Here is a 144,179-nt window from a genome sequence, read left to right on the forward strand (position 1 = left end):
TATTGTATGTGTTTTAAAATATGAATGTGTTTTGTATTTCTCATCCCACATAAAGGAGTGCCAGCCAGTTTGAAATTCACATCAAATTTCTATTCAAGCCAATAAACTGTAGTGGTTAAAATGTCAGACAGCATTGGGACACACTGTTTCAAGAGCCCTTATGACTAAAGAAGACTTTGTACCAGTTATTATTAGATTATCACATCTTCCTTATTTTTCTCTTCTTTAGGCTCTATTTAAAAACGCAGAATACAAATTCATCCAAAGATAAACAACTTGTTCTTGATTTCAGTAAAAGATTTCTTTTCAGATCTGTCCATCTGCATCTTTCTTGTAACATATGTAGATTCTTGTAATATATAAAGAATGGAACATACTTTATAAATTAGCATGTTCTTCAACAAAGTGATATAATTAAAAAAAGAAAATAGCCATAATTTCTTCCTTCTCCTTTATTGATATTGCCAATGTGACTACCTTTACGCAGATAGATTGCTTTCCTATACAACATGCACTCTTTTTGGGAATTAACATTGCCCACTAGACCTCCTACAATTATCAAAATGACACCAGAATTGTTCCTTAATTTCCACGTTTTCCTTTGAAGAATTTCCATTAAGTTCTTTGCTGCAGGTCTGTGTAAAGGTTACTTGGCAAGAGTTCATGCATATGACAATAAAATGGAGACCAATCCACCACTAAAAGGAAATGCACATAAAAACATAATACAGTACTTTGACATTCAAATAAATACCCACACAGAGATGTAATTTTAAATGTAATCATACCACTTATAAGTCAATACTGTAACCAAAAGGATGAAAACTTAAGTCCCCACCTTCTAGAACATTTTTTCAGCAAACAGAAAGCTTTTTCCCATGACATGATTATAATCTCAATTCTTTTAAAAATTATTTTATATAAAGAGAAAAACTGATTTCTGCTCCTCGCAAGGTTACCAAATTTAATTATTCAAAGTTAGCCTCAACAAATAGCACTGCAGGGAGAACTTGTTGATGCACATCTCAGTTTCTGTTTCCTGAAATCACAAATGAATTAGATAAAACATGCAAGAGAAAAATATTAAATATCTTGCTTTTCTTCTTCACATTTGCAAACAATACTATGGTTAACTGGATCCATCACCACACAAAGCTACCAGAACTCCCAAAACATCCCCTGTACTGTAATCACAAATGGATTAATACACCTTGCTTCTTTTTGCTCAATAATATTACTTTTGGTTTGCAAAGTATATTTGTGTTTTGTTTACTTTTTTTCTTCTATACCCCTGAATTTGCATGATGAAGTATCATTGACTAACAGAATTTTTTACAATTTGAGCATATGTAGTAGATCTACTCTACAGTAGGTCTACTCATTAATAAATGTGCGAAGGGGAGGTTATATTGCCCTTATTGCTCCACTTGATAACTAGCTTTCAAAACCATGGTTCTTTATTTCTTGGACGGACTAAGCCAGCTTAGGGATCTCCCTTGAAAATTATGAAAGGCACTACTGGCAATAATTAAATGGAAAAAAAAGGCGCTGAAGTTGAACACCCTAGCAGTCACAACTTCAGACGTTATCTTTCTAAAATGTAACACAATTTGGCACAATAAAACAAAGTAGTAACAAAAACAATTCCAATTTGGAATTTAAGTGATATCGTTGTATAAAATTCTGTTAATCAATCATACACCATAAGGTTTTCCTAAAACCCAGACATTCTGGAATTTATAGGTAACACTAATATTTATTTTCAAGTGCCTATAACTGTTTTCACCAGAGCAAAGTCAAGTTTTCTTCTTGTTACATTGAACTATTCCTAAGAATAATAATACAATATGAAAAAACCCCAGAATTTGAATACCCTGGATTTCTTAATTAACATGGCAGTTAAAAATCAGTAATTGAAAACATATAAAGCTTAATATTTTATATTAAAAAAAAGATGCTGATATACAGCAAGTAGATCGTTTAGCAGAAGTCCTAGTTTGTATTGAAGCTCCTTTCTAAATACAGGGTAGAACAATACAATATAGTATAAAACTCTGCCACAAATGGATGAGGAAAGATCAAGCAGAAGCTCCAAATAGACAGACTATTAGCATAAGTCACTAGATTTTTTTTCCATTAATATAAACTCTTCTACAAAAAAAAGAATAAAAAGATATTAAAGTAAATATCAAAATAGTAAAAGTGCACATGTTTAAACAATCAACTGCTTTTTTTTTTTTTAAAAGAAAGTTCTATAATGAAATTAAAAAAAAACACAGTTTGAATATTTCTTATGAGCATAATAAGCTACCATGGCAATTATTACATTATGAAGTATGTTTCTTCAGCATTTGTAAGTTTTCTTCCTGCAGCAGCACTTCAAAGATAAAGCTTTATTTTTGTTTCCAGACATAACATGCCAAAATAAAATAAAAAAGGCTAAATGAGAACACAGGTTGCATATTGAAAAGAACATATTTTGAATGGGGATGGGGCGGGGGAGAGTAGAGAATTCATTAAGAGTAGTTTCCATTCTTTGTGCAACAGGCAACCATCACTTGTAAGCATAACGACACAGGCTAAGATATGAAGTTGTATTGTTGTAATGGCCTTCTCCAGGAACTACTCTACAGCTGGAAGGTGGAAAGTAAAAAAAAAAAGAAAGAAAGAAAAAAGCAAAAACATTAGATTTTTTTTTTAAGTTTCACTGTCCAATTTAAAAAAGGAAACATATAAAGATATAGACAAGAATGTGCTGCAGGACATTTACACAAATTAATTAGTTGAGATGCATGTGTTAGTCTTTTAAAAGCCAATGTAGCTCATGGGTGCTTTTTCAAACACCGAAGTTAATATTTTAATGTGTCACCTGTTAGCCAAAGCTGTGCAGGAAGAAAAGTTTCTTACAACTCCTGAAGCCAAGTTGCTCAAGCGTAAATAAACAATGGCAAATTCACAAGAGAATTGATCAGTGAAGCTGCTGCCTCTTCACAAGCATGCAGGTGAGTCAGTATATCATGCCAGCCAATACAGTGAGCAGTAAAATCACTCAGAAGAGAAGTCCCACTTCCAGAGGTAGGTGATGGCTTAGTAAGTTTTCCACGTTGTATTCCAACCCAATAAAAGCAAAAGGAAACATTGGATGCATCAAGTTAATTTTGAAAAAGTTAAACCAAGTAAGTACAAGCCCCTCTCAAAGCTTAGACATAAGAGCAAATCATAGCTGTTTTTTTCCCCAAGTCTGTTTCTAAAAATCGAATGTACAACTAAACAAATATAAGGATGCAGCTGGGCTGCCATTCTCTAAGCAGCGCTTCCCAAACTTGGATAAATTACCCAAACTTGGGTAAAGTATTTTTTTCTTTGGGTAGTGACACACAAACCCATTACCCAATCACAACAGGGACATTCAAATTAAACTGTATTACCTACATTGGGTCCAAAGGACTTTCGGATAAGCCCTTTTGAGTAATGAAGCTTGAGAAGCACTGCTCTAAGCAGTTACTGTGAGTTCTGAAGACGTAGAATGATTCAACGGCTCAGAAGAATGAAGATTAACAAAAATAGCAGTGACAACAATGTAAACAATTAGCAAGTCTATTGAAAATTATAAATATGATACACTAAACAATGCAACCAGATGCACAGTTGCAATTCCAGAACCTTTAAATCTCCCAATTTAATGTCAATTTACCTGAATTTTTTACCAATGCAATCAATTTCTTAAAATTTCCTCATCCTAAACCCAAGAGAAGGAGATGCTTGAAAACTGTATTTCATAGATTCCCTCTTAACCTGGTTAAGTTGCTGCTTCTAATGGAGCAAAATAGCTTAGCATTTATTATCAATGCAGGGGTTTTGCAAGAAAGGGAACAGAGTTTAAAAAGGCCTTCTGGATTATTGAGCATTAAAGGAGAAAAGCAGGGTGGACCACTGTTAAAAGGCATTCTAAAAATATCAAAACCTGGCAAATAGCTACATTAAAGCTCAAATTCAGGAGAATAGAGTGTTTCCTGCAAAAGCAATAATAAAGTGAGGCATATAGGGTCTACCATTTTAACACTGTTTATATGCTTGCCAATCGGTCAATAATTCACAATTAATTTGAATTCAGCAGACTAATTTTACCTCCTAATTTCTATATTCTTTATTAAAGAATTTTTCTTTACAACCCATGTTGCAAATATGTTCAGTTTTCTTCCCAATTTCAAGAAAGATGTAAGCAATTCTTGGCTTCCTTTTACTAGGAAAGCTCTCTCTTTATTATTTTACAGTAACATTGCTATATCTCCTAACTACTTCATAGGCAGAGCAGTGCTACATAGGAAGGAAGCTGCAGATCATCTAAAAAGAGATAGTTATGTGAGATGAGGCAATACAACACCAAGATTATTATTAGCATGGCTCGAAGGGGGAAGAGGAAGGAAGGAAAGAAATATTTCTACATTAGCAGACATAGCTGCACAGTCCTGCATTACTTCTTTGTAATATTCTAAGCATACAAAGTTATTTGAAAAGAGTACAGTATGAACAGGGCTTTACATTAAAATAATGTTTGAGGCTAGGCACTTCTGAATTATTTTGTTTTTGTTTAAGTGTGCCTTTTTGTGCTCCTTGGATTTACCACAATTTTTTTTAAAAAAAAAAAACATATTTTTCCCCTCTTGTGTCATTCCCCCTTCTTTAGGCACCAATTATGAAGTACACTTTTTAAAAAAATCTAGTGTATTGAAATTAAGTGGCTGAAAAGGCCCCTTAAAAGTTTGATGAAGTATTTTTAATCAATGAATACATCTATGCTAATCAACCTCACAATTAGGCATAACCAAGAATAAACTAATCATTTAGTTTCCAGTGCCTAGAATGTAGAGCCCTGTGAAGTGTGTGGTTGCATAAGAAATACAATTTTGTTTTATTTAAACAAAACTTAGAGCTCATTAATACTATCCTATAAAGCTCTAATACTGACAGTTAAGGAGAAACTGCATTGCAATTTGACAATACTAGAACATACTCCTATTAATTCTATACACATAGATAGTAATAATGGACATCCTCTAAGCATTATGTAATCTCTTTGATTGCAGCAGAAAACAATTATGCAATTGTCCCACTAAAATCAAGGAAAATTAAATAAGCTTAATACTAGATAATGTCCAATGTGTAATTCCCCTTTCTTCCTGGCATATTAATTGCCAGAAACCATAATATTTTATCGTTGTAGTGTAGTATATTCTTCCTACATCACATCTGCTCTGATGTAGTGTTCTAGTTTTGCTTTCCTTAACCATTAAATTCTCCTCCCAAACAGGCAATATTACATTGCATATTTTTTTAATGTGCAATTTTTAAAATAGCTTAAGCCCAAGAAGCCAAGCAGGGATAGAAAATAAAGGGCTTGAGAAGGTTTCCTTCTTTCCCATAGTTTGCGTTCATATTTTAAATTTAGAGAATTTTTTTTTGAACTTTTAGATAATGATAATGACAGCAATTAAGCGCTGCAGCAAATTTAATCATCTTCCCATTGTACTTCTGATTTTAGAAGCTGGATACCATCACTTCTCAAAACTACTAACCATGGAGACAGTTTTGCTGTCTCCATCCCTGGAAACAAACTTACAACTCTGGGAAAAGCATCCCATTTGTGCTAGACAAGCTACAGTTAGTAACAGCATGTAGACTGTACCTGATATGCTCCTTTAGCACTTACCCATAATCCACAAAACCAAAGCCATTCACTGCGGAAACAGCAAATACTCTTCCACCATTAACTTCTTCACAGCCTTTCCCCCACCCATGCTTGTGACTCAGTTACAAGTTAAGACCACTATAATACACCTTGTATTACATGGTTTAACAACATACTAATATAAATCCACTCATCACTGCAATATTAATATAGTGGGGATTAATGCTGACATTCAAAAGCACAAACATCAGACGTGTGTTTACGGCTTCCTAATTTCTTCTTTAATCACAACAGATCTTATACTTATCACTGCAAAAAACTTGGTTATTAAGCACAGAGCCTTCCGACTTGTCTCCACATGATCGAATGTGACTTACACTGGGGTTACTACTCTTGGCTTTGGATGCAGATTTTGTGCGCACCCTTTTGGACTGCTCATGATCCAACTCAAGATGTTCAAGGCGCTGGGTCAGGGCCAGCTTTTGCTGAATTGCCATGCGAAGCAAGGAGTTGAGGGTCTTCTTTTCATCTTCAGCTGCAGCAAGCTGGCGTTGCATTTCATCCAGCTGAGTGACATATTCATCACACCTGCAACGAAAATGCACTTTTAAGCGCAAACCTACAAGAATTGATTCAGATATGCCTTTTGAATGCATTTATAACTCATAGGAATAGTCTATTCACATGTGCGGAGTGTAGAGTGTTATAGAGAGGTGCAATGTTGGTGCTCTCAAGCTCCAAAGGACCTCTTGAAAACCGGATTCAATGGCTATGCTGCTTGAAGGGGAATGAACACACAAAGGGTTTACATTAACTAAATGGTGTTACTGTATTGTAGGGTATTGTACTAGTGTGGCAATGACTTGCCATCTCAACAAGGAATCCTGATGTTCCATATAAAAATCAAACGATTCCTTTTAATTATTAAATAAGAAACAGATCTTATTTATTACCACACGAAGCCCTTATAAACAGAAGAACACTGACACTGACATCCCCTAAACTCCACTGAAGATGTTACCTAGCCTGGTAATGAAATGTTCAGAAACCAAGCCACGAGCTCAGAGAATGAACCTTCACTCTCAAATAGATCTTAGCTGAATTACAACTGCTTTATTTATATATGTATTTTTTTTAAGGCTAGAAGCTAGAAAGAGCCTCTAACATTGTGCGATGGGTACCAGCCCTTGCAATGTTCCAAGGCTCTTTCCACCTTTGGACACATTGTCTAGCTTTCTACAGTAGCTGGGTGTACTTGTCAGCAGCTGCCACAGAAAGTAAATGGACCAGGGGTGAAATGTAAAATTTGTTACTACCAGTTGTGTGGGTGTGGCTTGGTGGTGGTGGTAATGTGACTGGGTGGGCATGGCCAACTTTTTTTTTTTAACTTTTCAAAGAATTTTTTCTAATGCTTTGAAAAGCCTCTGTCGATCAGACAACTCAGCTGGGATCGTCAAAGACTTTTCGAAGCATTTTTTTTACCACCTCTTCGGCCAAGAGGTTGCAGAAAAAAATGCTTTGAAAAGCCTCTGACAATCCCAGCTGAGCCACGCGATCATCAGAGGCTTTTTTTAAACTTTAAAGCATTTTTTTCATTGGAAGAGGTTGTAGAAAAAATACTTTTAAAAGTAAAAAAAAAAGTCTCTGATGATTGTGCGGCTCAGCTGGGCATGTTGGGGCGGGGAGGGGGCACAGGGATTTTTGCTACCAGTTCTCCGAACCACCCCCCGCCATCGCTATCGGATCGGGCAATCCGGTCCGAACTGGGAGCATTTCACCCCTGAAGTGGACCCCTGTATTTGGGCAGACAGAATGCCCAAACTTACTAGGAGTGGTGTGGCTAATGGGTGCTGGGCCTCCCAGGCCTCTCCCAACCCAAGATATTCCAGTGTGGTCTCTTAACAATTGCAGTGGGAGAGCAGAGCTGGGATTGCAAACACTGAATGAGGCAATCATGGGGATGACTCACTTAATGACCACAACAACTTATGTAGGCTCAATTGTGATCATAAGTCAAGGAGAACCTGTATTTGCTTTAGTATGATGTACAAACACAGGTACTAGGTAAATTTGATTAGCATGGGCGTGAATAACAATTCATATTTAAAGCTTTCTTGACAAACTTTAAACTTGGCAAACCCTTTCATTCAAGGCTATGATTTTTAATATTCTATTCTCATCCTTTCTTGAATTACCACTCAGCCTTTTACTCAAATGCCACCACATTATGTCTTCCATCCCAGTAACCGTTAATTTCTCATAGCAGTTAGCACAAATATTTTTCATGATAATGCTTGTCCTCAGCAATTGTCTACTTTCAAGGTGACTACTATAAACGTACATAACAATTTTATTTGCGGTAACCATCTTTTGCTAAATTTTACCTGGTAGCAAACATGGCCCTCAGAGAAGAGAAAGTAGCAGCGTCTTCTTTTAAAGCTTTCAGTTCATTGCGCAGCTTCATCATTGTTTCTGTAACCATTGCCTTTTCATTTTCATATTTGCTTTTCAAGTTTGCAAGGGCAACTTCTGCTGTCTGATTGTTTCCCAAAAGGAGCAAAAGAAAAGATCCACAATTATTGTAAGCTTCTATAAACTAGTCAGATAAAGAGGATGTTAATGTATTCACACACCCAGATAAAGACTTGATAATGCAGGCAATTAATCTAATGAACAATTAAAATATAATTCGTTATTTCTGAAGATACTTTTAATATGCAAATCTAAGAAAGAAACAAAAATGTTTTGGATAGGAGTTCATTGGGGAATAGCCTTTTAATAGCAACATTTTACCCAAACCCTTCTTCCCAATGATGTCTGTGATGGAAGTGTCAAAAAAACCACGGCACAAACAAAAAGATTTCTGTTATGCTGCTTCTACCATCTTACCGCTTTGATTTTCATCAGGCCTACTCCTTCCAACATTGCTGCTTCTACCACCTACACTGATGGGATTAAGGAATAAGGAAAGAGAAATGAATCCTGATACTATGAATCTTTTTTGATTTCCTGCTTTATAAACAATAATAACAAAATGTCTTCAAAAAGCATGCAAACCAATATTCTTTACTTCCTTTCTGACAACTTCTATTTAGTGACATACTTTTATTATTACTATTCAGACTACTCACTGATAAATACATCCTGGATTTCTGGAATCCATATGATCCATCCTGGAATCCATATGATATGTCTAATTTTGCCTTAAAACCATTTAAGCAATGATTAAGCTATGCAAGTTGCCAAACTTTGGGGGTGAGAAGAGAATGTTTACTTATAACCACTTTACCCTCATTATACATAAATTTATATATTTTGGTCTTGCCTTCTCCTTGGTAACTTTTTCTTTAATTACTATTTGTCAAAAGAGATTTTCTCTGTATCTTTTCCAGTCTGTTACTTTCAATCTAGATGGATCAATTTAGACTTAGACATAACAATCCAAAAGTAGCTTCATGATAGATTTGTTTATTTCAATCAGACTAGCAAAATAGAGGGGTGGGGTGGTAGAGAATGGCTATGCAGGCAATTAGAGAGACTGACCCAGAAGTCATAAGAATTAAGAAGAGTGGATTATAGAAGAACCTTTCTTCCAAGAGGGAGGATGATGGACCTTCTGGGAATAAGTTTCTATGATACCATAATGAGCCACATTCTGTGTAATGTAATGTCAATTATATTAAGAGCTGACAGTTATCTGGGGTATAAAATAGCAATTGATTCTTACAAAAAGAGCAATGAGTGAGCTACTATAATTACATTTCTGGATGTATATCAATGTGTGTGTGTGTGTGTGTGTGTTGAATCCTTTCTCTGTGTAGTTTAAATCTCACCTGTTTGTTGGCCTTTAGTACAGTCCTCAGTGTTGCAATCTGTTCTCTCTTGGTGCTTAGCAAAGACTTCAGCTTCAGAATTTCTTCCATAAGTGCCTCTTTATCTTTGTCCACTACTGGCCCAAGTTCCTGGGTAGTCACCCGCTGCCGTGACAGTTCAGTTGTTCTATCTACTGCTGCTTGCAAATGCTTGATCTGATCACGGATTATGGCAATCAGGTTGTAAACATTCATAGGTTCCTTCCGGGATACTTCAGATACTGGTGAAGGGAGGGATGAAACTGGTGAAGGGCTGCTTTCACCACTCCCGGTTTCTGGTTTTCCTAAGTCTATTGACAATAAGCCTTTAGAGAGCAGGATTGGTGATCTGTGGCCTTTGACCTCTGGACTGGTATGTCCTCCTTTGCCCTGTTTGTAGTAATCTAGCATCACTCTGTTGGGGGTTTCATTGTTGCACATACATACGTGGTGATACAAGTTGGCTAATTCCTCACTGAAGGTGACCAGTTCATCTTGGGCTACACTAAGGCTGCCCTGGGTTTCCCCGGCAACATCAGTGACTTTCCTGAGTTCCTTCTCCAGCCTGATGACCTGCTCCCTATCTTGTCTACTAGATTTGTCCAAAGAACTGATCTTTTCTGTCAGGGCTTGACTTTCTGTCTCGTACCTGCTTTTATCCTCTTCATATTTGGATTCACATTCCTCATATTTAGCCTTGACAGCTTTAAGTTCCTCTTTCAAGTCACTGATTTCTGCCATAGCTACCTTATACTTGCATTCCAGGATCTCTGGGCCATTTATATCAACCTCATAATAATCTCCATCTTCATGGCTATCTCGTTCTTTCTCATTGTCAAGAGCAGACTGACGTTCCTTGCTGACCTGGAGTTTTTTCATGGCATTGAGGTTCTCGGTGAGCCTGCCAACTTTCTCATGCTGCTCAGAAAGTGCACCCCGGGTGTTCTCCAGTTGTTTTTGTGATTCTTGGAGTGTTGATAACAGATTCATTTTTTCTCTTTCCATCTATAATGAAAAATAACTATTATTTTCTGAACTCAAATCTGTTCCTATTTTTCATAAGTGAAAAATCTAAATTTGGCACCAGGCCTTTACAGCTAAATGTAACAAGGAATATTATTATAAGATTTATTGGATCTAAACGTTTTAAGCTATGATTTCCAGAATTTGGAATCGTTAACCTATAGTACAATTCGTTCTCTGCTCTTTGTGTTTTACAATGAAAAATGTACCAAATTATAGGCATCTATAGTACCGGAATTGAAAATGCATTCAGATGTTAAGGATAAATATATTACACAACATAGTTTAATTCTCAGAGGTAGATATATTTGTTATTCATGATGGATTACTATTACTCTGCCTCAATAAAGAATACAACTCAAGTGTAAGAATTTAGACTGCATTGTCCCTTGATCACTGATCACCCAAATAAATTGCAACCTCAAGTTTTTTTGGAGGCTTTAATGATATAACAGTGAAGTTTAGGTAATTATGCTAAATGGAAATAATATGTTATAATACTGAAAATTATAATAACTTATAGATCACCCAATGCCCGTTTTTGAGGAAATGGGCAGTTTAGAAACATGAAATATAAATGAACACATAAATATCAATATCTAACAACTTTTTAAATTTGTCTTGATTATAAGAGAATGTAACAGGTAGTTCTCACTTAATGAATTCCCTCTTTAGCAACTGTCTGAAGTTATGACAGCACTGAAAATGTAACTTTGTGATTGGTAATTGTAAATTGCATTTATGATCACTGTAATATCCTTGTAGTCACGCGATCACCAGCTCAGAGTCAATGAAGACAATAAAGATGTAGTCATGTGATGTCTTAATGATCACAGGTGACTTGCTTAACTGCATCAAAAGTGCACTGCAAAAATGAGCCTTGGTAGTACAGTGGTCTAAAGCACCCTGTTATTAAGACCAGCTGCCTGCAATTACTGCAGGTTCGAATCTCGCCAGGCTCAAGATTGACTCAGCCTTCCATCCTTTCTAAGGTAGGTAAATTGAGGACCCAGTTGTGGGGCAATAAGCTGACTTTGTATAAATATACAAAAGGATGAAGGCTATTGCTTAGCGCATTGTAAGCCACCCTGAGTCTCCGGAGAAGGGCGGCATATAAATCAAATTAAAAAAAAAAGTGAGGATGCAAGTCCATCATGGTCACATGATATCTTGCTTAATGACTGCATCACTTATCAAAGGAGTTGCTGGTCCCAATTATGGCCATTAAGTGAGGACTACTTGAATATTATATACTGATTATATAAGTAAAGCTAGTTCACATCAGTTTAATTGATGATCAAAGAAAATTCTACTACCTATTATGATAAACATATATTTTTGTAATGTTCATTCATACTTTTTCCTAGGACAAAGATATACAAAATGAAATCACTTTCTCTTCATACAAAATAATCACTTTGATTTTGCATGAAATATTTTACTCTTTAAAATGATACTTAAACTAAGGCAATCTAGAAAAGTCAATTGTGGATGGTCATATTTTAGTAAACTATTTAAAATGCCTCTACACTGTACAATCTACAGTAATGTTTAAAAACGTAGTCAACATTATAAAGTTTTATGTGGTCTCATGGGCATCCATGTTTTAGATTTTTAATTAGTTTTTTTTTACCTTTAACTTTTAAAAATTTTCCGTCTTTATTATAAAACTTTAAAAGTTGGGTAATTTCTATGAAAAAAAATTGGAATATTTACCCATCTCATGAGATTTCAGCTAATACATATAAATTATTTAAATTAATCTTGATATCACTGACATAAATTACAAGTGTGATATGTGCTTTCCTGTAATGCAAGAATTTTACAAAATTAAACATCAGGGCAGTCCAAGTAAAATCTATTATCAGTGGACTTCAAATTTTAACAGATTTCTACTTTATGATAATTGAAAGCATTATTTTCGTAAACACTGTATAAAGGAGTAAGACCTACCACGTCCCAAACTTTTTCGAACTTAGGCTATTCTATTTGCCATTTCAAATAGAGCCAATATCAAAGTTAAATACCACAGTTCACTTCAGCAACCTCATGTAATGAAATAAAATCTCTAACCAGTACATATTTTTGGAAACACTTAATTTTAAGAAATTGATATGCACATATTTAAGGAATAGGTATGGTATAGACTTACTTGCATTAGTTGTTGTTTCAATTTTTGGATTTCAGATATATTTAACTCACTCAGAAGATCGTTCACCAAACTAGGGGCTGGAGGGAAGCTGTCGGATTTTTTGGGTGTTGATGCTTTATTATTGCCATTGTTGATTTTACTCAGGCAATTTGGTTCAAAGCCATTCACAATCTCGTCATTATTGGGCTCGGTGGTCTCATCGCTAAACTTCAGTCCATCCAAAGAGATGTTCAAATGGCTGGTATACATGGAGTCATTGATATTCATATAATGAGATAATTCTTTCCGAAGATTATTCTTCTGTTCACGTTCTGTCTTCAGGGTTTCCAAGGCTTCTTCAAGCTGGCGTTCAGATATCTCTTTCAATCTTATGGCATCTTCTAATTGACTGTTCAGGAATTCTGTAACCTCTTCTAGTCTTTTGATTTCATGCTTCAGCCCTTCAAATTCCACCTGTTACAGAAAAGGTGTCACTAAAATACCTGATAGCAAGCATGAAAGAAGGAATGTTAAAATGTTCCACTTAAAGTAGTAAAAGCTCTACAAAAAAACCAAGGAAGAAATAGAAGGATGGCATAGAGAGCTTCAAACTCTTTTTGTAATGCTTCCTCAGTGTTACCTTCCTAATACCAATAACAACAAGGTATTATAAATTTGTGTTCTTAATTAAAATGTGTTCTCTCTTACCTATGGGTTTTCCTCTGAATTATTTTATATAATACCGTGTTTCCCCCAAAATAAGACCCTGTCTTATATTTTTTTGAACGCTGAAACGCTTGGCCTTATTGCCATGCACTCAAAAGCTCGATTGGGCTTATTATCAGGGGATGTCTTATTTTGGGGAAAACAGGGTATAATTTTATACTATGATATAAAACATGTCACTTTTGAAAATCAAATAATATGAAATCTCAGGTCAGTTTCTATTCATTTCAATAAATCCTGCAAATTACATAAAGAACAAAACTTACATGAACCTAACACACAACACACATCCTAGAGATCACTTCCCTTGTAATACATCAGGGAATTGAGAATAGTATTCTTTGCGTTTAATGAATTGGAAACTGGATCATAAACATATGCTGCAACAAAGTTGTAAGTTTCTAGGACACAAAGCTGGGAACTGGGTATGTCTAGTTTGATGAAAACTCATTGTTAGTTTTACTAAAACAGATTGAAACAATGTCTTTTCTACCTAATATGTTACTGTTGCTTGTGTGTTCCTTTTTGTCTCCCTGTGCCTTTAAGAACAGCCCACGTTTCATCAGGAGAGAATGTTCTAAACTCATTTTTAAAAGGTTTTATTTTGGACTTTATATATGTTTTAGCCAAGTGTATTGTGGGTGGATTTTGTCTGTCTGTAAACCATGAGGTATGCCTATCTGCAGAGGCCAAATTATTTCTCTCCTCAAGTTTGTTTGTGTATATGCATGCATGTGTGTGTGTGTATGTATGTGTGTGTGTGTACACGCACTTTCTCCTGTTGGCTCTCTTCTGTATAGTGGGGAAATAGCCTCTCTTTCCTAACAATATCTTTAAGACTTGCATTTTCCAACCTCTGCCTGCAAGCTATCCACCCCACCCCCACTGCCTTCCCTGAAAGATGTTGATCCTAACCAATTGTGTCCTAAGCATTTGGGAGCAGGAGCGAAGGCATTCCTTTTAATGTGTACTTTCTATTGTGGACAACTATTTGTCTGAAATGATACAGGGTCTCTTCAAAGTCCCTTCCAATTCTTTTATTCTATGTTCTCTATGTTGCAAAAAAGCAATCAAAAGAAAAGTGAAAACATATAAAGCTTTATAGTGTAAGGCAACCGTAGTTTGAAGCTGTGACACTTTTGAAATTTTGTGGTGGCCTCACTGATACATGGCTGACTATTTCCTAAATAATTATAACTGCAGGAAAATAGTGTGAGATAGCCCCCTAGGATGCCTTCTACTACCTAGGCAGGAGTCTTGCTTCACAACTTGCCAGCTGCTGTGGTTTTTCCAGCTTCTTCTTCACTAAAAGGGCCTGATGGACACCAAGGGAAATATTTGGCAATGCAATACTATCTGTGCACATCCATTATTTACCACTTTCCTCATAGCACCAAAGCTAGGAAATTTTGAAGGACTAAAATCTGAGGTGCTGGATAAAAGCTACATGCTTCCCTTATATACAACCATGCTGTCAACCCTGAAGCAAACCTGGCCGAGGCAATCTTTGTGGCTTCAGGGTTGTCACAAGGCAGAAGAGGGGACAGGGAGAGGGGAATAGTTAGCTGGGGTTTTGCTGTCAAAAGAAAAAGTTTTCCTGTGGGAATCAAGGTCATTCCAATAGGTGAATGGGAGAGGAGGAGTGGAGTAACCAAGCAACCAGCCAGCACCTCTATTGGAAAATATGACTGATCACTTGGGGAAAGGGAAAAACTTTCACTTTTAATTACATGAAAACCAAGGAACTTTCAGAGTTGGCTTTCACCAATTGTGCCAGTATGATGTAACCAATAAACTGTTCTTTGAGGAATCTACCTGCCTCGGAGTTTTGTTTTGAATGGGTGCATTACTTGGAATGCTGACACATGCCAGATAATAACTTGACAATACTCACTTGATTCTGTTTCAGAATAGACACTTGTTTCTGAAGGCAGATGTTTTCTTCTTCAAGTTCAGTGTAATCTTGCAGCAAGCGAGATTCCCGGAATTTATACTCTTTGATGTCATCTCGTAAACGGCCTCTCTGGTTCTCAACATTTTGATTTATCTGAAAAACATGCATTAGCATTAAATACTTTTTGCCTTTATATATATCTCCTGCCTTTCAGAGTAACATTCCTCCCGTAAGATTATAAATTACAATAAAATAAAATAAAGTGGGAAATGGGAAATAAACATTCAATAACTGTTATTTAACAGTAAAGAATGTTCTAGGAATCGTGTGGTATGATGGGAAAATCCAGTTGGGTTTTGGTAACTTCTGCATTCCTCCCTTACTATTCAGAGATATTTTCTGTACCTAAATAATCCTATAACTTCTGGGCAAAATATTATTTGCAATGTTAATTTTTTTCATATACAATACAATACCTATTGTATTTTCCGGACTATAAGACGCACCTGACTATAAGATGCACTTAAATTTAGAAGAGGAAATCAACAAAAAGTTTTTGCCCTCTGTGGGCCCCATTTTCGGGCCTTTTCCAGCCTTTTTTCTGCCCGTTTTCAGGCTTTTTTCTGCCCGTTTTCTAGGCTTTTTTCAGCCCGTTTTTTATGCTTTTTTCAGCCCATTTCCGAGGCTTTTTTCAGCCCATTTCTGAGGCTTTTTTCAGGCTGTTTTTTCTGAAAAAATTGGCCAAAAAAAGAGAAAGCCTTGAAAATGGGCCAAAAAAAGCCTCAAAAATGGGCTGAAAGAAGCCCTCAAAACTGGCCAAAAAAGGCCTGAAAAAGGCCCGAAAATGGGGTGTGCGAAAGCAAAAAAACGATGGCGGGTGGGCGGGGCTTCGGCAATATTCGGTCTATAAGACACACAGACATTTTCACCCCCTTTTGGGAGACAAAAGTGTCTTATACTCCAAAAAATATGGTATTTACAGAAAAATTGGGAAGTGCCCATATGTCAGTCTCCCCAGGTAGATTACACAGGAAATATGACTGGATGAGCTAGTTCTACTTTATTGTAAGGCTACATTAATAGAATCTTGCAAATCTGAAAGTACAAATCTTGGTAGTCTCTTTTACAGTCTGAGAAGCTAGGGAGGGTCCCTTTTGAGCGTCTTGCTCTGCCTATTCTCCAGCTGCAGGCTAGGCTCTAACCACGTCCTAGGCAGCATCTCTTCCTCTGTCTCTCAAGGTATTTCCCATCACTGTATACTATTTCCTAGCTTAATATTTCTGAGAGTTATTATAGAACTATACGACTTTGTTGCTAATACAGGTCTCCCTTCGGCAAAGCAGCTTCCCTACCCAATCAATGCTGCAGCTGCATTGATAGGGGATATTCCCAGACTGATCATACAGATAGATTTTAATTGCTTCCGCTGGGCAGAAGGTGGCTCAGGAATTCATGGCTTCTCTGGCAACCCTGGGCCTGCCCCAGTTATTTATGTCCCTAACTCACCAAAAGAGAAAGCTGATTTCTATCTGAGGACAATGATGATGTGAACTGGATACTATTAATCCGTTATTGTGGTCAGATAAGTCTTATTAGCCTTGGAGTTCTCTGCAGATTCTCAGCACCTCAAGAAGAAAGGACCTAATAATTGATCTAGTTGATTGATTTCAAAGGGAACCTCTGACACTCTGGTGCACAGTTTGATCAAGGCTATATTTGTTATGTGGAATTCAGAAGCAATAATAACCCTGGAACAGTTTATACTTATTTTGCAATTTATTACTAAAACAGCCACATAAATTGTATAACTAAGATAGACAGAGAAGAAAGGAAGCGAGATATCAGAAAAAACCCTTGGTTCCCAACTTGAGTCTTGGGAACCTGAACCATAGATTATTCAACAAGTTTTTCAACCTTAAGCAACTTCAAACTGTGTGCATACTAGGCATGCTGGCTGGGAATTCTGGACAGAAGTCCACACAGCTTAAAGTTGCTGAGGTTGAGAAACAATGAAGAAGATAATTTAGATCCATCACTCTGATGAGTCTTCACTATACAAATAAGGGAGGAGTAATAAAAAATGATTGACTAAAATAACAATAATTTTCCCTGCCTTTTCAAGGTTGCTTAATCACTTTTATTGTCTCTTTTATTTCCAATAAGAAGCAGAAGCAGCATCATAATTGTAATTAGTTTTGTTTATTCTAAATTAAGCAACCAAATCAGATCTAAGTTGGAATTATCCTTTCTACAGGTAATAAACACACCCATTTTTCCAAGATGAAAAGATTTGTAGACATACGTAAAATAAAAAATAAATTTCAGTACAAAGGTATTACTTTCACAATTTCATTGTAGAAAAAAATACAAGCCCCATTCATAATGCCATAAAAACACATTTCTATTTATGTCCGTTTAAATATTCATTACAATGAAACCTCCCAAATTTCTCACACATGAGATACAAATAATTCAAGCTGATGTATAATTTAGAAATACAAATGTGGAGACAGGATAACCTTGGTGGTTGTCAGTCCCTTGATATATTTTCTTCAAGAGATTTCCTTTCTTTCTCAATTAATTAGCATATATGTTCTAATAAAATTTGCCTCTGAAGGAATAAAGATCATGTGGTGTAATCTTGTGAAAATTAGATTCATGAATGCACAGGAAAGCCTCCTTCCCCCCTCTCCAAATTACAAATATAAAATCATAATTATGGTGATATCTTTCAGCTACTTCACTCATTTTTTTTTAATAGAGCATGCATAAGCTATTTCGCCTTGATTCAGATCAAAAATGCAAAATGGTAACAGCCATGACTTGAAGATATATTATGGATGACTTGTGCAACCCTTTCTACTGCATACCAGACTAAAAGATAGAGTAATTTCAGAATAAGAGTTAGGTTCTTGCTTTAAAGATAGTGTCTCCTATCTATCTTACAATGTATACATTGTAAGATAGATAGGACACATTAATTTTAAAATAAGAATTTAACTCTTATTCTGAAATTACTCTATCTTTTCCATCCACATATGACAATGTGTGGAGACTTCTACTGATGAACTGTTAATCAGAGTAAGATCCCTCCACCTGGCCTCAGGAGTCACTTGACTACTATACATACACAATGTACTGCACTCAACTGATAAATTCTTTCATTGCATTTGTGCTTGTAGGGACAGTATTTAGGGATTCTTGAAAACAGAAAAGCCTCGCCCCATCTTTTTTTAATCGCTTGATTTTCTTCTTCTGAAAGCAGAGTTCTCAGAGTTCTTACATTTCAATGGCCAGAAACTAGAGAAACGTATTAATCTTAACATAAACTGAGAATCACTCTGGTATGTGGTGTTTTCCAATTTTCTATTAACAAGAAAAATCTGTTGTAGTAAGAAGCCTGTTTTCAATTAGTGGCTTTCTCATTTAAAAATAGCTGCCCACTCAAGCTTTTGAAAAAATCAAAGTGCTTTGTAGACAACATGTCAAAAGTTAATGGTTAATGATTTATTCATCACTCCAGAGCATTTCTAAATGCAAAACACTAATTAAAAATTAATAATATAATAATAAACATTAATTAAAACAAATACAAATGGAACAAACATTAATATAATAATTTTATATAAAAAACAACCACATTCAGTGTAAACTTCAGTCTCCAATGACCTTCTAAAACAGCCATTCAAATGGGGGTCTGCCCTTGTTTCATCAAGATGTTCTTGATAGATGAAAATTTTTAGCAGACATTTTCTATAGTTAGAACCATTTTTTAACTTGTTTGTAGATTCTTGCCCTAGTTCTAATATGCACAGCAACCAGGCTAAGTATTTTGACTGTTTCCTTTTCACTCAGACAGAAGAGTAAGATACGAAAGTTCTTTCTTTCTTTCTTTCTTTCTTTCTTTCTTTCTTTCTTTCTTTCTTTCTTTCTTTCCTTCCTTCCTTCCTTCCTTCCTTTCTCCCTCCCTCCCTTCCTCCCTCCCTCCCTCCCTCCCTTCCTTCCTCCCTCCCTCCCTCCCTTCTTTATGAACAAGGCTGATAATTGTGCCAGTGTTTTTTTTTTTCCTTTTTGAGAATGCCAGATTGGGTGGATATTGTTTTTATTTCAGGTTAATCTCCTTGCCCCAAAGAGAGCCTTTGGCCTTCTGTCTTGACATTTGTCTGCAGCCATTATTTTGATATATCTCTTCTTTTCCAGGCAGTGCAGTAGGCTGTATCCATGGTTACAGTTACTGGGAAGCACACCCAGTTGCAATAATGCTGGCATGCAGTCCTTTCACCATCTTTGCTAGCAAGGGGATATTGTATTTATTTCTATCTCATTATTTATCTCGGAGCTCAAAGTATATGGAAGGATTTTTTCCCAATTTGATCTCCATCACAACCATATTATATGGATGTTGCACCGATGTGCAACAGAGGAATAGTGCACCTATATTGCTTCCAGGACCTGCAGTAACCAGGGGTGAACCACTGCTTAGAGTCACTTGTTTCCATTCTCCTATTAATCAGCTAGAGGGATGGGCCTGATTGGTTCCTGGGATTCCCTAATTGTTCATTGCAGTTCGAGATGACTTTAAGCAAACTAAACTAAATAACAAATAAAGTGCAGAAATTTGTGGTATTTATGTTGTTAGAAGCAACTGGTCTTCCACAAGCTAATATCCCTAATTGGCTCCATCATATGTTGACTCACTTAATGACTGCAATAACTTATGACTGTAATTTCAGGCTCAATTACAAAAGTTGAGAGCTACCTACAGTATATAATATAAACTCTTGATCCCTAGATAATTATCCTGTTTAGAATTTATTGAAGTCTAGCTAAGAGTTAAGAATTACTTGCATTTGGCACACCCTTTTCCTTATCATGAAGAAGTAGATCTATGATTTCTAAGTATGTTCCCTAGGTATATGATTCATGGATATCATACACTTCAAGAATATATCATATGCTTCATGTGTTGCAATTAAGGCAAGCCTGGACTTTTATTCTGAATTGTCAAAGGAAATGAGTCATCTTCTTCATATCCTTTTGGTCATATTTTCCAGATGGGCAATGTTCTATTAATATTGGAGACAAAATCCTGTTTATAAAAAAACCTTAGAAAATATTACAAATTACTAGTTATTAATGAATCCTCCATTCCACAATACAGTATTTCTTTTTCATTCAGAGCACACAAATGAATTCATCTAAATTATTGCCTGCCACATTCTCTGTATTAGCAACATTGAAAGAAGCTTGTTGCTTCGTCTGATCTTTTACAATAACAATTATTTAATTATCCTTAAATAACTGTAACTGTATGCTCTCAGAATGTGCTGCTTTTAGTGTAGGTTTTCCAATTGCAAATTAAGATTCACATTTTTATCCTGTGTGTGTGTGTGTGTGTGTGTGTGTGTGTGTGTGTGTGTGTAATGTATGTATGTTTGGTTTTTTGTTTTCTGTTGGCTGAATACTTTCTGAGAGAGAGAGCACAAACAAGAAATTAATGAAACATTAAAAGACTCTTTTAAGTATTTTAGTTACACATCCTATTGGAACCCTAAGTGAGACTACAACTTTGGGAATTTTATCTCCTTAGTAATGAAGCTCAGGCAGGTGCTTATGAGAACTTGGAGACCTGGAACAATCAGGCTACTGTGTATATAGAGAAAAGCCCCAGACAGCCAATGTAGGCAGATGGGGGTCTAACAAGAAGCTTAGCTGGCTACCATGGTGACAGCACTGGAACCTAAAAATAAACAATTCTGGAAATAATATTGGTTGAATTGGGAGGGCGGGGAATAGAAGCTGTATACAGTCCAACACCATCTTCCTAAACAGAGTACACATTTATCCCACCACTTCCATTCCTAGCTGTAGATTTCTTTTGCAAGTATTTTTATGGATGAGCCAAATAAATGCAGAGAGATTAGTTGAGAAGAAATCACAGCCTAGAGCCGTGATGGCGATCCTATGGCACATGTGCCACAGGTGGCATGTGGAGCCATATCTGTGGGCATGTGAATGTTGCCCTAGCTCAGCTCCAGCAGCTGATTTTCAGCCTTCCAGTTCCACTGGAAGTTGGGGAACGGACAGTTTCCGGCCTCCGGAGGGCCTCTGGGGGATAAAGGCCGTTTTCACCCTCCCCAGGCTCCTAGAAAGCCTCTGGAGCCTGGGGAGGGTGAAAAACAGGCCTACCGGGCCCACTGTGCCATCACGTGCCAAAAGCGGGGGGAGGTTGGGGGGTCTGGCGCACATGTGTGGAGGTCTGGCTGCATTGAATTATGGGTGTGGGCATGGGCGGGTGTGACCCCCCCACACACACTTTTGGCACGCGATGGCAAAAAGATTAGCCATACTGGCCTAGTGTGAAGAGGAATTGTCTTGGACTACATATAGACTATATATAGTTTTTATAAAATAGAACCACATAATAATGGTAAAAGTTTACAATCTTATGGGGCCACATTACTAGCTGTACAGGGCCATATGAGGCTCATGAGCTGCGGGTTGGACACTCTTCAACTAGAGTCTTACAGGACTTTGTGGGGCAGGGGCAAAAATCTTTTCTTCATTTTATACAAAAGCAGAATTTCCTTATATCTGTTTAGAAATTCTGATTATAAACTGATGGATGAATGGGCAGGGGACAAAGTCTGAAAAATTAGTACATGCCCATCTTAATACCCTCACTCACTTACAAAGTATGAACAAAAGGCAGATGTGCTGCTGGAAATGATGATGGCAAACTTACTCCATTTGTGTTATAATCTCTTGTTTCTGACATAATAAACATGTGAGAGGGAAGAACACGAATTTATGAATAGAGGAACCAGTGAAAGAGTTTATAAACACTAGCTCAACTATGCCAATCTAGATTGCTGAAAACAAGAGTAATGCCCAAAACTTTTTATGTTTTGGCCATATCCTCCTCCAAAAGTCTGACAGCAAACACCTTTACAATAATTTTGTGTTCCTAAATGGTATAAAGCATAGAACTATCATATTTTTCAGGGTAATCTAAAATGAAAGAGCTATTCTTTCTGGAACCTAAAATAATCCACATATCTGCTTTATGGAGCAGCAACCATATTAGCCTAGGTTTCTGCATTTCAGTCTTACTTAAATGAAACACAGAAATATATATAGTCTTAAATCAAATCAGATTATTGGTCCATTCTACCTCAGTCAACAGTGACTAGCAGCAATTCTTCAGGCTTTTACACAGTTTTTACACAACTGGACCCAGAGATACTGGGGACTGCACCTGGAATTACTTACATGCAAATTATGTACTTTGCTCACTGAACTACAGCCTGCTCTGAATAATGAAACACAAAATGACTTATGCATTTTTTAGAATGATCACATGAGACAGAATTTGTTGAGCCAGCAAATATGAAGAGCTGCATTCATATTTAGAAACCACCCTATCAGCATGTCTGAACAGAACAAATGAAAATGAAACAGCTGTGATTTAAAAGTAATCATTTTGTATCATACCTATCTAAAAAATATATTATTCTTGAAAATAGGCCAATTGTTGCACTCATACCTATACACAATACAAGAACAAACATCTTCAAAGGGGAGTTGCAGTTCTATATGTTAAAAAAAACATAGGTGTAGCAGAAAAGTAGATGCTCAATTAATTTAACCAGCTGTAGTTTACAATCTTCTTCACAGATGACAACAAATAAGGAGAAAGTTACAGGTAGGGAGGTGATCCCAAACCCCCAGCTTTCTTTCTTTTTTAAAAAAAGAGTTCATTTCTAAAATAAAATGGCAATGGCAATAGCACTTAAGACTTATAACCGCTTTACAGTACTTTACTACCGTCTCTAAGTGGTTTACAGAGTCAGCATATTGCCCCCAACAATCTGGGTCTTTAAAGATATAAAACTTGTAAGTTCTCATTTTCTGGTTATTCTTGAGCTTCTAAACTTTTGTTTTAAAATTATCCTAATGTGTTTCCCCGAAACTAAGATATGTCTGGATAATTGGGCTTTCAAGCGAATGCAGTAAAATAAGCCCTCCCCCAAAAAAGCCCCCCCATACTTAGATGCATGCGCAGCTGCTGTGCAAACAATATGACATGAGGAGGTGAGGCCGGAGAGAATGGAAAGGGAGGGGGAAGTTGCCCCACGCGCCCCAGCCATCCATGCGGAATGGCCTTTTCGTTGAGCTGGATACACTGTTACCACTCGGGAGAAGAAGAGAGAAAGAAGGTGCTGCGAGAGAGCCCATTTCTGATGTTCTTCTCCTCCTGGGCAGTAGCAGCGCATTCAGCTCCCCAAATCTGGATTGCCGATCTCTGCCGGCGAGGGGGAGTGGCAGGTGAGGAGGGGTAGGGAAGGAAGGAAATGGAATGGTGTTTTGGCACTCCTCTTTCCGCCTACAGTCCGATGAAGTGTGCGAGCAGGTTAGTGTGTCTTCAGTAGGATTCTACTTTTTTTCTTTTTTTTTCATTTAAAGCGCACTGTGAACAGAACATGGTCAGACTGTTCTCCGCTGTCTTAACTCTGGCTGCCTCCGCCACACGCAGAGGAACATGTCGAATTTGTCTTCTCACTGAAAGACCCAGACTTTTCTTTCTATAAGGGGAACTCTGTTCTTGCAAAGGTGCCATGACTTTAACTCTCGAAGCCCCTCACCAGAAGTGTTTTCTTGGATGGCGTGAGCCCCTGCGGCAGGCTTTCACCGCAGCCCTTGTACCTGGAACTCTGATTGGGAGCACCTGGCCTATCTCTCTCTCTCGCATCACATTTCCAGAAAACGGGCCTCCAACCCGGACCGCCGTGCCTGCCAAGCGGGCCCTTCGTCCCCACGCAGGCTGCGAGCCACTGGGGGCTGCATGGAGATGCATGAGGAGGGGGTCAGACTGCTCTCCCCTGTCTTAACTTTGGCTCCTCCACCACACGCAAGCCCGATTTCAAGGACCCGGCGTCTTTCTTTCGGGATCATCTGGAACCTCGACCAGTTTCTATCAGCCCAACGGAAGGGGAAGGGAGGAACGCTTCAAAGGGCGAGGAAAGTTGGCACGCTCCTGGGCAGAAATCCCCGGGTGGGATGTCCATCCCAACGGCTGGTCCACGTAGTGCGGCTTCATGCCCCCCCTCACGCATCTCCACGTAGCCCTCCCAGCAGCTCACAGCCTGTGTGGAAGGCAGCCAAAAAACTAAGGGAATATTTTGGGGAATAGAGTATAAGGAATAAAAGAAAAGATAGTTGAGCACAGGACAGAGAAAAAAGGAAAAAATGAGGATAGCTAGAAAACATAAAAGAGTGAAAGACTGTTCTTGTGACAACTATGAGGCGATTAAGCACTCAGCAGGAGCTTCACTAATGGAGCTATAAACAGAAACAATATCAATATTAATAATAATTATTAAACTTACATGTCTCCTGGCTATCAATGACTCTGGGCGACTCACAAACAAAGAAATTGTAATCAAATCAATAAAACATTAATAATAAAAGTAAAAGATGGCAAGCTCAATAATGCAAGGATCTTATTCTCCCCCACTGAATTTGGGGGCATCTGCCTTGTGGGGAGGGTGGCATGAAAACAACCAAACTCAGAAAGTTTCAAGGACTTCAAGTTGAACCCTGACCTACAAACATTCTTGTCTATTGGTAGTACTGGATAAAATCTGTTCATACACCACATACTTCTGAGTGTAGGTAATCCTTGTTTAGTGACCGTTCACAGTTATGATGATGATGCAACCAATGCTGATATTAATGACTTTTGCCAAGTCTGTCAAGCAAAAGAAAGCTGAAATAAGATTGTAAGCACAGGTGCAGTTTCATTTAGCAACTTGGCTTAATTGCAATTGTGGTTGCTAAATGACAACTATCTGTATAATTAAATAATACTTAACATTTAACATACTCATAACATTTAGGAAATACACCAGTATAAAATCTCATTCCCATATGTATACCGAATGAGGCAGGTGCACATTTGCCCTTCAATCTACTCACTTGACCCACCAATCCTTTCAATCTTATGTCTCAGACTCTTTTTTTTTCTTTTCGGGTTTTTTTTTTTTTTTTTGCACAGAAAAGCAATGAAAAAGTATGTTGTATTGATCAGCCTTAAGCCCAGAAAGGATACCTATTAACAGTGTTAGGCTTATATTTGTATAACAGCTATCTTCAATGCTGCTTCATGTAAGGGTAAATGTAAAGGTTCCCCTCACACATGCGTGCTAGTCGTTTCCGGCTCTAGGGGCAGTGCTCATCTCTGTTTATAAGCCGAGGAGTCAGCGCTGTCCGAAGACGTCTCTGTGGTCATGTGGCCGGCATGACTAAATGCCAAAGGCTACCTTCCCACCAAAGTGGTCCCTATTTTTCTACTTGAATTTTTTACATGCTTTCGAACTGCTAGGTTGGCAGAAGCTGGGAGAAGTAACGGAGCTCGCCCCATTATGCGGTGCTAGGGATTCGAACCGCTGAACTGCCAACCTTCTGATCAAGAAGTTCAGCGTCTTAGCCACTGAGCCACCGCATCCTTTTTCACCATGTCCCTATTCACCGCTGCTAAATGACAAAACGGCAAATCATAAAACTGAGAAATGCTTCCAAATACTTCTAATTTCAGAATAGTCTGCCACATAACTACCTCTTCCAAGGGAATGCAACTGTTCAGGTTCAAAGGCTTTTCCATTCAGGCATTACTGCTTAAACATGCTCACCTCTCTTAGTTCCTGGGCAACTGAATTTAGGCGTTCATTTTCAGACTGGGTGTTGGCAAGGACATTCCTCAGCTGCTTGAGTTCTGTCTGCAGTTCCATAACCTTTTTCATGTAGTATTCTTCTTTTGTGGCAGATTCCTGTATCAAAGTCTCCTCTCTGCTCTCTCCATCTGCTGCTACTTTCTTGTGGTTAGTATGAGCCTGACCAAAAGCCTGGAACAGAAATCAAAGCTTATTATTATTATTATTATCATCATCATCATCATCAAAAATTAAATAACATTTTGTAGAATGCATGTTTATTGTACCTTAAGAAAGATTTAAGCAGGCCAATGTCTTTATCCAAGAAAAGTAACAATATATTTTACGAAGACAGACAGATATACAGATAAAAATGTCCTTTTCAAGAGAGATTAGTTAGGAGAAAATGGCATATATAAAAGCAATATCTGAGCTGATAAAAAAACCGTTCATTCTCAGATTTGTAGTATCTTAACAAGAAGCAAATCTCATTTGTTCTGGTGGGCTACTCTCAATAGTTCTATTATAATTCACAATAGGCTCTCCAATTAAATCAGCTGATTTTCATTTCATTTATGGATATAGTACTGAGATAAGAGTCAAACATTAACAACAATAAATAGAATCCACAAGTTTCCATTTGAAACACTATATTCATCATTAAGTCACGCCAGAAGCAGTCAAGCCAAAATTTCTCTTTAGATGTATCAAACAGATCAATTTTGTTGATTTTTGATGACTAACTCAACATTTTTTATCTTTTAAATAACAATCATGGCTATACTGGCAAGTAAATGTAACTCTTTTGATAAATATACCTGCCAATATGTACAGTTAACGCAAGGAGGATTATATGGATCAAACAAATGAATTAAATTTTTCTCCATATAACTTAGAGCAGGAGTTTTTAAAACTGTGGAAGACAGGCACAATTGAAGGTGGTCGCAAATTTTGGGCAAACACATTCCCACTTTCCCTGAACAAACAGCAAATAAATGTACATCTTAGGCCAGAATATCAACAGTTCAGCCAGGGAGGGAACAGATCATCCCGAAGAAGGTCTGAGGGGTCCTTGTGCTCTCTGATTTTGGTTATTTTCTTGCAGACATTTGATTACGCAAACTAGGTAACATCAACAGTGCTATCCCAAAGGCTTTTTTTTCCAGAGGCAACTCTACTTTCTGATGTTTCTTTGAAGATGTTTTGCTTCTCATTCAAGAAACTTCTTCAGCTGAAGAAGCTTCTTTGGGACAACCATGTCCTGGATGACATCATCAGTTCTAGCACTAATTATTTTACCCAGTTTGCATGATCAAATGTCTGCAAAAAACCAATCAAGCTCAGAGAGCACCAAGGACCTCTCATTTCAACTCTGAGCTACAAATATTTTCTTTTATTGAAGAAGGTTTATTTCTGTGGTCACTGAGTCAACACCTCTTGGATATAATTAAATATTCCATCAATCAAAATCCTGTTCCCCCAGTGTTACACATATTACCACTTTGTTTTTGCTGACAAAGTAGTATTCTCTTCCATACTATTTTAGTACTTCTAGGACAGTCTCCCATTTCTTGTATTTATCTACTATTATTATAGATGGCCTCCTTCATGGATCGTTACATTCTACTGGCAGCTTGGGCAGCCAAATTATGCTATGAACTATATCACTGAGAGCTTACCTCCAAGGAAAGTCACCAACAATGAGCTGCTCATAGATGAGAGAAAATATTAAATATGGTCCATGGGAGGAGAAAGAAGGCAATAATAAAAATGTATGTTGCTTAAGGCTGAACTGCTGAATTCCTGATGTCTCTGAGTTCGCTTTTCTTTTTGCAGACATTGCATTACCATGGCACGTAATATTATCAATTCATCAGAACCCAATAAAGACATGGCAACTAATTCTTATATTCTGCCCCCAAGATTAAATTTACATTCACAAGCAGGACAAGGTCTGCTTGAAAGATGAGCTACTCTCACCCTCATCAGAAAAATACAACAATTTATTAATCATCAGTTATACCATAAGCATAATTTGAAGAATCAGAACAGTACAAAAAAAGAAAAAAGAAATAAGCTCCCTTTTATTTATTTATTTTATGGACTTTTATCTTGCTATTATTAAAAACAAATCTTAAGGGGCAATCCAATCCTTTTTGGATCCACTGGTGCAGTCAGTTCCATGCTATACAAGCATTTTCCATGTATACTTTGTTGTTTATTTTGTGAGACACATTTGTAAATTGCAATTGAAAAAGTACTCTCAACCCATTATTTTGTATAGAGTCATACGCACATCTCTCATGCATATATAATGATTCTTGGTAATTGTGTTAAAAAGGAATGGGTGTTCCACCTTTCACAAGAACTGGAGTAAAAAATTAATTAACTGAAGATTTTTTTTTTTTTTGCTATTGTAAGGGGCAGTGAGCAAATTCAATTATATTTTTTATTCTGGGAGGTTTTAATAGCAAATGAATTTGCTTTTGAAATGAATTTAAATTTCAAATCAGTTTATGCTTTCTTAATAAGCAGGTGTGAATATAAAATATATACAAATTGTATGGAGAGGTTTTTTTTGTCTTTTTTAAAGGAATGGATGTCTTGTTATGTATTACTAAGGACAAGTTATACTTCCATCCAATATGATCCTTACCAGATGCTTTTTATTACAATTTTGGCAAAATGTTTTTGAGAAAAATATCTCAATAACATGGTAATAAACCCTGCAATCATATAATTTTTATTTTATCCATATAAATAGATATAGCATTATAAATGTATTCAACATTGATAAATAAGGTTTGCCATCACAAAATAGTTTTGAAGCCTAAAGCATCTTTATCTGGAATAATAGTATTTAACATTCTGGGAAATGTATTTAGCTAAAAATTAATAGAACGAAATATTTTGAAAAGCCCTGTAATTTATTCAAATCTGCTTACCATTTCCCTTTTTAAAAAGGTGTGTTCATATACCATTCTAAACATGGATGCCTGATACATCTCAATATATACTACAACATAATCCATTATTAATCTTTTTTTAATTCTTGTTGTGATGTTTTGTTCATTCAGTCAAACATGTAATGCAGTTTTAAATATTTTAAATGCTACAGGAAGTTTTCAGCAAGTTAATTGATATAAAAGAGAGTACAACTCTAAGGTTACTTCTTAACGTCCTATTATTAACCAAAGAATCAATCAGTTACATACTTATAATAAGCTTAACAACAGATCAATGAAACATCATTTTAAATCTTTCAATATGCTTGTGTTGAATGACTGATCTATTAAAAACTGGTTGTTAGTTTCTTACTAGCTTATTTTAATAAGATTTCATGCAGCAATTAACTACTGATTAGGATTATTTTATGTATTCTGCTATGATTTTGTAGAACTCAGGTGCAACTCTCAATATGTAAATGTCTTTCTCCTTTATGTTGTGGGTCATGGAAACAACTCATTTGATTTTACATTCAGTCTTACCACACTAAATTGCTGATAAATATTAATATTAAATAGTTTAAATATTAAAAATATTTATCAGTCTCTTTCCTGATCATGCATTTTATACTTCTTTCCATTCTCAACCCTTCTACCTTTTCCCACCCTTCATTTAAAACCTAGTAGTACCCAAGCATTAAGCATGAATAGAAACTGCATTTACACATTAAAAGAAGAGAAATATGCAAGTCTATCACAAGATGCTAAGATAGCAATTATACAAGCATTGTATAAGACCCACATAAAGAATGAGCACATAAATAAACAGTGGAAACAGATAGCGATACTGAAATAAGCAAACAGAAACAAATGTTCAGGACAGTACTCAGTTTTGATCTATGTGTATCATCTCTAGTTTAAAGAATTGCTTGTCCCCATTATTCAATATTAGCCATAGTTTATTTTGCATTGGTTGATGTTGCAAGTTGTGATTAATTAGGAAAGAAATATTTATACAAACATAAGAAGAGTCGAAGGTTATTCTCACAGAGCTAAATTGTGATATATAATCTGAATTCAGCCGTGGACTTTAATGTAATTTTTTAAGAAAACTACAAAAGAGGCAGCATAATGAGAAATATAATTCCCATTGTAGCAGAAACATTATTACATTGTTCTCATCTCTTGAGATTTAGATATTAAATTATTCAGTTAGCTTAGCATTGTAATGTCAGTGAAACTCAGCTTTCCATTAAGCCAACCCGCTCCAGATGGTTAGGACTAGCAATTATGTTTGTTGGCTGGGAATTTTGAAAGCTACAGAACAACAAATCTAAAGCACACCACTGAGGAAGAGTGAAATATCTCTGTACTGTACTTACAGAAAGACATGGTATAAATGGGAGGAGGAATAACAACAATAACTGTGATGTGATGTGAGCTCTGCATTTATTAGAGAAAAATTTTTTCCCAAAGATAAAAATCTAGCCTCTCATTTAGAGAGTAGCCTTTTACACTAGGCACTGTAACTGTAGTTCTTTTTTAGCTTAGATTTTGAAATCATTAGGGTGTTTCATCATTCTGTTAATCATAATGCTGCTCAGAGTCACTCTTTCTGAGATGAGGTCTATACAAATTTGATAAATACATAAAAGGCTTAATACAAATAAAAGGCTTAATGGGATTAAGTTAGCTAAAACTGGAAGTAAACTAGAACAGGAGTTTGCTGTTCATATTTCTGCATAGCTGTAGAACATAATTACAGCTGTTCACATACAATAACATCTAGGATGGGTCCAAATTACCCGAGGAACTGTCTCATCCCAATGGGACTGCCCTGCCCCACCCATGCCAGCAAAGGAGGCATACTGTGAACCCCATCGATCAAGGAATTTCGGCTGGCAGAGTCCAGGAGAAGAGCCATCTCTGCCATGGTTCCTGCCCTTTGGAACATCTTTCCTTGGGGTGAGACATGCTCCCACCCTCCTAGTCTTCTGCAAGAGCCTGAAGACCTGGCCCTGCCAGTTGGTTTGGGGCGGGAGTATTACTCTGGAAATGGCTGATGAACCAATAGAAGATCCCACCTCCCACCCTGCACATCCTGCTCCCTCCCTCCCCATCTTTAATTTTTATTTTTTAATATTATTAGAAATATCTATTTTTATAGTTTTATTGCTTTTAACTCTGCAAGCTACCCAGAGTCACCTGCAAATAAATTTAATAAAAAAAATACATTTTGTAAATTTTGCACACGGCTCCAGGTTCAAATCAGTACTGCTGTATTTCTTTTTAAAGTACATTTTTAACCATTTCAAAAGAAAAAACCCTGGCTCTTAACAACAAAGCCACACTAAGAGGGAAACTGAATTACACAATTAATTTGGTTTCAGAAAGTGTATTTTGCAGTTAACATGTTTTTTAAATACCAGGTTAAAATATTCTTATTATTTAACTTAGCACTCTCTAGGTGTAATGAATTGTAATTCACCACCCACAGCCCTTCTGTGAAGGAGATAGGTGGTTAAAAAGTTTGATAAATAAATAAACTCCATCATCCTAGCCAGTGTATCGCTTAATATGTGTAGAGTGGGAATTAACTGGCGATATCAAAGCTTGAACCTGGATTCTTCTGCATAAAGAATATGTGCTCCAAATACTTCATTTATAAAGAGAAATCAGAGATGAATATACTTTAACAGCATAATTATAATGACTTTCTCATAGCAAACATTGGGATAGAGCTGATCTGAAGTGATGAAAGGCAAACTTGATTTTGACATGCTTCTAAGGGATTGAAGTTTTTTTTTAAAAAAAAAAAAAAAATCCAGATCATTTAATTGTGCAACTTGGAAGAAGCAATGTCATTCAGTCACTTGGGCTTCCTGTATTTTTTTGGCTGTGATCCCCAGACCCCAGATGGTCAAAGTGCTGTTAAATTTAATCCCTTGAGTTGTGTCTGGACATCTGTCCATAAGTAACTTCCCTCAAGCCATTTATTTCACTCGTATAAGGCACGAGTCATCCATCAACTTGTAATTGCTTTGGGTCTCTGCTGGCCAAAATCAAACTGATCTGGATAAAATTTACCAATCCATCTTCCGATTGTGTCCTGTCCTGCTTACTAGTGCAATAATTAAATACTTTTCTATTGCACAAAGATCACAAGCTTAGGTGTCTCTGTTTTTAAAATGGTTGTATATACTTGTCATGCTTAGCTATGTTTATTGATTAAACCTTAATGACTGAACTCACATATCAGGCTAAACTGCAAACAGTCTACAACAATCTGTGTGAGTCCCAGCTTTGTTGAGTAATATTGCTGTATTTCATTATAAGTAGCAAAAAGTACATCAACATCTCAATGAAGACAGCAAGCCAATTAATATAGGATACATATATTCAAATAACTGAAGCAAGAGCTATAGCAATTCTTTCTTATTCTCTAATTCTTTTTTTCAAGTATATTTTTCATATTTACATGAAGTGTGGCATCTGGGTATCATTAATTTTGATACCAAATAACTGATGAGATTGACAATTTTGATAGCCTTGATTACATTAATGATACTTATATCATTAAAATAACATTGTATATAATACAACCATCATTCAACTTCATAGCATAGTAATATTTCCCCCTTTCTAGTTTCCACTTCAATATCTTGATAACAATAATAATAATTGATAATAATTATTCTGTAATTCTGACATATTGGCATCCAGGGAGAAACAGACTTACTTGCATGTATTACTCCCCATCTCCATATAAGTAAAATTACATCAATCATAGTTTTAATATGATTTTGTATTTTTTTTTAACTATTTGATAAGGAGCCGATCAGAGTTGGTCAGAAGATAAGCAGGTTACATAAATATTTTAAATAAATAAATAATATGCTAGACTATACCATGAGACTTTACATTTGTGAGTGGTATCTTAAAAAATATAACAAGACTCTACTTCAATATACAAGACACGTTTCTTCTCACTGACCTGCGTGGTCTTGAACACTAAGATACTAGTCTTTCCTAAAATGTGTAAAACAGAAATATAAAATCAATATAAGCTTATGATAACCCCCACTCCACCCCTGACACTGGTCTGCCTCTCACACCCATACCAGAGTTAGGGAATCATTTGACTTCGGCTTCAAATGGAACTTGAAATTTAAGAACTCACTTTTTAATTTAAAAATTAGCTGATAACCCAGCGTTGCCCAGGTATTTATAGACTTTGAAGAGTTTGTCTGACAGGGAGCCTTTGGGAGGGGCCTTTCTTCCCCCTACTTCCACATCCATCATCCCTGCCCTCTACCTTCCCCCTACCATGCCCTCCTCTTTCCCGCCCTGTTTACTATCCTGGCACTTTGGCCCAAATCCATCAGGCACTTCCCCATTGGTCCACTGGAGGGCAACTGTCACGGCTGGCTTTCCAGAGGAAGCTGCGAAGGAACTGACATCACAAACAATTGCCACTCTAGGACGCCACACTCGCTCTTCCTCATGGCCCAGGCATTCCAGAGTTATGCTGGAACATACACATATACATACACACTCACAGACATACACCCCTGGGGTGCTAGGGGTGTCTTACCCCCCCTCCCCACACAGTATTTGATTCCAGATGGTAAGTCATCTGTGTACTAAGTTTGGTTGAAATTCCTCGAGCCGTTCCATTGGTATGCTGGAACAAATATACATATATACATCCTTTTTTATATATAGAGATTATCACAATGCATTTTCCCTAGGTATTGTTTTTATATTGTTATTTTTATAGTTAAAGGGGCAATTCGGTCTATTGTGGGCCTAGAAACCAAGAGACTGTGAGTTCCTAGTCCAGAATTAGATATGAAATCAATAGGTGACTTTGGATCAGTCATTCTCTCTCAGCCCAATACTTCTCACAGGGTTCTTGTTGTGGAGAAAGGAATATTGACTATGTTCGTCACCTTGAATTACTTATAATAGATAATATCGGCAGGATATAAATTAAACCTCAACATTTGGCAGTAGCCTGGGTTTTATTGTGTCGCTGAAAAATGATAAGTAGCTATTAACTAAGTAGTTTCCTTTGTTTGGTAGTAAAGCTGAAAAAAGAGGAAAAGTTTGATTGTTGTTATGTCAGCTGATCATTACACAGTATGAAAGCTTTATAAATTTCTTGCTATAAATATTTCCAATATTTTCTTGTTTCCCTTTGCCCTATGGCAACAATGATTTCTTAATGTTCTTAATAAACAACAGTCATGTACCAAAGTCAAGCAGTGCTCTGAACACCTCCAAAGCTAGAGGTTTGATCTGTCATCACAGACTGAGAGAGAGCATGTGATGTGTCCTGCCCTCCAAACATATCTGCTAACACAGGGCTGGGCTATCATGCATAATGCATTACAGCAACCACCACATGATTTGTGAAGGTGAAACCGGACATTGTGGTGCTTCACAGCAGAAACTTCCAAATGGTTCAAGTTTAGTAGCCACAGTAAAAAAAATGGCTTTACCTATATAGTACAGCAGGCAGAGTATAGGAAATTATTATTTTGTAAGATTTAAATTACTGTCAATCTTATGTACCATAACTCGGAACAGCCCCAAAAAACAATTAAAAATTGACAATCAATACTTGATGTATAAACAATTGTAAATCTTAATTTTTATTTTCAAGAAGTGTGTAACTACTGTGCATCCTTAGTTATCATCTTTTGCAAAACCAGATCAAACTACCCGCGTTTCCCTGAAAATAAGACCCACCCCTAAAACAAGCCCTAGCCTGATTTTTTGGGGTGGGCTTAATATAAGCCTTACCCCAAAAATAAGCCTGGGGTGGGCGTGGCCTGCTGGCCCCTTGGCACAGCACAGATACCTGTGAGTCCGAGCATGGAGGCAGAGGAAGGAAGGGAGGCAGGCGATCCCAATGCCCCATGCGGGCGCATGCCCGGCGTAGCTATGGGCAAGCCAAGAGACAGTGGGACAGAATGGGCAGCGTGTTGGGATTGCTTGCTTCCCCCCACTCCCCCAGTGCCTCTGCCTCCACCTGGCTCTGCCACACACTTTTCGCCCAGAGGGAGACAAAGCTTCATCTGCTTGCAAATGGGACTCCATTTCAAAGCTTTATTTGCAAGCAGATAAAACTCCGAGTCTCCCTCATTTCTCTTTCCGGGCGAAAAGTATTTCGGAACAGAGTGTTTTGCCTGGCTGCGTCGCTCAGCCTCCTGCTCCAGTGCTGGAAGAAGTGAGCCAGCAGTTACGTGGGCTCCTGCTGCACATGGCTGTCAGTGCTGCTGGCACCAGGCAGTTGTCAGGGCATGGAGCCATGGGGACCCTGAGGTAAGTTGGTGGAGCATTGGGTAGCTCCATCCCCCCCACCTCGCAGCGGTGGCACTCAAAAAAATTAAGACACCCCCAAAAATAAGCCCCAGTTCTTATTTCAGGTCCCAAAAGAAAATAAGACTGGGTGTTATTTTCGGAGAAACACAGTATATTAAATCAAATCAACCCTTTGGGAAAATCTAATAGAGATTTTATTTTGTTTTACTCAAGGCCAAGATCTTATTGTCTACTACACAAGTAGGTTATTTCCTGAAACTCGGCTCAACAAATTTCAGTCATATGGAGTTTTTCTTTCCCTGCAGTTTTATTTTATTTTTACTTGGTGTACATTATGGTATGGATTACCGCTTTGGGAATGTTCAAGATGGTTATCTGTACAGGGGTTACGACTGATCAACCTTTCAATCTCCCCTAGTTCTTCATAACATGGAACATTATAGCATGCTGTCTCACAGAATTATCTAAGCACGCCAGATCAAGTTTCTTCAAGGAAGAAACCTTGAAATAATTTTCAGTGCTCAGAGAATTCCTCATTAAAAAAAGCCTACATTTACAGTTCAATGTTCTTTAGCACGATCAGTAAACTGAGCTGTAACATATCAAAAATCCCACAACTGCATGTGCTAGCATTTTGCAGCATGTAAAGTTTTTTTTTTTTTTTTAAATGATCTGCCCCCTTCCTCAATCATGGTCTCTCATGAAACCCCAGAAAGGGAGGATGCTCCAGATCCTTGGAACAATTTCCAAAAAGGAAGGTACATTAGCTTATTGTATTTTAATAAATTTCAAAAGCTAATATGGCATAAACCAAAAATAGGAACTTGTGGCACTCTAGGTTAGGATTTTTCAAGTTATGCTTCATGGAAACCTAAGGTTTGGTAAGAACTTGATGGGGCTTGATAAGACACTAAAAGCAAACAAAAAAAATCAGTTTGAAGAGTCTTGCTCAAGGTTGCGGAACTGCAACTGCCAGCAACCTCACCTAGCACATGCAATGATAAATAATGTTACAGTTGTTGTTCACCTGAATGCAGCATCTACAAGGCCACACTTTTCTTTATATATTATTCTGGGATGTATACTTTGATTAAATATGGAAGGAATCAGAACAACATATTCAGAGGTAGTAAAATACAAAAAGATCTAATTATGCTTCTTGAAGGTGGCCACTCTTAGGGTAAGGTGACCAGATTTTAACATTGGTAAAGAGGGACACCATTGTGGCGTGGTTTATTTTGTGGGCGTGGCTTGGAGGTCATGTGACTGGGTGGGTGTGGCTAACTGGTCATGTGACCGGGTGGCCATGGCTATGTGTATAGGGACTACTCAGAGGGCTGAAAAAAGTCATTTCTGACAGGTCCTCGCACATTCATTCATTCATTCATTCATTCATTCATTTATTTATTTTAAATTTATATACCGCCCTTCTCCCTGAGGACTCAGGGCGGTGTACAGCCAGAATTAAAAAACATAAAATACAAATATTAAAAAACAAAATATATATAAATTTGGCCCAAAATTAAAAATACAAACCAATTAAAACATTTAAAATTTCTTCTTAAGCCAGCCCGGCTTGCTGGAAAAAGTGGGTTTTAAGGGCACGGCGGAAGGCACTAAGGTCTTGGATTCTCCTTATCTCTGGGGGCAACTGATTCCAGAGGGTAGGTGCCCCCAAAGAGAAGGCCCTCCCCCTGGGGGTCACCAGCCTAAATTGATTGGCTGATGGCACCCTGAGGAGGCCCTCTCTGTGGGAGCGCACGGGACGATGGGAGGTCGTCGGTAGCAGCAGGCGGTCTCGAAGATAGCTAGGCCCGATGCCATGGAGCGCTTTAAAGGTGATAACCTTTTGACTGGTCCTCACACTTATGACCATCCTCACATTTATGCCCATGCAGCATTCTTAACAACCATGTCACTCATTTCACAACTGCTTCTCTTCACCATGGTGATAAGATAGGGCAAAAAACATAAAATGTGAGGACAGTCGTAAGTTCGAGGATTGGTCAAAAGTGCGAGGACCAGTCAAAAATAACTTTTTCAGCCCTCTGAGTAGTCCATATGCACAAAAGGACTAACCAGAGGGCTGAAAAAAGTCATTTCTGACAGGTCCTCGCACTTTTGACTGGTCCTCACACTTATGACCATCCTCACATTTATGCCCGAGCAGCATTCTTAACAACCATGTCACTCATTTCACAACTACTTCTCTTCACCATGGTAACAAGATAGGGCAAAAACGTAAAATGTGAGGACAGTTGTAAGTTCGAGGACTGGTCAAAAGTGCGAGGACCAGTCAAAAATAACTTTTTCAGCCCTCTGAGTAATCCATATGCATAAAAAGATACAGCAATAGAGAGGGATGAAGGAAGGGAAGGGAAATTAGAGTAGGAGGGAGGGTAAGAGAGGGAGGAAGAGAGGAGAAGGAGAAAGGAAGAGGAAGTAGGGAGGAGAAGAAGAGGGTGGGGGGAAGAGAAAGTAAGAAGGAAAGAAAAGAGAGAGGTGGTAGGTTTGAGGAGAAAGATTGCTGTACAATAAAAAAGATGAAAGGGAAGAAAGCCAACCCCAAACAAATATAAAGATATTACAATAAAGAATGAATTGTTAAGCTTTAAAGAATAAAAGAGAACAAATATGAATAAATAGCAATAATTAGAAACACACATACAATCATACAATGTATTTTCTTTGAACAGAAGATTTGGCTGGTTCACAAATTTAAATAGCGTTTAGTCATTTCAATTAAATTTACAATTTCTATATTTCCTTTTTGCCATATTTATTCCTCATCTATTTTTTTAAAAAAACAATATTAGCCTTCATCCTCATCTCTAATCTTAATCAAATTCAATTTTCCCCTTCTATTCTATATTATACCCCTTCCCATTGTCATCTATTTTTATATCCATCCTCACATTGGTTAATTATGTAATTATGTAATACAGTTGTTTAATACAAATTCAACATTTTAATATAAATCAATTAGTTATATAACTATCTTTTTGTATATTAATCAATATGAACATGAATATTCCAATTATTTCCATGCAATCCAATTTCTTACAAATCAATTAATTATATTTACCAATAATAATAAACCAAATAATTTCCCCCATATATACCTTCAAACCACAACTTAATCATTTCTGCTTTCAACACAATATACAATTAATAGTATCTCAATTATTACAATTCCCTAGTTAAATAGAGCTTTTTTTTCTTTAGTGTTTTAAAATCTTGAACTCTCCTCTTTTTCCCTAAATTTCCCATTGTTTGCACCTACCTTTTTTGATGAGGAAAAAGAAAAGAAATCTGCTGCCTAATTTTCCAACGTTGCAGCAAACAAGCCAACAGCCTGTTTCACTTTCAGTTTCGTTTTGAGCTTAGTTTGCACAAGGAGAAAAAAAAATCTGCTCGAGCAATTTAGCAAGCAGCAAGAGCCCTGCGCAAAACAGCTGAGAGCAAATCAGCTGAGAGTGGGGAAGGCGAGCTAATCAACGTGCTAATTAACCTACACAGAAGCTGTAAGGGGCTGTTTTTTCTATTTTTGCAGGCATTGGTCTACTCATTTGTTTTCTTTTAACACAGAACAGCTGTAGGGCGGCCCTTTGAAGCCCCACGGCAAGAGTTTAAACAGTTTGTTTTTCCTCTAGCCATCAGCTGGGACTCAGGAGGCAGCCGGGACTCAGGAGGCAGAATGAAAAATTGGGACTTTTTTAAAACGCCACGGGACACGGGATAAATTGCTAAAAATCGGGACGCCAAAAGCGGGACGTCTGGTCACCTTATCTTAGGGGACTGTTAAAAGAGAAGCAGCTTACTAAAAGTTTATATCTGCAGACAATGGAGGGTAAATGACCAACCGGCTCCAATATCATTACATGAACAAATAGTAACATTGCATTTTCTTGTTCTCTTCTTCCAAGTGCTTCTCAGAAGTTAAACTAGTCAGAGGTTTATCTTATGAATATAGGCTAGGTTGCAAGCCATCTCTTTTTTTAAAAAAAAATTGATTTATATGCCGCCCTTCTCCGGAGACTCAGGGCGGCTTACAATGGGTTCAGCAATAGACTTCATACTTTTGTATATTTATACAAAGTCAGCTTATTGCCCCCACAAACTGGGTCCTCATTTTACCTACCTTAGAAAGGATGGAAGGCTGAGTCAACCTTGAGCCTGGTGAGATTCGAACTTACAGTAATTGCAGACAGCTGGTGTTAATCACAATGCTATCAGTCTGCTGAGCCACCAGGCCCTTTGACCAACTGCTGCTACAGATCTTATAAAATTTAAAAAATAAAATAAAGAAATTTGAGTAAATAATATATTCAAGTTTTATATACTACTTTTCCCCTAAGAGCTCAAGATGGCATACACAGCACTCCCTTATCTAATGTTATATGGAATAAAATAACTGCTGCTCTGAAGACATTCAGTGATCTTCTACCAACAAAAGTGAGTGTGTACCCCATTTGGACTCCCTTTATTACAGTACTGAGTGTTACACTCAGTATAACTACTCTGTTATGAAATCTTGATCAATCTGACTAATTGTTTATTGTTCATGTTTCCTGTCTTTGGCAGAAATAAGAATGATAGAAAAGAGCCTAGGGCCGTGATGGCGAACCTATGGTTCGTGTGCCATATCTGTGGGCATGCAAGTGTTGCCCTATCTCAGCTCCAGCATGCATGTGTGTCCCGACCAGCTGATTTTCGGGCCTTCTGGGCCCACCGGAAGTTGGGAAACGGGCTATTTCTGGCCTCTGGAGGGCCTCCGGGGGGGGGAGGCTGTTTTCATCCTCCTCAGGCTCCTAGAAAGCCTCTGGAGCCTGGGGAGAGCGACAAACAGGCCTACCGGGTCCACCATGCCATCACGTGCCAAAAGCGGGGGGAGTGTGAGGGAGTGAGTGGGTCGCACACATGCGTGGGGGGGCACGGAGGACATTGAATTATGGGTGTGGGCATGCGCGTGATCACTCCCCCCACTTTTGGCACGTGACGGCAAAAAGTTTAGCTATCACTGGCCTAGGGGGATAAAAAAATATTAAAAAATAAATTTATTTATGTACATATAAGGAAACTATCTATTCCAAAACATTCACCAGAACCTCTACAGATTATAAAATCATTACTATTTGAAGAAAAAATAATTATCTAGATATTTTCTTTCATCCTTATTCCATTCAGAATCCAACAGCAATATTCATTAAATTGCATTTAACTTTTTCAAGAACTCTAAAAGGTCTTTTGTTCTATCTCTAAAACAAGAATAACAAAATAATTAGAAAAAACAAATACAACACAAGTTTAAAATTTCTTTTTAAGAGCCTCTTTAAAATGAGGTATGATTAAGATGCTTTTGAAGAAAATTAATTGTAACTCTGGAGTAGAAATTAAGCACAGTTTGATTATTAGCATCATTTCCTGGACAAAGTATTCAAACAAACGAAGAACTCTATGCATTCCTACATTAAACTGATTCTCCATTTAGCATAGAAGAACACAAACATTACACGTAGTCCTCAACTTACGACCACAATTCAGCCCAAAATTTCTGTTGCTAAATGAGACATTTGTTAAGTGAGCTTTGCTATATTTTACGACTTTTCCTGCCAGTTATTAAGTGAATCACGGCTCCCCTATTGACTTTGCTTGTCCAAAGGTCGCAAAAGGTGATCACATGACAACTGATTCATATTTATGACAGTTGGGACACTGCAACTGTCATAAATATGAATCAGTTATCAAGTGCATGAATTTTGATCACCTGACCATGGGCATGCGGAAACGGTCATAAGTGTGAAAAATGGTCATAAGTCACTTTTTTCAGTGCTGTTGTAACTTTGAATGGTCACTAAATGAACTTTTGTAAGTGGAGGACTACCTGTGCATTCCTAACACTCAGCCATTTTGCTGTCAAATTTTAATGATGCAATCTCAGATGCTAAAAGCCACAAATTCCATTAGCCAGACTAGACTACTATTTGCAAGAAATTACTGGTTTATTTAGAAATTATAAAGCTCTTTGACTTAATGCTGTTATTGTATACATAATCAGGAACAAATAAATGTGCAATTAGCTTATCTTGCTAATTGGGAACAACTATATAAACCAGGAAGAGTCTATTTATGATTGGTGTAGGAAACCAAAATTCCTTGCTTATTTCCTCTAACAAGCCAGAATGGGCGTTGTACTTACCTGATACGCCTCTTCTCTGTCTGGCACCCACGGCAGTCATGCCTGGGTAGTGACACGGCTGTTAACCAATGACCGAGTCTCCTGGAACTTTCAGCACCGCCCCTTCCTGCTGTATTCCAGTTGTGAGGCGAGGCTGTCCAGAAGACTGGAGTGTCTGTAGAGATAAAGCAGATAGTAAAAAAACTCCCCACCCCCGGAAACCCAGGGACGGCCAGAACGGGTGGGGCTGACTGCCGTGGGCGCCAGACAGAGAAGAGGCGTATCAGGTAAGTACAACGCCCATTCTCCTGCAGGGCGCCCACGGCAGTCATGCCTGGGACATACCAAAGCATGATGTCTCCTAGGGCGGGAGAGGCCGGACCTGCTGTAGAACTCTCCTGCCGAAGGCAGCGTCCACCGACGCGTAGACATCCAGACGGTAGTGTCGGATGAAAGGGGAGACAGACGACCACGTGGCAGCCCGGCAAATCTCATCCAAAGGAGCCTGCGTAGACCAGGCAGCGGAGGTGGCGGCACTCCTTGTGGAATGCGCTGTAATATTCGCAGGAACCCGCAGGGACTGAGCCTCGTAGGCCAATGCAATCGTAGCTCTGATCCACCGTCCAATGGCAACAGAGGAGACCCGGGAATCCATAGTCGAAGGTTAGAAGGAGAGGAAGAGAGCTTCTGACCTCCGGAAGGGAGCAGTACGAGCCACATAAATCTTAAGCGCCCTGCGGACGTCCAGTTTATGCCATAGGAATTCCTGACAACGGCGAGGAGAAGGGCAAAAGTTCGGGAGTGTGAGCTCTTTTGACCTGTGAAAGATGGTGTTGATCTTCGGCACGAACGCCGGGTCGAGGCGAAGAACCACCCTGTCCATGTGAAAGATGCATAGGTCGGATCGCACGGACAAGGCAGCGAGCTCAGAAATCCGTCTAGCGGAGGTAACAGCAACTAGAAATGAAACTTTGAACGATAAAAGCTTGAGGCCAACTTCTCGTAAGGGCTCAAACGGAGGACCCGTCAAGGCAGAAAGAACTTTGTTCAGATCCCAAGACGGGAACCGGTGAACCGTGGGCGGACAGAGATTGGCAGCGCCTCTCAAAAAGGATCGAATGAGGGGATCAGTGGTAATAGGCGTGGAGGACGAACATGAAAGGTATTAGGGGCTAGGCCTGCAGCGAAACCATGATGCAGGAAATCCAGCAGATGAGGGATAGACCGCTCCGTAGGAGAAATTCCTTTCTTACGACACCAAGAGGAGAACACACGCCAGGTGGAGCCGTAGATCCGGAGCATCGATGGACGGCGTGGGGCTTGGATGAAGGGGATTGCACCCGGAGGAACCTGAGCCCTCGCTAAGAGGAGCCGCTCAGTCGCCATGCGGTCAGTTGGTAGGACCGAGGATCCGGATGGAGAAGAAGACCTTGGTGGAGAGAGATCCGATCATCGGGGATCCTCCAGTGGGGGGCGACGGAAAGATCCATGAGATCGGCGAACCACGGTTGACGAGGCCAGTGTGGTGCCAAAAGAAGAACCTCCGCCCGCTCCGCTACCATCTTCCGCACGACCTTGGAAACAAGAGGTAGAGGGGGGAAGGCGTAGAGTAGTTGATTCTGCGGCCAAGGACTCCGGAGGGCATCCACCGCCTCCGCTCCCAGGCACGGGAAACCGAGAGAAAAAGCGGGGAAGCTGCTGGTTGTCGGGAGTCGCAAACAGGTCCACCGACAGAAGGCCGAATCGGGTGCACAGATCCTTGAACAGGAGGGGATGCAGGCTCCATTCGGCCGGATCAATGAGGGAGCGGCTGAGGGAGTCCGCTTGGGTGTTCGCAGATCCCGAAATATGCTTGGCACGAAGTGATGACAGATGGGCCTCCGCCCAGAGACCCAGCTGGGGCGACTCTTGCATTAGGGATCGGGAGCGAGTCCCCCCCTGGCGGTTGACATGAGCCTTGGCCGAGACATTGTCCGTGAGGACGAGGACGTCCCGACCAAGGACATGAGGCTCGAAATCGAGGAGAGCTAGACGGATAGCCCTCAATTCCAGGACGTTGATATTCATGGCTCGTTCCGCCTGGGACCAGAGGCCCTGAGCCAGGTGAGAGTCCAGATGTGCCCCCCAGCCCGAAAGGCTGGCATCCGTGGTGACAACAATCCTGTGCTGGTCTCCGAACGAAGAGCCCCGGGATATGGCTGACGATGTCCACCAACTCAGAGAGTCTCGAACCAGAGGCGGAAGGGCAATTTTGGAGGGTGAGGTGCTGGTGAGGCGCCATTGGTAAGGGAGTAGCAGCCACTGCAGCTCCCGGCTGTGGAGGCGAGTCCACGGCACAATGCCGTAAGTAGAAACCATTTTACCTAGGAGGCTAGAGAGACCCAGGAGAGAGGCGGAGCCCCGCCTCTGAAACTTGGAGGCCAAGTCAGCGAGACTCATCTGGCGCTCCTGCGACAGGGTAACTTGAAGGGTGGTTAAATTAATGACGGCCCCCAGGTGCTGAAGGGAAGTTGCAGGTGATAAATGGCTTTTGGACCAATTAATGGAGAAGCCATGCCGTTGCAAAGTGGACACAACGGAATCTATGTCCTCACGGGCCGAAGGTAGAGATTTAGAGAGGATGAGGATATCATCCAAATAAAAAAGTGTTCGAATAGGGATAGAGCTAATGTGGGCCATAAGGGCCGCCATCACCTTAGTAAATACCCTGGGGGCGGAGGAAAGTCCAAAGGGTAAGGCAGCATACTGAAAATGCTGACCATTATACGAAAACCTGAGGAACTTGCGATGGGGAGGGAAGATGGGGATGTGAAGGTAGGCCTCCATTAGGTCAATGGAAGACATAAAGTCCCCTTCCCTAATGCAGAGCAGAATAGTTTGGAGTGACTGCTTTTTAAAACGGCGGTATTTAATATGCCGATTTAGAGACTTCAAATCAAGGATAGCCCTCCAATCCCCCGAAGATTTGGGGACCAGGAATAGGCGGGAATAAAATCCCTGGCCGCGTTCGTGGAAAGGAACAGGCTGAATGGCTTTGATGGCCCGGAGATGTTGGATAGCCTGATCAACTCTAGCCCTCTTAACAGGGTCCAGAGATATGGGACAACAGAGGTAATGGGTAGGAGGGGAAGACTGAAATTCAAGCCTAAGGCCAAATCTAACTGTGTCTTTGACCCAAGAGTCAGAGACAGATAAATCCCACTGGTCGGCAAAATGAGATAATCGGCCGCCAAGCGAGGAATCTGGAAGATCCCTAGTGGGACCGTCTAAAAGGGCGACCCCTCCCCCCACGAAATGAGGACTTCGAACTAAACCGGGGTCCCTGTCTGACCTGGTTTCCGAAATGCTGTGGTGTCCTGGAAGGAAAGGAGCGGTGAGAGCGGTGCTGGAAGTAGTTGGAGTCGGATCCTCGAAAGGAAGAAGGACGAAAGGAACCTTGGGATCGGGGTTCAGAGCGACGAAATATGGAGGGAAGGATCTTTCGGTGGTCCTTAGTCTCGATTAACAGCGGATCCAGCGTAGCGCCAAATAACTTGTCAGCAGAATAAGGTGACGAGGCTAGGTGCCATTTATTCCGGGCATCCGCCTGCCAATTCCGGAGCCAGAGGAGGCGTCGCGAAGTTATAGAAATGCCAATGGCCTTGGCTGAGAATCGGGCTGCATTAAGCGTAGCATCAGCTGAGAACCCAGCCGCCACAATGATCTTATTTATGTCTTGATGGGAGCGGTGGTCCGAAGCAGGAATGCAGTCCTGCAGCTGGCGTAACCACAAGATGGATGCACGGTTAAAGAAAGATGCAGCGGAGGAGGCTTGGATAGACCAAGCGGAGGCTTGGTGGCCTTTGATGAGAGTGCTTTCAGCCTTCTTTTCCTCAGGCCGTAAATAATCCTCCGAGGGGCCCGTGGGAGGAGAGGCAGTAGATAAAGAGACGACGGGAGGATCTACGACTGGAACTTGTAAAAGGTCAGAAAATTCCGGCGCCATATTGTAGAACTTTCTATCTAAGTTGTTCGGGATTGGGCCGGAGCTTGGGGAGGACCATTGGCGTTTCAAGACCTCCGAAAATAATTCTTATAATAATAAGATGTAGGATCAGCCAGCACAGGGAGGTTGGAAGGGGAGGATCCCTCAATTCTGAGACGGGTGGTTGTCTTAGCCTTGTAAAGTAAAGATCGAAACATGTGTGGCTTGAAGAGCCCCACAAATGCTGGTTGATCAGGCTCGAGACCTTCGTCTTCTGACAGGTCCTGCTCGGGCAACTCCCTCTCCTCAGACACGGAATTCTGACTCGCGGAGTCGTGGTCAGAGACATTAGCCGCCGATTGCTCGCGAGTAGAACGAACAGGAGAGCGAGTGACCACTCTATCCGGTCTCCTGCTATCAGAAGAAACTGGCACCGCAGGCTGATGTTGTTGGAGACCTTGGGCGATACCCTGTCGAATGGCTTCTGAGATAAGATCAGCTAAGGAGGCCTGCATGTTCAGGGGTAAATTGGGTGCCTGCAGGGAAAGTTGAGCCTCAGAAAGAGAATGAGAGGAACCCTGCGGATCCTGAGTGGGAGTAGGAGATCGCTGACACTGCGCTTGGTTATCCACAGGATCAGAAGGAAACACAGATGTCACTTCAGCTGTATTGATAGTGTCCCCCTGAATAGACCTATCAGGAGATAGGGCACGGGAAGGGTCAGATAGAGTGGGGCAGGCAGAAGGAGGAGGAGGCGCCGGCTGACCTGGAACAGCTCTAGAGTGAGCTTTCTCAAAGGCCTTCTCCATGGCCCTGTGGCGCCTGTCTTCGTCCCTGGCCAGGGCTGAGGATTTTGGTGGAGCAGTAGCCCCGACCTTGCCCTTGTGGCCTGCAGAAGTGCCCTCCTTGGGATCCTCCTGATGGTGACGTTTCCCTCTAGATTTAGATCGGGCGGGAACTTCAGCCATTTTGTAGCGCTGCCGAGCCTGAAATGGCGCCCAAATCTCCTCAGCAACTTGAGTTTAAATAGCCCTTGTTCTCACTAGCCTTTTAGGCTGAAATGCGAGATTCAATAGTTGGTGCGGAATTCAGCGTCACGCCAATCAGCTGGGAAGCGGGGACTGTAACCGAGGGAGCCGCCGATACCTGAATTGCGGCTCGCGTCGGAAGTCGAAGGTCTCCGGCTTGAATAGGAGCGAAAGAGCGCGGAACTGTACTGGCGCCGATCAGAGGCGCAGGAGATCGCCTCGCAGCTCAGGAGCCGGCCCGCTCTGAAGACAGTGAAAAAACGGCGCGGAATTCTCCCTCGCACCTCTCAGCTGTCTTGCGGAGCGCTGGAGCGCTTTGATCCGCTGCTGACACGATCAATTAGAGCAGCAAACGCGGCGGAGCAAGCCAAGCGAGCTCGTGCGCGTGCTAGACTAGAGGACGCTGTCAGAAGGCAGTTCTAGCCGTTGCGATGCTCCAGAGTAATCAAAATTGGGGAAAACGCTAAAGGCTTTGAAGAAAAACTACAGGAGACTTCCGCTGGCTCCGCGAGCTTTGAAGGACGTTCTTTTGAGAGCGTCTGCCCCCTGGCTCCGTTAAAGCCCCAGAACAGCCGACAAACGCTGTCTGGAGGCTTGAAATTCTCCCCCCGGGCAAAGGGGAGAGAGAAGAGCAGGCAGGTGGAGGTAGAACCCCCCCGAACGCCCTAGGAAAAATCCTGGGGCACGAAGGGTGCGCGTTCCCTAAAAGCCTGTCAAGCCGCTCCAGACCAGGGACGTCTCCGCTAATTAGCTAATTAGCGGAATTAGAAGCCGCGACCAATCTTGCTGAATGGAAATGAGGGAATTAACATCTTGAACTAACAGCAGGCGGAACGAGCAAGGAGAAATCAGACTGCAAGTATTTTTTACCTAACTCCAATGCCTAGAGCCTCCTTCGGAAGTAATCACTTAGTACTTTGCAACAATATGGCGATTGAAGCTTGAAAGGGCGGGGGAAACGCAAAGTTACAGGAAAAGTTTTGTTTTGCTGGCAGCCCTTCGCTTGGGAAAAAAAAAAAGCTTTTGTGCTGACAGGAGGAGGATTTTAAACGTTAATTAACATTGGGAAACCTTTTGAGGAACTCTTCTTTTTGACTCTGATCAAATATAAAGACTAATTTCAAACTGGAAATGGCCTCAAAGTCTGTAAAAACTGTTCCTACTAAAGGAACTGGGAGTGCTGGTAGCTCCCCAGTTCATATTCCTAGATCACAAGTTTCTGCTCCTCCAGCGGATCCACAGACTTTAACGTTGGAGATGCTGCAACAAGCTCTCCAAATCACCCAAAATAAAATTGTTGATGTGATTGATGAAAAAATTAAGGAAACTAATGAAAAAATTAAGGAAACTAATGAAAAGATACAGGCTGTGTCAGATGAGATTGCAATTCGCAATCAGGGGATTAGGGATGATATATTAATGGCATTTAAGTGTCTGGCAAGCAATATTGAGATGGTGGATGACAGAGTTGAGGAAATTAAACAATCTTCTGAAATTTTGGATAGCAAAATAGGAGAAGCTCAAAACAGAATTCAAAGGGCTGAAGACGACGTAGTAATGGTACAATACAGAGATATGGAATTTGCTTTAAGATTTAGAGGGGTGAAGGAGAATAAACAAGAGAATTTGAGAGAAATGATGTCTGAGGCATTGGCACCGCTGGTGGGGGAGTCCAAAAATGATCTGGGCTGGCAGATGGACAAGCTGTACCGTGTTAACTCCTGGATTGCTAGACAGAAACATCTACCAAGAGACATTGTAATATATTTTACTACAAGGAGAGTACGCAACGAAATTTTACAGGCTACTTTTAAAAACAAGCTCCGGGTGGAAGGCCAGGAAGTAATGACAATGAAAGAAATCCCCCCTAAGATCTTGAGAGCTAGAAGGGAGTATGCCTTTCTGGTGGATGAACTGAGAAAACGTCAGATACAGTACAGATGGGAGGTGCCAACTGGACTAGTGGTGACTTATTCAGGAGAGAGATATCGGCTTAACACAATTTGGAAAGCAAGAGACTTTCATACTAATGTATTAAAGGCTGGCACACCCAAATCAACTAAATCACCAGAAGGCAAAAGAAAGAAAGAAGTAATGGAAGCTGAGACAGAAGAGCTATTGACAGTAGTTCAGGGGGGAGCTTTGGCTGATCAAGAAGAAATACAAATTCAAATGGCTACTCAAGAGTTGGCGCTGATTGATTTTTCGCAGTTACCAAAGGATCAAAGACAGACCAGATCGGTGACAGCTAGACTCAAGGAAGAATTAAGACAGCAACAATCCCAGATGGCAACTCAAGAAATGATTCAAGATACTACTAGAACAGGAGCAGTGGGGGGAGCAAGACCTAAAACTCAAATGAGATCAGAGCATCAGGACTTGCTTCAGAGGCTCCAAAGGCCCAGAGATGGGAACTAGATTTTTGACTTGGAATGTTAATGGCTTGAATTCTCCACAGAAAAGAAGAAAAATATTTCACTATCTTAAGCAATTTAAGAATGAAGTAATTTGTTTACAAGAGACTCATATAAGAATACAAGATCAAAAATATCTGATTAATGCAAGACTGGGTACATCTTACGTAGCAGCAGCACCAGAAAAGAAAAATGGTATAGTTATATATTTGAAAAGAGACTTAGTTGCTAAATTAATTGAAGCAGACGATCAAGGCAGATTTTTAGCGATAGAACTTTTAGTAAAAGGAGAAAAAATACTTGTAATCGGAGTTTATGCCCCGAATCAACAACAAGAAAACTTTTATAATTTACTACATTCAAAATTGACACACTGGGCATATAAAACTTGTATCCTGTTAGGCGACTGGAATGGTGTTTTGGATGTTAAAAAAGACAAGATGGGACCTAAACAAAATGTGTCAACAAGAGCAAAATTGCCCAAAGCGTTTTGGGAAATGATGGATGACTGGGAGCTGAGAGATATCTGGCGTGAAAGAAACCTGGAAGAAAAAGATTTTACTTTTTTTTCAGATAGACATCAATCCTTTTCAAGGATTGATTTTATATTAATTACTAGCGATCTTTTATCCAGGGTGAAAAATACGAAGATTTGCTCAAGAACATTGACAGACCATAGTCCAGTTTGGCTGGAATTGGAGTATGAGAAAGGGCCTAGGAGGTCCTGGAGGTTAAATGATAATTTGTTTAGGTATGAAGAAAATGTAAAAGAGTGTAAAAAATTTATGAAAGAATTTTTTGTTATGAATATGCAAAAGGGCACATCGATGGAAATGGTATGGGATGCAAGTAAGGCATATATGCGAGGAATTTTGATATATTTGAATAATAAATATAGAAAGAAACAGGGGACAAAAAGAAAAGAATTAGAAGATGAGATTAGTAAACAGGAACGGGCTTTAGTAGCTAATCCAACAGATAAGAAAATTAAAGAGGCAATCAATTTATTGAAAGGTCAATTTAATATGTTAATAGCAGATCAAGTGGCAACTAATTTAAGATATGCAAAACATAATACTTTTTACAATGCCAATAAACCAGGCAGGTGGTTAGCATATTTGTTAAGGAAAAAGCAAAAATCAAGGACAATAGAGAGAATAAAATACAAGGGTAAAGAGGTTTATGAGCAACAATTGATTAAAAAATCTTTTTTAGAGTTTTATTCGAGGCTGTATACTGGTGATAAAATTAAAGATATAGATATAGATAGATATTTGCAGAAAGAGAATATTTATACAATTTCAAATGAGCAGAGGGATAGTTTAAATCAACCGATAACTTCTGAGGAAATTGCGTTAGCAATTAAGCAGTTGAAAGCGGGTAAAGCCCCTGGGACGGACGGTCTGACGGCTATTTACTATAAAACCTTACAGGAGGAAATGATAGAACCGCTGAAAGAATTATTTAACAATATACAACAGGGAGGAGAGGTACCTCCAACTTGGAAGACAGCATTTATTTCGTTGATCCCAAAAGAAGGGCATGACGATACAGATCCTAAAAATTATAGGCCAATTTCATTATTAAATACAGACTATAAGATATTTGCAAAAATTTTGGCAAATAGATTAATGACAGTCATGCAGCAAATGATTCACCATGATCAAACTGGTTTTATAAATGGTAGACAAATGAAGGGTAATGTAAGGCAAATTGTTAACTTATTAGAGTATTTGGGAAGGAACAACCAGGTCCCTGCAGTGCTTGTGTTCTTGGACGCTGAGAAAGCCTTTGATAGATTGAATTGGCAATTTTTACTTAAACTAATAGAAAGGATGCAATTTGGAGAACAATTTGTACAATCTATTAAGGCAATATATCAAAAACAAATAGCGCAAATAATAGTTAATGGTGGTTTAACAGATGTTTTTAATATAGAAAAAGGAACAAGGCAAGGCTGTCCCTTGTCCCCGTTATTGTTTATTTTGACGCTGGAAATTTTATTAAACAAGATACGCGAGATGAATACAATTAAGGGAATTAAAATTAGACAGCATGAATACAAGGTACGAGCATTTGCGGATGACCTGGTTGTTACCTTAACCCAACCGGTACAATCGATTACAGCCTTGATGGATATAACCTGCTTATATGGACAAGTATCTGGTTTTAAAATAAATGCAGCTAAAACAAAAATAATAGCTAAAAATATGGTTAGGAGCCAAAAAGAAGAGATAGAAAGGTTAACAGGATTTGAAGTAGTTAAGAAGGTTAAATATCTGGGGGTCTATATTATGACTGCAAATACAAAATTATATCAGTATAACTATGAACCATTATGGCACAAAATACAGAAAGAGTTGGACAACTGGAAAAAACTACAACTGTCTTTGCTGGGAAGGATAGCTGCTGTAAAAATGAATATTTTACCAAAATTTCTATTTCTTTTTCAAATGATACCAATACTTAAAAAAGATGAGAATTTGAAGGAATGGCAGAAGGGCATAAATAAGTTTGTGTGGGCAGGGAAGAAACCACGAGTCAAACAAAAGATATTGCAAGATACCAGAGAAAGAGGTGGTCTTAAGATGCCCAATTTAAGATTGTATTATGAAGCTGCTGCCCTCTCAGCAATCACAGATTGGATAAACTTAACGGAGGAAAAGATATTGAATATTGAAGGATATGGTTTGGTTTATGGCTGGCATGCTTACTTAGTGTATGATAAGAAAGTAGATAAGACTTTTAAAAGTCATATATTAAGAAATGCTCTATTGCGTGTCTGGAAAAAGTATAAATATAAACTAAATATGGACAGTTACCAATATGGACAGTACCCAGACACGCGATAGAGAACATAAATTTAGAGCAAAAGCAAGATAAGATTACATATAAGGAACTCCTTTATAAGGAAGGAGTCAGACTACAGTTAAAATCCATGGAACAATTAAAAGAAGAAGGGATTATTAAGACTTGGTTTCAATATGGACAGCTGCTGGCCAGATGGAGAGAAGATCAAAAAATTGGTATTTTGCAGCAGGATGAGAATTTGATAAAGCAAATAAGAGATGAAGGTCAAATGCACATAAAAAGGTTGTACAATGCATTATTGGAAATAGATTCAGAAACAGACTTAGTCAAGGATTGTATGATAAAATGGGCACAAAATGTAGGTGAACCAATAATGATGGAAACATGGGAAAAGATATGGGTTAGAAATGTAAGATTTACACAAGCACAAAATTTAAGGGAGAATTTTTACAAAATGTTTTATAGATGGCATTTAGACCCAAAAAAACTAGCTTGTATGTATCCAAATTTACAACCCAAGTGTTGGCGATGTGAGTGTGAAGATGCTACATATTTTCATATATGGTGGACATGTAAAAAGATTAAGGCTTTTTGGATAAAAATATGGTGGATTATTCAAAATATTTTGAAGAAAAAAATTAAATTTACACCACAGTTTTTTCTGTTGGGAATAGTTACGGATTGTACTGTAATAGAGACTAAGCTGGTTTTGAACTTAATAACAGCTGCCAGATTACTGGTGGCACAGTACTGGAAGAAGGAAGATCCACCTACTATTGAGGAATGGACATTAAAAGTTATGCATCTGGCGGAAATGGCAAAAATTTCATCATACCTTAAAGACCATTCAAATGAGAGATATATATCGGAATGGAGAAAATGGATTGATTACATACAGAAGAAGTATCCGAATAAGAAGATTCACATAGCTTATGAATGAAATAATATTAAGTAGTTTATGTTTGTTTTTTTGAGTTATAAGGAGTTAAGGACCTAGGGAGAATATGAAATGTAATAATTTGTTAGCACATTTTAGTTCTTGGTTTGTGAATGCTATACCCTGTGCTCGTTCTGGGAAGTCTAGGGAGGGGGGTGGGGGGAGGGAGGGGAAGGGAGGGTGGGAAGGGGAGGGGGGGTTGAGGGGGGAAGGGTGGGGGGGTGAAAATGTTTGTATTTTTCATAAAACTTTTCAATAAAAAAAAAAAAACTACAGACACGACTGTTAAGGAACAGACCAAGTCGAAAAACTGGAATACAGCAGGAAGGGGCGGTGCTGAAAGTTCCAGGAGACTCGGTCATTGGTTAACAGCCGTGTCACTACCCAGGCATGACTGCCGTGGGTGCCCTGCAGGAGAATCATAAACTAAACCCTAATCATTATGATTTGAGATGAGATAACAAAAATGTGATTGTAATTCAGCTGCATCTTAGCACAAAAAATGAACCAAATTTTCTAGGTTGTATATCTACTTCCCGTAGCTGCTAGCAGAAGGAATCAAATGGAAGCAATAGAATAGTGGCATCAGCACACTAGCTAATTCTAGCTACTGTATCCAAATATAGCCAAAATAACAAGATTATTGACAGGAAAGGCTAGCAAACCCCAGCATCACTTAGGCTGTTATTACACAGAAAAGCCACACAACCAATTATAGTACATCCTCCTTCCTTGTGTGCTTAGGGAGAGGGCTTCACTGACCGTTTTAAGTAAGGTGGGTTTTTTTTAAGGGCTATGTACCATGCACATTTTCCAAAAATTGTTATAAAAACATTAAGAGCTCCCCATGTGAACAGAGACCATAAGAGAAGTGATGCAACCCTGACACTCTCGTATGTGTCTTGGACTCAGAGCTCCCCTCCCAGCAGGCACCAATTAAACTGCTCTGATGGAGATATGAGACGAGGAGACCTCGATGAATGCTGGCACTCAGCCCAGAGGCCAAGAAGGAGGGGAGGAGAATCTGCCTGGCAAATTATTCCTAGAAAGAGTTCTGTGTGTGACAAATGGTGGACTGGGGAACAGAAGAATTCATGTTTGCTATATTCACCCCTCCCAGCCTCTATGCCTCTCTAAAGCAAAACTACATTTGTTTCTACGTCTCCACAACACCGTCAGCATTAATCCAGCCCACAAGTGCCATAGCCTCACTCCATCCCACTGACCCAGGCACCCAGTGACAAGGGCCTCTGAAATGTCAGGCAAAACAAGGCAGCCTTTAATGAACGCCACACTGTCTTTTTCTCTGGACTGAAAGGCTGATAGATGTAAGCTAATTGTACTCAACAGATGAGCCAACTTGAGGCATTAACTGTTGCTTTCACTCATTCAGAGATGGGAGACAAGCCAGTCCCTTCAACTGTCCCCTTTACATTAACATTAACACATTAACATGTATAGTATCTCAGTTCACAATAAGACTGTCTTTGGAAGCTAACAGATGTGTACATGTGATTCTTTCCTCTCTCCCACCCTCACTAAAATGAAAAGTTTTGTCATTCGGTTGAAAGCACTGCTCTAGCAAGTTTGGGGAGGCTGGTCAGAAAGTAAGAAAAATAAAATATACTCCTAATGAGTCATTCAAATAATTTATTCTATAAAGCAAAACAAAAAAAAAATGCTCTATGGCAGTGGTTCTCAACCTGGGGGTCGCGACCCCTTTGGGGGTCGAATGGCCATTTCACAGGGGTCGCCAAAGCCCTCTCTCGCCCCCCCCCATGCCTTCACTCACCCTCACTCTCTGCTCTGTTGGATCGCCGGCCGTTCGCTTACCCCGCCCACCCCCAATCTATTGCTGCCTCCTGAGTCCCAGCTGATGGCTAGAGGAAAAAAAACGGTTTAAATTCTTGCCGCAGGACTTCAAAGGGCCGCCCTGTAGCCAGTGGTGCAGCCGAACTGTTTGTTAAATTGCTGGCTTGCCCCGCCCCTCCGCACCACTATTTATTGCCAATAAATAGTGGTGGACGAGGGGTGAGGGAGCCAGCAATTTAACAAATAGTTCGGTGTTTTTTTGTAATTTTATTGGCCCGCGGACCTTCAGCATAGGCTAATTAGCCCTTGATTAGATCGGCTCTGACCCTCAGCTGATTTGTCTCAGCTGTTTTGCTCAGGGTTCAGGGCTCTGCTGCTTGCTTGCAAAGAGTCCTGGAGCAGATTTTTTTCCCCCTAGCTATGCTGGAAAACAAAACTGAAACTGCTTTGCTGTTGCTGCAAGGTTGGAAAATTAGGCAGGCAGATTTCTTTTCTTTTTCCTCACCAAAAAAGGTAGGTGCAAACAATGGGAAATTTAGGGAAAAAGAGGAGAGTTCAAGATTTTAAAACACAAAAGAAAAAAAGCTCTATTTAACTAGGGAATTGTAATAATTGAGATACTATTAATTGTATATTTCTGAAAGCAGAAATGGTTAAGCTGTGGTTTGGAGGAATTTATGGGGGAAATTATTTGGTTTATTATTATTGGTAAATATAATTAATTGATTTGTAAGAAATTGGATTGCATGGAAATAATTGGAATATTCATGTTCATATTGATTAATATACAAAAAAGGTAGTTATATAACTAATTGATTTATATTAAAATGTTGAATTTATATTAAACAACTGTAATATTACATAATTAACCAATGTGAGGATGGATATTAAAATATATGACAATGGGAAGGGGTATAATATAGAATAGAAGGGAAAAATTGAATTTAATTAAGATTAGAGATGAGGATGAAGGGTAATATTGGTTTTTTACAAAAATAGATGAGGAATAAATATGGCAAAAAGGAAATATATAAATTGTAAATTTAATTGAAATGACTAAACAGTGTTTAAATTTGTGAACCGGCCAAATACTCTGTTCAAAGAAAATACATTGTATGTTTGTATGTGCGTTTCTAATTATTGTTATTTATTCATATTTGTTCTCTTTTATTCTTTAAAGTTTAACAATTCATTCTTTATCTTAATATCTTTATATTTGTTTGGGGTTGGCTTTCTTCCCTTTCATCTTTTTTATTGTACAGCAATCTTTCTCCTCAAACCTACCACTTCTCTCTTTTCTTTCCTTCTTACTTTCTCTTCCTCCCCCTCTTCTTCTCCTCCCTACTTTCTTTTCCTTTCTCCTTCTCCTCCTCTCTTCCTCCCTCTCTTACCCTCCCTCCTACTCTAATTTCCCTTCCCTTCCTTCATCCCTCTCTATTGCTGTATCCTTTTATGCATATGGACTACTCAGAGGGCTGAAAAAGTTATTTTTGACTGGTCCTTGCACTTTTGACCAGTCCTCGAACTTACAACTGTCCTCACATTTTACGTTTTTGCCCTATCTTGTTACCATGGTGAAGAGAAGCGGTTGTGAAATGAGTGACACGGTTGTTAAGAATGCTGCACGGGCATAAATGTGAAGATGGTCATAAGTGTGAGGACCAGTCAAAAGTGCGAGGATCTGTCAGAAATGACTTTTTTCAGCCCTTTGAGTAGTCCTTATACACATAGCCATGGCCACCCGGTCACATGACCAACTAGCCACGCCCACCCAGTCACATGACCTCCAAGCCATGCCCACAAATAAGCGACGCCCACAGACCCCCCTGGTTGGGGGTCACTACAACATGAGGAACTGTATTAATGGGTCGCGGCATTAGGAAAGTTGAGAACCACTGCTCTATGGTTAAATTGCATTTTTAAATGAAGTGTTTTGTCATCAGGAATACTTGCACAATCATAGAAACAACAACAAAAACAAAAACCCCACGCCTTTAATTTTCCCTCTCTGAATACATGTTCATATGCAGAGCATTTTTACCGCTGTTTGTACATTCTATCTAACCACAAAATAAGAACCAATCACTTAAGAAGTTACAGAAAGCATTAAGAAATCAGCCATCAATGTTATAACAGTCAATTTTTCTTAAGTTTAAAAATAAAAAAAACCCATACATTTGATGCTTCTGGAGAAAAGCTTAATAGCCAATTTAAATGTTAACAGCCCAAAAGAAGCATTAAATTGTTACATATGGGCATTATTTATTTATTTTATTTATTTTATTTTATTAGATTTTTATACCGCCCTTCTCCCACAGGACTCAGGGAGGTGAACAGCCAAGAATAAAAACATCACATACAAAATTTAAAATTTTAGAAAGAATTAAACAAAATTTTGGCCCAATAAGTTTAAAACACCCCAACTAAAATCCATTTACAATTAAAAATATCTAAGGGGGGGGGGTTAAGTCAGCCCGGCTTGATGAAATAAGAAAGTTTTAAGGGCACAGCGAAAAGCACAGAGATCTGGGATCCTACGTATCTCCGGGGGTAGGTTGTTCCAAAGGACAGGTGCTGCCACAGAGAAGGCCCTCCCCCTGGGGGTCACCAGCCAACATTGTCTGGCCGACGGCACCCTGAGAAGTCCCTCTCTGTGGGAGCGTACTGGCCGGTGGGAGGCTATCGGTGGCAGAAGGCAGTCCCGTAAATACCCAGGCCCTAAGCCATTGATGCCATCTAATTGATTCATGTACAAAGCCTCAGCGCATGGCTGTACAATTTCCTCTTCCTCAAAGCAGAAATCATCCAAGCTGCAAAGATGTAAAGCAAGTGTAGGTAATACAATATCTACAGGCATTGTGGGCCGCTATCACACTGGCATCTACTCAGGCTCCCTGTCACACCATATTTTAATTCATTAAGGGACTTTAAATTTAAGCAACTCGACAGAAAACTGGCATGCTACAAAACAAGATGCCAGGCTTTAGCCTAATCTTGATTTACAAGAAGATCTCTGGGTTCAAAACAGCCCATAAGTAATTCTTTTAAGTGCAAAAATAGAGAATGATTGCAAACTAGAGCCTTATTTTAAATGTGCCCAGAAAGAAGTCTAGGCTAAGGTGGTAAAGAACATTTTAAGGGACACTAGACGGAGAAACTTCATTTTTATTTTGGTAAATATAATTTGTGACTGCCCATGCTAGTTCAGCTTCCAAACTTCTCTTCCAAACCCACAAATTGCTCTCTCAAAATTCCAAATTCTTGGCACAGAGAAAACCACCTTAATCCCATGAGCTTTGCAGATGACAAATGACACGTCACGCTGTAACTGCCATCATATGAAATAATTTATAGTAGTTTCCATATAGTCATGCCTGTAATTCAGAGGCCAGTCTTGAGTTCCATCATGAAATCATTTAGAACGCAAATCCCATCCTCTTGCTTCTATGATGGGATTTATTAAATACATTTCTGTATTTTGATGGGAATAAAATAAATCAATGTCAAGAACATCCAAATATGCTCTGTTGAAATGGGGAGGGAATGGAGATTTTGCAGGATCCTTCCCCTGCCATGCCCACCAAGTCATGCCCACAGAACTGGTAGTAAAAAAATTTGGATTTCACCACTGCTCTGGAGGCCTCCCTAGGCCTGTTACAGGCCAAAATGGAGCGTCTGGAGGCCTACCCTGGCCGAAATGGAGCCTCCATGGGCCAGATTTGGCCCGCCCCACCCCATTTCCCATGGCTTTACTGTACTTACTTTTCTAAGAGCTTCAGAAAAGGCTGACCCATGTGGCAGAGAAGCCAAAGTCTTTTATTCAGAAGGCCGTGAAGCTGTAAGAAGGTGAGATGTAAGGAAAACAGTTTTCCCCATCTGAATAAAAGACTTGCCATCAGGGCCTGCAGGCTTAGTTTGGGCCCAGTCTGGCCAGTGGCAAACAGCCTCCTGCTTGCTGCTGACTGGCTAGTTTGAATGAGCAGCTTCAGGGATTAAGGCGTGGCAGCCAATCAACAAGGGGCTTGCAGTTCAGCCCAATGAACAAAGGAAGCAACATCTTTGTTGATTGGCTGCTGCTACTGCCTCAATCCCTGAAGCAGGAGGCTGCTGTGACCCAGTCCAGGCCTAGGCCTGCTGGTCACATGGCCCCAGCCGAAGTCTTTTACTCAGAAGCTGACAAAAATGATTTCACATTCTTACAGCTTTGCCATCCTCTGAATAAAATACTTTGGCTTCTCTGCCAGTGGGTCAGTCTCTTCTGGAGCTCTGGAGATCTTCAAAAAATAAGTAATCCATGGGAAATGGGGTGGGGTGGAGTAAGTGGAATCTGGGATGCTAGTAAAGCAGGCCTAGTCTTTGGAGACCCGATGGGGCAGGATGGGGGGAAGCAATTGTGGGGACCCCAGGGAAGCATGAAGTATCTCAATGGATTTGGGGAATTTTGGAAGGCCTGCTGCAGCACTAGACCCTGCATGCTCTTCCCCACTCTGAGATACCTCATGCACATTCGATTAACAAATGCATTGGGGAAAGCAGGGAGTGATCACGTTCATTTAATGTGATTCAATCAAACAAATCCTTGGGTTAGGAATATAATTGTCAGACTCTATTACATTCATAACTCAAGGATTACCTGTATAATGAGAGTGAAGAAGGGCCTCAGGGAAGTCCTGCCTTAGTACTTGGCTACCACAGGTGCCCCCCACAAGACCTGTGCCACATCCACCATGGTTACGCCCACCATGGCCACACCCTCTGGGCATGCCATGCCCAGCCCTCAATGAAATTGAGTTTGACACCACTGATATAGAGTAAAGAGATAGCATTTGTACAAAACTAAATTCAACTAAAATCAAAGCAAATTCCATTTGCTTTGATTTAAAAACTGAGATGAAGAAACAAAAACATGATCCATGTAAGGGCTTGCAAAAATCTTGATATGCTCAGATAGGTTGCATAGAATTGGAAACAAAGTCGCCGGAAGTCAGTGAAAAGGTAGAAGCTGGCAGCCCTCCTAAGTTCAACATTTTTGATAACTGCAATATTAATCACATTCTGTAAGGAAACAGATGATTGTATGATTGTAAGCATCAATAACCAACAGTCACTGAGGGCCTTTCACTGTCAGGCTTGTCTTTTCTTCCAACTTTAAATAAATGTGAATTCTTGGACAAAAAGCAGAAAATTAAGACACCTTTGCCCAATTCCTAGGTGCTGTGGCTTTGCTTCACACAGTAAAAAGGCTGCAATTGTTATTCATGGCTTTGGGAGGAAAAATGCTCTTGACACGAGTACCAGGTGAATTCTTCATGCCCCAATACATTTGAAAATTAAACAAAAAAAATATGGACTCCTCTTTTTTAGGTGGAAAAGATGCCTCCTCATGCCCCATATTTTGGGAAAGGAAACAGAGCTGAATGGGGGGTGGGGGGTGGCAAAGGCAATCTAACTGAAGGTCCTATGACAAAATGTGACTCCCGTCCGCAATCACATTCATTATGGAGGAAAAAAAGCTATCCTGCTGAGCACAAAGATTGCCTGGGAGCAAACTGGTAGACAACAGCTGGTTAAGATGTATTTAAGTGGCTTAAACCTGGCAGCCATCCAGAGATCTTCAGAGAAAATAGGAAATGAGATGCAGAAGAAAAAAAAATTAGAGGCTCCTCAAATAATTTTGCTGAGTATAATTACAGTATTTGTATGCATTTAAAAGAGAATGAAAAAGCAGAGAAAGAAGGAAAACCCACTAAGTAGTAATTCTGAAGGCTTCTGAATTGTGTGTCAAGGTTAAAAAAATAAAAAACTTCCCTCCCATAACCCAGTGTTTTGAATCATTATCATGTGTTGGGTAGGGCTACCAGATTTAGGCTGCAAAAATATTCATGACACTAGGTGGCAGCAACACTTACATCTTTTGGATACATTATTTTGCTGCTATCTAGGGTTATTTGGATTTTTGCAGTCCAAATTTAACAACCATAGCCAGTTTATTCATACTTTCAGCCTGCCAAAAACAGGCATTTCTTATTAGGCCCTTCATGGTTCAAAGAAAATAATCAGGAAGCTCTAGTAATGAAAGTCAAGGAGCACAGGAAAAATGGGACTAACATTAAACATAAAGGAAGCCAAACTAATGACAACAGATACAATAATAAGCCTTAAAACAGATAATGAAGTGTAGGAAGTTAGCACCCACCCCTCTTCTAGAAGAATGAAATATTATAGGAAATATTAAAAAGGCAGAATATTATACCTCCCTGGATGAGAAAAGGAGAAACATGCTCTTGGAAAGCAGCCCCCACCTTTGCTAACAGCTCCAGAAAGGCTGGGCCAGCTTATCTACAACACAAAAGACATGGCCCTCAGGATATGATAGGATTAGCCCTCACTCAAGATCCAAACCAGGACAAAGCCATTAAGCCATAATAGGAATTGCCCAAAGCCCCTTCATTACATCATCACCCAGCAAGATTCAACCAGGCCTGGGACAAGGACAGCCTACAAAGTTAGCTAAGACCTCCGCCCCCTGGGAGTCTGACAGCCAATGGGATACATTTCTTGTACAGGAACAGGAAACTCTAAGGCCGGGCCCAAGAGAGTATATAAATATTTCTCTCTCTCCACTCCATGTGCTTTTTTTGCCCAGGACCCAAAAAACCCCCATGTGATCCGCCATTAAACCATCTTTCCAAGCAGTCTCCATGTTTCCAGTGTCTTTTTCCCATTTGGAACTGAACCCAGATGGACATTTCTTTCAACAGAAGATATTGAAGAAGTAGACAGCCTTTTAGGATAAACAGTAAATCAACTGTACTATTCTACAGAGTAGCACTTTGAAGGATAGCTAGAGAGATCTTGGAAAAGATTCTTAAATGCTGTGATATATTTACCATGATTAGAATCATGCAAGTAAAATTGGGGTTTGAAGAGGCAGAATACAGAAAGAACATGGATGTTTTTGAATTTTGACAATGGAGAAGACTTCCAGGAGTATCATATATAGTCAAAGGCTCAAACGGATCTAAGAGTGGCTATATTTTTTACAAACAAATCCACACATTGAAGCTGATAAGCAAATAGTGGGCGCTATAAGTTCTCCAGCCCTGTCTTAAACTCTTAGTAAAAAGCTGTACTTCAAATGTTTACACCTGACAAAATAAATAGTCACCAGAAAGTCTTTTATATACTGGTTTCTCAGTTACAGAACATTCTTTTCAAAGAGGTTCTGATGTTCTTTTTTAACCTCTTAATGTCATTCTACTTTTTGCTTTTTTTCTCCAATCTCCAAACCACAGATAGACATTTAGTGCCTTCCCATCCCCTTCTTTACTGTTTTTCTGGATTTGTCATTTCTCTTTACTTTCTGCTTCTGTTATAATAAAACCCAGACTATCCCGGCCGATCCATCTCTTTTGGAGAGCCTTCAAGGTAACTCTCACAGCAACCCAGTAGCCACTGCTGATCTCAGATATATAGTCTTTAAAATCCATGGATATTTAATCATTGTATTGACACAATTAGAAAAAATATAATGTTAAAAAGTTCAAATGAATACTAATGTGATCTAACTGCATGAGACAACATGTAGATTGTTGTACACATGGCTTCTTGATGATGTCATTGGTCAGCAATTACTCAAGCCCATTCTGAACAAAGAAGCCAACTATGCTAAATGGAAAATTCTCTCTACAGTTATATTTGGACAAAAGTCTCGAAGGAATAAACATTGCCAACAATTACTTACAATGAAAAACAGGAAGGAATTGCTTTCTTTATGTCATCCTTATTTTATCAAATAGCAATTTAGAAATAAAATGCATGCAACTAAAAGGAAATGGCAGGGTCATAAGACTTTACTTAATATGATACTGCTATTGTTGAACTTGAAAGTCAGAAATGGTTATGTGGTGAGAAAGAAAAAAAATAGAATCATCAATAAAAACACTGTTCAGTGCCAATCTGTATTCTCTGTTTATTAAAGTAATTTGGGTATCCTAACTCAGTTTTTACACAGTATTTACTCTCCTCATGCTCATTTTCATAGATGGCTTCACTATAAACAGAAGGAAGCTCTTACCTAAAGTAACAATTAAGATTTAATTGGACATTTTACTAGTGTCGTTTCTCTTCTACAACTACAACAAATTCACTTTCCCAAATACATCACTTTCAGAGGTGTGGAAATAAACATTTGAGGGTGATAAATATGGGGAAACCGAAGCATAATATAAACTAAGATAGGAAAGAAGAAGACATTTGCAACCAGCTAACAAGGTATTGTAGTCCAATGATCCTAATTCATGTTTGGGAAGACAATTCTATCTTAACACTCTTTACTATAACATCATACATACTGTGTTTCCCTGAAAATAAGACAGGGTCTTATTTTCTTTTGACCCCCGAAATATGGCCTTGGCCTTATTATCAGGGGTCGTATTATTTTTGAGGTGCAGGACCTCAAAACCTTGGCCCCCGGCAGGGGGTCTGGTGCCAGAGCACTGACAGCTGCTCTGTTGGTACCGCTCAGGCCTCTGCCTCTAGCAATTGTGACAGCTGCCCAATGCCTAGAAACTTTTCTTTTCTCCCCCCCCTCCCGTAAAGTTGGCAGGGCTCAGTTGGGTAGAAGGACGCTCCAGAGGAGGATCCCAAGTCTGACTCCCGAGCCGATGCCCGGTGCGGAGGTCAAAAGGGAAGTGAGCGGGGCTCACCTGGCACGGGGCACGAAGGCCAACAACATGTGTCTTCTCAGGCTCGGCCGCAGCTGACATCGGCCGGTACTTCTCCGGCCAGCTCCGCCAGGCTCCGTGGCATGGCCACTCTCAAAGCGGCCAAAGAGGCCCAGGTTGGGGTCACCCGGCCAGCCTTGCCAAAGTTCTCCCGAGGCGCTCCCCCACCCCCAGCCAGGGATGGAGTGGGGTGGGGGTTGGTTGCAGTTCCTGGAGCCGAAATGGAGACCAAAAGGACGGCTGGGAAGAGTTTAAAAAAGAGAATCCAAGTTCTCAAGTTACACACCGCTCGGGGGGGAGGAAAGGGGAGCAGGAGAAGAAGCGCTGGCTTGGATTGCAAAAGCCACAGACTGGCTCGATCACCTTCTTCTTGAGCCTACAGGACAAACAGGAGATCTGGGGTTTGGGCAAGGGGCAGAATTCTTGCTTCTCCGCCTCCCCACCTGCCACTCCCCCTGATTTGCACAAAATGCCACCACACCCCATGACTTAAATAGAAGGAGGAAGATTTTGAATAAGGATCAAATTAAAGTTGTTTCTTTGTTTTTAAACAAAGAAAAAGCACATAATTATCAAAAGCAATGCTAATTATATTTAAATCAGCATACACTGTCCAAAAGTTTTCTCATTAGTCAACTAGTAATTCAGGCCAGAAACCTGGCATGCAATTTTAAAATTATCACAGTTCAACATTATGTGTTTACCTGCTTGGGAAACTCACACAGTTCTGATTGTTTGAGAACTGGAATCTTAGCACAAGGATATTTTTAACATACAGCATAATATAAAATATGCTACAATATTTTACCTTTACAAAATCCAATGTTTATATCAAATGGTTTCTTTATATAGAAGGGCATTTTATTCTAAAATCAGTGTTTTGAGTTCTTACTTATGTCATTTATTTATTCATCTAATTCATAGAGCTATCCACCACACAAGCAAGTGATACCGGGCAACATATAACAAACTAAAAACAATAAATATTTAAAATCATTATCATTTTCAAATATTAAAAAATAATAAAGGTTTAATAGGAATAATTCAATAATGTTCCTTCAGATTTATTTTATGATACTAATTTCAATTTAATGCCTTTAGAGCAGGGGTCCCCAACCCCGGTCCATGGACCGGCACCAGTTACAGCATGCCAGCAACTGGGTCACACAAACAAGCAAAGCCCCATCTTCAGGATGCAGGCAGCACACAAAACCACAACCCCTCCAGTCCACAGAAAAACCTTTTCCCACAGAACCGGTCCAAAAGATTGGGGAACGCTGCTTTAGAGGAAATCAGACCGGAGAAGGCTATTCTATATGAATACTGAAACCACTGAGAATTGGGGAGAGGGGGCATGTAAAATCATCAATTTATTTTCAAACTAGTGTTTCCTATTATAATATCCTGGTGTTGCTTTAAAAAAAACGGTTACAAAGACCATACATGTAATCATCCAATGCTACATAATTCTTTAGCTATACTGAAAGGCTATCCATGCTTGGTGATTCAATACTATCCTTGCCAACCAGCATACTTAAAGTACAATTTTGTAATTTTTTAACAAAATAAACACTTGTTCTAACCAAGATAAGATAAAAATGGTAAACATGAGACTGTTTAGACATGGTCATCCTGTCAGATATTTTCTATAAGAAAAATTTACAATAACAGGGAGTCCTCAATTTATGACCAGAATGGAGTCCAAAATTTCCACTGCTAAGCCAGGCGGTTGTTAAGACCCGCCTTGGGTCTTCGGAGAGGGGCGGCATATAAATTGAATAAATAAATAAATAAATAAATAAAGTGAGTTTTACCCCATTTCACTGTAGTTATTAAATGAATTATGCAGTCATTAAGTCATAATCTAGGTTCCCCCACTGATTTTTCTTGTCAGAAGCCAGCTGGGAAAGTTACAAATAATGAACACAGGACCCCTGGGATAGTGCAATGGTCATAAATACATGCCAAATTTTGTGCCCAAATTTTGATCACATAACTATGGGGATGCTGCAATGGTCGTAAGTGTGAAAACCAATCATAAATCACTTTTTTCAATGCCATTGAAACTTTGAACGGTCACTAAGTGAATGGTTGTAAATCGAGGACTACCTGTATTTATGTATTATGTTGTTTTATTATTGGTACATTTTAAATTGCTGATTGGGAGCTGGCCAGATATAAGATGGGCAGCTATATAAATATTTGAAATATTTAAATATTTTAAATAAATACATCACTGCTGTGCCGTGCCTTTTCTGACTGCAAACCAACTAGCTGATTGCCAGGTTTACCTGAGCATTTGTCATTTAAGAACTGCAAAATACCATCTTGCAGTTATTCATCAGCAAGCCTTCTCATTCATTCTGAAATGCCATCCCTCCTGCAACAAGGGCAACTGATCAAATCATTCAACAGGTGTGGGAAAATACCTATTTTTTTTCCACCCAAGCCTCCCCCCACATACGTTTTTTCAGTTTGGTTTCTTTTCACTATCTTTTATTTTTTTAAATTGAATATAACCACTTATATTGTACTGTTCGATTCTACAGAATTGGTATGGTGACTGACAGCAAAAAATGCTTTAAGATTTATGAGAAAGGGAAAGAGCCCATAACAACATCAAATAAATAATAAAAAGCATGCTGCTCTATTACCACTATAAGATCCATTTGATGTATAGCTTTCCGTTGCTCTTCTGAAAGATTGTTGGTGTATGAATTCAAGATACAAGTTCCACCAATTCCTTGTTTTTTTTCCACAGGCAGTAGATACCAATTGAAAACTGCCGATAATTAAATTTAACCCCCAACACTCAGCTCAAGACCTCATTGCTTGATAGAGTACACAACTAATAAAAAGTCCCGAACAATTGTATTTTAATTAGCCATGGGCATTCTGGAGAGATTAAAACAGCACAGACAGCCTGAAGTTTATTGATTCAAGCCTCCTTGACATTATGCCAGAACAAAATAATACTATTTTCCAAGTAGAACAGTAACTCTAATAATTGCTTGTGGCAAAGACTAGATTGTTATTTTATCATATCTGATGGCTCCATTTTTATTCACAATCTGGATTTTAAAAAATGAGTCATAATTAAATTTAGTACTGTTATTTTATTTATAAATGGATCAGTCATTCTGTCACGAATACATTCATACATTAATGTGCAATTAGAAAAGCAAATCCCTCATATAAAAGCATCAGAAAACTGAAGATAAAACAAACAATATTGTGAATCTAAAAATTGCACAGAAATAAAAATGCAATTAAGTTTCAGGAATGAAAAGATCTAAGAAAATAAAACTGGCTTAACTTTGTACCAAGAGAAAATAATTCTCAAGAATACCTCTCTGCAAACCATAACTGGATGTTCAGCATACAAGGGTACTCCAACTAAATTTAGTTACTTGGGTACAACTCAGGGGTGAAATCCAGCAGGTTCTGACGGGTTCTGGAGAACTGGTAGCGGAAATTTTGAGTAATTCGGAGAACTGGTAGCGGAAATTTTGAATAGTTCAGAGAACTGGCAAATGCCACCTCTGGCTGGCCACAAAGTGGGGTGGGAATGGAGATTTTGCAGTATCCTTCCCCTGCCACGCCCACCAAGCCACATCACGCCCATCAAGCCATGCCCACAGAACTGGTATTAAAAAAAATTGGATTTCACCGCTAGTGCAACTATATAAAAAGAATGAGCCTTTGTGTACTTCAAAAACATCTGGAAGAAGTGCTTCAAATCTCTCTGAAATGGAGCCCTTTGGTACATTTCATTATGTAGCTGCCACAATACATCAAGCAGGAAAAAAGATGCCCCTGACTTAGAAAATCCACATATTAATAATAAATCTCGCTCTAAAACTAATAGTATCCCTTTTTAAAGGTTTGAAAAAAGTTAGGCTACTTTAATGACTAACAGAGATTTGCTATGCTTGTTTGAGCTCCAAAGCTCTCCTTCCAAATCATTTCTGTAGGTTGCACACAGGGTTATACGAAGGCTCCTGCCTGCTTTCATTATTTGGATGAAATTTATATTGTCCAGTTCTTCCACAAGCTTCATTCCTTTTAGACAGATGGCTAATGTCACGATGCAGATACAAAAGGGGAGGAGCTTTCAGCATAACAGCACAATATTGCTTTTGTACAATCTTGACCCATCTGATCCACAGCATTTAAAAGAAAAGATATATCTTTAAAGCACCAATCACTATAAAATGAAAGCATCCTTCAAGTCAAGTTTGACTGCTGGTGAAATTTTGACACAACCGTGCTGGTTTTTGGCAACCATATGAACGCTGATATCCAACACCTCCTTCTGGATGACTTTTCAACTTCTCTGTCTAAGTAACTAACACCACTGCAACCGATATCCTTACAGCTAAAGCAATGTAAGGCTAACTCTTTTTAAAGCTTGATTTGCAACTCACCCAAGAGTCTACCATGTTTCCCTGAAAATAAGACCCTGTCTTTTTTTTTTGCCACCAAAAAAGGCACCAGGTCTTATTTTCGGGGGAGGGGGGATTTCGTCCACTGACTCACCTCACTTGCGTTTGTCGTCCCGGCCTCCTTTTCTCTGTCAGAGCCTTCAGGAACTTCTTTGTCCAGCAACGCCAGCAAGGCTTTCCTGAAGGCCTCTCTAGTCAATAACAGAGCTCCAGATCTATCCGGAGCTCTGTTATCGGCGGCAGAGGCCTTCAGGAAAGCCTTGCCGGCTACAGAAGAAATGAGCCGAGGTGTGCGAGGCCTGGCTGCAATTGTCCCCACCATCCCCACCCTAACTTAATTTTTACCTGTGCACCCTGGAGTGGGTGGGGTCTTAATTAGGGCTTATTTCGAGGGTAGGATTATATTGGGCGCACATGTAAAAATCAAGCTAGGACTTACTTTCTGAGTAGGTCATATTTTCAGGGAAACACGGTACCTTGGTCATGTATCTTCTTGTCACCTTTCTAAATATCTTCAAAAAACTGCTTCTCTGCCCTCCCCACCATCAATCAGGCTGTCCCTTTGCATTGGGAACTATCTTCACACTTTAACATGTTCCACACAAAATAAATCCTGAAGAGAAGCCCCACAATCTGTTCTCTGGCAGGGAGTAACAAAATCAAGAGGGGCTTGGCATGCAATTGCATCTCATTTGCTCCAAATTCACAAGTTCTTCTTGACAAAACAATTGCAATTTCTTCAATAATCATGCAGTATCAGAATGACAGTACCACAATCAGATTATTTGCATAGCCATGCCACAAAGCAAATCTGGAGGAAAAGCTGTTTCCTTGATTAGCAAAATTGCTGACACTTTAAAAAAAAAAAAAATTAAACATTTTTAAAAAACACAAAGAAAGCTTTAACACTTTTTCTGTTTCAACAGTTTCACATCAGTCAAGAATTTCATACTTACACATTTTTTCCTCCCTTATTTCTATTATATCTTTTATACATATACTTCTAATATTTATTTATTTATTTATTTACATATATACACAACAATACCCATGTACCCACTTCTATTTCTACAGTTTTTGTTTCCTCGTATTAGCAATTATACTTCAACTCCTATTTCAACCATTATTTAATTTTTCCCTTCGTTTTATCTCTCTCCTCCAACCATTCATACCATTCTCCCACACTAAGTAATATTCTGTTTCCTCTTTTTCTTGTATCTCCTTTGTTAATTTGTCCATCTCCGCACATTCCAAAACTTTTCTGATCAGATTATCTTCGGATGGTATATTATCATTTTTCCAATTTTGAGCGTAGATTATTCTTGCTGCTGTAGTAATATGGATAATTAAATATTTTATTTCTTTTTTGTATCACCCTGGGAGTATTCCTAATAAAAATGTTTCTGGCCTCATCTCTATCTTTTGTTTGGTTATTTCTTCTAATTGTGATCTGATTCTACTCCAATATTGTTTCGCTTTCTGGCAAGAGCATCACATGTGGTAATAAATTCTCTTTTGCTGTTTGCATTTCCAACATGTTGGTGAGGTATTGGGAAACATCTTTGCCAATCTGGCTGGTGGCAAGTGCCACCTGTAAGACTGCTGACACTTTTATTACTATTATACTGTGCTCCTCCTTTTTTTATACATTTTTTTTCTCAACTGTTAGAAAGTTTCTTGAAAAGTATGCTTCTATCCCACTATCACAGTAATTTCATTTGAACATTCTTATCACACTTAATAAATGACCACTTTAATTGGATTAATTTTCCTATTCAGTAACACAATTTTAGAGACTTGTTAAGTGTTTAATAGGAATATTCTGTTGAAATATAGTGTCCTTTTCTTAATCTGAAATTATATTTTATTGTTTAATCATTCTGATTGTATGATATCACTGCATGTACACATTTAAAAATATTATCAACAATACAAGCAAACCTTTCATAATTACTTAATTCTTGTTTGCCCAGTTATTAATGAAATAAATGCACCAATAGCATGGTGTAATCACGTAGCAGAGAAGAATGTTCAGATCAGTGAAATGCCCAGGAGGAGTTCATGGGTATTATTCAGTAGATCTGTTAAAAATTTCATAATAAGTGAAAGCTGTGCTCACACAAGACCTAAAGCATTTCTTCCAAATAGTTGTTACATTGTGCAAAAGCCTTATTATCTAATCCCATCCACCAGTGTCCTTTGAAGAATGTGTACCATGATGGTCAAGAATTCTGGATGCTAAGTGGAACAAACATGCCATTCAAAAGCAAAAGCTGCTTTCAGTTGTGTGGGTTTTTCAGGAAGTTTGAAATATTTGACTTGCACAGCACATATAGGAGATGACCAGGCTGAGCCCGAGGGAAGGGTCAAGTGCATCATCAGTTTGGAGTCCCTTTGCACCCACAAGAGTTCTAAATCCAGCCCTCCTTTAATTCTGTTGTTTCTAATCTATTGCCAATTTGCCTTGACTATTAGTAGTTCAGATTCTTGTAGAGAACTAGAATGGAATAAACTTTTACTCATTTGTTCCTGTTTTTTTGCACCTGACAGCAAAAATAGCAATAGCACTTAGACTTATATACCATTTCATAGTGCTTTACAGCCCTCTCTAGGCGGTTTAGAGTCAGCATATTATCCCCAACAATCTGGGTCCTCATTTTACCCACCTCGGAAGGATGGGTCAACCTTGAGCCAGTGAGACTCGAACTGACAAACTGCAGGCAGGCAGCAGGCAGCAGAAGTAGCCTGCAGTACTGCATTTTAACCACTGTGCCACCACAGCTCCAACAGTTTATGTGAAGTAATGTTTAGTTTTATTGAAACTGCAGCATCTGTTTTGATCAGTTTGCATCAGGAAAAATTGCATAATCAGCAATGTGAGGTAAAAATGTCATATCGCACATTACTACTCTCAGTCCTCAATGTTGATCACCCTGCTCTAGCATAAATAAATTTCCAAAAATATGTCATAGAACAAGGAGAACAAATCCTCCTTTTCAACATGGGTGCAGGCCTACCAGCCAACCTTCCTAGTCCTGTATTTCCATGGGTGGGTTCTACTTACCTTTACTACTGGTTCGCAACGGGATGGCTTCGGTGCATGCGCAGATCGCTGATGATGACATCGGGGGCGGTAGGCGGTGCCTCCCACCGGTTTTACTACCAGTTCTTACGAACCGGTCCGAACCGGAGGCAACCCACCACTGTGTATTTCCTAGCTACCACCTTGAATTCAAGTAAAGTGGCAGTGGGTTAAAGGAAGATGAGGGGGGAAAAGTTAGAAAGTTCTGAAAAAGATGGCTGGGCCCGCTATATATGAAGGGTAGCAGTGGACTGCCCTCCCTCCCCTAATTTTATTCCCCTAAAGATGGCAATACCCACCTTTCTGTACTTCCCTTTTAGTTACAGCTATCCTGGAATTCAAATGCAGCATATCCAATTGCCACCCATCCTCCAAATATTCTCAGCGCCTTTCCTTCCCAGTCTCCTCTTAGCAACCACTGCCATTTTTCCTGTTCTCTCTCCTCCAAAACACTTCTGCATGGATCAAACACATATTTTGGCTCCATGCCTAGACACAGCATGCATTCTGAGCCCATACCCAGGCAAGACATGCATGTTTTGATGGAGACATAGACCATCTAATATTGCTTGTTCCATACAGACAGCAGCAGTTCATGCACAGAGATCTGCACTTCTCTAGTTAAAATAACCCGCCCAGAGTCACCTTGTAGGGGAGATGGGCAGCATAAAAATTAATTAATTAAGTAAGTAAGTAAGTAAGTAAATAAATAAATAACTCTTGTTCTGCAAATCTTCCTTCCTCTAAGCTTGCAAAAATGCAAGTTTGTCAAAAATCCCAGTGAAAAATCTAGTAAGGACACAAGAATCTTGCAATATCTTGCACTTTAGATAGTCTTACTTAGAAAAGGAATCTACTCATATCAGGGTGGATAAAAATCAATGATTTTTTTTAAAAAATCAAAAAAATCAGATTTTTTTGATTTAAATCGGATTTTTATTTATTTTTATTGAATTTATTTTAATAAAAAACTTTTGGGGTAAAAATCTATCATAAGATAGTTTTCTATTTAAGATACATAAATAATTTAGTTTATTCAGCATGAAATGGAGCTTAGTTATGTAGCATGAGGCTGTATATTCTGCAACACTGGGATTATCGGTGAGTCAACAGTGGGTCAAAGGAGTAGCAGAGATGACAGTTGCTCTTTAAAAATTATTATTTAAATCGAGTTGATTTAAATCAAGCCTTTTTACTAGTGATTTAAATCATGATTTAAATTGTGATTTAAATCAACTCGATTTAAATCAAATCCACCCTGACTCATATAGTAATTTGCTGAGGACCATCCTTGTACTACTAAATTAGTCAGCCTACAGCAAAAAGCTCTTTTTAGAAAACTAGGCATTCATGGTCCCTATGTGGCATGAGGAATTTAAGCTTAATTTAGCACTGTTTTTTAAAAAAGAGTACTTATTGTTATTGTTTTTTATTTTTTTATTGTTTATTATTGTTATTGTTATGTGTGTTGGACCTAGTCTTTGGGTGTTAAGTGAATTTCATTTTATGGGTATACTGTGCATATACGTACAATGACAATAAAGTAGTAGTAGTAGTAGTAGTAGTAGTAGTAGTAGTAGTAGTAGTAGTAGTAGTTATTTTGATCAGAAACTGCAAGCCAGTCAAGAATGTAGAGCTATTGTACAGAGTATATTTCTGAGTAATTAAATATTACAGTTGAAAGACAAATCAAGTGAACTACTTTTAAAAAAATGGCTACAGTATCAGCATGAGACCCTTCTCCCTCTCCCATCCTCTGCAAGGCAAAGGACACATACATCAGAAGGAGAAAAATAAACCAGCATTCTTTAGGAACAGCCGCTGGCTGTTTTGCATATACTTCACCATCTCACTTCAGGCACAAACTCTTCATTCATCAGCATGCAAATCAAGTGAAAGAAAGACAAGAGAAGTTGTCAAACCCCATCGGGAACAATTCTGGATTCCTGAAGCCATGAGATGGAAAGGGAAGGTTCTTTTTTTTAACAAGAGAGAAGGTAAAAACAAATGAAGTGCTTTATGGCAACTAAAAACTGAAAGGTTTTGTTCCTCCACAAAACAAGCAACATATAGCAAAAGTTTTCCATAGGCTTCACAGGAAAGGGTGTTATGCCACCTAACTACAGTATATAAATACTTACTTTAAACCCAATCAATTAATAAATCTTCAATAGTAGCTGTCTTTGAGTTGTACAGAGGAAGGCATTATTTCTGGGGTGTTTGGGGCAATGTTTTGGTCTCAGAAGGAAAAGACCACTTCCAAAAGAGCAAAATGTTCATTGCAAAATAAGTGAAAGGCATTCTTAAGATGAACTGTATGAGCTTCTAGAGCCATGATGGTGAACCTATGGCATGTGTGCCGAAGGTGGCACACAGAGCCATCTCTCTGGGCAAACAGGCCGTCGCCTGTTGCTCTTCCAGGTTCCTATGCGGTAGCGCCGGAAACCGGAAGAGCAGCCACCCGGTACGCATCCACGTGCCGGAAAGATGATCTTCTGGTTTCTGGCACGCGCATGCACACCAGCCAACTGCTCTTCTGGTTTCTGGCATGCATACGTGCGCAAAGACCAGCTGGTCAGTGCGCATGCGCGCACTAGAAAGCAGAAGATCATCATCCCGGCGGCTGCTCTTTTGATTTCCAGTGCTCCCTCGCCCATGAAGGCCAGTTGGTCGGCACACTGGAACCCGGAAGAGCAATGGGCAACGGCTTGCGTGCCCAAAGTCATGGATCCCGGTGGTTGCTACCTAGGGGAGCAGAGCTGTTGACCAGGACAAGCGGGCCAGGGCTTCCCTCCCTCCCCACCTGAGCGGGCTTCTTGCGCAGCCCCAGCCCTCCAGTCTGTGGCACCAACACGCGTCCACAATCCAAAGCTCCTGGCTGGGTCGGGCGCAAAGGGCAGCGTGGCAGCATTTGCTAGCTAGGCGGCCGGCCACCCCACCCACTGCTCCTGCCGCCTCCAGGATGCTGGAGCAGCCAGGAGGAGGAGCTGCCATCAGGGAGGTGAGCTACCCCAGGAGGGTCAGAGGAGAACGCAGCTTCTCACACATGGAGACACCACCGAGGACCCAGCTCGCCAGCAGGGGAACAGCTGCAGGGGCGCCGGGGTAAGAAGCACACTGGCCGGGAAGTGGGATGGGCAGGGAGCAGCCTGCTGCTCTTCTGGGGTGGCGGGGCTGAACAGGAGCTGAATCTGCATGGGAGGAGCATCTGCCTGGCGCCGGGGTAAGAGGCGCACCGGCAGGGAAGCACTGCGCTCCCTTGGCAGAAGTGGTGGGAGAGGGGGCTGCGCTGACTTGTTCTCAGTGGCAGGTTGGGGTGGTACTTCATTGACACTCTTCCAGTTTCTGGCACGGGCATGCACACCGGCAAGCTGGTCTTCGCACATGTATGCGCTCCAGAAATCGGAAGACCAGGGGGCTTGCCGGAAACCAGAAGATCATCTTCCCAGCGAATGTATGTACACCGGGCGGTTGCTCTTCTGGTTTCTAGCATACGGGCGCGCCCATTTCGGCACTTAGTGCTGAAAAGGTTTGCCAACACTGTTCTAGAGACTGAAAAGCCTGCATCCAAAAACTAAGGCTGTCAGTAGAAACTGGAAAATGCACTTAAACCACATTTCCACAGTGAAGTCTTCTGGCAATTCCTTGAAATAAGAATGCTGATATACTCTCATTAGCTTATTTTATTTATTAAACTAACATGACGCACATCTCATTCACCAAGTGACTCTGGGCAACTATGGTGTAAAAGTATAAAAAGAATGGTATAAAGAAGAGAAGAAGTAAAAAAATCAATGTTTTTTATTTAATGTTTAATGTACTTATAGTACATTAAAGCACAGAAAGTCTAGAATTTCCAATCAAGCAATTCTTGCAGCAAGTCTGTCAAAGATATTTTGCCTGTGAAAACAGAGAGGAATGAATCCTCCAGATATAGAAAGCTACAACTCCTGTCATGGCCAGGTTGGCTGACACAACTACAAGCTGCAGTTGAACACATGCAGTGTGCAATATGGTGGGAGTAGGTCAGCACCGACCTATTCTAGAAGAGGCAATACAGGTAATCCTCGATTTACAACAGTTCATTTACTGACTGTTCCAAGTTACAATAGCACTGAAAAAAGTGAGTTATGACCATTTTTCACACTTATGACCACTGCAGTATCCCCATGGTCATCTGATCAAAATTCGGATGTTTGGCAATTGATTGATATTTATAACGGTTGTAGTTATGTGATCATCTTTTGCAGCCTTTTGACAAGTAAAGTCAACGGGAAAACCAGATTCACTTAACAACGGTGTTACTAATGTGTTACTAATGTGTTACTAAGGTGTTACTAATTTAACAACTGCAGTGATTCACTTTAAAATGTGGCAAGAAAAGTCCTAAAATGGGCTAAAATTCACTTATCAAATTTTTCACTTATCAACATAAATTTTGGGCTCAATTGTGATCGTAAATTGAGGACTAGCTGTATTAAGAAAGTTTAGGGTGGTTGGTACATAATATATACTCATCAGAATGAGCAATAAAAAACTCAAAATTATCATTATAAAATTCATCTTGAAATTGTTTTGCAAACCCAACATATACATCTTAACACATTTCATTTCAAGATCAACACACCTTCTTAGTCAGTGTGACATCTGGGCGAAATAAGTGAGGGGGAATCTTGTTCAAAACTATCCCAAGGTTTTTGAAGATCAACATAAAGATTCTAACTCACATATTTTTCTCAGATATCAGGAGGAGCAAATCACCTACTGCCGTTTTCTGTTCAAATGAAGTTTTGTAAACAAATGTATATTCATTCACTCTGCTAAGGTTGAAGGTACTAAGTCACAAAAAAGAACAAAACACAACTGTTAGAAATACAAGAGCAGGATTGGAAAAAGAATCTGTTATGTGGAAAGACTGGTCTGTGCACATGCATTGAGAAATGAAATCTGATAAAGCTCTGAAAGTCTTTCAAGAAGTTATCGCTGCAATCACAGAAAGAATGAGAGCCGTGCTTTCTGCACACCACACAAGACAAGACACCTCATTAAAGGAAGGTGGCAGGAAAAGGGAAACTTCCCATTCACCACACTCAAGAATCTACAGTACCTCACCTCACAGGCAAAACTATTTTCCGGTGTAGGTTTTGCCACAGGCCTTCCAAATAGTTCACCACCATGAAGAATACAGAAGTACATTGATGGTGCATTTCTATTGATTGATGGATTGAAAACATCCATATAGCCTCCCACCTTCAAACCAACTCCGAGTGCTCCCAATTAAAAGTAAAAAAAACAAAATAAAATCACATTAAAACTATAAAATTAAATAGATTAAAACACTGCACAGGTACAATGTACTATACAGTGTACAGGCAATCATCAATTTATGACCACAATTGGGAACATAACAAGGCAGCTGTTAACTAAATCATGGCTGATTTTATGACTTTTTCTACCATGGTTGTTAGACACTACAGGTGTTAAGTGAATTATGTGGTTGCCAAACAAATCTGGCTTCCCCCATTGACTTTGTCAGAAGCCAGTTGGGAAGGTTGCAAATGGTGAACACAAGAACATTGCAAGCATTGTAAATGCATGCCAGTTTTCATGTCTCGAATTGCGATCACTGTGGGGCAGGGGTGGGTTCTAAAAAAATTTATTACCGGTTCTGTGGGCGTGGCTTATTTTGTGGGCATGGCTTGATGGTCATGTGACAATTATTTAGGATTTAACAGAGGTACTGGTCTACCAGGCTTTTAACTGCTTGCAGAGCTGTACCAATCTACCCATTTATTTTTTGCAGGCACTGGTCTACCCATTTATTTTTGCAGCACTGATCTACTCATGTATTTTTGTAGGCACCGGTCTACCCATTTATTTTTGCAGGCACTGATCTACCCATGTATTTTTACAGGCACTGATCTACTCATGTATTTTTGCAAGCACTGGTCTACCCATTTATTTTTGTAGGCACTGATCTATTCATGTATTTTTGCAGGCACCGGTCTACTCATTTGTTTTCTTTTAACACTGATCAGCTGTAGGGTGGCCCTTTGAAGCCCCCCGGCAAGAGTTTAAACAGTTTTTTTCCCTCTAGCCATCAGCTCGGACTCAGGAGGCAGTAATAGATTGGGGATGGGGCCAAATCAAAGGTAAGAATAACACAGGGGTGGGGGTGGGGTGTGGGGGGGAGGGCCGGGGGGGAAGAACCGGTTCAGTGATGTCATATCGTTACCGCTACTGGCTCGGGAGAACTGGGCCGAACCGGGAGGAACCCACCAGTGCTGTGGGGATGTTGCAACAGTAATAACTGTGAGGATTGATGATAAGTCACTTTTTTTTCATTGCTTTTGTAACTTCAAACAGTAGCTAAATGAATGGTTATAAATTGAGGACTACCTGTACTCCCTCAGCTGATAATAAGACACCACATACAATTACCATAATTAGCTGACAATTGCTATCTTAAATATTTTTCAAGACATCTCATACTGATACAGATGGACAAAACGATAAAACACCAAGGAACCTTCAGAATTCTGACTAGCGTGCATTCCTTATTTTCAGCAGTGAAGAAGATGAGCTGTCAGAGATGCTAGTCCAGGCAAGAATCAACAGCCAAGAATTCTTTTTCTTTTCAACTGTCCAATAAAAGGGGAAAAAATAGACATACACGCTAGATGTTTCCAGGAGTCCTAAAGAATGGATCATTTCAGCGTTTATTGAAGTGCAAGGCACATACTTAGGAAACAAAAGCTGACATTATGTACCGAGCCACAAAACTATGACAAAACGAAGACAGCATGGCTCCACTCAATGAGTCTTGAAGCCTTAAGGCAAAAAGGATGAGAAAAGAGCCCCACCATGGGCTGTCTGCAGTAGAAAACAAAAGGTAACCAAAAAAGAAGGACATTGTTTGAGTGGGTGCTCTTAAAATGCAATGTGAATTTTAACTGTAACTCACGCTTTCCTGAGAAAGAAAATTAGTATGACCGGGATAATGAGACACAAGAGCCTTGTGCAAAATAAGCAGACTGGATTATATGGTTTAGTAAATGCCCTCTGTCCCCCACACTGTCAGTAAGTCTGAGTTCAATTAAAGTACAGCGATGAAATTGCTTTGTGAGATGCATTGGGACCATGAGATTGCAAGATGCAAACGCCAACTGCAGCTCAGCAAGCTGATTACGATGCTCCTTGCAAATTACAACAAAAGGAAAATCGGAAAGAATAGCTAACCAATTTTTATACTGACTGACTCATCAGAATGAGCAAGGGGAAAAAACCCACATTGACTCAGATCCACCGTAATCCACTGATATTCATACAATATACATCATTCATCAATAGAAGAGAGTATTTGTAGAGTTGAACTGTGGAGTCCTTGGTGTTCTCTGAGCTTGGTTGTTTTCTTGCAAACATTTCAGTACCCAAGTAGGTAGCATTATCAATGCTACAAGGGAGTGGGATTTGCTCTCGTTTATATATGAATTGTCAATGTTGGTGGGAATATATGTTTTTTTCTTGATAGGGTGTTGTTTCTTGCTTGGTTTGTCTGGTGTTACTCCTGGTATTAATCCCGACTTCTCTGGGTGTTGATTGTGGGCAAATAGGACTTCTTATCTTTGTTTCCTTTACAGATTTTTATTGTCTATTTTGAATAAACAAAGTGTGTATACAAAGTAGTGTGTGCAAACATGGTTTATCTCTATCTGCCTGTTGATGGTTGATCTGTCTGAATGCCAAGCTTCTCGGAATTCCCTAGTGTTTTTCAATTTTGCTTGGTCTAGGATGCTTAGTTTCCCATTTGAAACTATAGTATGTCCATGTGTTGTGCAATTAATGAGTTTTTCTTGTGTCTTCTAAAAACTAGTTGCTATTCATGGATGTGTTCTGTTAGTCTTCTGCCTCTATCTATTCTACATAGCGATTGCTACAATCTTACACAATAAAACAGGGGTCCCAACTCCCAGTCCATGGACCGGCACCAGGTGAGAGCCCCATCCATGGGATGCAGGCAGCCTGTGAAACCACACTGCCTTTAGTCTGCAGAAAAACCTCTATCCTAGGAACTAGTCTTTGGTGCCCAAAAGGTTGGGTGCCCCTGTTGTAGAAAACTCCTGTTTTTTTCTTCTTGGGCTACTGGGTCTTTTGGTTTACTTAAGATGTTTGAGCAAGCTTTAGTTGGTTTGTGTGTTAGAGTGATGGCATATGGTTGCAATAGCCTGTTGGTTGTTTCTGAGATGTTTTTGATGTATGGTAGTGTTACCTTTTCATAACTTGGTTTGGTTGTGCTATCATGGGGTTGAATGGTCGGACGCTTATTAATAACTTTTTGTTGGAAGATACTATATAGGTGGACTGTTTCCTTTTTTGGTGTTCTGGATTGCTCGTGTGCATTTGTGCTCATCTGATAAAACTCCTCCCATGGAAGTTGAATTATTGGTAGGGGAACACTTGTTTAGTGTGTGGGCTTTTCGGTAAGATTTGTGTTTCTAATTTGTTGCCATTTCCTTTGCTCTTTACTATGCCCTTATAAGGATGTCCAGGAACAGTTGTATGTTGTTTTGTTCTTCCTTTGCGAATTTTATTCCTTTGAAGATGTTTTTGATTGTTTCACATGTCTTCTCTAGTTGTTCCTTTTTTATTATGACAAAGATGTTGTCTACATACTGGATCCCTACTTTTAGTGGTATGCATGAGAGTGCTGTATTTTTTTCTAGACACTGCATTACAATCTCTGCTATGAGTCTTGAGAATGGTAATCCTCTCCTTGTTGATATGTTTGCTCATCAAACAGTGAGTCAGAGGTTGATGTGGTCCATGATTCTGGATATTTCATTAACTTTTTGCTTTTGTGGGAAAATTTGACATATAAATACACTTTATGCCCTATAACTTTTTACTATTGTATATTTTTAGTTTTGACATACATTTTGTCTACTTCCTATGTTATGTATGATAGCAATATTGACAGATTATTTACTTGCTTTTTAATAAGTTTTCCCCCAGCAATTTGGATAAAATTGTCAAAATATAGAAACAGTTGTTGCCACTGTTTTATACCTTCCCAAAAGGAAGTTTATCCATTTGTGTGCCACCAAAAATGAATTTATAGACCTATTAAAAATTCAATTTTGTCTGGATATATGTTAGATTATTTTTAAATTTAAAAACAAAAATCTTAAATACAAATGTACGTTTTGCATTATAGCTCCTATTAAAATGCACATTACATAAAAAGACAAAAAAAAATTCAATCTGAATCTGTATCCAAAATGAAAGTTCACAGCAGGAATGTTGCCAAAACATGAAAAACAAACTCCACAGAAATAAATTAAATCCTTAGTTGCAACATTTCCAACAGTTTATATAATCCGACATCCAACAGATTTTTAAATGACACTTTTTTCCATTTGTGTGTCACATAGATGGATGGTTTTAAAATGATTAGTTTTCATATTATATTCAAAGAGAATGTTTAATATAGTTCACTTCAAGGTCATATTAAATTAGCTAAGCTTACTCATCCAGAGTTTAATTGCCTTCACTCTGTAGCAGATGTTGGGGGTGGGGACTCCCCACATATATATAACAGAGCTGATTTAATAGAATTTGGTTTAGGGAATCACTTCATAGAAGTTTTGTTCTAAAATGTCGGGTTTTATAACTGCCAATGCAAATCTCCAAGTGTAATCAATTTAAACATTATAATCTCTCAGCCCTGGTATAAGGATTAGCTTCATACCCCAGAACTGCACCCATAAGCATCAAAATCTACATTCCACAATTTACAATTAGAAATGAAATATGAAGGGGTTTTTTGCAGACACTGAAATATGTATACAGTATTCAACTATAATATAAAGAGCTTTGTTTGACCATGTGAAAAATAAGAATCTAGTCCTCTGTGGTCAGTACTCAGGCCACGTTTTTCTTCACTTAAAAGTCCATTTGCTAGTACAATAATCTTAAGGAAGGTATTGATCCAATTTGGTGACACAGTTTTGACTAGAAGTGTTCCGGAATAAAGGATACTCACCCATATGCAATTAAGATTATAATTCAGTTTGAGCCATTGGTAGAGTTGAATACAGTGGCTGAGAATGTGAGATCTGAAATAGGCAGGTAACCATTCATATTTAATTCCAGCAGGGAACATCACCAGTAAATGCACAGCAACATTCTTACAAAATATATGGCTGTTTGAATTTAATTACATGATACAAATCCAAGAACAACCATGGTAAGCTGCTCTGATGCCAATTCATATAGTTCATTTAAATATTTTCGGGGAAGGCTTATTTTCGGAGGGAGGCTTATTTTAGCACATGCACCCAAAAGCCCGATTCAGCTTATTATCAGGGGATGTCTTATTTTCGGGGAAACAGGATAGCTTGAACCTGCTTCCTCATAGTTTTACCCACTACTCTTTTTGCGGCAATGAAGATTAAGTCTATTCTCTCTGTCAGACAGCCCTTTGGATATCTGAAGACAGCTATCATATTGTCTTTTATGTCCAACTTTTTAATAGGTTAAATGTATAGATTCCTTCTAGGGGCTTGTTATCCAGTCTCCTCACCATCTTGGTAGCCCTCTTCTGAACTTGCTCCAATTTGTCATTGTCACTTTTGAACAGTGCTCTCCAGAACTGACTATTCAAAAAGCTACCCTTTGCTTAAGCCTCTCTATTTTTGAATCCTCTCTAAATTATTAGCCACCTTGCCCAGATGTGCGTCATCTGCAAAATTTTAAGTTTCCCCTCTACTCCCTCACCCAAGTCATTTATAAAAACGTTGAACAAGTCAGGGCCTAGGATAAATCTTAAAACTATTCATCTTCAGAGCATTAAGAAATATTTTTAATGCAATCATTCAGCCAACATTATGAACCCATTAAGCAATAGTATCATCAGTCCTACATTTAACCACTTAACAGAGGCACTCAGGCTCAAGTCTTGCTAATATGAGTAAAATGCCCCATTTCCAGTATCCAAAGAAGAAAAGGCCATTTCTGCTTCAAGATCTCACTCAGATTCCACAGCAGATACATCATTGAGGCAGTAGATTCATTTTTGTTGGAAATGGACAATTGAGTCCAAAGTTACAGTGCTCAGCAAGGCAGTTAAGTGAGTTTTGCTACATTACAACCTTTTTGCCACAGTTCTTAAGCAAATCACTGCAGTTGTTAAATGAATCATGTGGTCATTAAGCAAATCTGGCTTCCCCCATTGACTTGCTCACATGACCCATAAATACATGCCAGTTGCCAAGTGGCTAAATTTTGATGTGACTGTGGGGATGCTGCAACACTCATAAGTGTGAAAACCAGACACAAGTCACTTTTTCCAGGGCCATTGTAACTTCAAACCGTCACCAAACAGACGTTTTTATTTCAGCAAGCCGGCCTGGCCTGAATAGGTTTTAGGGGTTTTTTAATTGTATTACTAGGGGTTTTAAATTGGGGCGTCCGTTTAATTTAATTTATTTTTAATTATTTTAACTTTTATATTGCATGTTATTTTAATTCTCGGCTGTTCACCACCCTGAGTCCCTTCGGGGAGAAGGGCGGGATATTAAATAAATAAATAAATAAATAAATAAATAAATAAATAAATAAATAAATAAATAAATAAATAAGTAAGTAAGTAAGTAAGTAAGTAAGTAAGTAAGTAAGTCAGTCAGTCAGTCAGTCAGTCAGTCAGTCAGTCAGTCAGTCAAGGACTACCTGTATCTGTTCAGGGAGCTGGTGTAGTGGATCCCTGCACTGAGTAGTGTATTGGGCAAGATGATCTCTAAGGTCCCTTAACACTGGGATTCTATGATGAAAGTAATGCATTGGAGTTTTAAAAACAAAAGTCTGGAAAACTCTAAGTAGTTCTTCACCATCCTATAATATCAAAATACAGCTCTTTGGACGAATTTCTCTTCTGTACAGATGAACATAAGGTAGTATTTCTCAACAAGTATTGTTTGTTTGTTTGTTTGTTTCCTGCCTTTATTATTTTACAAATTGCTCAGGCAGTGAACATATCCAACACACCTTCCTCTTCCTATTTTCCTCACAAAATATTGTGAGATAGGTTGGGCTGAGAGAGAGTGACTGGGCCAAGATCATCCAGCTGACTTTCATGGCTAAGGTGGACTAAAACTCATGGTCTCCCACTTTCTAACCTGGTACATTAACCACTAGAGATCTCTCTCTCCCCCCCTCTCCCTCCCTTTCTCTCTCTCTCCCTCCCCTCTCTTTCTGTCTCTTTCTCTCTTCCTCTCTCTCTCTTTCCCTCTCTCGCTCCTTCTCTCTCTCTCTCCTCCCTCCTGCCCACCCTCCTTCCTTCCCTCTCCCTCCTCTTTTTGCAGTTTATAGAGTTGCAAATAAAAAAAAACCTTACCTTCAGAACTCTTTTGCCTAAATAAGTAAATGAAGTACTGAGTTTTACCAACTTCTTAGGTTCAAAGGTTCAAAGACAGTGAGTGCCCTAGTCTTTCTGTGCCTATAACATATCCATTGAATCATTCCTCTGATTTTTTTTTCCACTAGTACCTCTTAAAATAGTGATAGCAAATGAGCCAATAATAATTTTAAAATGTATGCATCTGCTAGAAACAAGCTCCTCATGCACATTTAGCATGAGAAAAGCAAGACAATGTACTTCTCTACTTTTCCCAAATCTATATCCTGGAATGAACTTATATTGTTATATTTTCTCAAGAGTCCAATTCTATTGAATAGGACTTTGGGCTAAATCTTTGGTGTGGATGGGAGTTACAATACATACAGTGTGGTTTCACCTCCTGCTGAATTCAAACTGCCTTTGTTTCTTAGGCTTTTCTAGAAAGAATAAAAAAGCATTGTGCTCCAATTACGCACAAAATTAGAAACTTAATGGGAGACCAAGTCTGAAACCTAATGACTTGGAAGGCAGAAGGATCCATTTATCTTAAATTTTGGCAAACAACACTGAAAGCCCCCCCCCCCCCCCGGCAGTATGTTGTTGAAACACATCTCTGTATGCAAAAGACAAGATGAAAAAGTCTCTGTTCATCGGTTGTTCTCAGCAAATCACTATTTTTCAACTTTAGATTTGGTCTGTTTTTCAAGTTGTTTTGGCTCCTTTTTTACTTTGCTTTTCAAATAATTTAGCGATATTTTGTGGCCATACTCAAACCTAATTTAAATACATTTCCCATCCAGATTATATCTACAAGCTTTTGTCCTGCAGGAAATCATTGCACAGTTGTACTGCATCTCTTGTTTAAAAACTGAGATCTTTGCACTAGGTAAAATAACCCTGCTTTCAATTCTTCAAAAATTGCAGTTGTTTCCAAATTAAAAACCAAGGTTTAAAGGGGTTAAAATGTATAACGTAAAGGAGATTTGGACAGCATGTGGAATATGTCTTTTGAAATAATTTCCAGCCTCTTAATAATCCTTCTGCCTGGAGTCACATGGCTTAGGCAGCAAGTTTTTTTTTTTTCCCCCTAGATTTCTGTCCTCAGCCCTAAGCCACGTCTGGCAGTCTGGCACGTTTTCAACCTTGATCTTTCTGGCTCCTCCCTAACATTAAATTTGGTCCTCTTCCATTCGGTTTTCAGAGAGGTTTTGTTCCCATGCACAAAATCTCAACCCCTTTAATCTGGAAATAAAAAGCAGCCCTTCAATAAAAACAAAGTGTGGGTGTGGGGGATATTAAAAGGTAGAGAATAGTAGGGAGGATTTTATTAAGCACAATCTCGAGAGAATACAGAGAAACCCAAGGCGCTTGTGAATGCTGATATTCTGCGTATTCAACTATTCTGAAAATGTTAATTGTATTATGGAACGAGATCTAAGAAACAAAAGCACCTATAGTGCCAGGGACAAAATAACTTGCTCTATAATATAGTCTAAAACTAGAAATTCATCAGATTGCATTATTAATTGAAAATGTTCATTATCCTTAAAGCTATTGCCAAAAGGAATTTTATTTATTTACTTCATTGTTACACCATCACATTTCTAATGGATTCTGAGTGGTGCTCGGCATTGAAATATATAGTAAAACACAAGAAAAAAACTATACAACACTATCTGACATTATGGAATTATATCAATACAAGTATCATTACATTAGAATTTATCTTCCAATGATAAGATCTTACTATTAAAAATACTTGAAAATCCAAGTTTCATCATTTTCAAAAATATCAGGCGGGAGGGCACTGTAAATGTCAGAAGGTAGGAGCCACCACATAGAAGCATTACACAACAGCACCTTCTGATGAAATGAGCTGCTCTCTAAAATAAAGTCCTACAGTACAGTAATACCTCCTCCAGCCTGATGCAGAGCACTGATGCATGCTTTGGTACAGCCAGCACTATGGTAGATTAGTCCAGCCCACTTTATCTTATTTTCTGTACTAGAATCTTATGGGATACTTTGTTGAATGAAATCAAAATATCAGGGTGGATTTGATTTAAATCAAGTTGATTTAAATCATAATTTTTAAAGAGCAATTGTCATCTCTGTCCCACAGCAGCTCTTCCTCTGACCTGCTGTTGACTCACCAACAGTCCCAATATTGCAGAATACACAGCCTCATGCTACATAAGTAAGCTCCATTTCAGGCTGAATAAATTAAATTATTAATGTATTTTAAATAGAAAGCCATCTTTAGAAAGATTTTTACTCCAAAAGCATTTTATTAAAATAAATTTGATAAAAATAAAAAAAATCCAATTTAATTTTTTAAAAATCCGATTTTTTAAAAAAAAAATCATCGATTTTTATCCACCCTGCAAAATATCCTATGTCCACCACATTCTCCTGCTCGAATAAACTGATTAAATTGGTTGACATGACTTATGTTTGATAAACCCATGTATATCCTCCTAAGCAATACACTATTTTTTTAATTGCTTATAAAGCAACTGCCTAATAATCTTTTGACTTCAAGCTGACTGGTCTGTAGTTACACATGTAGTCTCCCCCTATTTTTTTTGAAAATGGGTATTTATATATTTATAAACATATGCCTTTGAAAAAAATATATAATACACCAGCTCTAGTCTCCATGATTTTTTCCAAGATTATAGGAAAAATATTGTTAAATGTTAAAAGCATTATTTAAAAAAACACAATAACACCACTTTGGGGAATTGTTCTGCTTATGTCCCTATGAACCCATTTCCTTTTGAGAGAAGACCAAAATAAAATAGGAGTTGAGGAGCTCTGCCTTCCCCATACCGCCTGTTATTATCCTACCATCTTCCCTTAATGACTCCCCCTCCACTCACCCTGGTCTTCTTTTTCATTATATTATTGATACAGTGGGGAAAAAAGTCCTTTTGGCTATTTTTAGATTACTTTGCAAGTCGAAGTTCCTTTTGTGCTTTAATCTAACTCAAACCCTTTCAAACTTTCTTTAAGCCAATATCACCTAATACTGACCTTTCCGCTTCCTAGACATGATCTTTTCTACATAAAGTCCAATTTCTCTAGCCTCCAATAATGGTTTCCTAAGTGCTCCCTATTTTTCTCCTCATTCAAGCAGTCCATAATTGTATTTCTTAGTTGTCAACTCTTCTTTGGTTCCTTTAATCTGAAAATATCTTCCCGCTATCTCTTGCCTAATTATTTCTTAGTTTATTGAAACTAGTTCTCCTGAAATCCATTCTGTAATATTGTTCTCTTATTTATCTTTCTGAAGTATCTTGATCTCTAAAATGAGATAGTCCCTTCTTCTCATGATTCCCACTGCTTCCATTTCTTCAGCCAGCATTTCCCTTTTGGTGCTTGATCTCTTTGACTCTTCTTCAACCTTCTAGAAAATGATTAATAAGACCAGTGAGGAATTTTGGGCACCATGCAGTTTAGTTGATTTAATTTTCCAACAGATGCCCAAGCATTTAAGAGTCTTGCACTGTTACTACATCTCACTCCCTTTAGTAAGCCTCTTACTTTTTCTACATCCCAAGTCTATAATCTTATTTACACATCATGCCAAGCTATGGTTTACTGAATAAATTACAGCTGGATGGGTTTACACTGAGCCAAACCAAACTAATTTATTTTAGTGTAATGCAAAGTATGATTTCAGCTAATGTCTAATACTTGAATCAATAATACTAATGACATTCTGTAGATAGGCAGGCAGACAGACAGATAATACATAGTAATTCTAGAAAGTGATTCATTTATTATTTGTCAACAGCCATTTGTTGCTTTGCTTGTGTACAGGACCTTTAACCTAATCCAAACCCAAAGGTCTCCAGGCAGCACACAACAGCAACAAAAAGAAAGCAAAACTCATAATAATAAGTAAATCAGAACCATGTCAAAAACAAAAAGTAAGAAAAAGTGAAGATCGATTTTATTACAGCCTTTTGCTAGCATATTTAAAAAAAACCCATCTTATGTGATTTATTTGAAACCCAATTATGGAACCCCAGACAGAGTCTTGGTGCTGGATAACAAAGTTTGCAACACTATGGTTATACCAAAACCTTGTTTGTGAACAGAAAAAGTTAAAAAGTGGTAGTGGGAGAAAATCCACAAATACAGAAATGTCACAAAGTGTTTGAAAAATCTGTTTAGATACTAAACGTTAAGAATTGTATGTATCACTACTTTGATTGTCAAGGTTTCCACAAATTATATTTCAGAAGCAATTATATTTGTCTATAGTTTAGTTGCCAACACTGAAGAAAAGCATTTCTAGATTCCACCAAAAGTAGAGAGAGAAAGCAGAGATGAATACTTGGAGAATGACTCATTCCTTGGAAGTAGCCTTCTGCCCCCTCAATGTCACTGATTAGTCAATGCCTCACATATGGTAGAATGGAAAAGAAGAAGAAGAATGAAACTACTCATTTGAGGCCACCCACTTTATTCTGCCTCATCCCAATTGTTAGAAGACCATTTTCAAATAACTTAAGATTTACTAGGTAAATGTGATTCTTTAAAGACAATGTATCAGAATATAATGTGGCAAAATTATGTTAACATGATTCAGAACCCTATCCTAAAGCCTTAGGCATTTTGTACTTTTTCTGCTGTCCATCTTTAGCTATCTGTGGGCCATTTAAAAATAAAAATGATGAGGACAAGTTATATAAATATCACTAGGAAGATATAAATACAGATAGTCCTTGACTTACCACAGTTTTTTAGTGACCATTACAGCGGCACTGAAAAAATGACTTATGACCATTTTTCACATGGCTGTTGCAGCATCCCCCCGGTCATGTGATCAAAATGCAGATGCTTGGCAACTGATTTATATTTATGATGGTTGCAATGTCCTGGGGTCATGTTTTGTGACCTTCTGACAAGCAAAGTCGATGGGGAAGCCCAATTCACTTAATAAACACTAACCGTTAACATCTGCAGTGATTCACTTAACAACTGTGGCAAACAAGTTGACAAAATGGGGCAAAACTCACTTAACAAATGGCTCACTTAGCAACAGAAATTTTGGGCTCAATTGTTGTCATAAGTCAAAGACTATCTGTATGCATGGATGGCTAAAGTGTTTTAAAATAAAAGAAACTTCAGTCTTAAGCCTCAGTCTCGTGAAATGGGTGCATTCTAAGATACAGTTATCCAGCATAAACAAAATAATTTTATAATATGTAGCAAAAACAATTTCAATTTTCATTTACCTATAATGAGGACACTGTAGTTTTATATTAGTTATTGATTTGTTTGATAAAGTGTATTGAATTTCAAGTACTTTCGATGTGGCTTACATTTAACATTAGATAGCAATCAACAGAGTTAAAATACACAACTTAAACTAAAATCCCAGGAAATAAAATGCTTTTTTAAAAAGCTCAATCAGCAGCTGCATCATATAAGATCAAAGTTCACAGCATCAATGTAACTGCCTACTGCATTGGAGGACATTTTTTTCCTCCTAGTCCTAACACTCCAAGAGCAGAATGCTTCCACGGCTGGCCTTGGAAAAGTTGCCGCCTCCAGCTGATCCAGAATGTTCTGTGGGAAAAAAAGTTCTCTATCCAAGTGATCAAAAACACATAATACATTGATTGTCCTAACACCTAAACTCAAGGTGATTGTAGGCAAATGAAGTTTTTGGACAGTAATTCACAACTAGTACTACTATTTTCTCCAGATCCCATCTCCCTCATATCTGACAGTGGAGATAACCCAAACTAGAATTTCAATTGAAGTAGAGTTTTCATCTTCTTGGAATTCCGGTTCCCAGAGCCGCCATTTAGCCAGAGACTTGTGTCTTTATTTTTTTTTTAAAAAAAGCATATTCAAACAAAGTCCAGTCCAAGAAAGATTCCTGCTACATGAACTGATAGTTTTGAATCAATTAAACAGTTAATTTAAATAATTAATAGCAAGCAAGGAAATTTTTCCTAACAGTTGACGTAATCCATATACCTGTTTCCCCTAAAATAAGACATCCACTGATAATAAGCCCTATCGGGCTTTTGAGCACATGCGCTAAAACAACCCCCCCGAAAGTAAGCCCTCCCCAAAAATATTCAACCACATGCGCAGCCTACCTCGACATTTCCTCGGATTAGGGTTAGAAAGACAGAGGTGGAAATCAGGTAAAATGGCAATAGGAGCCCTGTCTTGCTCCACATACCCCAAAGTAATAAAACATCTCCAAAAATAAGGCCAAGCACTTATTTTGGGGTTCAAAAAAGTATAAGACAGGGTCTTATTTTCAGGGAAACACGGTAGGTAGAAAAGATCAATTATAAATATGTTTTAAACAGATAGAGTTTACAGTACTTGAAACATCAAACATTAAGAGTTTCTGAAACTGGGGCCCAGTACTATAGTTTATTTTGCACATTATTTTTTTAAAAAATCAATCCAGAGTATCACCAACTCTGTATGATCTAAAGAATTTAAACATAAAAATTGCATCCATTTGCCCCTGAGCCAATCTAAAAGGAACTCAAGATAGCGGTTAGTCTCATTTCAAGTTTGCGGGGAGCTGTACTGACATCACAATACACATCAAAGAACCATGCAAAAAAGTTAACCTCTTTTGAAGTAGAGATTTTAAGGCCTGATTCCCCTCCCCCCAATGACAGAAAGTAATTAGCTTCTGCAAACCACCACTGTCTTCAAATTAAAGTTGACTTTGCAAAACCTCAACTATCCCTGATTTACAATAGTACTGCTATCTTAAACAGCACTGTTTACAGAAGATTAAAGGCAGGGTTATGCATATCTTTCCAAAGACTACTTTCCTGAACATCCATATTTCCTCCTCAAATCAAAAATAAAAACAGGACAAAATTAAGAAAGGAGAAGATAAAATAATGGCTATAGTCATTTAGATTGGTCTCAAATTCCTTTGCCACTGCTGACTACAATTCCCTCACACAGAAACATTCTCCTTTTCTACTTGATATCTACACGTTCTTTGTCCTGACCAAGTAACAGCACAAACATAAATAAAGGGTTATACTATATCATTATTCTTGCCAATGGTGAACTTGTATAGCCGGTTTGCCTATTCCTGACAGCCAAAATTCTTACGTTTAAAATGTTTCAAATATCTGGGAGATTTTTTTAGGTATTTGGATAGATTAAAAGAAAAAAAACCTCAACTCTGAGAGCCCAATCAAGGTCTTCTGTAAGTTCATTGGCTTCTAGGATGACATAATGTTAAAGATAGGGGGCGGACAGGAGAGAAGAAGAGAAAGAGTACCAGATACAACACTCTAGAACAGTGGCTCCCAACCTTTTTGGCACCAGGGACCAGTTCTGTGGAATGAGCATTTTCTGCGGATCAGAGGGGACATGGTTTCGCATGCTGCCTGCATCCTGTGGATGGAGCTTCGCTTGTTTGCACAGCCCAGTTTCTGGAATGCCACAGATCTTGCTGGTCCACAGACCAGGGGTTGAGGACCCCTGCTCTGGAGATAAGATGGTCACTACCATAATAGTAAGAATGCTCCTTTTCCAGTGATACTTATACAACAGCCTTTCTGCTAGTATCCTCCACATCTTCTGAGCTCAATTCTATCAACTGCATCAAAAGCGGAGGTCAGGAGCAAAAGGAGATGTTTATTTATTTATTAGTCCAATTTATATGCTGCCCTTCTCCGTAGACTCAGGGCTGCTTACAATGCATTATAGCAATAGCCTGCATACTTGTTTATATATACCTGCTTATTAGGACTTTCGGGCCCCCCAAACAGTGTTGTTCTATACAAAGTTGGCTTATTGCCCCCACAATATGGGTCTTCAATTTACCTACCTCAAAAGGATGGAAGGCTGAGTCAACCTTGATCCTGGTGAGATTCGAACTTGCACTAATTGCAGGCAGCTGGCAACTAAGTGCTAGCACTTAACAGCACTTTAGTCCGCTGCACCACTGAGGCTTATATATTTGTTGACCAAATATATAAAGAATATAATGTCATCAGAGTTGCAGAAAAATTGCTTCATACAATTTCAGAAAAAAGAGCCCTATTCCCAATGCTGAGCAGAAAATTACAGTAAATGATACAAAATAATTATTTTATCCTTTCATGAAACACATCTCTCACTTCAGTATCAGAAACTGAGATTGCTGCTATTCTGTGACAGGCGTGTTCTGAAAGATTTTGTTAAAGATCTTCAGTCAACATAACATTTCACAACCTATCCAAACCACAAGATAAGGCACAGAAGTTGATAATCAGCTAACTTTTAAGAGATCACTCATTTGTCCACAGACAAACTTATCATTTCCAAATCCATTCTAAAATATTTTCTATGTCATCCAATTTTTTCATTTTCACTAATGACTGGGTAGGATATAGGCAAATTATTCCAGAAACCATGGAGGACAGCTTTGAAACTATCTAAATCAGATAGCATCTCAAATATTGAAACATGCTTCATGGCCCTTCCTAAAATGTGGAAGGACAGACATGGATAGACCAGAACAGGCCCAAAGGAAAGCAATCAAGATAATAAAAGATCTAAAAGGAAAAATTCAGGACAAGCACTGAAGATTCATGATGTGTTCAGCCGGGAGGAAAAAAATATCACACGGAATCTTAATTGTTATCTCTTTGTATCTTAAAAACTCTATAATTAAGAAGATGGTTTTAAATTGTTAGAGTTGTTTCAATCAGTTTAAATTACAAGGAAGTAGGTTTTGGTTAGACATCAAAATACACTTGTGAATAGTAAGAGCTGTTCAACAATAACATAGATTTTCTTGGGAGGCAGGGAACTCTTATTTGCTAAAGGTGTCAGGCAGAAGGACCCAGAATGGCAGCCTATGGTGAACAGAGTTACTTCTTTATTGTTGCTAGCCTATTTACAAGAATCTCACCAGACTGACTGCATTCTCTTGGGAACAGCTAGATAAGGGCCTTAAGGAGTTGGGGGCAGAGGTCAGGTCCTCATTGCTTCCTGCCCCTCAAGGACTCTAAGCTTGCCTGCCTCTTCACTCCTCCCCCAGCTATAGAGATTCCACAACCGGATGCTACAGTAGATTTCTATTTGGGCAAGTAATTGAACTAGATGATCTCCAAAGGAACCTTGAACCCTTAACAAGGAAGAAAACGGCATACTGTACTACGTAAGATGCAGGGAACTTTGCACACATGAGAGGGAAATTTAACTTATTTTTTTTTCCTAATGTAAAGCTTCCTGAAATTGCAGAGAACTATAAAATGCCAACAAACTCTCAGATACCTTCAGAAGAATCATCTTTAGAGTTTCTCTATAAAAATAATTATCTGAATCCTGAGATTGTCATTCATTGGAGTAGGCACCAAATATGTTCTCACAAACTAGAGTCTGGAAAGAAAATTAGGCTGTCCAAAGGACAGAAAAGGAAATAGGGCACAAGGATATTAGGGAACCATAACTGCAGTGATAGGAGATCTACACATGGTTCTGAACAAAGTACTAAGGGCTGAGATGTTTATACTAGAATATTTTGGTGGTTGTGTTGTTGTTCTTGTTGCGCATTCAGCAAGATATATCAAATGCCCATTCCCTGCAAAGGAGACATTGGCAGATCTGGATGTCATTCAGTTATCATTGTTTCAATGGCTAACTGTTATACCAACGTAAAGGTAAAACAGACATGGAATATTTGTCTGTCTGCTTCAGCTAAGAACGTTGACAAGGAACAACAATGTTAAATCTGATAATCATGCAAGCTGCAGCTATATTATTAGAGGAAATAAATTACATATGTTCTCAGTGTTGCCTGATAAACCATTGAAACGAATTTTGGTTCACAGATTCAACTTCCACTACCAACTGAGCAAATAATCCCAAAATTAAAGCAAAGAGAAAGCATAAGCAAACCCAAGAGAAGTGTTGCTAATTTCGAAGTCTAATAATGCAGAGACTACAAATATATCAGTAGAAAAATTGATAACAACTATTTTACTTTTAATCTGCTTGCTTAGACTAGAGCAATAGAACAAAGAGCATGCTTACACAATCAAGACATTGCTCTCCTTTGTCAATCCAGCCTCCCAACACATCATGCTCTCCAGTCAATCTGGACTTCAATTCCAACGCTCCCCAGCCATGGGCCACCAGCTGGGGAAGCCTGCTCTAAACAGAACTGCTGAGATGTAGTAGCATGTAATAGCTGGGTTCCTACAGTTCTTTCTAATTCATTCTGTTGGGAGCAATCTTTCACCGAATGAAACAAGGAAAAAGCTATTTAAGAAAATAGCCTAACACTTCAGTACATCAGTCATTAAAAGTGAGCTAGAGCAGTAAGGTCAGTAACAAGTCACATTGCCTCTGCTTTACTTCCTGCACTGGAGTACCTTTGAGAGTGATCTCTTCAACTTGGGGAATGTTTCAAGTGTACATCTAACCCAAGGGTGGGTTCTACTTACCTTTACTACCGGTTCGCAACGGGATCGCGTGTACGCCCTCGCTTCACTAGCATGCACTTCGCTGCATGCGCAGATCACTACTGATGACGTCAGGGTCAGTGGGTGGAGCCACCCGCCAGTTTTACTACCGGTTCTATAGAACCGATCCGAACTGGGGGCAACCCACCACTGATCTAACCAGGTAGTGTGGCCTTTTCACTGTGTGAGTTGGGAATGATGAAATGTATGAATCAAAAGTCTTTGGTCTTGGTGGCCTGATTTAGCATTCATTTTCTGATCAGCATGACTAAGTTCATTTTCTTCTCTCAACTTTGGCCTCTTTTTAAAATATATCCACCCAATCTTCTGGTGACCATTTTGCAAATCAAATTGCAATTCTGTGAAGCTACTTGGACTATGGTTCTCAGTCCAATTAGATATCTATTGTCTATGTTAATGGCCACAATTCCCCCTTTTTATCCAATATTAGCAGTTTCTTCTCTGCCTTTTATATTTATAGATTTACTTATGGAGATACATTGCATCTGCAGTTTTTCACAGAGTTATAGGTTCTTGTGATGAAGGCTTAGATCCAGAGATGCTAATCTCTTGACATGTCACTTTTTTCCCAAATTCATTCCATCCTACTTGAATTTTATTAATTATGGCCATGAGGCTATATTCTATAGTTCAAAGGGTAATTGTATACTGTTTTCAATAGCACTTTTTCTTCTTTGTTAATTTTGCTAACTTCTAGAATTTGCTTTATATTTTTAAAAAATACTCTTGTGCATCTGTTTTTTCTTCTTCCAGTAAAATCCATAATTACCCAAGTGGGAAGCATAAGCTTCTAATAACCTCTTTGGTCCACAACTCTAGTTCATTTGAAACAAGAATCACTTTTCTTATGGATGTATAAGCCCACTTATTATCATGTCTAAAATGGATCATAGCCATAGAAAGGTATTGGATTAGGAGTTGAAACTAGGAATGTGGAGTCCACCTTCACCATGGAAGCTCACACTGGGCCAGTCAGTCTCTCTTAGTCCAGGATATCACACATTTTGGATAGGCTAATGTTTGAGTCCGTTAGGGTTCATATCACTCAATTAAAGGACCCTGACCAGATGAGTCATGCCGATTTATGGTTATTTTTGTCTATTACTATTTATAATAAGGGAACATAAATATAATCTTGCGGAGAGCATAAAACCTTGACATAAGTTTTGCTATAGTTTTTAATCAGTATAGTATTAATAATGTGACATGTTCATTTGTGTTTATGTATATCTTGTTGGGTGCATTAATGTTCAACATTTATATGAAGCATTTAACATGTGATATTTAATTCCTATTCTGACATTTCTGGCCAAAATCATCTGATAAACAACTGGAAAACTTATTCAGATTAGTTCATACAGAAGTTGATACATCCAAGGAACAAACTGAGGAAACCATATTATAGAACAGGATACGGATAAAAGCAAATTGGAACTGTTGTTGTTGTCTGCTTTTCATTGTAATGTACTGAGCTATCAAGAAAATGTTGTCAGTTATGTCCAAGTTTGAAGAATTTGTTTTAATTCCCTCATTTCAATGTTAAAATAGGTTGAAATCTTCACTTCTTCAAGATTAGCTATGTCTACAGAAGATGCAAATTTGTTATTCTACCACCCTGTTCCAATTTAAATTTCAATGTGGACAAATCCCACAAAAATATCCAATTCCATAGGTACCCATTTTCAATTCAATTCATTACTGTACATAGAACTCAACTCTTACCGTATAACCTCATGAGACCTAGTGAATTATTATTTGCTCTTTGTATCATGTAACAGTATATGCCATGTTATGAAGAATCAATAACACCAATTCCAAGACAACTCAAATAATAAAACTGTAAATAAAACATTTTTACACCATGCCCTAAATAACTCTAGTTATAGAATATCAGCTTATAATGTTCGCATTCTTCTAGTACAAACTGAAAATTCAGCACAAAGTTACAAGCCCCAGCTCACATGGTTTCAAGATGTCTTTTATATTACTGTATAAGCATGTACTATATAAATAAAATCAGATGAACTACTTCTAACTAAACATGCACAGAGGAGGACTGAAAATGTTCCCAGCAAGTTTACAAAACAAAGTCTGTATTTTTTTTAAAAGCTACCACATCATAAATCCAATTTTTTTTCTGCTTATTGCTCAGCATACATCTGTTAAAGATTAGGCCAAGACTCCACAACTTCATAAAAGTCCCAGAACTATAATTTTCCATAGCCTATTCTTTATCCACTCCTTTCAATGAATATCAACTTAAAATTCTACACTAACAGAATTTTGTTACTTATACAAACAGAAAAAAATATAGAGTTTATTTAGGCTTTATATCTAAAGAGATTTACAAGAGGACAACACAATAAAAGCTATCTTAAATTGCCTTACAATAAAAAAAAACAGCAAAAGGTTTACACATTACACAGAAAACTTAAAATGTTTATTTAAAAAGGAATAGAATAGAAAAGCAAAGCAAAGTAATGGCAATCTAAAATTCAGGTTTGACCCTACTATCATACGAGTTGCTGGTGAACACCCAAACCCTTCACAACTGTCGTCTCCAAGAAGCAAGGAAGGGGATCAGCCAAGCACACTTTAGGAGAAAATTTTGTAACTGGGAAGTTGGCAGGAAGATGCTTTGCCAAGCCACACTACGCTATGAGTTGAATCTTCCCAGCTGATCTTAAAGCGAAGGCTAGATGGTATTGAGAGAAACACCATTTTAAGCAAAGAATGTATCCTAAGCTGTTTAGGGCTCTATAAACTAAAGATCTTAAACTGGTTCTGGCAGCTCACAAGCAAACCGTGTTATATGGTTCTTTTTAGTCACCTTACTTAAAGATCAAAAAGATGAGTCTTATGCCACAGTGGTTGCAGCTTCTGAAGTCTTCAAGGTATAACCCACATAAAGAATGCAACCAAGAGATTATTAAGAAGTGGATTCATTCAGCTGAAATCCTACTTGTCACACTAGCCAAAGCTTCTTGCTGCTGGAATTACCTATGCTTCTGGGAACTAATTATAATCCCAAACTACTGCACACAGCTGTTATTTCAGAGGAAATGCTCCTTATCCAATATAAGCCAGTTTCCTAAATCCCAGCCTTGAGAAACATTTATCTGAATACTATACCAACTTTTATGGAGTCCATTTCAATTTATTGATCTTCAGTCCATCATTACTTTTTGGGAAGTGTTGGACAATGTCAATATACGAATGATATCAGTCTTGCAGGTATGAATGAAACAATTTCATTGATCTGCCAATATTCATCTTAATAAACTATTCTAACAACATACTACGATCAGTAGTGTCAACGCTTGATGATAAATCTCAGAAAATCTAAAACACCCGAGATCTCAAGGGGGGCAAGCAAGGCTGATTCTATGCTATATTCAGACATGACATCACAGTGAAATGAATTTAGGTAACTGATTTATTCCAAATGTGCTTGTAACTGCATGGCTATCATTCTCTCCATACAAGGTAGTCCTCAACTTACAACCACAATTGAGCCCAACATTTATCTTAAGTGAGACATTTGTTAAGTGAGTTATGCCACATTTTACAACCATTCTTACCTCACTTGTTAAGCGAACCACTGCAGTTGATAAGTTAGTAACTTGGTTGTTAAGTGAATCTGGCTTCCCCATTGACTTTGCCTGTCAGAAAGTCACAAAAGGGAAGCACATGACAGAGCAATGATCATAAATATGAACCAGTTGCCAAGCATCTGAAGTTTGATCATGTGATCATGGGGATGCTGCAAAGGTCATAACTGCGAAAAACAGTCAAGCCCCTTTTTTCAGTGGTTTGTAACTTTCAACAGTCACTAAATGAACTATTGTAAATTGAGGACAACTTGTACCTAGTTTAAGAAAAAAATATTTACCAATGGAAAGTAGTTATTCAGAATGTTTGATTATTTAAAGTAGACCAAACCGTCACCTTCTTTAAGGCAGTGGGCATCTAAAGATTTATTAACTATTGTCTAAATCCAACTAATAAGACCTTTCTTACTAAATTCAACATTACAAAGGACAAACATCTAGAAGTCCAGCTAGGTAGATCACTGACAAAACCAGGAAGTGAAGATGCCCTCTTTCATTGTCATGTGCTCCTTTGTTACTCCCTTTACAGGAATTTATTCTTGAATAACTTCATCTTCCCCACCCTGAGGAAATTTCCAGGCACAATTTCTATTTGTTGCTCCTCTTGTCTGATAAGAACCCAATTAACTCTCTCAGATTGTCTAATAACCTTCTGTTTGGTCTATTCACCTTATTTATAGCTAAAGACTTAGACATCTTATCTATTTAATTGTATTTTATGTTATTATGGCACTCTTTCTCTTGTATTATTATATTAAACATACTTTACTTCTTGAGTACATAGTTTCATTTTGTGGGTGTTATCTTGCTATTCTCTAGTCCTCTGGCTGTGATAAATGATTTGATCTGATGCTTCATTGATAACCTGTAATATACTAGACACAACTGGGCCCAGTCATAGGAGTAGTGAGATTTGCACTACTTGCACTTTAGCAGTTTACAGTTTGGCTACTTTGCTTAAAGCAGCTCAGAAAACCAAGGGGATTTCTGGGCCGTCCAAAGTGGAGATGAGTCTCTGTAGCAATAGCAGCAGCAATATTTGTTAATTCCCTTACCCATCATGATATTACAGCCTCAAAAAGAAATTACCAGCAATTATATCTTGAGGCCCCTCACTAAGCATCTAAGAGTCTATTAAAGTCTGTTCTCTGAGGACGGTTTCTCTGGTTTCCCATCTGGGCAGACATGCTTACTCACACCCAGCTCAAATCCTATTGCATGTCTGCTCACACTGTTTTTCCTCCCAATAACATATTTCAATTCTGACAGATATTACAGGAAGGGGTAACAAGTTCTGGGAGGGAAATTAAATCCTCACCTTCTCCACTGATGGTGATAATCCTACCTCCTTCTCAGAAAGGCCACACATTTGCACTTCTGCTGACAGTGCAGATGTTAAGGTTAAAACATGGCGTAGACATGATGGGGAGGAAGAGAAAGCCATTAGTGATACTGTACTGGCAACCATATGCCCTCCAGGATTTTTTCCCATTACTTCACAACATTATTTCTGGACATACCAATATACACATACATTTAATAAGGACTGGGGAAAAAAACACTTTGCTTTAGTTAATGGTGCCCTGCTGAAAAAAATGTTTAAAAGTAAGTAATATTAAATACTTTATTCTAAAACAAGAAGTCATTATTGAACTGTGCCAGTACAGTCTTTTGCTCTTTAATTACATTAAATTAACTTTTACTGTTCCCTTTTAATTTGGGCCTATGCTAATGCCCCTGTTGCTGGCAAATTATTAGTTGTTCTGCAACAATAGAGGTAGGATTGCTCTTCACCTCCCTCCAATGTTCCCTCTAAGCATTTGAGATAATTACCATTTTTCAAGCCACAACAACGCTCTCATTTTTAATCCATAATTCACTACAACTGATATGCAAAGGAAAGAGCCAGCATTTATGCAACCTGCTAGGTTACCCTCTCACTGCCTTGTTACAGATCTTTTTCTTCTCCTACCTACCTCCTACCTTGGGGGCTGAACAAGACAGAACCACACAAAGAATTTTTTGTTCTTTTTCCCCATTTACCTATACTGTCCCCAAAAGGCATGGGGGGAAAACTGTCAGGGCCCCAAAGTCAAAACTGATGTTCTAGGACGGAAAATCCAAAAAAACAGAATTAAATCAAATATATAGAAAATTACCTAAACAAAGAATGACAAGTGTAAATTTCTGTTTATCATTTCTGTAGGGTTATGAAAATATAGAAGAATTCAAGAAAACTGGGAAAGGATTTTCATCATTCAGAAAATGGTGAAACCAAAGGATATTTTGCACATGTGAATTCAAACCTTTGTTAAGGTTTTAACAAAAATTGAATTCTTTGGAAACACCCTTGGGCAATGCTGAATATTCCAATTGTATGTATTCAAGTCAAGGTTTGAACCATCAAGAAAGTAAAATTTCTAAAAGGTGAATAATTTTCAGATCAATGAGTTTTGTTTTTTCACTATCCAATTAACAATTCTGAACAGAGAACATTTCTCTAATGAACCCTTAAAAATGATCTGTTTCAAGAGAGAAAGAGAGAGAGAGAGAGAGAGAGAGAGATGATAGATAGATAGATAGATAGATAGATAGATAGATAGATAGGGATGTGGATGTGGATGTGGATGTGGATGTGGATGTAGATGTAGATGTAGATGTAGATACAGATACAGATAGATATATATTGTGCACACTTAAGAGGCGGAAAATGCGGGCCAGAAAATCTAAGTTCCCCAAATTGTCCAGTGAAGAATATGTCAAACATCAAAACAAACAGAAGGCACATAAACCTCGGGCAATTCTAGAGAGCCAGATTGAGAAAGAAATCCTGTGGGGTTTGTTCTCCTTAAATAGGAACAGAAATGCCAACAGGCCTGAGCACTCTACAGCGGAGGGAGGAAAGAGAAGGACCTTTGCTGGTGGGCAGACGATCACTCAAGCTCAGGCTTCAAGGATCCTTTAGCAGCCCATTTCCCAGTTCTGCAAGGAGATCCCGCAGATGTCACGGGACTAGAATAGAATATAATTCTTTATTGGCCAAGTGTGATTGGACACCCAAGGAATTTGTCTTGGTGCATATACTCTCAGTGTACATAAAAGAAAAGGGGACATTAAGGGGACGCTCAGCTGCCCCTTTAAGGGGACTACACGGCATGACGCCAGAGCAAAGGAGCTGGAGGAAGATCAAGAATCCAGCTCCTAGTGGCTCCTGTGACACTGCATGGAGGGTGTGGAGGGGGGGGCGGGAATGTGCCTGGGGTCTGCCGGATATACCAAACGACAACGAAGCCAGCAGCTGCTTTCCGGTGAGGGCTATCTAAAGGGACATCTTAAGAGTGGGGGGGGGAGGATTTGCAAACCTTACTATATGTACCCACCCCGCTATCCAGACAACTCAGCTCATCTGTCCACAGTCCCCATCCTCACGGCTTCCTTTCCCCTGCAAAGGGTCAAACTCAAGAAATCCCTGCGCGAAGCCAAAGTCTGACCCCGCCAATTCTCCAAGCGCTCGTCCAGGCTTCCTGCCTGTCCCCCCATCCCCACCACACACACACACAACAGCGGGCAATCGGCCTTCCCCCTATGCCTTGCCGTCCCCTGCTGCAGAAAGGAGCCGCTCCTGCCGCCCCCGCGCTCCGCAGGCAAGAAAGAGCCCAAGCTGCTGGCGCAGTCCGTGCCCGAGGAGTCGCCCTCACCTCCTTCAGCTGCTCCATCTCGGTGCGGATGGTTTCGTACTCCAGCTCCAGCTCCTCGTACTGCTGCTTGAGCTGCTGCTTCTCTTCCAAGACCACCAGCCCATATTCCGCAGCCTGGATCTTCTCCCGGGTGGTTTCGCCCAGCTCCTGGAAGAGCCGCTTGATCTCGGCGCGCAGCCACTCGGGCTCCGACTCCATCACCAGCTTGGCGTATTCTTCCTCTTCCATGGCTAGAGACATCTTTGCAGCAGGCGGAGGCGGCCCGAGAGTGGTGGGGGGGGGGGTTTCCAGACCGGCAAAAAGGAAGGAAATGCGGCAGGGAAAGCAAGCAGAAGGACGGACCCCGCAGCACCCTCCGCCCCTTCAGAACCCCGCCAGTCCCTCGGCCACCATGGTCCTCTCGTCTCCAGCGCCCCTTGCCCGGCGTGCCATGAACCGGCAAGGCTCCTCGATCGCCCGGCGCTTACACCATGATTCCTGCACCCCCCCCCCCCCACCCTCCAGTCTCTCACTGCGGCTGCGAAACTCCCTGGGAATGTAAACCGCAGTGAAATCATTCAAAAGGAACGGCCAACCGATTGACCCGCGGCATTATAGGACTTGTAGTCTTGGCTCCTTTGCAGTCAAGCCCAGCTGGGGCCTTCGAAGACTACGACTCCCATCATGCACAGGGAGGCAAGCACAGATGGATTGCAAGCTCCGGCCTCTTTAAGGAATTTTTTTGCACAGGAAGAATCAATCTGGCAGCCGGCGCTGTTGTTATCCTCGGTGCAAGTGCGGGTTGTGTCAAAGCGCCGTCCGTTTGAATGCTGACCCCTAGCGGCCCTTCCTAGTAGAGTCCGCGTATAGAGACGTGGGGACGAGGAATCGGGTTTACTGCAGGATACCTGTGAATTGTCCATTCTTGCACTGGTGGCTGGCACAGCCTGTGATAAGATTTAAGCTAAAATTCTGCAGATGCTTAAAATGGCTGCCCGTTTGTTTTTAGTGGCTGGCGATATGGCGGGGGAGGGAGGGAGAGAATTTCTAAAAATCAATGAAGTCTTAGTTTATATCTAATTGGAAAGATGTTGTTAGTAAAACCAGTCTTAAATTGCCTTTAAACTTTTAGATGCAATACAACATGCTTGCAGCACTGAGCTCTCCACTATGAAGGTAACAGTAACAGTGTTGGAAGGAGGTCATCTAGTCCAACCCCCTGCTCACACAGGAGACCTATATACTAGGGATTCGAACCGCCAAACTGCAGGACCTTTCAGTAAAGCACCAGGGTGACTGCAGCTGCCAATCTCAAAATGCTGAAATTACTAATGGGTTTGCTTAACCGAATCATTATTTACTGAATCCAATTTTCTAGATTCACGTGACATACCGGATCATAAAGTAATCACACAACATACTAAGCCATATCAGCCATATGTTAGCCAAGCTGAAACAAACATTTGATGGTTTGTTGATGGTGCAGCCCTTGAGAAAAATCAACATCTGGCATTTTTTAGTTAGAAAAAGGAAATGATCAATCAGAATAGAGCTGGAAGGGACCTTGGAGGTCTTCTAGTCCAGCCCCGTACTCAAGCAGGAGACCCTACACCATTTCAGACAAGTGACTGTCCAATTTCTTCTTAAAAACCTCCAGTGAAGAAGCACCCACAACTTCTGAAAGCAAACTGTTCCATTGGTTACATCAAATTATGCATGGCATGGAAGAAACTAAGAAGTTTTTGTCTTAAAATCTAGAGACACTCAACAAAAGTAAACAGTGGGAGATGTCAAGACAAAAGGAATGTCTTTCTCACCTAGTACAAAGTTCAGCAAAGAGTTTGCTTCAGCAGAAGTTTGTAAATATGACAGTTTTAAAGGAATATAAATACTTTGCCAAAGACAACACTATAAATTCGACCTGTTGATTGCTTAAAGTAGGATATCAACTCCATTTCATATGGGGAGAAAAGAAGGCTAAGCATAATAATGCATTGATGTTCTACTTGTGGACTTCCCAGGAAAGTTTCCTCAGAGGTATTCTTAGGTGGGCAGAAATCTGATTATTGCCTTATGTACATTTCCTGGTAAAATATATGGGAAAATCCCATTGGGAGAAAATCCCACTTAGAGTTAGGTTTAGTCTCCATGAATTCATGGAGCAAAATGGATATCGCCAATGGATTTGTAGATGAGAGAAATGCTTAGGAGGACAATGAACTTTTGAAGCTGCCTTATCTACATTTATTGATAAAATACATGGGTAGATCCCATTCGGGGAAAACACCACTTAGGGTTAGCTCTCCATGAATTCAGAGAGCAAAATGGACATCGCTAATGGATTCATAGCTCAGAGGAATGCTTAGGAGGGCAACGACTTTTTGAGCCTGCCATATGTCTGTTTCCTGACAAAATGAATGGAAAAATCCCATTGGGGGAAAAACCCACTTACGGTTAGGGTTAGGTCTCCATGAATTCAGGAAGCAAAATGGTCATCGTCAATGGATTCATAGGGCATCGGTATGTGTAGAAGGGGGATGACCTTTTGAGCCTGCTTTATCTACGTTTCCTGATAAAATACATGGAAAAATCCCATTGGAGGGAAAACCTACTTATGGATAGGATTTGGTCTCCATTTATTCAGAGAGCAAAATGGATATTGCCATCAAATTTATAGCCAATCGGTATGTTTAGTAGGGCTCTGTTTTTCAACACTATCTTAGCTACGTTTCCTGGTAAAATACATGGGACAATCTCATTGTGGGGAAATTCACTTAGGGTTAGGTTTCCATGAAATGGACATTACCAATTGTTTTTAAGAAGAGATTGGATAACCATTTGTCTGAAATGGTATAGGGTTTCCTGCCTAAGCAGGGTTGGACTAGAAGACCTCCAAGGTCCCTTCCAACTATTCTATTCTATTCTATTCTATTCTATTCTATTCTATTCTATTCTATTCTATTCTATTCTATTCTTCTAATTGATTTGAGCACATTGGTATGCTTAGGAGCGTGGTGAGTTTTCAAGCCTGCTTAAACTACATTTCTTGATAAAATACAAGGTAAAATCCCATTGGGGGCAAATCCATTTAGGATTAGAGTTAGGTCTTCATGAATTCAGTGAGTAAAATGGACAGTAACAATGGATTCGTAGGACATCGGTATGCTTAGCAGGGTGCTGACTTTTCAATCCTTGTAAAATACATGGGAAAATTAATTTGGGGTCAAATCTATTGAAGGTTTAGGCTTTGGTCCCAATGACGTCTGAGGGCAAAATGGATATCGTCATGAAGAATGAGAACCTGGAAACAGTCTTTATATCTGATTCAGCATAATCCTTCTTTTATACTCAGAAGTGGCAGGAAACGCAGAAGATGGATGCCTACTAAATCAAAACAAGCACACCTGAAGATTACGTCAGGTGACATTTTTTGTGCCCTGCCCTTTCCCAAGGCCTTTGGAAAACACTTTAATCTTCTTCCTCTCAATCATTTTGATCCAAACTGATCTAAATATTTAAAGCATTCCTTTTAATAATGTGGTCTGTAAGTTGTAGCTTCAGAGCCAGGAGCTGTTCGGGCTTACTAATTCCTGGATTTTCTTAGCCTATGATGAGATTTATCATGTGAATGTATAACACTCTCATTGTTTGTTATTAAACTCGCCTGAAACCAAAATATTAAGAAGTTTGATTTAATCCACCCCTATGTATTTAATTAATATTGTTTTCTGATCTTTTCTGAGTGTACCCATGGAGTTTGTTCACATGTCCTTTAACATCTTAACAGGTATTTAGTTAATTTCTCATTTATGCATGTCAGGCCCACCTGCCTGGATTTAAGTCAAGATTTGGGGATGTTCCAATATCTTATGTAAAATTTCTATGGGACCTCCATTAATGGGAATTGAAAATAAGCAGGTTGAAGGTAAACCTTGTAGAGAAAAGTTGAGAGACCAACAAAAGCCATTCAGAAACCTCCTAAGGTAAATTTCAACATCTGCTTTTGAGTCCAGATTTCAACTATTTATTTTTTTAAATACATATTTGTTTTATCAACAAAAACGAAATACGAAACAGAAAAAAGAACATACATCCAAAAAAGAAAAAAATGACCCAAGTATCAAATAAATTTAAACATATGGAATCCACCCAGGTTGGATGTTGGGGGAAAAAAAACACAGATAAATTCTCCTCCCCTTTATGTAACAGGTCTACAAATAGTTGTAAACTTTCCCATCCCTATTTAACAAGAATACTATATTAAATAAATATTTGTCTATATTATGATGGGTCAATTTGATTATCAGATAGAAATCCCTTCACCTGGAATATTTTGTTTATTTAATTTATTATTGAACCAACTGTTTCTACCTTTTCTAAGAGTCCAGAAATGTATCAGCAAGCAGAGGTTTTCCATTTCAGCCGAAAGGCTGCATTTGCAAATTAGCATCTTGTTTTCGACATCCTAACCTTGAACTTAGATGGTGTATTGAATCCCCAAAGTGTGACCGGCAAATTCAGGAAATTCTAGAGTTCAAGGGCAAGTGTATTGTGCAAACAGAGCTTTTTTGTGATGCTATTCTTTGAAGAAAGAATAATCTGAACTGGGCAGGGACTGGAAAAGATTGTCTTGCCAACAACATAATCTGTCTAGTCAACAGTCTACATCCCAGTCCAGTCTTGATTACTACAGCCACATGGCCCTACCAATTTCTTGGCAACATCTTTAGAAGTGGCTTGCTAGTATCTTCTTCCTCAGTGAAGGAACCTATTAGTATATTTTATCACTTTTAAATAGATTATATGATTGACTACTGAGTCTTGCCCAGCATTTACAGGAATATGGCTTCCAGTTAAAGGCTGTTCTGTGTGGGTCCAGCATTACCTTTAGGCAGAATGCAGACAAGACACCGCACATTTCATTGTTCTACTTCAAATTCCAGGGAGGGAAGTAAAGGTTAACATTGGGAGAGGGGTCAGGCCCTAAAACGACATAACTTTTTGTGTTTTCTGCACTCTTTGTGTGGTGGGATGGCAGAGTTGCTGCTTTATCTCCAGCAGCAAAATACTTTTGGCTCTACTGAAAAGCAACATATTGGTATAAAAGCTTTACCCAGGCATTTTTGGGCATGATTGTTCCAGAACAATAACAATTGTTCCAGAACTTTTTAAAATATGAACATTGTTTTAATGTTAGTCATTTTATTGTCTTTTAGCACTCATTATTTATTGATGGCTTTCGTTGTTCTGTACACTGGCACCCATTAGAGGGGAAAGTAGCATAAAATCAAATTGTTGTGGTCAGTGCTATTCTTACAGGCCTCCTTTGCAATCATGTTTGCCAAGTAGAAGCAATATCAGGCATTTGGAAGAGGAGGTATACTGACCAGAAGGTAGCTAGGCTGACATGTCTTATTAAATCACAACATTGTTTTGTTTTGGTGTAACACAACATCTGAGATGAACTAATCTGGCCACATGTAGAAGCATCCTAACTGAAACCTTTGTAAGGGAGCTGCAAGGCCATTACCACAGGATTGGAAGAAATCTTAGGTTTTGGTCACGCTCTAATTTTCTAGGCAAGTTCCCGATCTTTCCCTTTGGTGACTCATTTCATTTTTATTCCATTTTGAAGTTGTTGTTTGTTCCCTCAACTCAGAATGCAGTAAATAAGGCGAGCTGAGTAACTTGAGGGTAGAAGGCATGAAGCAAACCCTATAGGCATCTCTACTGATTGGATCATTTTTTTCCTCCATGCAAAAAGCATACTGCATTTCAAACCATCAGGGAAATTAGAGGGGAAAGGCTTAGTATTCAGCAGGCACAATGTCTTTAGAACTATGGAAAAATGCAGTAAGCTTGCTCATTCCTGGCAAGGGTGATTTATAACTCAGAAACAAATGCTCTGTGATTAACCCCTGCAGTTGATTATAAATCTGCATTCTCGCAACATGTATCTCTCTGTGTAATTGAATGGTAGTTTATTCGACTGACCTGAGCTATAAACTAAATATACTCCATGCTAGACTACAATGAAACTAACACATTTTGATCCAATGTGCCATAGAAATGCAGCAAACATTTGTGTTATTTTATAACAAAGACAGCTGCTATTTATCCCATTGTTAGTACGGGTCTGATCCCTTCTCCAAAAGTTCTATGCATAGAGTAAACCTCACGGTATTAAGTTTTAAAGAGCATTTGTTTTAACAAATACCCTTAATGTTAAGAAGTTTCCTTTACCTTATTGCTTATCTTTGCATCTTCAGCATCCAGCTTCCCTATAGAGCAGTTCAACGACTTCGCAGAGTTTCCCCTTATAAGCTACTGTACATGAAACTTAGCAGGTACATGAATTTATAAGCCCTCCCCGTACAGGTAGCCAAGACTGTGCTGTCATAGTGCAAGTCCTGCCCGCTTTTCTGTGAATATGATGTCACAATATGTGTACAAAGAGGTGGAGCTTTGCTGCTTTTATCATTGTCCACTTTCATCATCCCCACTCTCCAGACACCGAAGCTTCCCCATAACGTGCAAGATATTTCGTACTCTCCAGTGAAACTGTATGATCATTGTACCATTATTTTGGCTTAGTGATCAACCGTCTCCTTAAGCAGTGTGGAAAGACAGCCTGTAGAAGTTGAGCTTGTAGAGCAGATAGTAAGTTATCAGAAGTTTGATTCTCAAGAAGAGACTGTCTTGGGATTTATTTATTTTTCAGTCAGACATCAAAATCACTGGCCATGTTGTGGACCATAAAGGCTGGTTCTGCCTTAGGCACAGCCACATTGGGCTAATCCTGTGTGGTGCAGAGAAAAGCTCCTGCTATGGTTCCCTGGCTACACAGTAGCTAAAAAGGTAGAACAGGAAGAGTAATTTCCAAAGGCCCTTTCTCCCTAAGATTTCTTTCCCTGGGCTCATGCCTGAAATAAAGCCAAATTACGTGTTTCCTGGCAAGGCAGTCATTTCAAAAGCTCTTCATTGATTCATTCTTGCTTTGTTCTCTTGCATGATCAGAAAGAGGTCATTTCAGCCTATTATAAGGCCTGTTCCATGTCTTGTCTTCGTTTCCCAATATCAATTAGTTATCATGCTTATCTGATGACCCAGTTGTAATTTGGTAAGACAAACTCACCAAGATTGTTGCTTCCCATATAGCACAGACTGTACTAAAAGACCAAGAATGTAAAATTATCAAGACTTGATACTTCCAAGTATGATAAATAAACTGAATGATATTTTTTCGTTAGTAAGTGGGCTACAGAAAATACAGCTGTAATATTATACCTTAAAGTTACTTTTATTATGGTACAAGTTTATATATAATAACTGCAATGCTTCTGTACCCAGATGTAAATTTAAATCTGCATGGCTTGCTTAGTGGATAAGATTCTTAATTTAGTGCCTCAAATCACAATAGATTAACAATATACATAAAAAATTGTAGAAACTCAGGTATTGTGGGACATCTAAGGCAGAGTTGAAAAGATTGATATTTTTGCATTCCTGCCTTGTTTTGTAAAAAATAAAATAATAAGGATACCATCAAAGATCCTATTAATTCTGATTCTAGAAAGAATAATCCAGATTCTCATATAGAATTTTCAAATTGTATTAAATATGAAAGGCACTTCTGTTGCATGATCTGAAGTCAATGGTTAATTTTAAAGAGAGGTTTGGGTTCAAGGTAATTAAAAGCCACATTGCTGTCTTCAATGTCTTGCTCTCAAACTTAGGAATTTACAATGCATAATATAATCTACACTTTTCTTATATATATCAAGAAGCAAAATTATTTTTAAAAATAGAAGTGCTGTAAATTCAGGCTTTAAAATTTTCCCGGCAACAGTCTGAAAACTAAATCTCCATCATAGATGTATATCAGCATGTAAATATATGTATGCACTTTAAAAAGCAGTAGAAGAATCCAAAGTGATCAAGAAACAAAGAAACGGCACTTACATAGCTGAGCCCACTGAAGTTTGGCATGAATTGTTATGATATTGCATTTTCAGATGTGCCTTTACTTTCCTAATCTATTTTTATAGCACACTTGCCAAAAATATGAAGGCCAGTCATCAGCAGGCAGCAACTGCTATTCTACAGGAACATCTGGTGGGATAAAAAAAAATTGGCAAATTGCCGATGACAGAAATCATGTGAGAGGAAGAGGACTGTGATTAGCATAATAAAAGCTTGTAATTACTTATGTCCAGCCTGGCAGGAGTCCAAAATTACCACACCTGCATCAAGCCATAATTATCCAACATTTCTCTTGGGATTTCTATCTCAGCAAGGCAGGAAGTGGTGAGTCTGTTCAATCCTCCCACTTTTGCCTTTTAACCTGCTGTTAGCAGCATGTTAATGATAACATGAGCCATCATAATGCTGAGCATTTATAGCACGCATTCTGAATACTCAGAGGCAGCACGCATTATTTCAGCAGTTCTTACAAGCTTTTATTCCAGCATTTTTAACGTCTTGAATGCTTGTTTTTAAATTCAAATATTTATGTTTGCAATTGCATTTTACAGTTTTAAGTTCATTATCCTGAGATGATGAACGGTTGCTGGAACTGGGTACGTCTAGTCTGATGAAAAGAAGGACTAGGGGTGACATGATAGCAGTGTTCCAATATCTCAGGGGCTGCCACAAAGAAGAGGGTTTCAAGCTATTCTCCAAAGCACCTGAGGGCAGGACAAAAAGCAATGGATGGAAACTAATCAAGGAGAGAAGCAACCTAGAACTAAGAAGAAATTTCCTGACAGAATAGTTAACTAGTGGAACAACTTGCCTGCAGAAGTTGTGAATTCTCCAACACTGGAAGTTTTAAAGAAGAGATTGAATCATTTGTCTGAAATGGTATAGGGTTTCCTGCCTGAGCAGGGGGTTGGACTAGAAGACCTCCAAGGCCCTTTCCAACTCTGTTATTCTATTCTATTCTAGAATACCTTTAATGAAGGTATGGAATTTTAAAAAGTTTAAAAGAAATGAATAGGACTATTTTTGATTCACAAAGTGAGTGTAAGGAGCAATTGAAAACAAATAAATGTGAGTTGAATAATTGTATTCAGTTGATTGCCAACTTAGATTTAAAGGAATTTTATTTATTTATTATTTATTTATTATTTAAATTTCTATACCGCCCTTCTCCTTTCGGACTCAGGGCGGTGAACAGCCAAAAATAAAACATTTGTACACAAAAGTTAAAATAGTTTTAAAATAATTAAATAAAGTTTGGCCCATAATTTAAAACATTTCAATTAAAATCAGTATCAATTTTAAAAACCAATATAAAATCAGGCCAGCCCGAAGACAGCTGAAGACATCTTCAGCTCATGTTGACTCCTTATGGACATATTAATGGACTTTTTGAAGTGATTGGCTATTGCAGTCTTTTAGGATGTGTTCAGCCCAAGAAATCACTTGTAGGATCTCATCCCCATTTTCTAAGAGGCCCAACATTGCTTAGCTTCTAAGGTCAGACAAGATTAGCCAAGTGTTAAACAAATCTCAAATATTGATCAAAGTGCGTTTAACGCCTGCTCATGTTTGTATATTTATTGTTAAATTAATTCAAAAATGTTATTGTTTTAAGAATTGTTGTTAGTCATCTTAGAACATAGAACATAGAGTAATAGAATTGGGACCTCAGAGGTCTTCTAGTTCAACCCCCTACTCAAGCAGGAGCAGGAGAACCTATTTCATTTCAGACAAATGGTTGTCCAATCTCTTTTTGAAAGCCTCCAGTGATGGAGCACCCACAACTTCTGAAGGCAAGTTATTTCATTGGTTAATTGCTCTCACTGTTAGGAAATTTATCCTTAGTTCTAGGTTGCTTCTCGCCTTGGTTAGTTACTTGTCTTGCTTTTTGGTGCTTTGGAAAATAGTTTGACCCCTGGCGCTTTTGTAGGAGCCCCTCAAATATTGGAACAGTGCTATCATGTCCCCATATTTAAGCGATTGGCCACTAGGTCTCCAAGATCCCTCTCACAGTTCCTGGCATTAAGCCAAGTTTCACCTAGTCTATACCTGTGCAGTTGGTTTTTCTTACTTAACAATATAACTTTATTTTTATCTAAGTTGAATTTCATTTTGTTAGAGATAGGGTTCAGTGTTCAAGTCTGTCAAGATCTTTTTGGATTGTAAGCTTGTCTTCTGGGGTGTTGGCAATTCCTGTCAGCTTAGTTTCACCTGAAAATTTGATGAGTTCCCCTTCAGTTCCCTTGTCGAAATTGTTTATGAAGATATTGAAGAATACTGGACCTAAACCGAAACCTTGGGGTACCCCACTGCATACTTCCCTCCACGTGGATATAGTTCCACTGTACTCCACTATACGTTGAATACAATTTGTCTTTAATTAATTAACTGCTTAAAATAATAATGTTACCAGCTAAAACATAGAAAATGCATAAAGTTAGTTACAGTTGAAGACTCTTACTTTTTTCTCATTGTCCTTCCTTTGCTCTGATTTCATCCATCGTCATCCATTTTTATCTCTTGGATTCAGCTTGCTATTGTCCATCATTTATTCACCCATTAATCATTCTAATCTTTCTCATTACATTTTGTAGTTCATTATAACCTACAGCAGAGGTGGATCTGATAATAGCATTAAGGTAGCCAGACAGAGAATAAAGGAGAAGTTACTCCTGTGTTCCAGGCCTGTTAATTACATGGATAGTGTCATTAAATGGTTTAGTCATTAGGTGGCTCTGCATTAGTTAATTTAGACTGAGTGATGTGTTTCATGTTACTGTTTTCTGCTTTTATTTAATAGAGATAGTGATGCAGTCCAAATTTCCAGTACATTTTCTGCACCATGAGCCACTGCTATTTAGACATAGCAAAGAGAGAAGCTAGACTTGTTTTTGCAGGTGTGACTGTCTGACATACCAAGACAATAATCATAGCTTTCTAGAAATGCACAGAAGTGCCCACTTGTCCACATCAAGTTCCATGGCTTCTATCCTTTACTTGGTCAGACCTGGAGCTGCATTGGAAAATAAACTATGCACTCACAGTGCACAATCCCACCTATTAATTCTGGCATTCTTTTTCTGTCTTTGTGGCATTCACAAAGCACCAAAGTGAAAAAAAGATCTACTGTGGCTCAGAATGAAGTCTGTTCCACTCTATGTATTCTAATAATGAGGTTGTGGTTTGTAACTATAAACTGAGAGAGCATCATGCCCAAATCTGTTATTTTAGCCCCAAATCTGGACAGGCTGGTTTTATTGAATTTCAGGAAAGTAGAACGAAACAGGGAGTAGAAAAGGGCCTGCCTCTCTCTTCTGTCACAGCAGGATCTTGGCTCATTGCCTGGAGGGAACGATTGGGGAGCCCATATTCCAGTATGTCTGGCATGCCATCTGTTAGCGCATATTGCAAAGTGGATTTGGTGCGCATGCTCAACACGAAATGCAGGGCCCTGCCAGGGCTAGGGTGGAATGGTTGTATAGAGGAGATAGGGAGGAAAATTAATCTTCAGCTGTTCACCTTGTGTTGCAAACAGCCTTTCTGCATAAGCCAGCTAAATAAGGCACCGCTCAAGAACTGGTAACTATATCCCCTTTTAACCCTCCAATCCTGAATCTCTAAGCATATATTTGCTTGCCGTGCATTTATTCTCATTGTCTCTGAGCATGCTGATATGATAAATTAGATGACAACAATACTTTTTTGGCAAGTCCCAGCTCTTTAAGAAGAATCCAAATTCAAATGATGTGAATATTCCACAGCATAAACAACTTTCTGAGCAGCTAGTATTTGAAGTCTGTGAAATTCTGATGGTTCTTCTGGGTATCCAGGATTTCTCAGATTCTGTAACATCCCTGGTGGGATTTTGGGGGTGGGTGGGGTTGGGGTGAAGATGAAATGCCACAGCTGTTCTAGTAAATGTGTATCTCATCATCTGATTACTTTTTGAAATTACTCAGAAACCTGGCATAGATTAAATATCTATCAATAGTTTAGCCAAGTTCTTGTAACAAGCATTTGTTCTTCTGAGGCAGAAGCCTTGCACCATAAATTAACTCCCTGTTAAATGTTACCCTGCCAGCCTCTATGAACCTGGTAACTGCTTTGAAGAGTTGTGAAAAGGATCTTTCTTGCAATTTGTACTTTGCCGTTAAAAGGTAAACATTTTCTTATAGCTAGTTTTCTTGATCACATTAAGAAAAAATATTAGGAAGTTAAGAACATATTACAGAATATAAAATATTTTATTAATTAAGCCAGCAGTCCTTCTTTCTTAGAATTAGGAGCTATAGCATACACAGGATTATATGGGATTATCTATACAGCACCTTAAAAAATATAATTTCCCCACTCAAGCAAAAAAAGAGCTAGGAAAGCTGAGTTCTAGTCCTGCTTTAGACCCAAATTAAGTTGTGTGACTTTGGGCCAATTGCTTTCACTCAGCCTTAAAAATAAGACAATTGCAAACCATTTACAAAGAAATGGATGGTCCTTTGATCACCTGGTTGTGGCCACCATTCTGATTTGACCCCTTTCCTTGGAAATTCCTGACAAAATCTGTTTCTTGTCCAGAGATCCCCAATAAACCATGGATTAAAATTAGAGAGCACAAGAGAAGGAAAGGCCCAGTAAGGGGGCAAAGCAAAATGTTGGTTTTTTAAAAAATAAATAATACATAAAGTTATTTCTTAGAAGCCCTGATCTGGAAGAAGAATTTGCAGCAAAAGTCTCATAGCTTTCAGACATCTGACAGGAGAAGTTAATAAAAGAAGGATGCATTTTCATTTTAAAATTATACTCCTGACAGTTGATTGACACCTTTTCTGTAGTAATTTTTATGGCATTGCTAGCTCAAAGCACAACAGCCTGTAAGTTCAGCTTTCAGGAGCTCCATTTTAGTCAAAAAAAAATATATTTTTATTATTTTTTATTATTTATTTTTTAAATTTTTATACCGTCCCCTCTCCCGAAGGACTCGGGGCGGTGAACAGCCAAAATTAAAAACACACAATACAAACATTAAAATACTATAAAAATGAAATTAAATTTATCTTTAGCTTCCCCAATTTAAAACCCCTTACCCATATAATTCCCCAATTAAAAGATTTTTAACCCAGCCCAGCTTGCTGAAATAAAAAAGTCTTCAGGGCCCGGCGGAAGGTCCGGAGGTCCGGGATCAGTCGTATCCCTGGGGGTAGCTCATTCCAGAAAGTGTTTTGAAAACACTTTGATTGACAGTACATAAAATTAGAAAAGAGAAATGAAAGGGGAGAAAATGTTAACAGTGGAATTAAATCTAATTTTTCACCTTATCTCAGTGTGGATATATAATGAATACACACTTTCATCTTTCTTGATGACTTCTTTTGCCCTCAGTATCATGCTCTTTCTAGTGATGAACTTCAAAATGGCTATTTCAAGGTTTTCTGTGGATATTCTCTCCAATCTCAGTGAAAAAGATGTCATATGGACAGTGGCTGTCTCAATGCTAGCGGGTAGAGTACGTGAATGGGAAGAACTATAACTTATGTCCTCCTGTGGTCTTCTTAGAGGCATCTGGTGGCCCACTATGGAAATAAGATGGTCAGCCATCTGGCTTTAGGTCTGATGAAGCAGAAGGGTGATTCTTATTTTTAGTCATAAGAACTGACTCCCTTTAATCAAATGTGAAAATTGACTCCCTCTCACTTGATGTAGCAAGCTTTGCTATCTTCTTTGTGAGCTCATGGCATCCCTGGAACAGATGGGGCTACACTTTTGGCCAGAGGTGAGTGGAACTTAGTCACTCAGCACCTATTTTGCTATGCCTTTTTGCTAATGTATTAACATGGCTCTCATCCTAAAACAACACATGAAGTGAGTGAAGTTCACAATAATGGATGCCTTTTTGGTAAAATATGTTAGTTAGAAAAGGTGCTACTAGATTTCTCCTGATTATTATTTTTTTGCTTACTCTTTAAACAATTGTATTGCTTTCATAAAAGATAGAGAATAGAATAGAATAGAATAGAATAGAATAGAATAGAATAGAATAGAAAAGAAAAGAAAAGAAAAGAAAAGAAAAGAAAAGAAAAGAAAAGAAAAGAAAAAGAAGAGAGATAAATTGTTCCTTTTTCCGACCACCAGATCTGGATTGTAAAAGACTGGAGATTTGGATTGCAAAAATCCAGCTCTCCAGTGGAGACAATGAGAATTCTATATCTTTGCTGTCATCTTGTGACCATCTGGATTTAGCAGCCCCGATTGCCTCCCCCTTTCTCCCCTCCTCCTGCCCCCCCCAGCATGCTGCTTCCTCAATAAACCTTAGTCACCCTTTCAGACCTTAAGCATCTGTCTCTACATACTCTTAATGGATTTGATCCACTCCTGTATATGCACGGCTGAATTTGAACTCCAGTGTTTGAAAGATTCCAACCAGGTTGTCTCATTTCCCTCCCCCCCCCGCCCCCCACTCAAATGCAAAATAATGCAGATTTTGTTTTTATGGGTACCAGGCAAGGCAAGATTTCCAACAAAAGAGTTTCAATGGAGAAACCATGATAGAAACCCAACATTTCCAAAAAGAAAACGAATATGATTAGTTGCAAATCTATTGTGGAGATATAAATGTGTGTGTGTCTATGTGTGTGTGTATTGTACTCCTGACAGTTGATTGACACCTTTTCCATAGTAATTTTTATGGCATTGCTAACTCAAAGCACAACAGCCTGTAGTTCATTTTGTAGCTTTCAGGAGCTCCATTTTAGTCAAAAAAAATATGCTATTAAAAACACTTTGATTGACAGTACATAAAATTAGAAACAAACAGCAAATGTTTATAAATAGGCCTCATGCCCAATACAACTGATTTTTTTCCCCTCACATAAGGTTAGTAGAACTCATTGGAAGCTCAGAGAACAGAGTTAAGAGATGTGTTTAAACAAAGCCATAAATAAATAAATAAAATTATTCTGTAGCTTTTTCAGTCTGTGTGTGATATCATCAGAATGTTCTTCAAATATATGTCATTCCAAGAAAGAAATATGAAAAGTTCTTTTGACTGAAGGGGCTTAAATGCATTTGTGCTATTGATTGAAAACTGCATGGAATTTTTGATCCATTATTATCATATAAAAAAAGCTTGAAGAATTGATATTAAGTATAAATACTGAATTGATGGAAACAGCATAGTGATACCAGTGTGTACTTTCTTTGCTTTGAGACACAAAACAAAAGCATCTTGTGTGCCTGAATTTATTCTGGGGCAGGACAATTTTAAGTTATATTTTTACAATTGAAATCCAAGCCTATATATATGCAATGTGGTCACACAGAGTCACAGATGGACTGAACACTGCTACTATTAATTTATTATTGCAGTACAATTATGCTACTATGGTAGAATTGGATCAAGATTCATCCCTGGGCAATCTAAACAAAAGACAGCTATTTTAGGCACTGGGCTGTTACAATGCCCTCCCCCCCCAAATGTAAATGGCTTCTGCAATATTTTTATTAAAAGAGATATGCTTGTGGGATCCACAACCTCTGGTGCCAAAATAATTTCGTTAATGTGGTTAATAGCGCTATCTCAGCTAATTTTCATAAGAATCTTTTCAAATTTATGTAGCCTCACCTTCCAATTTCAAAGTGATGGGAAAACTTTTCTGAATGTTAACATGAATAGAAGTTCAGCATATATTATGATTGAATGCTTTCTAAAAATCAATCTGATTTTGAACTCCTCTTGTGGTATTAAATATTAGCAGCACTATTGGGCTTGAAGCCAGTAAGCAATATGGATAGGCTGCATAGAACTAAGGCCTTTTCTTGTATTGTCTGAACACAAAATATACCTTTGTGCATCATGGCAGAGATACACTGAGTATATTTGAAGCCAAGGAGAAACCTTATATGAAGCTAAATCATTGATCCACCTGATTCATAATAATAGTGAATCTCCAAATCACTGTGGAAAACATGGCTCTCAATGAAAGAAAAAAAAGAGGGTGTCGCTTTGTAATGCAGGTGGCATTTCCACATGACTCTGTTTCTACTGCTCAGTCTCTTCATTTCTTCACACCCTTAGGATACTGAAAGAATGCAGAGATTATGAGCTAATCAGGAGTTCCTCCAGCTGCCCAATGACAGAGTATAAAAGTGATTGTTAAGTTATTAAACTAGAATAAGTCCTTCCCCAATGTAAGAAAAATGCTGCCCTTCCTTTCTCCCCTGCATTCATATCACTGTGATAGGAGGGTATGCACTGGGTAGCGTTTAGTAAAATGGAAATACTCAAAGATTTTCCCTTTGTCATACAGGTAGTCCTCCACTTACAACAGTTCATTTAGTGACCATTCAAAGTTACAACGGCACTGAAAAAAATGACTTATGACCGCTTTTCACAGTTACGACCTTTGCAGCATCCCCATGAACAGGTGATCAAAATTCAGATGCTTGGCAACTGGTTCATACTTATGACCGTTGCGGTGTCCCAAGGTCATGTGATCCCCTTTTGCAACCTTCTGACAAGTGAAGTCAATGGGGGAAGCCAGATTCACTTAACAACCAGGTTATTATGGTAATTTATCAATTGCAATGATTCACTTAACACCTGAAGCAAGAAAAGTCATAAACAGGGCAAAAGTCAATTAACACATTCTCACTTAACAACAGAAACTTGGGCTCAACTGTGGTCATAAGTCGAGGATTGCCTGTATTTGAAGTTGAGAGCAGAGCTTATTCACTTCGGAGCTGAGTACTTAGCCAAATACTTCTATCTACTTTATGGTTGCAGGTAGTTGAAGTGAGAGAGAGGAATGCATACTCTGAGGGTAAGGCAGACGTTTCTGCCAATGAGAACACAAACTGCCCACAAGCTCTTTTTATCCAAGGAGTAGGTTTAGGTTTAGGTTTAGGTTTATTTGATTTGTACAAGTACAAGGCTCCCTTATAGCTCTGTTTTCAAATAAGCAGGCATGGGGCCAAAGCCAATTTACTTCTCCAAACAAGCCAAAAGTGGTACAGATAGGTAGTAATACAGAGCAGTTTCAAAAGGCCCCAAAGGCAGTTTGTGGGAAAGATCAGACAAAAACAAAGTAGACACGCCTACCAAGAAAAATACAAGTAGAATCTAAAACAACCAATAAATAGGTTGCTTTAGAAGGTTTCATCTGCCACGCAACAATTCAATATATTGAGGACACCGGTGATTACCCTACACAGCATTAATTCATGGGAGCAGGGGGCTTTTGGTATATTTATTGTGTTGCAGGAAGCTCTGGTGGGTACACAGAAAACAAAATAAAAATTACTTGCAAAAGTTTTAGCAATAATGTGTAGCCATTACTGGACATAACCAGCTGGCATGCATGTTTTAAAAAAGAGATGTATGTGGCATGGTATATGAGTCCTATTGGACAGCCACCTAAATATGAGCCAGCAGCATGCTATACCTGTAAAAAAAGTCAACATAATCCTAAACTGCATCAGTTCTGATCACCCTGTTACAAAATACAGTAGATGTTGAATTCTAGGAAAAAGTGCAGTGGAAAGCAACTAAAATGATAAGGGTTCTGGAGGCTAAACCATATATTGAACAGTTACAGGAACTGGGTAAATCAAGTCTAACAAAGAGAAGGACTAGGGCATGATATGATAGCAGTCTTCCAATATCTAAGGGGCTGCCACAAAGAAAAGCGGGTCAACCTGTTCTCTAAATAAAGCACCTTGAAGACAGCACATGAAGGAATAGATGGAAACTTATCAAGGAGAGATCCAACCTAGAACTGAGGAGAAATTTCCTGAAAGTGAGAAAATTGATCAGTGGAATGACGTGTCTCCAGAAGTTGTGGGTGCTCCAACACTAGGGTTTTATTTATTTTTTAATGAGATTGAACAACCATTTGTCCAAAATGGTATAGGATCTCCTGCTTGAGCCAGGGGTTGGACTAGAACAGTGGCCTCCAACCTTTTGGGCACCAGGGACCAAGTCCATGGAGAGAGGGTTTTCCAGAGGGGGCATGATTTCGCATATTGCCTCATCCCATGGATGAGGCTTTGCTTGTTTGCATGGCCTGGTTGTTGGCATGCCGTGGACTGGGGGTTAGGTGAGCTTCAAAACTTTTTGGTGAGCGGTTCTCTGCCCGGTTGCTGGGTGGGCATGGCCATGGTGGGTGTGGCCTAGTCCGCCTCCTGCACCACAGCGGGGGGAGGTGTTTTTGCCTTCCCTGGGATCCGGAGGCTTTCCTCGAGCCTCCAGGAGGACAAAAACAGCCTCCCCAGGCTCTGGAGGCCAGAAACGGGCCCATTTCCAGCCTCCCTGAACTGCTGGTAGGCCTGTTTTTCACCATCCCTGAGCCTCCACGCGTGCCCTGCACTTACCTGCATCCAAAACGGGCTGTGTGGGGACTCCTGGGAGCGGGGGGAGGGCAGCCAGGTGTGGGATTTGGGGGTTCTATGAACTGCACAGAATCTTAGCTAGAAGTTCTCCCAAACCATTGCAAACCCCCAGCAGCCCACCCCTGGTTGGGGATCCCTGGGCTAGAAGTTATTCTGTTACTAACTACCATACAATTAAGTCTAAAATTCTGCCAGAGCTTTGAAGCAAGCGTTTTCTTCAAAGTAATGCCTTTTTTAAATTCATGATTCTTTAAGAAGTTCAATGGAAAATGAATAATCTCTTCAGTCTCTTAGTTCTACTATAAACATTATTTTTGCTTCATGTTAATCCAAATAATATGCCTTAAATAATATGTGTACGTAGTAATCTGATGAGCTTTGATTTCACTGGCATACAATTCATTAATGATAATGAAAGAATTTAGCAAAAGCAGGTAAGGACATGCTAACCATGTGAAATAAACTTGGCAATATGACTGAAGTATAAAAACATGATTATAATACGGAATTCTACCATCCTCCACATCAGGATTTTCAGCAGCCAATTTTCTATCACTAGAGCTTTGCTTCTTGATCAGGGATTCTGGAATTTTAAAAAAACTCAAAATTAATAGGCTCTGTGATCTGACCTACATGATAGGAATACTGTAAAATATTCACAAGAATAAATGAAATGTTCCGCAAAGGGCTTAATGCTGAGGAGAGAATAAAATTGAATCATATGTTGTGTCCTTGGTTGTTTAAAGTATCCTGGATAAATGTATAAGGCAGGGGTTAGCAACCTGCGGCTCTGGAGCCGCATGTGGCTCTTTCACCCTTCTGCTGCGGCTCCCTGTCACTCAAAATATGCGTCATAACCGCCAATGTGTGACACTCACTGGCACACTATTTATTGAGCTTTTCAACCCCTGGTAGGCCAACCATGGATAAATCCAAGATAAGAAAAGTTTCAGAAGAAAACAGAACGTTTAATTCAACTACATATGCTAGTTTTGTGGCTGCTCAAGAGATAGTCAGGCACCGGAAGAGTTTTGTGGCTCCCAGTGTTTTCTTTTCTGTGGGAAACGGGTCCAAATGGCTCTTTGAGTGTTTAAGGTTGCAGACCCCTGGTATAAGGAATGCTCATGGTAGCATTAGAAGTGTATTGGTTAGGGATGTAAACATATGTGAACTGTTATATACAGATGCTGTAATGTTATTGGCTAAGAACTGAACTACTGAGCGTTGGACTAGAAGACCTCCAAGGTCCCTTCCAACCATATTGTTCTATGTTTTACATAGTGAATACTATTATTTATTTATTTATAAATAAAATACTAGATAGATGGTATGACAGAACAAGAAACATGGATCTAAAAACGAAGATTAAACGTTTTGCAAAAACAGTGGAGTAAGCTAAAATAATCAAATGGATAAAATATTCATTACATGGTGGAGAAATTTTAAGGCAAGCAAGTTAGCAAGGTAGTCTACTATGTGGTCTATTTATTGGAATAAAAATACATGTGCATAAAAGTGTGCTTTTGCCCTCTTTGTTAACAGGTCAGTGAGAATTGGCTTTGTTAGGAGGAACTCCAAAGGAAATTGGGACAGCATTAAGAATGAATGGGTGCTGCATGAATGAACACCACACTGCCAACCCTCATCAGAGCAAAGCTAGTATTTTCCTTGCAATGTTGCAGTTCTGTGGAACCGGTGACCATCTGGTTCCATCACCAGCAAGAATTCCTGCCTCTTGGCACTTAGGCTGTCTTGTTTGTGGTGACTTTCTGCATTTGGGGATATATTTTCTCCTTTTACCCCTTGATCTGATTGCAAAACTATGGTTACGCTAGTGAAAGAGGGAGAGGGATTAATTAGCTTGGATATTTCCATTTTATTTTTTTATATAAACATCCATGGTAACATGGATTAAGGATGGGCAGTAGTTAGAGCAACCTATGCACTTCATTTTTTTGCAAAGAGTGGGAGTGAGACTTCACCAGCTGCAGAACCCAGGAATGAGACGGATGGTTGACCATCATTCACACTCTTCCGGTTATCTGGCGGGAGTTTAATTGACTCATGTTATTCTTTGTGTGTCTTCAGTGTTTTAAGGTCAACAGACCTTAAAGGAAATCATAAGTTGGCTTAAGATGGCATTGTGAAGGATGACAATAAAACAATGCAACAGGGAAGAGCCGGATTTTCTGTGGCAGCCAGGCCCCAATATTTCCACCAGAATGAGCTGGAACAAAATGGTTCCACTCACCTGTAAATCACTCCAGATGCTAGATGCTCTTTTGCAGCCATTTTTAGTAGTGCTGTGCTCAGCCATCAGGAGAAGCCAGCTCAGAGACAATGCTTCTGAATGCCGCAGGCAAACATTCCCTGTTGTTTACTCAAAAGAAGAAGAAGAAATATTATACATGTTACTGTGCTTTTTTCCTAAAGCTTCCCTTTTCTTCCAGTTTTCTCTGCTTCAAATCAGCCCCGCTGCATACATCCCTTCCATTTAATTCTGTACATTATACTGTGGAGTGCAATTTTCTTCCTTGGGGGGAAAAACAGTCTCAAAAGCACAAGGAACATTTGCAGCTGAATGAATAAAGAGCTTTTATTTTTCAAGCTCTGACCCAAATTGCAGCACGCTGGAAGAAGCAAAAGGCCCCTTTCTCCTCCCTAACTAGCAACCTGTTAAACAGAATCTCCCCCTGATGCAGAAGCCCAGCAGGAATTTAAAGTCTGTCTCATTTTTTATTGAATTTAAAGCCGGAATCTTTTTAATGCTCAAGCTCCAAAACACATTCTTCTCATTAAATAAACTTGACTCAGAAATTTACAGAATAAGAGACTGCAGGATAATGGCTTTGACTGGAAGATCTGGTGTTTTCCTGAGGGTGCAGAGGTGACAGGAATCAGGCCTATAGGAAAATGAAAACTGAAGATCTTGTGGCTTGGGGGGTGGGTAACACTGAATCAATTCCCAGGAGATTGGCTTGACGTGCAAGTGCTCTCATGTATGGAACATGGGTCATTGTTCTTATATTAAGGTTTGTATGCTATCTAAACAAACTGCAGATATTCAACCATTGCTTAGGCTAAGATGATTAGCACAAATTGAATGGTTTCATGTGAGTGATGCCTGGGGAGGATTAAGCTAATTAAACATATGTGTTCTTCTTTCTACCCACTGAATAGCTGGGATGTGTCTGTAAAGTCACTAAATAATAGAAAAAGGAACCTTTTTGGCTAAGTGGGTTTTTCTTTTTACCCACCAAAATTTTTCTATAGTAAATAAGTTTTAAATCTGCTCTTATCACCCTTGACCTTCTCTCACAATCCCAGAGGTCGCCTCCTAAATCATTTTTGCTAATAGATAATCCAGGTTTTTGGCATCAGCTCATATAAATACTCTACTGTGTTCTTTCAGGCTTAACATTTTTATTGAGTTGTATGATAAAATAAGATACAAAATACAAAAGTAATTATAGGGAAATGGTGGGGAGGAAGAGAAGGAAGAGAAGTGAAAGGAAGAGAAGGAAAAAAGAAAAAAAAGCATTGACTTCCAACGGTCTCTGTTGCATTAACATCAAATCACAACTTTTTGTTTTTTCATAATAATATGAACAAGCCGTTTCTATAAAGATCTATCAATCTAATCTGTAAAACCCCAAAATCGAAGTTTCATTCTTTTCCACTTCAAGCACAAAATTCAGAAGTGGTCTCCATGTGGAAACAAAAGTACTTATATTCTTTTCTTTAATCACTCTACTGTATTCTTGTTTTTATCCTTGCTCTCTTAAGCCTTTATAGAGTTTGCAAAAATATTTTGTTTATGCTGACTTGACTAGTCTTGTGTATAGAGAGTGCAAGATGATGCCTTGTTTTCTTGTTTTTTCTTGTTTCGATTCAGGTTTTTTCTTGTTTTGATCCAGGATTTTTTTTTCCATTAGAGCAAAAAGCAGTAGTACTTCATTTTATATCATTAGCGTTACTGCTGTTTGTTAAATACTGTATAGATGTAGTCCTTGATTTATGACCATCGAAGTTACAACAGACCTACCTTAGGGCTACTTATGACCCACCTTTGAAGTTCCAGTGATTCATCCCCCTGTGGTTATGTGACCACACTTTGGACATTTGGCAACATGGCTGCATTTGCAGCCATTTGCAGTGTCCCACAGTCACATGACCATGTTTTGTGACAGTTTTGCTGAAAACTGGCAATTACTTCCAGTTTTCAGCAAAACTGCACTGATAGCAAACCAGAGGTTTGCTTAACAACCACTGTAACAAAAAATTGTAAAATCAGGTTGGTCATATGAATGTTTTGTTCCCATCACAAGCTGCAATCATGATGGGCAGGCTTTATTATGATTATAAGTTGAGGACTATCTGTATGAGGTTTCTTGCTGTGGTACTGTTAGATGCAATAAATCAGGAAGCAAGGCAGTTCAAAATAACTAAAGGTGTATTGCATGCTAATGCTCTCTACAAGAATCTGAACTACTAACAGTCAAAGCAAATTGTTGAGAGATAAGAATCTATGGAATTGAAGGTGGACTGGACTTAGATTTCTTGTGGGCATGAAAGGATTCCAGACTGATGATGCACTTGACTCCTACCTTGGTCATCTCCTACATATACTTTTTGCATGAGAAGAAAAGAATATTCCTTGACTAATTTTAATATTTATTATGAAACTCAGAGATGTTTCATAAATGTCTGTGCCAGACGTTTATGTAACTGGAGTCCTTCTATGATCAAGATCAGGTAAATATGCAAAGAATCAGAGTCCTTTGAGAATTGCAACCTAAAAAAATAAAGCCTACATCAAAGAAATGTCTTTGAAAAACATAGAGATTGAAGTAGCCGTCATTTATGATCTTGGATTGTATAAGTTTCTACAAAATAGGCATCATTTTTATGAAAGTTACAATGCTCTATTTTTCATATGATTCTGCCAGATGCAAAATCTTCATGCAAATGCCCCAACTTATATATTTGCATCAGATCTCAGAATACAATTATTTTGCCAACCTTGCATTTTACCGCAGGTGTCCCTGACCTTTTGCTGACATGATTACAGGAAACAAGAATTATGTTGTTGGTTGCTACTTCTTTATGATTAATGTTGTCCCTCTGTTCTATCTTTTAAAGTCATTCCATCTCATGGTGCTGACCTCCCCACCCTTGGCTTTTTCTCTTCTTCATCCTTCCCAGGGAACAATCGATTGCGTAGAAAGAGGTCCTCTACTAGAAATCTGATAAAGTAGACTATCATCCATGGAAACCTCTGAGACATTAAGATGCTGTACAACTCCTGATTTTCTACATTCCCTTATATTTAAAAATGTAAAAACCACGGGAAGTAGTTGATGGGCTGAGAAGATCTTATCTTCTTAGATCTTATCCCCATGCCTTCTATCTCCTTGGTTCTAGTTTTTATATAGTGTTGTAATTGTAATTGTTTCTATATTTACATTTTTGTAAGCTGCCCAAAGTTTCCTTATCAGTGAGAGGGATAGCATAATCAATCAATCAATCAAATACTCAATTCGAGAATTGATGACTCCCTGGAAGGTTTTAAAAGACCTTCTTTCCACCTGGTCTTTCTCTCCCTCTGAGACATTGAGCAAGGAGGGTTCTTTCTCCCTTTGAGTTTACTATGCAAACAAGAAACATCTTTGTAATGCAACAAGAGCCAGGAAAGATTTCTAGATATAGTCAATTGAATCAGTGAGTCATGGAGCAAGAACCAGAACTACCTACAGTAGGCAACAGCAAGACATGTTTTCTGGTTCTGATTTCCTTTTGCATCTTTTCGTCCCTCTGAGAGACAATTATAATGTCTTAATCATTGCAGAAAGTACATGAAGCTATTACAATGTGGTACTTTTTTTAAAAGTTAGGACATAAGTCTCCTATGAGATAAGGTTCAATCCTGGTAACTTCATGAAGCTGTCATGCAAAGGACATAAAAGTAGCTCACTACTGCCTCCTTGTGCATGTTTTTTTTCCCTATTTCAAAGTCTACCCTGCAGCCCTGTTCTTTCCTGACAATTCCATCCAAATCCTCTTCTGGCCCAACCTTGCATAGCTTCTAAACTTACAGAAGGTCAGTCTGATGCTGCCCCCTGCTGAAACTCTGGTTAGTTCTTCTAAAAAGAAAGACTACAGCATGACCTTCTTAGTGTAGCTTCACAAGGATGAGGTGCCTGCATGCTTCCCAATCCTTTTGCAACCTTGCATTAGTCTTCGTTGCTCCCTTGTGTTGTGACATTTGTGTTACCTAGTGACAGTGAGATATTGTTGAACAATGTTGAATGAGAGCAAGGTGAGGAAGGTTGAAACGGACATTGGGCTGATAAAAATATTTGTTTGAATATTACCTGGGAAGCAGTGAAGAAATTCCCGTATCTAATGTGCACAATCTGATAGAGCAACAGAAGAACCTCTTGATATTCATTTCTGTTCCTTGGAAGGCTAGATTAACTTAACTTGTCAATCAAAAACTTATTGAAGGATCATTGTCTTTTTTGTAAGCCTATTGTACGATGCTTTAGGAGCATTAAAGAAAACCTGAAATCATACATACTTCTGTGATAAAATAAGGAAATTAATGTACTCCAGCAGACACAATTTTCTTGCAGATTTTTTTTTTTTTGACTTTTTGTGGTTCTCATATTTCAAGGCTGTATTTTCAGTATAAAATTCAGCAAAATTCTACATGGCTTTAACAAACCTGTGTGACTGTCTACACACTGAGGTTTTCCAAACATTAAAAAAGTAAATTAAGAAATAGTATCTCTGGTTTAGATTTTTTTCCCCCCTAATAATGTTTTCAGCATTATTTTCTTTAAACTGTGACATGGCTTGAACTGTCATTTGGCTCTATTTATCAAAATAGGCTAAAAACCAATCTTGCTCCCTGAAGCAACGAGGCACATGTGCCGTCCTTTGCATGCCAAGGCAATCTATATTATTTAATATTCAATATATTGAACCACTGAACCACTCTGGTCTTATTCCCCCAACCTACAAGAAAAATAATATTAGACTATACGACCATAAAAACACTTTTGATAAGGCTCACATACAACACTAAACCTAAAAGTGATTACTGTAGTAATTTTCATTTCTGCTTCTAGTTTTAACCTTACCTGTTGTTGGTCTGTGGTCATGATTCTACCCCAAAGGTCTCCAATCTTGGCAACTTTAAGACTTGTAGACTTCAACTCCCAGAATTCCTCAGCCAGCTTTGCTGGGTACTGGGAGTTGAAGTCCACAAGTCTTAAAGTTGCCAAGATTGGAGACCCCTGCTCTACCCCATTAGCTGAGGAGAAGGAGCCTAGAACCGTCCTTTTGATCTAAAGAATGAAATGGCAAACAGTTTGTGAACTGGGAAGCCTAAGGAATGTTGAAAGCAGATTGCAGTTTTAATGTAGCATAAAGGGAATGACCTCCTTTTTGGCAGAATAATATTAGCTGAAATCCCCCCCCCCCCGCATACACACACAATAATTGCAAGCTAGACTTTTTATTCTTGCTTTCTTTTCTTTTTCTGAGAGAAACTATCTTCATGGAGGACTAAAGAACTACTAAACTACTCAGTGCCTCAAAAGTTACATTTAAGAAGACACCTCCAGATTTAGCCGGAGCTGCATCTTTCTTGAATATAGTCTATTTAGATGGCTGCAATATATGGGCAGGATTTGTATGTCACCCTAACTCACTATGTGGTTTGTTTGGTTTATGGCTTCTCCTGTTGTACGAATATAACACATCTCTGAAGATAAATAGGACAGTTTGCAAAGCAGCTGTGAGAGCCATGCGAAGAAAAGAATTGTTGCACTTTCCAAAAGAGGCATTTTGCTTTTGCTTGTATGCTCTGCAAAGCACCATCTTTTCAATTTTTGTACAGACTAATGTGCATTTTACATGATGTCTGAATGGTATTTAATTTTCTTTTTTACTTTAGTTTAATTTTTTGTTATTTATCTTAAACATCGCTGCAGATGGGAAACTAGGATTCTAATAAATAGATTAGATGATTGATTAAAATGTGACCCAAACAAATGTTGGTTCTATTTGGCCATCTGGAACATGGTTATTAGCTCTATGAAAGCTGGCTCTTTCTTTCAGATCCAGACTTTGAAACTTCCTTCTGTGGATTAGCTACTAGATTGTCTTTTCTCTTAACATTTTTTCAGAAATTATTGCAGACCACCAAATCTGATAAAGCTATAAATCCAGAAAATTGATATTCAAGATCACAAAAACTGTTACTCCTCCCTCCCTCCCTCCCTCCCTCCCTCCCTCCCTCCTTCCTTCCTTCCTTCCTTCCTTCCTTCCTTCCTTCCTTCCTTCCTTCCTTCCTCGCTCCCTCCCTCCCTCCAGGGGTAAAATCTACTTACCTTCCTTACCGGTTCGGAAGCGTGCATGCACAGACCTTCTGCACATGCACAAAAGTAAAAAACACATTACTTCTTGGTTAAAACCAGGAAGGAATGACACCTGGGTAGGTGGCGGAGTTTTGCTCCGCCATCACTACCGGATTGCCGAACCAACGGCCAAGATCGCTACCGGACCAGGTGATCCGGCCCGATCCGGGAGCATTTCACCCCTGCCTCCCTCCCTCCTTTCCATTTTAAAAAATATTTATTTATTTACTTACTTCACTGTATTTTGCTTTCAAAACAGGGGTATCTGCAGGTTAGTCTAAAAGTCAAGAGGGCAGCCATAAAAGTGCAATCAAAGTCTTATTCTTTTCTTATGTGTGGAGCACACCAAATGTTTGTGGCACAATAATAAGAATAACAGATATATGCTGCCTGACCCACTGTGTCTTTGTACTTGAATCTCTCCTATCCTTTTTGGGATTTTTTCATCAAAAAGCAACAGAGAAAACTCTGAATGAGTGAATGAAGAGCTGTTCCCCAACTGTGTCTAAATAATAAAGATACCTTTAAGATACTATTAAAATATGAGCAATAATTTACAAGTAAAGTACGCAAAGATTTCCCGCCCTGGTGTGTAGACTATTCCAGTAGAAGTTTATTCTAGCTTGGCATTGCACACTATATTGTTCATGCATGTATTGTGTCTATATGCTAGGCTGTGTGGTAGGCTGTATGGTGAGTAATGATTGAATAAAATTTTCTGCTCACGGCAAAATAAACTTGTGGGTATGTATTTTGAGCCTTTCCATGTGTTCCAATTTGTTTCCTTGGTATGCGATAATTAAGATGGATAATTACAATGGATAATTAAGGTTATAATGACATGATTTTGGGAAATTATCATCATTTGAAATCTAGAACCCAAGCAAATGTTGAAGCATCACTGATATTGAGAAAACAGGATGTGAGACAGGCAGTTACCTACATAAAGCCTGGGGACAACATGTGCATTTTCATGACATCCTTATGTCCTCCTGACTATGTCACATAGGTATCACTAGTGATCTATTCATCTCATGTTTAAAATTAGATCTGCATATGCAATTTAAATTAGCCCCATAAATTACCATGTTGGAATCAGAAATGGAAAGGATTCACAGTTGAAGAAATGTCTGTCCTGAACCAGTCTCTGCCAATTACTACTGTCACAACATAAGAAGGCACTTGGGTCTAGATCAAGCTATATTGTTCATTTGTTTTATTCAAGGATAGTCCCATATAAAGTGCGTTAAATAATCCAAAAAGGAGATGATTAAGAAAAGGAATGACTGTGAACAGGGCTTCCCAAGGCAGTAATGGCTGTATTTAATGCACTAGCTGTAAGTGTGTGAATGTACTCCTGGTAATAGCTACCTCCCACTCATTAAGCAAGATGTGTGAGTTCAGGAGAAACACCAGATTGTGAATCACCTCTAAAGGTGGAGATACAACTCCATTCAGGCTCACAAATGGTATTTCTTTGAAATTATTAAGCCCACAAATCCAAAACCACTCCATCTTGTAAGGATTATGTTTGAATCTATTCTTCCACATCTAGTACCTGAAAGAGTCCAGACATTGGCCATTTTTCAATCAGTTTGATCTGGAACTGAGATATATACCACGTTTCTGTGAAAATAAGACCTGTTTTTATTTTCTTTTGGGCCCCAAAATAAGTACCAGGTCTTATTTTCATGGGATGTCTTACCCACTTCCCTTAGGACCATTGCAGCCAGGCCTCCCATACCCTGGACACCTGTTGCACTGCTGCTTGACTTCTGCGGCTGCTCGCAGCCAGAGATCGCATGGCTCATACCCCCCACCCCTGTCCTAGCTTGATTTTTAAGCCTAGCCCCACGTCATACAACCAGATGGTGGGGTGGAGTAGGTGGGGTCTTAACTAGGGCTTATTTTTGAGGTAGGGCTTATGTTTGGTGCACGTGTAAAAAACTAGGGCTTATTTTTGGGATAGGTTGTATTTTCAGGGAAACACAGTAGCTGAGTATCCATACCATCTACTCATGTGTATCATTGGACCTTGTGCCAATGGATGACTCCTCTCCCCAGCTTTTTTAATTAAAGAGAAGTGGGGGAAGGAAAGAGTAGAAGTCTCTGGAGGGAACCACCTTTCCCCAGTTGCCACTTCAGAAAAAAGAAAAATTATTGCAGAGAGATGCCACTGCCTAAGATGATTAGAGAGATTCCAGAAGGACACCACAATTGATTGTACTGAAAATTGTTGAGAGCTCAAGAAGGACCAAGAGGATTACATTGTCTTAATTCTGCTATGGATATAGACGATCCACAAGTGTGACCAATGCAGTTTCTATACTACATAGAGGCCTGAAACCTGCCATGGATTCAAATAATTTCTTTAAGGCTATTTTGAGTTACAAGGCACCACTCTCTCCAAAAGTTAGATCTAAAACAATCCTTTGTCTAGGTAGCAATATGCATACGTTTGTCAAACTCACCTTCATTACTCTCTACTCTCTATATACTATTTTTTCTGATGAATGTATTGTTCTGATATTGCATATCATGCTAAACTTTGGTTTGTTTATAGTTTATTTGATAAATGAATGATGTACTGAATGAACTACTTGATTCATCTTAAAGCATGGTTTACAGCATAGTCTACAAACTCAACCATTAAGTAAAATAGCTATCTGCTGCTAGACATGGGCATCTTATAGAATAGTAGGCTTATTCTGTAATAGCACAGAAACCCTATTGCTGCCTCTTTAATAATTGGAGGTTTGGCAAGTGATGAGTGACTCCCTGATGTGAAAGAGTGAAGACTCTCTACTGAAATAGATTGATTGGAATCACATCATCAAAGATCACAGGCAAAAATATGTTGGGTTTGGTTTGAGTGACTGCCTGTAGTGAGCTAAATGGAATATTTAATAGGCTGGCTATCTCACCTCTGCTGAAAAACCTTCAGCAAAGAAGAATCCGTCACCTCCAGAGGCAGTCCATTCCTTTGTTGAACAGCTCTGACAGCGAAGAAAATTTTCCAGCTGAAATCTAACTGCCTTGTCATTTCTATCCATTGTTCCTTGTACAGTTGTCTTCTGGAAAAACAGTGCACAATTCTGCCTTCTACAGGACAATCCTTTGGATAATTGAAGAAAGCGATCATATCTAGCCATAGTTTTTTTTTTCTTCCCCCAGACTGAATATGCTCAATAGTTCCAAATATCCCTTATAAGTTTTTGTTTTCAAGCTCTTGTCATGCTTTCCTTTGGATGTGCTCTGGTCTGTCAAAATGCTTCTTAAAATGTATTGTCCAGAACTGGATGCAATAAAATATTCAATAAAATGATATGAACTAGATAGACTAGAGAGAATGTTTTCTCTTCATCTTGATACTGAATTTCAGTTAATACATCCTAGAATTGTATTTGCTCTTTTTTTGGGGTAACAATATGACACTGTTGGTTCATAATCAACTTGTTATCCACCAAGTTTACTGGATCTTTTTATGTCTACTGCTGATAGTAACCTTTCAGAATAATTTACCATATAATGCTTTCCCCAGCTCAATACAGAGCTGATATGTGTGTAATAGTTCAACAAGTACTGTGCCCATCTAATGAAGAACACAGTCCAGCCCACATTTTGTCATCTTCTCTATAGGATCCAAGAGATTAATCTAATTGTCCTTGGAGACAATTGCAAGTTATAATTAAGGTCAGAGAAAACTGACAGCCTGGGTTCAAGAGGCAAGCGCATGATGGAGGTGAGCTCCTGATACTTGCCTCAACTCTTGCTCACCTAACAGTTCAACAGCATGCAAGTGCAAGTAGATAAATAGGTACCACTTCAGTGGGAAGGTTTCGTGCACCTAGGCATAATCATGCTGGTAACATGACCACAGAAATGTCTTCAGACAACGCTGGCTCTCCCGGGTAAGAAATGGAGATAAGCACCACCTTCAGGAGTCAGAAACAATTGGCCAGGGAAAACTTTTACCTTTTAAAAGATGGCAAGAATCACTAGAAACAAGAGTCCGTAGACTCAGCAGGAGTCATTATATAACTATTATATAATTAGATATATTTTATATATCCAATTATATAAAAACGTTTTTATTCCAACAGGCTGGTCTGGCCTAACTCTCCCTTTTAAATTGGGTTTTAAATGTTTTACATAAATTGGAGGTCTTAAATTTGTTTTTTGAGCCCAAATTATTTAATCTATTTTTAATAGTTTTTAACTTTTGTATGTTATTTGTATTTTTATCTTGGCTGTTCACCGCCCTGAGTCCTCCGGGAGTAGGGCGGTATACAAATATGATAAAATAAATAAATAACTAGCTTAGTTCTTGAATTGTGATGCTACAAACACTCTGATTATAAAGAAAATGAAATCTTGAATGGATTGAAGCAACATACCAAAGTTGGCAAGATAGGAAAAGCAAAAAAACCCAATTGTACAACTGGCCAATGGAAATAGTCTGGACAGCCAAACTATATGGAATACTTAACACCTCTTGCAATCATAGTAAAATAATTATTACTTGCGACAAATCTGTGAACAGACAGAAAGCTCGCACAATTCTTGAGACTTGGACCGCATGACTGCTGTCTGTGGAATGATGCCCTCTTGCCTTCTGCCTGGTTGGCTTTGCTGACATTGTCATACTAGCATTGTACCAGAGGTGGGTTTCAGCAGGTTCTGACCAGTTCTGGAGAACCGGTAGCGGAAATTTTGAGTAGTTCGAAGAACCATAGTAAAAATTCTGACTGGCCCCGCCCCCATCTATTCTCTGCCTCCCAAGTCCCAGCTGATCGGGAGGAAATGAGGATTTTGCAGTAACCTTCCCCTGGAGTGGGGTGGAAATGGAGATTTTACAGTATCCTTCCCCTGTCACGCCCACCAAGCCACACCCACCAAGCCACGCCCACAGAACCAGTAGTAAAAAAATTTGAAACCCACCACTGCATTGTACCTCCCACAGCCAGCCAGAAGAATCTTCTCCTATTGAAATATTAGATAGGGAAACACAGATTTATTTATTTGCAAGTAGAGTACAAATCTAACTATCATATTGATGTTTAGAAACAAGCCATTTTCTTATAGCCTGCATAGAGAAAAGATAGGAAGATGTCTTAAAATGTGTCTGCTATCTATAATAATCTTTTCTGCTCTGTTGAAAGGCTGCTCTGCACAAGGCATATCTAACACATACATATACTTAGATGCAGGTACGGCTCCTTGCTTTAAAGTTGCAAAGAACTGCATTCTGTGAATGCCAAAGCATTAGAAGTAATTATGTGTGTCACTCCTGATGAAGACATGTATGGGGTAATGAGTTAACTAGAATAGAATGCAATCTTTATTTTGTAGCACTAGATGCAGTGGTGGGATTCAAGTAATTTAACAACCGGTTCTCTGCCCTAATGATTTCTTCAAACAACCAGTTTGCCAAACTGCTCAGAAAGTTAACAACCGGTTCTCCCAAAGTGGTGCGAACTGGCTGAATCTCACCACTGACTAGATGTTCATGAGAATGTTGAGAAATAATGCCTGTTATGAAATAGGAACTTCCAAGGATTATTATAGGGGAATTTAAAGCTCTAAATTTGGGATGGTCATCTGCTAAATACACTTTTAAATGTTCTATAGCAGAGGTGGGGAGCTATGGCCCTTTATGACTTGTGGACTTCAACTCCCAGAATTCCTGAGCCAGCATGGCTCAGGAATTCTGGGAGTTGAAGTCCATAACTTATAAAAGGTCCATAGTTCCCCATCCCTGTTCTATAGTTATTTGGTCTAAGGATAATTTTAAGCAGATGGCAAACATATTCTTGGTATCTGAAATTTTGGACATTAGAAGAGTCAGAAAGATTGAGGTTCTCAATCAGAAGATGTTTAAAAATTTTCCAGAATTTCAGCTACTCAGTAACACATTATTCTCTTCTGGAGCAACATTAAACATAAGCAGGAAAGAATTACATTACATGACTGTAACACTACATTATTATGCAACAGTTAAATTTAAATAAAATTAACATGAGCCTATTAGCATACAGCTTTTGCAATTCGTAACAAAACCTATGAGTAATAACTAAATCCGGTCAAATAGACTAGCAGGAAGAGGAGTATAACTAATCAGACCAGAAAGATTTGTTTAAGGGATGTTTCTTCTGGGAGTTTATTAGCCTTCTGTGTTACTATTTTAAACAAACTTTTATTTGGCTCTGGATATTTGAATGATCCCCTGATGGAAGCCTAAATTTTCTCTTGGTAAGTGATTTCTAACCTGATTAAAGCTTTTGTTCTCCTTATTAAATACTATGCTAGTGTATCTACCTTTGTCTTCAGTAAAGCCAATTTGGTTAATCTCTTCTTCTGTTATGTGACTCCTGTTAAATTAAGAAAAGTTCCAAATTCATCTGCTTTGATCTCAGGGAAGGAAACTAAGGTTTAATGGAAATCTGTTGTGCTGATTTTTCACAGTCTACCTAAGGGGAAACAACATATCTGGCAAGTCTCCATGTTCCATGTTTTAAAGCTACCGTATTTAAAATTGTTTTGAATCAATAGAACTTGTAGCTCTGGAAGAAAATAAATTGTGCTTTTTTATCATCTCATTTTGACTCCCACAGAAAGATAAATTTTCAAGGATTCCAGCAATAATCAAAGGCAGTGGCCAGATTCAGGTGCCACATTTATTTGCTTTTAGTGTAGTATGATATGTGAATCCAGCCATTGTAACATATACCAGTTAATCATGGCTAATACAATGTAGCATATTTACTGTGTCTAAAATCCAGTTAACTGAATGTTACTCAGTGTGTCATATTTAAGTAAAGAATGTCTTACTGTGACCCATGATTAAACAAATTATTGTTTATTAAATTGCAAACAGAGCCAGTCAAAGCCAAAGTGGTATAAACCTGCAAAGTAGATAAGCCTCAAATTTTAGGGGGTAGTAACCATTTCAAAGCAAAAGTGAAGGTGCCATTCTGGAACCCCTCGCATCAGATGTCAGGTAGTTTGATCCCTATTCTGACACACCTCTTAGCATCTCCCATAAAACCTATGGCTTATCTCATTTCTGTTTCCTTATATATTTTCTGGTCAACCAAACTGGGTTATAGCCAAAAATTAAAGCCAAATCAATTAAATCAAATTGACAATAAGAGGAAAAAAAGTAGGAAAAATAAATGTATTGGGTTTTTGTGTGTGTGGGCACGCATGTATGGGCATGCCTTTCAGTCACTGTAGACAAGTCCTTGCAGTTTTCTTGGCAATATTGTATGGAAGTGGTTTGCCCTTGGCCTTCTTGCCAGGGTGGAGAAAGACTCTCTGGTCCAAAGTCACCCAGATATCTTTGTCTAAGATAGGACTAGAACTCATAGTTTCCTGGTGAGAACACCCGCCCTGCCCCGCAAATAAATAGATCACTAGCTGATAAAGCATTTTGTAACCTTGGGATCGCCATATGTAAATAATTTGATTATTTACATATGGCGATCCCATATGTAACAAGTTGGTTAATCAAATTAACCAACTTGTTACCTATAAGGGGCTGGCAATAGCACTCAGCTTTCTCAATTAGCCGCCAGGGAGTAAGCAGGCAGCTGAATGAGCAGTCTAGGGTCTATCCACAGTGGGATCAGCTCAGCAGCAAGTATCTTAATAACCATGGATTTCTAACCATGAATGTTTGCTTGCAGGCATTTTGTTACCAGACTTGGTAACATCTTCATTGCTAGCTAATCTGGTACCAAAATGTCTGCAAGCAAACCACCAAGTTCAGAAAGCACCAAGGACTTCACAATTCAACTCTGAGCTATTTATATAGTCTTCTACTGATACCTTTATAACCCAAAAGGAGTATTTAGCTGCCATGGTTCTATGGCCTTCTGGAGTGAAGAGGACTTTGCCTTCTCTGTCATGTCCTTGTCCTCTGAAATAAAGTCTCCTCAGAGATCCATTTGTTCCCATGATGATGATGTTCCAGAAGTCTTAGAAAACTTGGGTGTTCTCTCATGTCTTGGGTTGGGGTGCTTATGGATTCCTTATAAGTTGCGATTCTACCATGGCGGTTTATACAGATGCATGGAAATTTCTTTTTATTGTTTTTTAGGATTATTTCCCCACCCCTCCAGTTGTCTGGAATAGGGAAACCTCAGAAATAAATACAGGTTTAAAACACTGACATATACAGCATTATTATTAGGAGCCACAGTGGCGCAGTGGTTAGAATGCAGTACTGTAGGCTATTTCTGCTGACTGCAGTTTGGCAGTTCGAGTCTCACCAGGCTCAAGGTTGACTCAGCCTTCCATCCTTCCAAGGTGAGTAAAATAAGGACCCAGATTGTTGGGGGCAATATGCTAACTCTGTAAACCGTTTAGAGAGGGCTGTAAAAGCCCTGTGAAGTGGTATACAAGTCTAATTGCTATTGCTATTAATTTGAAACATAATTCATCATGGAATAAATGGAACTACAGTGCTTTTCATATAATATCAACCTTAGGTGTTACCATATATTAAATCTCCTTATGCTCTATAGATGATGAGGATGTGTTTGTTTCATTATAAACACAATACCATTATTTGATTCTGCATGTCAGTCCTTCTTTTTCTGAAGAAGATAATTGCTTTTTAAAAAAAACAATAGAATTTCAAAGAGAAAATTATAAATACTGGACAAGGAACATAAAGAGAAACCATCCAAAATTTGGAAGGATTGTATGTACATCTTCTCTCAAGGAAACTACAAAAAGTAAAAAAATATATTCAATATTTTTATTTGGAAAAGTATTTGATCAATTGTAATACATTATAAAAAGTTTAATATTTCATACAATTAGTAGTCTACTTAAAAAAAAACCTATACTTTGTTTTTAAAACAACTAGCTTTTTCAGACAAAGTTTTCACACATTTTAAAATATCACTAGTCCAGAAATATACTGTATGCACCTCTCTTTCCTGATGGATTGCAACAACAAATTTAGCAGTTATCAACAAATTAAAGTCAATTATGTTGCATCAATGTCTTAGGAAAAGGGTCAGTAAATCAACAACAGGATTTATTACCTGTCACCAATCCTAAGGATAGAACAGATTAATCATTTTAAAAAGAGTTATCATTTTTAAAAAGTGTCAGATTTATTATTTAAAAGATGGTTAGATTTATCATTTTTGAAAGAGTTATCACTTTTAAATGTGGACAGATTAATTATTTTTAAATGGTGATTCCTGATTTGCCATGTGATAGTTGTGCTAGAGACCTCTGTTTAGATGCAAAGCAATATTTAGCTTCAGCCAGGCATAGCGAACAATATTATATGAAACAGATGAATGTGTTGCTCTGAGTATTCAAGCTTGCTCATAACACCCAACACTACCTCCTTTCTTCCTCTAAAGTACATGAGATGGAAGCTGTATTAAATGCAAGGTCTGGATTCATGGGTTCAATCAAGACTAACTGAGTAAAATTCAGAGAAGGCCTAGATGATGTTGCTGATTTCAGAAATGAAACAAGAATGTATACTGTCCAGAGTTGCCTTATCAGGGAGAAGAAAGAAAGAAAGAAAGAAAGATAGAAAGAAAGAAAGAAAGAAAGAAAGAAAGAGGAAGAAAAAGAGAAAGAGAGAGAAAGAAAGAAAAAAGGAGAGAGAGAAAGAGAAAGAAGAAAGAAAAAGGAAGGAAGGAAGAAAGAAAGAAAGAAAGAAGGAGGGAGGAAAGAAGGAAAAGAAAGAAAAGTTGAAAAAACACCAAAGAATAAGGCATAAAGTAACAGTGCCAAGAACAATGTATAGATACAGTCATCCAGGATCATGTTCAGCTTAAGGCGATCCTTATTTTAGAGCATAGGAGACAGTGGTATTGTTGGTTGATAGTTTCTTTGGAAGAACTGATGGTACAGTACATGCATTTAACAGTAACAGAGTTGGAAGGGACCTTGGAGGTCATCTAGTCCAACCCCCCGATCAGAAAGGTTGGCAGTTCGGTGGTTCGAATCCCTAGTACAGGGATTCGAACCACCGAACTGCCAACCTTTCTGATCGACAAGCTCAGTGTCTTAGCCACTGAGCCACCTAGTCAGATTCCACTACAATCCAGATTCTACTACAGGTTCTTCAGCAAGTTAAAAGAACCACTTTGGGTATTTCCCCAGTAGCGATATAAAGAATCTTCTAGAGTCAAAGCGACCCTAGATAGGGGCAGATTTCATATTGCATCACAAATGACTGCTTGCTGCTACAAAGACACCTTAAGACACTTGTGGGAAAATAGCCTCTGAGACAGAAATGTTTCACTTCTGACTAAATATCTGTTATCACCATAATGGATCCAACAGACTGTTGACTATGTAATCAGACCTCTTGAGACTCCAACTTTTCTTTTCTTTTCTTTCTGTCTCTTTCCTTCCTTCCTTCATCCCACTTTTATTATTTTTATAAATCATACCAATATAAATGTGAAGAGAAACTGCCTTGTGTGTTGAATTGTATGCTTGTCCTCAGTTCTCAATTATAACTGGTGAACAATGGCAGGGAATTTCAGCCTTACCTTTCTTTCCTGTAATTGGTCTGCTAAGGTCTGTACTTCCAGCTCAATCCCACTACAGAAGGCTTGAATTCCAGCACATCTGGAGAATGTCAAGTTCGCAACAGCTGTTCCAACTGATATCTGATATTTTATGATAGTCCCTCACACAGGAGCAGAGAGAAAGCTACTAAAAAAATAATCAAATGTGCTATAAAATTTTTAAAAGATAAAAATGATCCCAGCTTGTTACAAATTTGCTTCTGGTTCTTTCCTTAGGAATTAGCATCTTCATACACCCCTGGAGAGGTGTCTAAATTCTAGACCTAAAATCAGTGGTCGGTTTCAAATTTTTTTACTACTGGTTCTGTGGGTGTGGCTTGGTGGGCATGGCATGGCTTGGTGGGAGTGGCTTGGTGGGCGTGGCAGGGGAAGGATACTGTAAAATCTCCATTCTGTCCCCAATCCAGGGGAAGGTTCCTGCAAAATCCCCATTTCCTCCCAATCAGCTGGGACTTGGGAGGCAGAGAATAGATGGGGGCGGGGCCAGTCAGAATTTTCACTACCGGTTCTCTGAACTACTCAAAATTTCCGCTACCAGTTCTCCAGAACTGGTCAGAACCTGCTGAAACCCACCTCTGCCTAAAATCCTCTGGTCAAAGGTGAACATTGACACTATTAAATAAGACCTGGTTCTGAAAATGTGTTTTTCTTAATCAGGAACAACTGCCTTCAAAGAACAGAAAAGAAGCAAATAGATCCAAACTAACTATAACTGAAAACAATTTTTTAAAAAGGCCACCATTTCTCTTGACAGGAAGGTGAAAGTGTAACTATTGTTTTCCTTTCAATCTCAATCTCAATCCACAGTCACTTCCCTGTGGCCTGTGTCAGAGGTCATGCATTGGGACTCATAGTTAGGAGTCAGGTGGCCTGGAACAACATGTCTCACAACATCCATAACTTGGTTGTGACTTGCTGCACCCCACCCACCCCACCCCATATTTGCTCTATGATTGATACTCTGACACAGAAAGATATACACCCACTTCTTATAGCTCCAACAAGGATTATTCACTAGCTCTCTATATGTCTTTCATATAGTGTTTAAGAGTTTGTCTTTAAACAGCAACGCCAACAGATTATTCCCATAACATAAGAAAATATACACAATAGCATTACTGGTTAATTTGCTTATTCAGCTATTGCAGATTTTCTTTCTGAGGTTTTGCAAAATAAGTTGTGTGTGAATCTATTTAATTATAGAGGTGCAGTATTTTCAAGTGAAAAACTGTGAGCATGAAGTTTTTGCTTCATGCTCACAGTTTTTCGTTTGAAAATACTGCACCTCTATAATAAAATAGATTCACACACAACTTATTTTGTACAATAAATATTTCCTATCACTTGGTAGGATGAAAATAGATCATTTAGAAAAAAAACAAAACCTAATGCATTAGTTATGGACAATCTCATGAACGGGGTTCCTTCATGGGACTGTCCGAAAGATGTCTAAAAGCATTTTCAGTTCACATATGGTCAAACAATTCTAATAAATTTGCACTCAATATAAACTTTCCTGATTTAATTGGCTCTTGTTCCCAGATAAGTAGGACTGTAGTCTTCATTTGATAGCCCATTGACTTTCTACATACAAAAGCAATTACACAGGTAGTCCTCAATTTACGACCACAATTGAGCACAACATTTTTGTTGCTAAGTGAAACATTTAAGTGAATTTTGCCCCATTTTATGACTTTTCATGCCACAGTTATTAAGTGAATCACTGCAGTTGTTAAATTAGTAACATGGTTGTTAAGTGAGTCTGGTTCCCCCATTGACGTTGCTTGTCAGAAGGTCTCAAAAGGGGATCACATGATCCTGGGACACTGCAACTGTCATAAATATGAGTCAATTGTCAATTGGCCATGGGAAACTATTGCAATGGTCATAAGTGTGGAAAATGGTCATAATTCACTTTTTTCAGTGCCGTTGTAACTTTGGTCACTAAATAAACTGTTATAAGTCAAGGACTATCAGTATAAGAAAAAAGAAGCCAAAATAGTCTAAATTCTTAATGGAAGAGCACACATAATCCAAATCCCTAATCAATGTTTCAGAGTAGCTTCATGTAGCACTAAAGAACACAAGAGAATTCTTGGTCTGATTATTGCAATAATCAAGATTATTGTCCTGTATTGCTGTTAAGGGGAATGAAAAAGAACTGAAGGACTTCTGTAAACTCTCTTTCTGTTTTTAGAGCACTACAATGGATACTTCAGATTCTGTGGCTTCGTCTCAAAAACCAAAACAGAAAGGTAACTAACACAAGCAGTACAGAATTATTAGAAACTGGTTTGGGAACAAATAGAACTGTTTATGTTTTTGAATTAACCACCTACCGGTGCAATTACACACATTCCTTAAATATTCGTACAAAGATAGTAGGCTAGATAGTAAGTAGGCAGACTTTATATACTGAGTTTTGCTAAAATGAACACTTCCAAAAAGCACACACCCATTTAGTTTCGGCATTATCTTCCAGAAGCATTTGGAAGGGAAGGCTATTTTAAAACATAGTTTGAGTCAGGTTGCTATGATAATAGCTTGACACACCATTGAAACTCTAGATTTAGACATTCCTGATTTGGATGTAAATAAGGTAAAGGTTCCCCCGCACATGCGTGTTAGGATGTAAATCACTCTCTGGACAGGTCAACACTTAAAGTCATACGAAAAATTGCTTTTGAATTTAGAGATATCAGCAGTATTACAAATCTGCAGGTCCAATCTAAATATAAGTGAGTTCAGTCATCCGTGGCTTTTGCACAGTAAATGAGTGAAACCAATGGGTGTGTTTCCTATGGTTTTATTACACTGATGTCCATTTTTGTAGACTCTAAAAATTACAGAGTGGCTTTTGATTTTTGTAGTCAACTTCAGGGAAGAAAAAAAAAAAAGTACAGCCTAAGGCCCAAAGCCTTGAGTCCAATACCCAGAACTCTTCCAAAAGTGTAATTTTAATGTAACAAAGGAAGAAAATGGTAAAGTATATTCGCATGAATTGCATTTCCTTACTAAAATTTAAAAATTGCCTTCTTCATCTATGGTCTGAGGAAGGTTGTCTACCCTTAATCACTGCTTAAGGATATCCTACGTCATTCAAAATGTAAAATCCTGAAAAAAATATAGTCAACCTTAGCAAGAAATCAGAGCAATGTTAACATTTGGTCAAGCCTGTTGCTAGCAGCTGTTGCAGGTATGTAAAACCGCACATCTTCCATCTTGCTTCATGATAAGTAAATTCTTAAATGTATTTTTTTTTCTTTTCATCATTTCAAAGGCAGGAAAGCAAAACAGAATAAAAAAGCAGAAATGCAAGAAGAAAATGAGGATGCAAGTTCTTTGGGGGAGTTAACAGAGAGTCCCCAACAAGGTAAAATACAGAATAACAGAGTTGGAAGGGATCTTGGAGATCTTGTAGCCCAACCCCTTGTTCAGGCAGGAGACCTTATACTATTCCGGTCAAATGGCTGTCCAGTCTCCTCTTAAAAATCTCCAGTGATAAAATTTAACTGCTCAATATGTTTATGTTACCAGGAGCCAGGCCTGAGAGACCTAATGGGCATTTTTAGCTCACAGATTGCGGAGCAGATTTTTTGATGTTCATCTGTCTTTCTGCCTTTCCCAGAGGGCAGGTTTGAACAAGGACAGAGAAAAGTGATCCAAACTTCCTTCCTCACAGTATCAAATCAACAAACAGCTCCTTGCAGTTGGAACACAGCAATTTTTTAGTACTATCATTTGGAGTCTAAGTTTAAGTCTAAGTTAAAATCTAAGTGTAAGCCTAAACTCTTTTCACCTCCAAATCAAAAGTCACAAGCAACGAGACTGGGAAGATGGAACAAGCAACAGTGGATTCTCTTCCCTTTTGAGCAATATATTGTGAGCTGCTGGTTTCCTGCTGTGATTAACCACAGAAAAGAACAGTCTGTTCCTTTTCAGGCAGTTGCTTGTGTCGAAAACTAAGTGCCCATCATTTCTGCAGAGATAATGTGTGTGTGCGAAAATACAGGTAATCATTGACTTGGGACCACAACTGAGCCCAGAATCTCCATTGCTATGTGAGACAGTTGTTAACTGAGTTGTGCTTATTTTACAACCATTTGTCTTAACCGTTGTTAAGTAAATCACTGCAGGGGTTAAGTGAATCATGCGATTGTTAAACAAATTTGACATTGACTTTGCTTGTCGGAAGCCAGCTGGGAAAGTTGCAAATGGACTCCAGGACAGTGCAACTGTCATAAGTACATGCCAATTGCCAAGGGCCTCATCATGTGACCATGGGGATATTATAATGGTCATGAGCTTGGAAAATAGTCATATGTTACTTTTTCAGTGCTGTTGTAACTGAACGGTCACTAAATTAATAGTTGTTCACACACACACACAGTAATACATGTTTACTCTCTCTCTCTCTCTCTCTCTCTCTCTCTCTCTCTCTCTCTCTCTCACACACACACACACACACACACACACACACACACACACACACTTTCTGAAAACGGCAGAAAAGTCTAACACCCGCATAAGTTCATCAGGTCCCAGAATTTCCATCTCTTTCTGCATGTCCCAGACCCCATTCCCTCTTTCCCTTTCCAGAATCTGGCCCCCAGTAGCCCTACTGAGGGAGAAATCTTTTTGGCAAGTCCAGATGGCTGCTGCCCTCAAGAAATCATTTTTCTTTGTTTTCAAATCAGCCTTTTCCAGCAAGCAATTCCGCAAATGGGCCTCATTTCTCTGAAAACAGGCCAGATTTTTTTTCTTTGTCATCTCGAGGGCTCGCCTTTTGAAGATTCAGGAAAATTAAAGAGTAAACCAACAATAATGAAGGAGGATTGGAATAACGCAGCTTCATTTATTTGAAAATCTTTCTGCTACTTCTCGAATTTTCCTTGTTTGAAAAATTTCCATCTTTTAATACCAGCATGAGTTGGAACAATTTTGAACAAATACGCATTAATTTGTCAATTTTGTATATTTTTGTCATTTTAGATCTGTCCAGTGAAATTATTCCATATTCTGAAACAGGTATGAGGCTCACATCAGAAACTCTGTTTTTTGTTATAGAATCTGAGGGCTTCTAGGTGGAGAATCAGTGGGGTAGTGGTTAAAGCATCAGGTCATGAGTTCTAATCCCAACTTGGGCACAGAGCCATCTGAGTGACCTTGGGCCAGTCACTTTTGCTCAGCCCTAAGAAGGAGGCAATGACAAACTGCTTCTGAAAAACCTTGCCAAGAAAATTGCAGGAATCCTGAAAATCAGACATGAATGAATGGAAAGGGGAAAAAAATGTAAACCCAATCATTTTTTCTCCTCTCTGCCACCTTGGCATTGAACATTTTCATGCATCTCCTGTCTCCTCCTGACCTAGTTGGCATATTGAGAGACTAAGAGAACAAATGAAGGCATTTGGAAGAGAATTCTCTTGGCTTCCCTGGTTTCCTGCTCCCTCTGCCTGTGCAATAAGCAAGTAGCAAAACAAGCTGGAAGACAGCCAGGAACCTCAAAGGTTCAGCATTGAATCTCCTGCAGGGATGTGGTTCTGGAAAGATACTCAGTGCAACTTTGCCCCAACCTTCTAGAAGTACTGGACTACAATTATTAATTAAAGTTCATTAATTGTGTTTAAGTTAAGCTTATTTATATTTTTTTCAAGTCTGTCGTTGCTCCTTGTGGAGTTCTTAGGGTATTGTGAGGTTAGTTGTTCGATTGCATACATTTCATTATCAGATTAGATAACATCATCAGTGTTAATGAGGGTGGGGGTTGCTTTCTGTTTATATGCAGTAGCTTGCCCTGCCAGTGTTGGTTAGTGTCAATGGTGGGTTTCAACTTTTTTTTACTACTGGTTCTTTGGGCATGGCTTGGTGGGCATGGCAGGGGAAGGATACTGTAAAATCTCCATTCCCAGCCCACTCCAGGGGAAGGTTACTGCAAAATCCCCATTT

The 144,179-nt window shown here is 38.9% G+C and overlaps 2 protein-coding genes across 5 annotated transcripts in view; one reads left to right on the plus strand and one right to left on the minus strand.

Moving 5' to 3' along the window:
• Positions 1-437: 437 nt before the first annotated feature.
• Positions 438-103,438, minus strand: BICD2 (BICD cargo adaptor 2). 2 transcript variants are annotated; one of them, XM_034437295.3, is made up of 8 exons: positions 100,889-103,438; positions 26,006-26,218; positions 15,315-15,467; positions 12,716-13,168; positions 9,523-10,545; positions 8,074-8,225; positions 6,067-6,277; positions 438-2,633 (listed from the first exon to the last, which is right to left on the minus strand). In XM_034437295.3, the coding sequence occupies exons 1-8, from the start codon at positions 101,126-101,128 to the stop codon at positions 2,628-2,630; spliced, it is 2,451 nt and encodes an 816-aa protein (XP_034293186.1). In that variant the 5' UTR covers positions 101,129-103,438; the 3' UTR covers positions 438-2,627. The 2 variants fall into 2 exon arrangements, with proteins under 2 accessions (XP_034293186.1, XP_034293178.1); XM_034437287.3 differs by lacking the exon at positions 438-2,633 and having other exon boundaries at positions 5,948-6,277.
• A 30,292-nt stretch (positions 103,439-133,730) lies between these two features.
• TMEM40 (transmembrane protein 40) overlaps positions 133,731-144,179 on the plus strand; it is a 16,509-nt gene continuing 6,060 nt past the window's right edge. Inside the window, exons 1-5 of one of the 3 annotated variants that reach the window (XM_034437262.3) lie at positions 133,731-133,908; positions 135,758-135,966; positions 140,428-140,485; positions 141,511-141,603; positions 143,223-143,258. In XM_034437262.3, coding sequence (XP_034293153.1) covers positions 140,437-140,485; positions 141,511-141,603; positions 143,223-143,258 — 178 coding nt within the window. In that variant the 5' untranslated portion in view covers positions 133,731-133,908; positions 135,758-135,966; positions 140,428-140,436. Of the gene's footprint in view, positions 133,909-135,757; positions 135,967-138,484; positions 138,506-140,427; positions 140,486-141,510; positions 141,604-143,222; positions 143,259-144,179 lie in introns of those variants that run through there. The other 2 variants (XM_060688330.2, XM_087887837.1) reach the window with 2 other exon arrangements.

Source organism: Pantherophis guttatus, chromosome 2 (assembly GCF_059756535.1).
Source record: "Pantherophis guttatus breed Tessera chromosome 2, ASM5975653v1, whole genome shotgun sequence".
Classification (NCBI taxonomy): domain Eukaryota; kingdom Metazoa; phylum Chordata; class Lepidosauria; order Squamata; family Colubridae; genus Pantherophis; species Pantherophis guttatus.

What these genes read in the sequence shown, in the direction of transcription:
- BICD2 (XM_034437287.3), bottom strand. Translation starts at nt 101,128, where the DNA reads ATGTCTCTAGCCATGGAAGAGGAAGAATACGCCAAGCTGGTGATGGAG. An exon ending in AGATGGAGCAGCTGAAGGAG is followed by an intron (nt 26,219 to 100,888) that starts GTGAGGGCGACT and finishes TTTCTGTTCCAG; the next exon opens with GCTTTTGGTCAGGCTCATAC. An exon ending in TACTAAAGGCCAACAAACAG is followed by an intron (nt 8,226 to 9,522) that starts GTGAGATTTAAA and finishes GGAAACAATCAG; the next exon opens with ACAGCAGAAGTTGCCCTTGC.